The sequence below is a fragment of the Cupressus sempervirens genome, chromosome 7 (genome assembly GCF_028749045.1).
Source record: "Cupressus sempervirens isolate cs-2001-9-10 chromosome 7, ASM2874904v1, whole genome shotgun sequence".
NCBI classification, from domain to species: domain Eukaryota; kingdom Viridiplantae; phylum Streptophyta; class Pinopsida; order Cupressales; family Cupressaceae; genus Cupressus; species Cupressus sempervirens.
This window is the reverse complement of record NC_143124.1, coordinates 237,224,060-237,368,238: the sequence shown is the minus strand read 5'-3', so window position 1 is coordinate 237,368,238 and position 144,179 is coordinate 237,224,060. Positions and strand designations below refer to the sequence as shown.

At 33.9% G+C, this 144,179-nt stretch overlaps 2 pseudogenes; both read right to left on the bottom strand.

The window, feature by feature from the left end:
* Positions 1-21,091: 21,091 nt before the first annotated feature.
* LOC149546380 (uncharacterized) lies at positions 21,092-24,658 on the bottom strand (annotated as a pseudogene).
* Positions 24,659-67,958: 43,300 nt separating this feature from the next.
* Positions 67,959-119,003, bottom strand: LOC149546379 (protein ACCELERATED CELL DEATH 6-like; annotated as a pseudogene).
* Positions 119,004-144,179: the final 25,176 nt, after the last annotated feature.

The window sequence follows — 144,179 nt, the reverse complement described above, 5'->3', positions numbered from 1 at the left end:
TCTTTATCAACTATTAGGCAGTCTTGCCAAAAGATCAAATTGCAATCCAAACTGACAATGTTCCTTAGGGCTACTAATGGCTCACATATACAAATACAAGGACTCAACTTCACAAGGGTTCTACTATGGTTTCCAAGGTCCTCAAACACCTAACCCAACCCAAAAAGTTCACTCACCAAGTTAATGGTAAAATAACAATCAAATTCCATTAGCAAGAATAAAGCTGAGTTCTACAACCTTTTGACCATTATTAGAGCATGTGTAATTAGAGTTGTAAGCCTGTGAAATATTTGAAAGGTTTCTTTACTAGATGTGGAATGGGAGTTGCAAGCCTATGAAGTATTTGAAAGGTTTCTTCAGTAGATGTCATCTTGTGGGACACATGTTTGTATGAAGTATTTGAAAGGTTTCTTCACTATATTTCATCTTGTGGGACACATGATTGTTTTATTCTCATAAACTTAATCTATGCTTGTGTCAAATGGGAATTTCGATGAGTGGATGTCCATTAAAGCTCATGCAAAATTTAGAAGTTTATAAAGGTGACATAGGAGCATAAGTGGTTCTTGGCAATCTTGAATCAACCAAAAACATTTTCTTTGAGTTTTTTCCTTTTCATTCCAGTTCTATGTTTCTTTCAACATTATTTTGAATTGGCTGGTTTTCTCATGTAGACCTTTTTGACATGTTCCTAGCACCATGGTGTAGGAGGACCTATGGTTTGGGCTAAAACCCCAAGATATTCTAGCTTGTAAATGATCCTAGTCTGGTCATTGATGAATAAAGGCTCCAAGAGGGTCTAAGTGGTGTGTGAGGGTAGTTTGTGTGTCTTTGATGATCCTAGCCAAGTCATTGATGAATAAAGACTGCAAGAGGGTCTAAGTGGTGTGTTAGGGTAGTTTGTGTGTGTTTGGGCAAAAGTTGCCAATAGGTGACAAGAAATTTCCAATTTTGGCAAAATGAGATCATGCCAAATGACCCTAAAAAGTGTGTAATTGTTTGAAAGGATGGAGACATGGTTCATGTAGCTAAGGAAGGCATTCTGCATCAATTTGAGGTGATGGTAGGTTGATAGGAGTCAAGATGCTGAAATGTTGTAAATTTGTCATTTTAACTTCAACATTTGGGCAAGATTTTACAAAATCTCCAAAGGTGGTTATGGGTCAATTCCAACAGTTGGAACATGGCAGTTGGAACATGGTTTTTATAGCTAACATATAGAATGAATAGTTCTTAAACTAACATATAACTGATTAAAAAAAACTACAACCCTACATTCTTGTATGCATAACAATTAACATTAAAAAAAAATGGAGATATGTAAATACCAGCCATTGGCAGTGAGACCCTTCTTCCTGCCAATCACCCTTCCTTCAACCAACTGCTCTATATAGTACAAAACCTATGCTTTCCCTAGAACATGGTTAATGTATGTCCAAGATTCTAGAGGAAGAAATATATGTTGGTTTTGTAGCTGGTACTAGAGGGTTTCGTAGCTAGTACTGGAGGGTACTGATCAAAATTCAAATTCTCAAAGCATTCGACCAATCCCCTTGCCCATGCCTCAATAGATAAGATCTATTATAATTACTCCACACCTAGCGAAATAGATTCAAAGTGCAATCGCAATAGCATCTGTCCACATCACCATTTTATCGAAGAATTATTCAAAATCAAGATGGTGCTTGTACGAGCTTTGCCCAATGTTGAAATCGAGAGAACCTATAATTCTAGTGTTCTTATACAATGTGAAGCCTTGTGACCTCCGATGGATGGAAAAAAGAGGACCTTATGCCAAAGCTTTGACAATGCACCAGAAAAAGCGGAGATATCACTTCAAAACCATCGAAAACTGGAAATAGGCTCTGTATCAACTTTCCTATCTCAGCGGCTTCAAGCTCAATGCCTGTAATGGGTAAGATGGCAAGGACCTTTACACTCTTCTTCACTATGGCCTTGATGAGGCTAAGATATGCGCGCGCTCCTCCAAACATTGAAATGGCATATATTGTATATGCTGCCGAACAAAAACCACGTTCCAAATTTTTTTTTTTCAATTTTAGCCTAACGACGTTGCAATTGCGACACCTACATTGCCTGATGTCGCAATTGCAATGTCGTAGGGCTATAATTGAAAAAAAAAGCCAAAAAAATAACATTTTCCCGTCGTCACAAATTGGTGTCACAAATTGACCCCTAACGTATTAGTGCATAAAGGGAAATGAATAAAAAATCCCCCATTTAAAACTTCTAATATTTGGGCCATGAGTTATAATTATTACCTATACTCAAGCTTTTTCTCCTTACCACATAAGCATCAAGTACATTTTGACCCTGCCAGCTCAACAATATTATAAAAAGTAACCAATTAGGATTTAACATTATTTATTTCCTTATTCACTAACTCCCTCACCAAATTTGGCAAAGCATTCAAATTCCTCCAACCTGTTAGCCCTTCCATTTTTAAGCCAACCACTACCATGCCATCAGCGGTGCTACTTCCCTCCCAAAAAATGTGATTCAAATCAAATCTATTGAGGGTGGCTAATAGGTACTTGATATTATTAATAATACTTTTTGATAGCCCATCCCTCCCACATATTTCCTTTAACTATCTCAATAATGACTTTAGAGTTTCCTTCAACTTGCGCATCCCACCATCCCACAACCAAGACAAACTTTAAACCCTAGTACAGAGCCATCACTTATGCAACATTATTTGAAATGTTTCCTAACAAACCAGCATTATCCAAAATAATTCATCCCTTATAGTCCCTAACAATCCATCCCCCCATCAATATCTTATTTTTGGTAGCACCATCAAAATTGAGTTTGACCCAATTAGTTGGTGGGGGTTTCCATCAAGTTCTCTTTCTAGCCATAAGATTAGAGTTGTCAATCTCCATAATTCCATCCATCAACAACTAGCACTTTGCAATTCTTATCTCCAGGGTAGAAGGGGGGAAACTAGTTTTCTCCAATTGTTGTAGCTAATGTTATCAACTATCAATTTGGAGACCATATCAACCATGACCTTCACCTCCCTCTCCTCATTTCTAAACACCCTGTTATTTTGCTCCTTCCAAATACCCCAACACACTTGGGGGGGAATAATCTTCCACAAGTTGATAAGGGGGTGGGTGAATGGGCCTTGCTAGTTCACCAAATGCCCCACCTTCACATTGAGCACCCAATTCACCTCAAACTTCTAGAGGATTTTCCCCCACACCTTAGAAGCAAAATTGTAGTGTAGGAATAGGTGGCTGATGCTCTCTTCCTCCCTCTTACACATATAGCATCTGTTAGGTAATTGGAACACCCTCTTCCTCAAGTTGTCAATAGTGAGAATTTTCCCACGGTAGTGGTCCACTAGAAAATGTTGATTTTTGAGATTAAATGGTTAAACCAAAAATTTCTCTAGTCATTAGATTCAAGAGATTTATCAAACATTAGCCTATAGGTAGATTTAACCAAGAATTCCCTAGTAGAGGTGACCCTCCATATGAACTCATCAGTCCTATCTCTTCTAGGGATCTTGTACTCTTCGAACAAAGAATTCAGCTCATCAATCAAGGCCCTTCCTATCAAGTCATTTTGCTGCAACTTCATCTTCTTCCATTTCCTTCTTGGGCCAATATAATTAGCAACCATTCTACCTCCCATGTCTTGGATTTTATATTGAAGGGATCCAAAATTTGTTCTTGACAAAGGTTTATCTGTAAGCTATGGATCCTTGTAAAAATTGATCTAGTTACCATTCCCCACAAGCCACCTTACACCCTGAAAGGGTTCCATTTCTCATGATGTTACCCTAGATATTAGAGCCCATAGGAAGATCATTTCTCTAGGTACAGTGAGAGAAATCAAGATTACCAAGGTACTTAGCTCTCATTATATTACACCAATTACAGTCTCCCTTCATCAGATTCTACCACACCTTTGTGAGAAGCACATTGTTCAAATCAGTCATCTTCCTCACTCCCATTCGTCCCCTATGCTTAGGTTTACAGATTGTATCCCAGTTGATCAAGTTTAATCTTATCTTCTCGCTTCCCCCAGGTCAAAGGAATTTATGTTGAATTTTTTCCAATTTATTGGCCATACATTGAGTAATTTTGAATATGGATAGGAAGTACACTAGTAATCTTCAGAGAGAGGAGATTAGAGGTTGCAGTTTACCTACAATACTCAGAGTTTTTCCTTTCCATCCAATCAGCTTCTTCTCCATCCTTTCCAAAATATTATTCCAGAAGTTAACACTAACCTCTTTCATAGTTAAAGGAAGACCCAAATAAGTATCTAGTAACTCAGTAACATTACAAGGAAGAATATTAACAATCCTCTGTTGGAGGTCTAGAGGGGTATGAAAGAAGAACACTTTACTTTTTTCAATGTTGATCTTCTGTCCTGCATTCATAGCATATATCTCCAGCACCAACTTCCAAGCTCTAGCTTCACCCATTAAGGATTCCCCACTAAGGAAGGTATCATCCACAAATTGTTGGATCACTTCAGGAGGTAAAGTGGATGTAGGTTTAATCCCTTTGATTATCCCCCCCTCCCACTTCCTCATGAATGCTCTCCCCAGAACTTCAACCACCATAATGAATAGGTAGGGAGAGATAGGGTCACCCTGCCTAAGTCCTCTCCCCCCTCCCAAAATTTCCCCACAATGGCCCATTAACCATCACCGAATAGTTAACAGTTTCTACCATTGATTTTATCATTCTAATAACCTTCTGACTTAGACCAATCCTCTCCATAACTTTATACATAAAGGTCCAATTGACCCTATTGTAAGCTTTAGAGATGTCCAGTTTTAGGGCCATACTAGGATTACCACTTTTCTCCATAGAGTGTAAAACTTCACACATAATTTTTGCAGCATCCAAGATTTCTCATCTTGGGACAAACCCATTCTGGATTTCCCCAATAAACTTATGTGGTAGCGGCTTCAACCTATTCACCAAAATTTTAGAGAAAATCTTGTAAGTAGTGTTACAAAGGCTAATCGATTTAAAATTAGATAGAACCTCCTGGTATTTCACCTTGGGAATTAGAGCAATGAAAGTTTTATTGAGTTATTTGAGGAGCTTCCCAGTCCTAAAGAAGTCATTGGATGCCTGAAGCAGATCTAACTCGATTATCTCCCAAAAGTGCTGAAAGAATGCCAATAGGAAACCATTAGGACTTCAAGATTTATAGGCCTTCATGGAAAACACTGCTCTATAGATTTCCTCCTCAGTCACCATCTATACAAGCTCTTCATTTTCTTCTACTGAGATCACAGAGGGCATAATCTCAATTAGCCACTACTGATCCTCCTCTCTAAAGTTCATTTGATCTTCCTTAAAGGAATTCCTGAAGTAAGCTATTGCCCAATTCCCTATCTCTTCAAGTTTGTTCAGCTTCGCATTATTGTCGTCTCTAATGCTATCAATAGTGTTTCTCCTTCTGTGGATTGAAGCTGATCTATATAAAAATGCAATGTTCCTATACCCCTCTTTAAGCCATAACTCCCTTGATCTCTATTTCCAGTAAATCCTCTCTCTACTCAAAGTTTCCTTCCAAACTTTCCTGAAGTTCCCCTCTTCCTAGATCATGTTATCCGTCAGTGTTCCTTCCCCCATAGCTTTTTGGAGTTTCACTAACTTCCCTTCCACCTCCACCTTGGTCTTAAAGATGTCCCCAAAAAACCTTTTTTTCCAAGGCACCACATTTCTCCTTACATTGTCAAGTTTAACAGAGAGTCGATACATCACTGTCCCTTCTATTCTTATTCCCCACCACTCAACCATTCTAGAGCTTAAGTTAGGATGGGATTGCCACATAATTTCATATCTAAAAGGTCTTGGGACCCCCAGCGAATATTCTTTCCAATTAAAAAGGATTGGGGCATGATCCAAAACTATCTTGGGCAGTCCTATAAGAGAGGAGGAAGTTAATCCTTCCCACCCTGCCAGGACCAAAAATCTATCCAGTCTGACTTGGATCAAGTCAACCCTTTTTCTATTAATTGACCATTTAAACTTCGCTCCACACATCTCCATATCCAAAAGATCATTATCATTTATAAAGTCAGCCAAATCTTTCATACTATTAGTAAAATCAATCATTCCTCCAATTTTCTATGAAGGGTACAGAGGCAAGTTGAAATCTCGCATACAAAAGCTATTCTTGTTTTGAGAAATAAAAATTGATAGCTCCTCCCATTAGCTATATCTACCATTTCTTGTGTTAGGGGCATAGACATTAATAATATTCCATTTCCTATCATGTATCCTATGCTCAGTAATAAGATAGAACTTTGAGCTACAGATAATACTACCATTACCAGCATTTGGATTCCAAAAGGTTGCCACCCCTCCTGAAGCATCTTCTGCTTCATTATTTGTTATAAACATAATAAAATGGACAAAATAATTTCATAAACACTACATAAAAAATAAAAAATAAAAAAATGATTTTCTTAAATTACAAGAGTAAATTTTAAGTATTTTATAATAGATATCTATGGGCATTTTTTAGATAGATTTATATTTAAGATATCTAGATACTAGTTATTTATTAACTTAAGTAATAACATCATTTAGAGTTTATTATTAAAATAAAACTCCTAAATAATTATCATTAAAGTTAATAAATATAAATATGTCAAAATAGAACTTTAATAAAATCATTATATTTAATTTTTTTATTTAATTAATTTCTTAATTAATTAAATATAATTAAATATCAAATTTATTTATAAAATTTCCATTAAATTAAATCATTAAATTATCTTTTAATTTGATTTAATTATAACAAAAAATCACCACATACCCACAAAACTAAAAATGACAACTCAACTGAAGGCAAAGAACATAATCAAACTCCAGGGTCAAAATCATGAATTCACATCACTTGATGAATTTGGATTGATAAACTAACTTAGATACTTGTCCTATTTTCTAGGACAATTGGCTTAGGGTTTAGGATTTTGAGTCAAGAGTTATCTCCCCACTTATACTATTGAAATATTGTGATAGGGTACGTTCATCCTGGCAATTCAAGGAAGTCAATACCTGATACTTGCAATCTGCAAAAAATCCATGCATGTACAAACACAGTATTCTCAACTAAAAAAACAATGATAGGAAGTGTTTCATCATGTAGATCCTGACTAGCAGGTGGCTACGACTCCCTTCCTCAACCACATCAGAAATGTCAAACACAAAGAAAACATACATGCACACCATACACATGCAAGTATGGGATAAGTATCCATAAAAACCACATAAAATTCATTCATCTAACTAACATCATTAAATAATTGAAAGTCACTACATGAACATATATATCATCATCGAACAATCATGCATACATGAAATAACTAAGTAAGTTAATATATAATCAAATATGGTAATCCAACACCACTAATCATAAAACATAATAATAGAATAGGCCTAAAAGAATCTAGTCAAAACAAATTAGAAAAGTCAAGTAGGGATAGGAATTACACAATGTCATTACTAATCTTGCACATTAGATTTGTCAAATATTATGCATTGTAGTTACCACTACAATCTCCCCCTAATTTGTAAAACTATTTGATTTTTTATTTTATGCCATGATTTTGGAGCTTTCTCAATTTCCCATCGATGTAGATACTTCTTTCTACCCATGCTTGCCCAAGACTTTCACACTTCACATTTCTTCATCTAAATGTTGAGGCTGCACAAATATATAAGGAAAAAGATATTATGTGAATATAAAAATGTAGCCTTCATTGATACATTCTACAAATATTGGGTAGAACAACCCATTGTAATATAGTTCTTCACAAACTTCTTATTGTATGATAACAAATATTATGTGTATTCAATTAAAATATTAATAGACTATTAACTTTAAGATTTAATGATATTGCATAATCTAGTAGCTAATAATAAATATATTTAAAGTTATATTAGATGATAACATAGAGTGTCAAGCCAGATGGGGATTGGAGAATGTGAAGCCTTATGAGTTAATGATGGGAATCGATTGTGTTCTTAGATTCATTGTTAACATTATATTTTCAAATAGCCCTGACTTTAGAGTTCTGGCCTGCAACAAGTGGATGTCAAAGCATACCGAGGATTTTGTGATTGAACTTGGTGAAGACATGGGTGCTAGCGACCACATTGAACCAGATAAGATCAAAGATTATATCAAGAAGAGTGAGGTGGCATAAGCTTACCTTCATGAAGGGGTTTGTTGTTGTTCATGGAGGGCATTAAAGGGTATGATGAACATGTGTCCTTTCAATTCATCGATACCTAGAATAATTGGAAGGTGAAAATTAATGGGGCGGTGTTTGAAATGATGGAGGAACTCATTGCAATGGTTGGTGGGTTGTCTCTTGAGGGCAGGAGTTGGTGCAAGTAGGCCAAGATTTTGGACAAAACACGTATGAGAAAAAAATCTACTCTACCATTATGCACTACATAACCCTTGAAGATTGACACCAAGTACTATATTATTACCATTTTCCTATTCTTAACCATTTCAGGAACCAAGACCTAGTTTATTTTCCACACATTATTTTACATTTGATGGAGGATAGTATGTTTAAAGTTAGGAGAAATAGGGAGGAAGGGAAATCCTTTTATATTCCACAATAAGCCTTCATTTTCAAACTAAATACAAATTCCAACTTTCCCTTAGCTTGCCTCATCTGGTTAAACCTCTCACCACCATTACTCCCTAAGTCTCCATGGACCCTAGCCTTGATTTGGCCTTGAAGAAGGTGGACAATAAGCCCCTAAGAGAAAAAAAAAAAGAAGGTTTTATTGAATTTGATACTAATAATAAGTGAAGTACTAAAATGATGAGAAGGTCTAATAAAAGGCTTAAAATGGAAAAAATTAAGACACCCCGAAAGTAGGAGGTGAGTTCAAAGTCCACAAAAAGTGAAAGGAGGTCCACTAAAAGAAAGAGGAAGGTCATGTGCCCTGGTCTACTGGGTAAGAAGGTTCCAAGCACATTTCACATTTTGGATACCCTGGAAGGTAACCCATCCAAGGATAAAAGTTTAGGAGAAGATATCATACCCGTAAGCAAGGATGTTGCTAAGAGTATGGAGAAGAAGGGGTGCCATAGCCATGGGTAGTATCAAAGTAAAACACTACTAGATAGACTAGAAAATTTGATGCATGACCTATCTAATAATTTAGAAGCCATGTGCTAAAAGGTCAACACCCTAGTGGAATTCTATACTAAAGTAATGCACTCGATGGCCACCACTCTTTATTTTCTATAGGTGAGCAAGAACAAGAAGGACAAGGGAAAAGAGAGTGAGATCACCTAATCCCTCTATAGCTTCCTGGTAGATGATTGGCGCAAGACTCTTTTGGAAAAACTTTTCAAGGAGGAGGTAAAGAAGCCGACCATGGAGGATGTTGATGAAATGAAGGAGGAAGACCTAGAGGAGAAGGAGGGGAGCTAGCCCCTCTATTTGTTGTTTCTTTATTTTATTTAGTGTTATGTTTAACTATGGACTATGTTCCCTTGGTGGCATTTTTAATTATTATGGATACTAATCATGCTATAACAAGTATTTTTATTATAGGCTGGTGGTTCATTTTTTGGCATAGTATTAATTTTAAGGGTAGTAAAGTGGATACTAGTGTTTTTAAGATTAATACTAGGGGGGTCAATGTTAAGATGTTTTTGATGTTTCATATGTCTAGAAAAGAGATCGGTTAGATAGTAGGGGGTGTTAGAATCTAAAAAGATTAACAACCTAGAAAACTAGTGCAAAGAGTAAATATCTAAACTATGAATGCAAATGATACAAAATCAAAATAGCAACACAGAGTTAGTCTCCAAGAGAGTAATGCAAATGCTAGAAGCAAAATAGCATTACGAGGATGCAAATACAAGCCAGGTAGCATGCTTATATAGGCTAGGAAGAGGAAGGAGGTGGCAATACCAACCAATGAGGAGCAACCATCTATCGGACTAAAGATAGCAAATTATCTTCCCAAGATAGCTAATGGATGCTCACATGTAGGAAGGTGACACCTCACAACCATTCACCTAATAAGAAGTGCTTTATTAACCTAAGCAAGATTATTAAAAGTGTAGGAAAAACCTAGCAAAAAAGGAAAAATAAAAAACTACACTAACACCCCCCCATAAGCGAAGCTTAGGTGGATGTAGAAATGGGTCCCGACAAGTCAAGCCTGATGAGGTACCCATGTACATAAGATTTCCCAAAAGAGAGAGAAAAGAGAGCCCCCCACACAAAAAATTCAGGACTCCGAGTGAGAGGAAGAGGCCTCCCCAAAAGATAAAGCATCCCGCACCCCTAGCAAAGCTCGCAAATGAAGGAACTTGCTCTCAGTGAAGGGTTTGGTGAAGATATCAGCAACTTGCTTGAAAGTCGAACAATAGCGAAGGTCAATGACATGACCATGGATGAGCTCCCAGATGTAGTGCATGTGGACCTCTATGTGTTTGGTCCGCTGATGATGAACTGGATTCCATGAGATCTGAATGGCACTTTGGTTGTCACAAAATATGACTGATGGCCATCTGATCTGGATACCAAACTCAGTGAGAAGATGTTGAAGCCAAATGGCCTCAGTGGTGGCATTTACAACCCCTCGATACTCAGCCTTAGTAGAAGACAGAGCAATAGTAGACGACTTTTTTCTTGACCAACAAACAAGACCTGACCCAAGTGAGAAGCTATACCCTAAAGTAGACTTGCGATCCTCAGAATCACTTGCCTAATCTAAATCTATGTAGCCCACAAAATCAAGCTCAATACCTGCTACGTGGTGAATCCCACAACTATGAGAACCCTGAATGTAGTGAAGGATCCACTTGGCTGCTTTCCAGTGTAACTCATGGGGCTCCTGCATGAATTGAGAGACCATGCCTACAGCATAGGAGATGTCAGGTCTCGTATGAGTTAGATAAATGAGACTCCCAACAAGTTGGCGATACAAAGTGCCATCAACAATTGGAGAAGAACATTGAGCCTCAAGTTTGACTCCAGAAAGGAAGGGAGTCGGAGTAGGCTTACAGTCAGCCATATGAAACCTCGAGAGTAAATCTAGAGCATACTTGGATTGTGTGATGGTGATCCCAGAAGGAGACTAAAGGATCTGAATCCCAAGAAAGTAATGCAACAAGCCCAAGTCAGTCATCAAAAAATTGTCCTGAAGGGCCACTTTGACAGCCTTAATGGTGGGTGAAGAACTTCCTGTGATCAGCAAGTCATCAACATACAAAACCAAAAATAGAAGTGAATCACCCTATTGCAAAATGTAGACATTAGGATCAGAATGGCACCGAGTGAACCCAACTGATAGAAGGAAGGAGTCCATCTTGGCATACTAGGCCCGAGGAGCCTATTTGAGACCATAGAGAGACTTTCGAAGATGACACACAAGTGAAGAATCCTAAAGGAAGCCCTGTGGATGCTCCATGTAGATCTCCTCATGAAGTTCACCATGAAGAAAAGCCCTCTTCACATCCATCTGATGTACTTCCCAACGATTAGCTGCAGCAATCGCAAGAACAATTCGAATGGAATTCATTCGGGCAACTGGCGCAAAAGTCTCAGAGTAGTCAATCCCAGGAACCTGGGAGAATCCTTTGGCAACCAAGCGAGCCTTGTGTTTGTCAACTGACCCATCTGCTACAAATTTTGTCCAATAGATCCACTTACATCGAACAAGTTTTCTTCCTTTAGGAAGAGGGACAAGATCCCAAGTGTGGTTCCTCATCAAGGAACTATACTCTTCCTGCATAGCTGTATCCCACTCAGAAATACCAGAAGCCTCATGAAAGGACTGTGGATCTGAGGCAGTAGCAATGAAGACATGTGGAGCATCCTGGACTTGTGAACGAGTTCGCCTGGTGTCTGATGGATCCCCAATCCAATCACCTGCAGACTGCAAGGTCTGTCTAGCCCAAAGTGGGCAAGAAGATGGAGAATCTGGAGGGGAATCATTAACCTCTGAATGATGACTAGGAGAGGAAGGAGGTGAGTTCTCTGAATCACTTTCTACATCAGAAGTAGAGGTAGAAGACTGTTCAGGTGAATCTAACTCATCAGAAGATCTGTCATGTATTCCAAGTGACTCTAATGTCAAGGTAGAAGGAGTTGGAGAAGTGATAGAAAGTGAGGTTGAAGATCCCTCCTCAAACTGAACACTCCTCTCAATGAATAACTCATGTGTAGTAGGGTGGAGCAACCGATAACCCTTCACACCATCAGGATAACCTACAAATATGCAAGGTCTGCTTTGCGGATCCAAGGCCTTACGTTTCTCTGTAGGAATGTGGGCCCATTTAGGGGAGCCAAAAACTTGAAAGTGCTTAACTGATGGTTTTCAATCGCTCCAAGCTTCAAAAGGAGTTACTCCCTTCAAGGCTTGGTGAGGAACATGGTTCTGGATATAACAAGCACAGTTAATGGCTTATGCCCAATACTGTGGTGCAAGAGATCTAGAGTGAATCATACAGTTTGCCATTTCCTTCAAGGATCTATTCTTCTATTCTGCTACACCATTTTTCTGAGGATTGTATGGAACTGAATGTTGCAAATCAATCCCCTCTGAATTGCAAAATCTTTCAAACCGATGGTTGACATACTCACCACCATTGTCTGTGCACAAAACCTTGATGGCTTTCCCAGATTGCTTTTCTACAAAAATTTTGAAGTCTTGAAAATGATCAAATACCTCTGACTTCTGTTTGAGAAAGTACACCCATGTATATTTAGAAAGGTCATCAATGAATGTGAGGACATATCGGGCCCTGCTAAAAGAAGGATGTTGAAATGGACCAGCCAAATCACTGTGAACTAACTCTAGTATCTATGAAGTTCTCCATGCCTTACTTTTGTCAAAATTTTCCTTAGGATGCTTACCAAGAATGCAACCTTGGCAAACACCTCCTGAGAATTGAACCAAAGGCAACCCGGTGACCATGCTTTGCTGGTTGAGCTGATGCAAATAGCGGAAGTTAAGATGGCCAAACTGCTCATGCCATAATTTACTCACATCATTAGAGTGAGTGAGCAAAACAGATGAAGGAGGATCAGGAACAAAGTGAGAAAACAGATAGAACCGTGACTGATGATCTGCTCTCCCAACTACAACTACAGAATCACTATGCAACTCACGTATCTCCACTGAATCAGGAGTGAACTCAACCCACTTACCTAAACCTGTGTGAGTGATTTGGTATATTGATAGGAGATTAGTTGATAATGAGGGTACACAAAGAACATCATGGAATGTGCGATCCCCCACATCAACAGACCCTCTCCCACACACCTCAATAGGAGTGTCATCACCCATCAAAATAGAAGGCATAGTACATGGCTCCAAGGATGCAAGTTCTTCCTTAGATGAAGCCATGTGGTGCGAAGCACCCGAATCAAGAACCGAAGTGGATGGTGAGGAAGCTACTGCAACAAGAGCTTTGCCCTTTCCTTTCCCCTTGTTGTTTTCTTTTGCCTTGTTAGACTCTTCATTAGAACTTTTTTTGATAGACTCAGGAACACTAATATTATTCTTCTCAAGAATGTATGTCAAGTGATCAATTTGTTTCTTCAAACATTTATGTTCATCATGACCGGGTCTTTTACATTTATGTTCATCATGACCGGGTCTTTTACAATAAGCACATTTAACCTTTTCTTTCTTAGGCTTATCGCCCTTAGAGGATGAGGTATCAGTAGTTGCTTTTGAAGTAATTGGTATCTGATCCTTCTTTTCCTCACTATTATTTTGTTTCTCCTCCTTACTATTGTTGTTACTACTTTTTCCTTTTTGTTCTTTTGTGCCTTGGTTGGGTGCTAAGGCATGTGACTTAGAGGACTTAAGAGTGCCCATCTGGATTAGCTTGTCCTGTTCTCAAGTGAGATTGATAGCAAAATCATCTAGAGATGGCATGGTGAATTGAGTACCAAGTGCACCCTTAGTAGCATAGAAGGTAGAGACAAACATAGAATATTCTGAACTTAGCTTAGAGAGAATACTGAGAATCAATTGTTCACCTTTCTTTTCAATTCCTCATTGTTTTAACTGCAGCCTTAGTGATTTCAATTTGGTGAAGAAATCTTGGATTGTGTTGAAATTTCCTAGACTCAAACTAATTAATTCATTTTCCAACATATGACCCCTTATTGAATCATGTGTGCCAAATAATGTTTCTATCTTTGCCCATACTTCATTTGGTGTATCCAAAGACTCAATGTGAAATAGCAAGTTAGGAGAAACAGACAAACACAATGTTCCATATGCCTCATCACATTTGTTAAACCACTTAGGCTTGTCTTCATCTTTAGCAAGTTCAGTTTCAAGTCCCATAGTTATCTTATTTAATCCAGCTGTTGGGTGATGCGACGCGCTCCCCTGCCCACAGGTGGTTAATTATGTGGTGTTCCATGTTCACTAATAGTCATGGCTTTTGGTGCAATGGCAAATGGGCCCTACAATTGGTATCAGAGCTTGGTTTTGGCCTGGTCATGGGTTCAAATCTCCCCGGTGCCTTCCCGACCCGTGTAAGCACCTGGTATGCACGTCGAGGGGGAGATTGTTGGGTGATGCGACGTGCTCCCCTGCCCACAGGTGGTTAATTATGTGGTGTTCCATGTTCACTAACAGTCATGGCTTTTGGTGCAACGACAAAATGGGCCCTACACCAGCTTTCCTTAAGTGAATTATCATGCGTGATTTCCACTCAAAGTAATTGTATGGAGTTAGGATGGGCATATTTGTTTGATCCATGATGAAGAAATGCAAAGAAATGCTAAAAAGAAGAGAAGCCAGCCACGACAATGCCCCCCCCCCACCTTTTTACTCAATCAAAGAACCCCCCCCCCCCCCCCCCCCCCCCTCCCCCCCAAAGAAATATGATTTGGCACTTTATTTTAGTGTGTTTACAACTACCACTAGAAAGAAATACTTAGTGGTCTTGATTTCAATGCATTACAAATCCTCATGAAGAGTATATGCTAAAAGTGAAACTTGGGCACAATAATTAAGAAAACAATTAGAACCACTGAGATCTACTCGAAAAATCATGCACTTTCAAAAAAAGAATCATCTCGATACGAGGTTGTATGAGAAAGTTATGATCCTTCGAAGCTTCCAAAATGAGAACTGTGCATAGTCACAGCTGAGAATCTGCAATTTTTTAAGAATTCATGCATGAAAATCAAAAAACAACTCCTCTAGTGGATAGAGCACAAAAAAATAGCCAAGTTCATAATAAGAATCATCAAAATTGGAGTCTGTATGAGCAAGAACGAGACATTTGAAAACTGCATTCAAATCTACGACTGCCAACGAAGAGGGGTATGGCTGTAGCCTTTCATGCCCAATTTTGCAAAATATACAGCTTGCATGCAAAATTTAAAAGATATCCAGATGGTTTTTCGGGGCTGCGAACAAAACACAGAAAGCGTTTTCCTTGCTGATGTATAGAAGATGTTGCTGTAGTGTAAATCAGACGCCTTTAACAGTAAAAAAATGGCTCCAAAAATCAAGAAACGACCTCAACAACCAAAAAATGACATGCAAATGCTGGATCAACTTCCTAAGTCCATTAATGGCATGCTGGAACTTGCAAGACTGATTGAAAACTCCAAATATGCAAGTTGGTTGTCAGATTTGAGATTGAAACCCCAGAGAAAAATCGTTTTTGTCAAAACTTTTCTGATTCTCAAGATCATCCAAAGATGCAAGAGAAGAGAATACTTCATTTTTCAAAAACTACAATAAAATTTATTAGCCCCCCCCAAATCTCTCAAATAAGGAAACTAAAATTTACTCTTGCACATAGGAAAGCTCTGATACCATGTTAGAATCTGAAAAGATTAACCACCCAGATAACTAGTGCAAAGAGTAAATATCTAAACTATGAATGCTAATGATACAAAATCAAAATAGCAACACAGAGTTAGTCTCCAAGAGAGTAATGCAAATGCTAGAAGCAAAATAGCATTACGAGGATGCAAAAACAAGAGATGCAAATACAAGCCAGGTAGCATGATTATATAGGCTAGGAAGAGGAAGGAGGTGGAAATACCAACCAATGAGGACCAACCATCTATCAGACTAAAGATAGAAAAGTATCTTCCCAAGATAGCTAATGGATGCTCACATGTAGGAAGGTGACACCTCACAACCATTCACCTAATAAGACATGCTTTATTAACCTAAGCGAGATTATTAAAAGTGTAAGAAAAACCTAGAAAAAAAGGAAAAATAAAAAACTACACTAACAGGGGTTAAACGTTAAGATATTTTTTATGTTTTATATGTCCAAATATTATAATTATAAAATTGCATTGGTATATTTTTTCTAAAGAGGGGTAAACATTTGACCTAGAGTTATGAACCAATGAGGCCACAAACAGGGGACCTCATCCCCATTAGATTTGAACCTTGATGGCAAGGATAATAACTCAACAACTTAACCATCACAACATGCCACTATTGGCATACAATTGCATTGATATTATTATGAAAATGTATTGATATTAAATTAGTGTTTACTAATTGGATATGTAAACACAATAAATATCACAAATCTTGATACTTAATTTTTTAAAATTTTGCTAAGTAGTATAATTATGAAAAAAATCTCATTCTTATTATATAATAACATTTCCTTCAAAATTGTACACCATAAAATAAAAACATCAATTCTATTAGAAACATAAAAATAATCCAACACAAACTTTGACTAATGAATCAATGTTGGTGGGTTGTCTCTCAAGGGTAGGAGTTGGCACAAGCAAGCTGGGGTTTCTAATGAAACAAGTATGAGAAAAAATTTCCACCCCAAGAAGGAGCATGTTCACATGAGGGGTGGCCTTTCTAAGGAGTTCCTACCCAAACCATGGGACATCGCGTGTTATGCCATTTTGCACTACATAACCCTCGAAGATCGACACTAGGTGTTGTATTATTACCATTTTCCTATTCTTAACCATTTTAGGAACTAGGTCTTGATTTATTTACCACACCTTATTTTGCATTCGATGGAGAATAGTGTGTTTAATGTTGGGAGAAAGTGGGAGGAAGAGAAAAGGTTTTATATTATGCACCAAGTCTTCATGTTCAAACTTTACAAATTCCAACTTTCCCTTAACATACCTCCTCCAGTTAACCCTCTCACCACCATTGCTACCTAACTCTCCATGGACCTTAGCCCTTATTTAGCCTCAAAGAAGGTGGATAATAAACCCCTGAGAAATAAGAAAAACATAAGTGTTATTGACTCTGATACTGATACTGGGCAAAGTAATAAAATTGCAAGGAGGTCTAGTAAAAGGCTTAAAATAAAAAAAATTAGGACACTCCCCAAGCAGGAGGTGAGTTTTGAGTCCACAAAAAGTGAAAGGAGGTCCACTAGAAGAAAGACGAAGGTCATGCACCTTGGTCTAGGGGTAAGGAGGTTCTAAGGCTGCCTCACATTTCAGATACCCTAGAAGCTAACCCATCCCTAGATCAAAGTTTGGGAGAAAATATTGCACCCCCAAGAAAGGATGCTGCTAAGAGTGGGGGCAAGAAGGAGCATCATAGCCATGGGTAGGATCAAAGTAAAACCCAGTTGGATAGACTACAAAATTTGATGCATGACCTATGTGATAATCAAGAAACCATGTGCTAAAAGGTTAACACCCTAATTGAATTCTCTACTAAACTCATGCACTCAGAGATCACTACTCTTTATTTGCTACAAGTGAGAAAGGAAAAGAAGGATGAGGAAATACAGATTAAGATCACCCACTCCTTACATAGCTTCTTGGCAGATGATTAGCTCAAGACACTTCTAGAGAAACTTGTCAAGGAGGAGGTAGGGAAGATAGTCATTGAGGACCCTAATGAAATGAAGGAGGAGGACCTAAAGGAGAAGGAGGGGAGCTAGCCCTTGTGTTTTCTGTTTCTTTATTTTGTTTAATATTATGTTTAACTATGAACTCTATTCCCTTGGTGGCATTTTTAGTTATTATGGATATTAATCATGCTATAAGAAACATTTATATTATAAGCTGGTGGTTTTTTTCTTGGCATAGTATTAATGTTAAGGGTAGTAAAGTGGATACTAATGTTTTGGAAATTTATACTAGGGGGTAAACGTTAACATTTTTTTGATGTTTTATATGTCTAGAAACGGGATTGGCTAGATAGTAGGGGGTAAATGTTAAGATGTTTAATATGTCAAAATATTATAATTATAAATTTGCATTGATATTATTAGGAAAATACATTGATATTAAATTAGTGTTTACTAATTGGATATGTAAACATAGTCAATATCACAAATCTTGATACATAATTTTCTTAAATTTTGCCAAACATTATAATAGCAAAGAAAATCTCATTCTTATTATATAATAATGTTTCCTTCAAAACTATACATCGTAAGATAAAGTTCAATTCAATTCAAAAATAAAAACAATCCAACACTAACTTTGAATATATATATATATATATATATATATATATATATATATATATATATATATATGTATGTATGTATGTATGTATGTATGTATGTATGTATGTATGTATGTATGTATGTATGTATGTGTGTGTGTATGTATGTATAGAATATATATATGTATATGTATATGTATATGTATATGTATGTATGTATGTATATATATATATGTGTGTGTGTGTGTGTGTGTGTGTGTTATATATGTGTGTGTGTGTGTGTGTATATATACATACATATATACATATATATACATACATATATATGTATAGATACATACATACATATATATATGTATATATACATACATATATACATATATGTATATATACATACATATCTATGTATATATGTATATATACATATATGTATATATGTATGTATATATACATATATATATATATATGTATGTATGTATCTATACATATATATATGTATATATATATATATATACATATATATATATACATACATATATATGTATATACATACATATATATACATATGTATATATACATATATACATATATATACATATGTATATATACATATATACATATGTATATACATACATATATACATATATACATATATATACATATGTATATATACATATATACATATATATACATATGTATATATACATATATACATATATATACATATGTATATATACATATATACATATATATACATATGTATATATACATATATACATATATATACATATGTATATATACATATATACATATATATACATATGTATATATACATATATACATATATATACATATGTATATATATGTATATATATATATATATATATATATATATATATATATATATATATATATATATATATATATATATATATATATATCTCACATAGTTGATAAATATTTAATATTTAAAAATTAATGTTGACAACATTTTTTAGATGTTTTATATGTCTAGAAATGGGATTGGTTAGATAGCACGGGATAAATGTTAAGATGTTTAATATGTCCAAATATTATAATTATAAAATTGCATTGATATTATTATGAAAATGCATTGATATTAAATTAGTGTTTACTAATTGGATATGTAAACACAGTCAATATCACAAATCTTGATACTTAATTTTCTTAAATTTTGCCAAACATTATAATAGCAAAGAAAATCTCATTCTTATTATATAATAATGTTTCCTTCAAAACTATACATCATAAGATAATGTTCAATTCTATTCAAAAATAAAAACAATCCAACACTAACTTTGACTATATATATATATATATATATATATCAGTTGATAAATATTTAATATTTAAAAATTAATGTTGACTATTTCAATCATTAAAATATTTTCAAAAGGATGCAAACTTTTAATAAGTTAACAACTATCAAAATTGCAACATCCAAAGTGGTGTATTGGCTAGTCCCTTATGGTGCAAGTGCTAATATTACAAATTATAATCATTGTGCATAGAATAATAAATTTAATACAAATCATAAAAAATGGTTTAAAAAGTATCTAATAATGAAATATTTTCTTCTTCTTTATATGTAAAAATAATAATTAATTTTAAAAAGAAACAATACAGGTCAAAGTACTTCTATATAATTACATTATATTAATTTGCATATTTTAATATTTTTCTTAAACTTTGTATAAGTGTGTAAATACATACATACTTTAAAAAAATGTAATATTATGTTTACCAATCTACAATGCTACTAAAAGAAAGTAGGTACATGGCTTACCATAAATAACTAAGGAGGGTTGGGAGGTTGGAGAGCACTCACTATCACTTTTTTCTTTTTCCAATTTTGTTATTTTAAATTTTTATTAAAATAGAAAAAGGTATAGTTATATTAAGGTTTTATGCAATAACAAGTGCCATGAGTAAAAATATAAATTTAGAGGAAAAATGTTGTATAATTATTTAAAACAAAATAAAAATAAAAATTAGAAATAAAATTATATTGAATTGAAAACAAATATTTAACTTTGATTTTTCAACATTTTTTTCCTAGAAATCAAGTCTTAGGATAATAAGTATTAGTATAGTTAAGTGATGTTTAAACTCTCCTAACCAAATATTAAACAACAAAATTTCACACTAAATCTATAAATAAATAAAATGGAATAATAATCACAAGCCTCACAAATAATATTTTAGCCTTTTAAAAAGCCAAAATTTGCCAAATTATATGCTGCCAACAATTTGGGAAAAAATGAGCATTTAGATTCAATTAAAAAGCTCTTTGGACAAAAATAAATATTTTCATAGTAATAATCAAGCACTAAGTCTATGCAATTTACTTGAATACAACCAAAAATCTACATGAAAATTTACTAGTCTGGAATCTTTATTCATTCAAACTCTATTAAAGAAAAGAAATCTTGAGGAACTTGTAAAAAGAGTCTTATGAAATCAAGCTTTAGTGTGTGATATTTAAGCCGTATGAAATCCTAATACCACTACCAACTCATAGAAGAACCTGATTCCGAGTTTGCGCCTAAACATTTGTAGCAGAGCCACATTCAGGATAGCAATTAAAGGATAGTGTCACACTTGTTCTTACACCAGCGCAAGCACTCAAATCATCCAAGACCTTCTAGTCTCATCACAAGAGGAATCATGCCGTGCAGGTGGTTGAATCTCACCATCTTCACTGTAAACTTCACACTCCAACAGATGAAAAGAAAAATGCCACAACCACAGATAATAATGGAGAAGCCAATGACAAGCCAAGCGAGCATGTTTGTGCACAAGCATGGAGTACACCGCATAGATGAAAGCCCGAACGGCTTAAACATCACACACTAAGGCTTGATTCCTAGTGCAAAAGTGTTAAATAGTCAAAGTTTGACTTACTTTTCCAGGCTTAATTTCTTCCTTAGTGTGTGATGTTTAAGGCTGGCCAATGAAAGCCAACTCAGCCAAACCAAAGCTGAAGCAGATTATTACGTTGGTTTTGCAGAGAAATAGTATTTTGTCTCCTGTGGTAAGAGGTGTACTCAGATGCCACATAAGCACCACTAATAGGGACAGAAAGAAGGCCAAACAATCAAAAATGAGAAGTGCCCGAAAGGAATCGAATCCAATTAGAAGTGGAGAACCCAACATTTCTTGTGCTTCTCCTTTGTTTACCTCCATCTGGAAACCACCTGGTACAATGAAGGCTGCCGTAAATGACATTGTGGCTAACAACATTGCCACTACTAATTCTATCTGGCGCCTGTCTTCATGGCATTCTCGTACTTTTACGAGCTCACCTTTAGGGACGTATACAGGAAATGCCTTTTCGTGGGAGGATAATTAGCCAGCATTACAATTAATTTTTGAGATTCATAGTGCTTTGTGTTCTCTCTTGCAATGTCCAGAGCCGTCAAACCTTCCTCGTTAACAGCATCTCTATTTATGCCTTTTATACGCAGCAGTGACTCCACCATCTACATAATGCCCAAAGAAGTTTAGAAAGCCAAGAAAGTAATAATATTTCATCTCTTATTAGCATTATATTAGAGCATTTACAATAAATAAACATAATTTACTATTGATCATTCAGCACTTCAAAATTATTATTTCAAGTATAAAATTCAATCTAAATCAACCAACTTTTTTCTGTGTTGGAAAACTAACTTTGACATTCCAAAGTTAATGGTTATGAGAAGCTCCTTGAAGAATGAGTAAAAATAGGGAGTACAGAGAGTTTTTTTTGAGGTAAAGGAAAATAACATCATGCAAGTTAAAAAAAACTTTTTATGGAAAGTGATATGGTAAGACAGATATTTATAAAACAAAAATTTTAAGAGAAGAGTGAAACTACTATTTATATTGATGATTTTATTGTATATAAGTGGCAAATTTAAGGTGAAGGATAAGTTCAAAATTGTCATTAGGAATGAATTTATATGAAAGATCTTAGTTTTAAAATAATTTGTTTGGAATGAAGATTTATTGAAGTAGTACGAAAATTTGTATTTATCAAAAAACATATGCAAAGGATATGGAAGAAATTTAGAGATGAAGGTCATGAAGGTAGTCAAAATAAATTTTAAGGTATGCAAACGATACTTTGAATTTGGGTCTTCATTACTAATTATCTATAAGGTTCAATCTTGATCTTATTAACATCTGATCAAAACTGGTGAGATAGTTTGTAGAGCAATAAATCTACATCTGCAAATTGTTTCTCTTTCAATTTTAGTTTTTATTACGTAGAGATCAAAGAAAATAAAATATGATTGCCCCTCATCTACTAGAAGCTTCAAAAATCAATGTATGTTTGTCCTCTCATCTATAAAAACAGAGTAGCATAAAAACAGAATATATTGCTATTACTTCAACTAGTACATAAACTTTTTCACTTCTAAAAAATTACAGAATAAAAAGAAGCCAAATCAGCCTACTTTAATTCTTTGTGACAACATGAACATCGTAAAGTTAGCAAAGATTCCATCTTATCATAATTAAAAAAAAGCATTCAACGTCATTTGAAATTTAGTGCAGAAGAAATAAGTGGAATTAAAATAGTTAACAATCAAGAACAGCTAACTTCTATAAAAACATTAAACAACACTAACCGAAAGAGAACAAAAACTAAAATGTATTCACCAAATAATCAAAACAATACCATTATGTTGCTCAAAACTGAAGTGTATCCAAAGCTCACCTGTTTTCAAACTACTAATTTAGGAAAAAACTTTGGATAAAAACTTTTAGAAATAGGCAGTTCTTCATTTGTCTTATAAAACAATTAGCAAACCCAATGAAAACATCTCTGGTCAGATTATAGGAAAGAATTGCTGCATTGCTGAAAGAGGGATCTGATGTGAAATGTACACTCTGAGATTTCAGGTTACATACTAATAAAACGGTAAAAGCTGGTAACATTTTATTTGGTAGAACCTAATTCATTTACTTCATTGTCAAGCAAAAAGAAACTTACACGAAAGTTTTTCTTCCTTGCTGCAATATGCAAAGGCGTGTTGCCATTTTTCAAGGCCTCTGTCTTTGCACAAGGATAATTGATGGCGATTTCAGGCATTTCAGCTCTCTCATTAAAGCTTACTGCAATATGAGCAGCTTTGTTTCCTCCACTTTCAAGGGGCCCTCACTGACTGTTTATGTATGGAGTCTTCTCATCTCCCTGGTTAACAATGCCTGATAAACACGCTGGTTTGTTCAAGTAATGAACAATTCCCACTTGCCTAACTTGGGCAGCTAAGTGCAACACATTCATTCCACAACCATTTCTTATTTCAACAGCTTCCGGACGACACTTTATCAACATCTTTACTGCCTCCAGATGCCCCAATTTCGCTGCCATACAAATCGGTGTTTCTTGGTTGTCATTAACCCAATAACAGAGTTCGGGTTGAAACTTAATTAACAAACTCATTATATGTATGTAACTTCTTCCTGTAGCTACATGCAATGCTGTATCGACATTTGTGTAATTTACCTGGATTAGCTCTCTTGCAACATCTGGTAAACCAAATATATCCTTCACCAGATCTGTAAGCAACCAAGATCTTTCTAACTGATATTTTTCTCTATATGAAATAAACACTTGGTTGAGAAACGAAAATGAGCCAAACCCACACATAAAGACCTGCTTCAAATACCCATACATTAATAAGAAATCAATATACAAAGAAAAACATAAACTCTAGAGACTGACCTTCTTTTCCTTTGATTACTGCAACATATAAACAGGTTCGTCCATTCACTGTCCTTTGACTTAGACCTTGTGGATATGCTTCAAATAGTGCCTTCACCGTGTCTAAATTGCCACTTTCGTAGGCTTTGAACAGAGCCGTTTCATCAAGATTGTTGCAGACATCCACACCATTATCTGGTTGTTGGAGTAGAAACTCCACAACTTTAGAAAAACCACCCTGAGCAGCCAAGTGCAAAGGAGTATTTCCTTGGGCATTGGTAGCCTTCAAAAGCGGAGGATTGTGTTTCAGCAGGTCTTGAACGAATCATAGATTTCCATCACTTGCAGCCAAATGGAGAAATGTATTTCTACTTCCGGGTGTAATACTGTTCAGAGCTGCTCCAAGTTGGGATTCTTTTATTTCTGTTGCAGTGCAATCAGGACATATTGCAGCATTGTACAGGCTGAGATCAATCCCTTCCCTGGGCCGTTGAACTGCCATGGATGTTTTCACCTATATATCTCTTGCATTGGAAAAGCAAGTAATTATAGTATTCTATGGTGCTTGATTTACATACTTTTAAAAGCTTTATTATGTAGCTTGACAAAGATCAACTTTGTTGGGAAAGAAAAAATGGTAGGATAATCTAAATATCTTTATTCAAAAGAATTCTTCAAATAATGCAATATGTGCCTCCTAAATCATTGAGGAGATCTTGTAAGTCATATAGTTATTGTACAACAAGCTCAACCTACATTTGAATTTGTTTGTGAGATAGAAAAGGTATTTTTATATCTTTATAAGTCCAAATACCAGGTGCAAAGGGAAGAGTATAATCTTTGTGCTCATAATCTTATTAATAGATCTTGAGAGAAATCTCACTTGAATATACAAAAAGGGGAGTGTATGTAATTCTTATAGACAATATAAAATATCTACTTTCAATACTTCTTTTATACACTTCAGTGGTGTTTGTATGTTTTTTAAAGATGAAATCATGAATAAAATATTGAATGAGTGAGATAAAGGGTGCATATGCAACCATCCAAACCCTCTAATTCAAACCCTCCATGTTAAATTCAATAAGACCTTATTATATAACCAAACTCTACATCATCGACCCAACAACATCAATATCCTCTAAATTTGGATCTATGTTACCCCAAGTTTCCAGAATGGGGGACTGTGGGGATAGGGAAATGAGTTTCCAAGATGGATACCTGTTCCCCAAGTAGAAGATAACAAGGGACTGAACAATGAGAACAACTATAAAAAAATTGAAAAATTTATATATATAGATAAAATAGACATAAATGTATGAATTATTATTTTTAAACTTAAAATATTACCAAGTATTATCTCAAAAACAAGAATGATAACATGTATAGATAGTCCAAACATATTCCATGATTCTTTTGCCACTATATAGTAAAAAATAAGTGTAAGATTATATCAGGGACTCTTGAGATAAGGCACAAATTATAATCCAAATTAGATGATGAAGTGTGCTCCCCTTAATACCACAAACACATAACTAAAATCAAGAAACACAAATAATTGGCAAGAATAAAATATGGGATTTCTATTATTGTCACAAATGTGGAATTACATAGTTTTGAAATATAATATGCAAACCTACATGGGCAATTTATTTACAATATTGTTCAACACGGAACCCCAAATTACCAACTAGAATTGCTAAAATATCACTACGAGCCTTCCTTGAATAGGAAAAATTTTATTGCTCAGGAAGGTTCTAGACATTAATCATAACCCCTGAGGCTGACAAAACCCCAATTAAAAATTATTTCCTAATTTATTACATAAGGTTGGTCATAACTATATTTTTAGGTACCCCAACTTTCAGAGGCCATAACTTTTAAATGTATGTGTAAATTTCAACTATAATTTTTTTCGGATCTTGTCAGCTCTTGAACTACAGTGCTTACTAGGAAGAACCAGTTAGTTCAGGTGCAAACTTGTTCTAGAGCCTCTAAGGCCTTCAAATCTAAACTCAAAGGCTTTGCACCCAAAAACCTCAATAACTTATGCAATACATGCAATGCAACTCCTCTATAGGCTAATATGACTAAGATGAATGTCCACATGTAGAATTAGAGTATTATGAGATCATATGACCCACTTGCTTAAAATAGTAAGTTTCCATAAATAGTATCTTTGTACTAAAATAGCCCTTATTGAAAATGACAAAACACAAATATTTTTGAGTTATGGAAGATTTCCCTATAAGATGTTCTTGTATTAGACATCTGGGGTAATTTGAGATGTGACCCTATCACATTTTGGGTGTCTAGATAAAAATCCAAGTGGTTAACCTCCTCCCTTGTTAGCCATAATGAATCCTCAATAGGTTTTCCTTTCCACTTGACCAGATATTCTTCATATTCTTTCTTCCTAGTACTTCTACCAACTTGGCTATCTAGTATGTCATCAGTCTCCTTTGTAGTTGAAGTAGTTGTTGGAGTACTCCACTATGATTCTACAACTTCACCTCCTTAATGATACTCTATCAAATTTGAAATGTTAAATAGTGGTGAAATATTCTTATTCAACAAGCAACTCTACTTCATAGGCATTTCCAAGGTCATACCTTTTCACAATCTTGCATGGTTGAAACTTCTTCATTTTCAGCTTGTTATATGTACCCACTAGAAATATCTCCTTCCTCAAATGAACCGCAACTTCATCTTGAACTTGAAACTTCTTATACCTTAGTTTCTCATCTTCCCCAGCCTTTTACTGAGTACTCATCCTTGTGATTTGATTCCTCACCTCCTAATGAATGTTCTTCAAATGTTCAACAAAATCCTTTGCTTGAACACTACTTGTCTCTCCTTTATCCAACTACCTCAATTCATAACCATTTCTATGACTACTCCCACATACAATATGGAATGGTGATTTTCTAGTACTCCTATTGAAATAATTATTTTATACAAATTCTGCATGTGGTAAATTCAGATCCCATCCCTTTGGCTTATCTCCAACCAAACATCTCAGCAAGTTCCCTAAACTTCTATTCATAACTTATGTCCATCCATCAGTCTATGGATAATGTGATGAGCTGAACTTCAAATTTGTCTTCAATCTCTTCCATAGTGTACACAAGAAATACCCAAAAAACTTGATATCTTGATATGAAACTATACTCTTTAGCAGACCATGTAGGCTCACCACTTCTCTAAAAAACAACATTTCCACATGAACAACACCACTAATCTTGTTGTAGGGAATGAAATGTGTCATCTTTGATAATCTTTCAACTACAAAAAATATTGAATCATGACCTTTTTGATTTGATAAACCAAGAATGAAATCCATGCTAACATCCTCCCACAGATTCTCTAGTACATGTAATGGATGATACAATCCCAAATTCTACTTCATTATTTTCATCATCTTAAATACTCTAGAACTCTGTATAAACTTCTTAAAATCTTGTTGCACATATGGCCAATAATAGTTCTCAACAACCAAAGCAATTATTTTATCTCTTCTTAAATGTCCAGCCAATCCTCCACTACGCTTCTCCTTAATGATATTTTCTCTCATAGAACTCCTTGGAATTCATAATTGACTTCCTTTGAACAAAATACCATCTTGGATTATGAAATCCAACTACTTTTTCCTATCGAGTGTAACAGTAACTATACAGGATTTCCAAGCTTCACCAAAATCAGAATCATCTAGAGACAAATTCTTGAGTTCCTTGAATCCAACCATCCTAATTTGCAATTATGTCAGCAAAAGTTTTCTTCCACTAAGAGAATCTACAACTTTGTTAGACTTCCCCCTCTTTAATATCAAAATAAATGTATAACACTACAAAAACTCAACCCATTTCAAATGCCTTTGGTCCAATTTTCTTTGACCATTCAAATATTACAAAGCTTGATGATCAGTATACAAAATAGATTCCTTAGGAAGAAGATGATATCTCCACTTCTTAAATGGATGGACTATAGCATAAAATTCCTAATCATAAACAAAATAATTTCTTTTGGCATCATTCTATTTCTCACTACAATAAGCAACAAGCCCACCTTCTTGGCTCGAAACAACTTCTATTGCAAGACCATAAGCATCACAATCTACTTGAAACACCTTGTTAAAATATGGAACAACTAAAATAGGTTTTTTTGTAACTTTCCATTTCAATAAATTAAAACTCTTATCTACTCATATTATTCACTTAAACTCTTTCCTATCCGCTCTCATTGTTTAAGTCAAGGGTCCACAAATATTTCTAAAACTGTTTATAAACTTTTTATTAAAACTAGTCAATCCAGGAAAATATCTTACCTCGGGAAATACACTTAGAGTAGGCCATTCAAGCATAACCTTAACTTTCCATGGGTCCATTTTTAGACCTTGTAATAAAACAAAAACCCCAAGTACACCAGCTCCTTTACAAAACTACAATTCTTCAAATTTATTAGCAACTTTTCTTCCCTCAACTTATCAAACACCTTACTAATGTGCATCAAATGCTCCTCAAATGTCTTAGTAAAGATCAAAAAATCATCTAGGTAAACAATGACAATCTTACCCAAAAAATCCTTTAGTACCTCATTCATGAGCCACATGAAAGTGATTGGTACATTGGTTAGCCAAAAAGGCATGACTAACCACTCATACAATCCTTCCCTTTCCTTGAAGGTAGTCTTCCACTCATCTCCTTCTCTAATGCAAATATGATGGTACCCACTCTTCAGATCTATCTTTGTGAATTCACAACTAGATACTGAAATAGTCCATAATATTCCCCATCTAGTAGAAATCTATACTTGATTTGATAGCGAAGAATCTATACACATCCTCCATCCTCCATTCTTTTTGGGTGATACTATTGTTGGTAGAACACACAGAATCAGAGTCTCTTGAATCAACCCCTTCTACAACAACTTGTACATTTGTCAGTTCAACTCTCCACTTCATGTTGGTGTCATTCTATGTGTTTCCTTGTTTGGAAAATTTGATTTTGGAATTAAATCCATTTGGTGACTGATCATACACAATGGTGATAATCCATTAGGGACATTATTTGAGATAATATTTGGAAACTCCTCCAACAAAATTTCAACTTCTGCAAAAACCTCCTCTACTTCTTTATTAACATCTTTTGGAATTATAGAAAAATACATATGCTCCTGTCTCATACCCTCTAGGAACTTCCTTCCATCAATGAAAAATACTCTAGCAATCCTACACACCTTTTCATTTATATCCTTCAATGACTTCAACTTATGTTTTATTCTGTCCTTTGTCAGAGTGTAGGTATTTGCACACCCATCATGTATAGCATGCCTATCAAACTACCATGACCTACCCAACAAGATAAGACATATGTCCATAGGTATGATATCACACAACACCTCATCCTAGTAGCTTCCAAAATTTGAACTTCACTAAGCATTTATCATTGACCATGACCTTGTGGTCATCCTACATCTAGGAAATATGATATCGATGTAGGTGTTTATGCCTCTTTAGTTTTAACTTTGTGACCATATCTCCTAATACCTGATTGTCATTATTACCACCATCAATGATCACATCACAACACTTATCTTTACATGTGCACCTTGTGTGAAATAGGATACTCCTTTGATCAGGCTCATTCTCACTACTCAACATGACTCTTCTATTAAATAGGACTTCTCCTCTTTCAAAATTTTCTAAATGTGATGATTTGACATCTTCACAAACATGTGTAACTCTAGCCTAGCCTTTTATTCTTCTATCATACCTTCCCTAGGGATGGGAATATTTAAATGCTTTGTGATTTTCTTGTCCACAGTAAAAAGGAATTCCATGAAAACCTCCTCCTTTAGATCCTTTTCCTCTTCCTCTTCCTCTTTGATATCAAGGTCCTAAGAACACCTAGAATATGACAAATCAATCAATTAGACATCTAGACCAAATTGTAAGACCTAGTTCCAAGATTGGCATAGTTATAAGCCCTTTGTCAACTATTGTCAAAGATGGTCAAATGGCCTGGAATCTTAGGATTTTGCTTTATTTCATGTTTTAAAATGTTTAGGACCTATTTGGGTCTTTTAGACTAAGTTTCATTAGTTTTACTTGTAAGTTAAAAAAATTTGCTAAAAATGCAAAAATTGCTTAACAAGCTGTCAAGTGACTTTAGCAACCTTTTCCAAAATATTGTGAAAACTTCCCCAATGGATCAAAAAAGTTCAAAATATTGTTATCACCAGTGGAAGGCCTATAATAATCCCTTTTAGGTAGGTGATAGGCAAGAATGATGTACTCATACTTTTCAAATCAATAAAATACCTTGTTTTACTGTAATCTACCTGTTGTTTTACGTTGTATGGATCTGTACGGACACATATGGTGTTGAGATCCATATTTATGGATAGGTGGATGAAATAGATTTATAATTAATCTTTTTTGAAGTCTTTATCTATCTCCTCACTCAAGTTATCAATATTTTTTCACAAGTTGGTTGAGAAAGTTACTAACCTAGGGTTTCCAAGCATTTTTAGGCATAACCCAAGATTTCACCATGTGAATCTAACAATATTTTGTGAAATCATAGTGTTTAGCATGTATAATAAGATTCAATTGGTTTTAGGATTGTACTTTCAGGGACCCATGAGTCATTTGATGCCCTAGGCAGGCAAGACCCCATGTACATGCTAGGAAAAGAATGCAACATCTCCTAAAAATTGCACTAGAGACTTGGCATTAAGGGTTGAAATCAATTTTGTGAATTGTCTATTATTTCCCTCACATGTTCCCATAATTGGTTTGCAGGATGGAGTCTTAGAACATCTACTTACTTTGTAATTGGAGACCTAATAGCCCTAATTGCCTAGGTGAGAAATTGAACAAAAGACTATTTGTTTCTGTCATCAAATCTTGGTGCTTTAGCATGTTTTGTAAGTTCTAAAAGGGTATCCAAAGATATTAGTTTGTGTGGACATATCCTCTTTTAAGTCATATTTTCACTAAAAAGGGCTACTAACCTTTTTGAGTGGCTTAACAAAGCAACTATATGCTAGAAGTTGCATAGTTAAATTTTAATCATTGGATCATTCTAGTTATGAGTTAAATAGACCATTTACATGAGTATGAGTCTCCCCTAGTAATTTCATGAAGTTTAGGGTTATTTTACCAAATTTGGTCAAATTGTGCATTGTGAGAAACTTGTGATAAGTTGTCTTGTGTTTAGGGTTCCCTTATGATTAGGGTTTTCCTTGTTTGGGTAAGTGGTTGTGATAACCTCATATTATCCTTGAAGCACTTGTGATTTTTTCTTGCACTTTTGATCATCATACCAAGACATTTGGTTGAAGAACTTCAGTGAAGAGGGTTTTTGGACCAGTTGATTGTCCTTTGATCAATCCCACTAGCCTCCATTGCATTAGTTATACTCCTGAACAAATCTTCCTATTTTATTTAACCTTTGCATTTTCTTTAGCAGGTCAAACTCATAATCAACAAGAATGAATTGCCTCTTCAATCTAGCTATTATATGGACCCATATTGTGATTTTGTCCTTGCCTCTTCAATCTAGCTATTATATGGACCCATATGAATTGCCTCTTCAATCTAGCTATTATATGGACCCATATGGATCAAAATCTTTGGATAACCTTAAAAATTCTCTTTTCTTCTGGGTTTAGAACTACCCCTTCTTTAGCATTTTCTTCTTCTTCTTCTCCATCCTCACTTTCATCTCTTATGATAAGATTTATTCCTCCATGCATTTTTTCTTCCAATGCTTGCATCTGTATGTGGAGGTCTCTAAAACCCTCATGTATTACACCTATGAATCCTCCATCATTCTCTCTTTGTGGAGGAATTTTTGCACTTCCACTAAAACCCTAGTGCAAACTTCCTCACAGTTAGTGATATGTCTGCAAACTTAGCCCAAACCATGGTCCTAGTGTAACTATCTCACTTTCAACAATCTATTTACAAACTTAAGAACATCCACTCCTTTATTCCACTTGTTTTTAAAAAAAAATTTTAACCTATGAAATAGCCAAATATATAGATTATTCCAAATGACTTTTTAGAGGACAATAAAAAAAACTACTTACATAGACAATGTATCGAGTAATGAATAGGTTTTAGGCTTTGTATCTTTAGGACTGAAACCAAGGCCTCCATGTCGCTGCCCATAGAAAAAGTGGGGAAAAAGCCCAAGGCTAAATTTCTATTGACACAGATATCAATTAGAAGTAGTACATTATAGCTGCAAAAAATGATGATTATTTGAAGCTCACTGCATAGTAGAATGGTCCAATTTGAATGTAATGATATTTATGTAGTGTAGGTTGTTAAATTCCTTCTATTATAGTTTCTATCATCCAACCCTGGTTTCATAGACTTGCATGTTACATCAACATAATCACATCATTTTAGAAATCGAAAGAAAATTTTAGATTCTCTATTACTGCTTGAACTAGTACTTAGGAAACACTTCACATGTATAAATAAAATTTAAATCTACAATGATCATGAAGCTGAAAATTTTTTATTTTTTATTTTTTATCAAATGAACTCAAATCTGATGGTTTTTCTAAAAAAATTGATGCAGGATAAAAAAAATAAAATTAAGTCTACTATAATCATGGAGCTAGACTAAAAATCATATCTAATATGGTCATGAAGCTGAAAATTTATTTTTTGGAACAAATGAACTCAAATATGATAGTTTTTAAAAATAAATATGTAGGAATATTGAGGGCTCATGGTGTAGAGTACATAAACTAAGTCAATAGTAAGTCCTATCAAGCATTGATCAATGATTCATTAGGTTACAATGAGATAATTTTATTTGTTGGAAGGATTGGGATCCCTCAACTTTTCCTTTTAAGTGGAATAGGACTTTACAAAAAATATTTAAAAACTAAATATATCTATTGTAAACTATATGCCTTTAGTTGGACAAGGGGTCCAATATAACCTTCGTGCAACAATAGTGTTACAATCCCCTATACCATTGAATACCTTTAGTATTCAAGTAGTAGGTATTTTGAACAATTTTGAGCTCTATGTACTTTCTAGTAGCTTTGTGCAGCAAGTTCCATCAAATAGTTCCAAGCCCATAAACATGTATGGTGGGGTACTCCTTGAGAAATTAGCTTAACCCTTATCAAGATGAAATCTAACTCTCATTAGTAGGGATCTTATAGACAATCCTTCCCTTTGCTATAACTACTATTCTAATCCTATAGATCTAAACAAATGTGTTTAGGGAGTCAATGTACTAGCTAGTATCTGCAAAACAAAATCGATACAAAAATATGCATACAAGTGTTGGAATCAACAATGCAAAAGAAAATTCTTAGGGGGAGGGTGAATAAGAACTTCAAAACTCTAACCATTAAAAAATTCACCACACATCCATCGCAAAATTAGCATGTAAACTAAAATACCAAACTAAATATATTCATCCATAGCATGGAACAATTAACAAATATAACACAAGATATTTGGTTACCTAGAAACCCTCCAATGAGAAGGTAAAACTGGGGTGGGGATGACACCCACAAATCTTCACTATTGTAGTTGTAAAGTATAGCTAATTAGGCTACAATAAGTTTGATCATAAACTATGATCTACCCTATGAAAGATCTACCCTGTTAAAAGCTTACAAAGACTATTAAATCTTACTCTGCTAAAAGTGTGCCTAGTTAAAGGAATTTAACTTACAACAAAGTAATCATAATATTAAAGGATTTCCAAAAGCATGCTAGGACTACTTGGTTAAGATATTTTTAATGATTCACTTTTTAAAAAAAATTAGCCTTGATCCTTCAGTTAGCACCTCTCTACTAGATATCAGATCTCCAATTTCCTGATGTATACCTGATACTCTTGATCAGATGTATCACTTATGTCCTTTCTCTTCTTTCTTTTGTACTCTCTTTCTGATTCTGCAATTTAATCCTTTCACATCTCCTTATTCACCATGAATTATTTATTTGTGCATGAAATCCTCTCGTTTCACACATGAAGTCTTTTATGGTTTTCCCTCTTTAAGAAGAATCAGGTGACCTAAGGTTAGGTAGGAATCAACAACTATGATTCACCCTTTTTGTTTCTCAATTGGTCCATTTATCTAATTGGTTTCATGTACTGAATAGGGATCCTCAATGTATATTCATTCTTATCTTCTAGAATCATAAAATAATCCTTAAGTTGGCCAAAAAATGGTTTACATAGGAGTTTGTGCCATTACAAACAACTATTTCCAAAACTGTTTACTTGACACTTGAAGCCTCTGATGGTCAACATTCACTATATCTTCAATGTTGTAAGTCATCCTCTGAATGAGTTAGCATCTACTATTAACTTGATATCTGAATCACTCAATATCTAAATCACTTGGCATGTATTAGCTTGCTCATCATTCAAGTGACTCAACACTAGCTATTTATTTGACACATATTATATATTTTTCTCAGCATGGATTATTTGACATCTTATGCTCACCATTTCTTGGCATGCACTAAGTACTATTAAGTAATGAATTAAGTGTATTGTCACTCATTGGATAGTCAGCTAAATACCTTAGTAATAAAGGATTGGACATCCTTGTACATTGACTCCATGATTAGATAGAATCATGTATTTTCCTAAGAATAACATATTGACATCATTTTATTTTTCAAACTAGGAGTGTAAAATTAAGAGGGTGGTTGAAAAGTATATGCTTTGATTCCTCTTTAATTCATTACAACTAAAATAGGAAAGAAATGCTAAAGGAAACTAATCTAGGAACTGAAATAACATTTTCTTTAAAGCTTATAGTAATGCTACAAATAGTAAATCTATTTATGCACCTATGCTACAGGAACAAGTCAATGATTATATTATCAATGGCTATAGTAACAATAGAATTCTACTTTGCAAAGAAACAAAAAAAGAAATAGAATCTATTCTAACAAAGCAATTCACTCACCAAGTGGGCTCCCTTGGATGAGTGAACAAAAAAATGATCAAGTCTAATGGTGGAAACTTAAACTCTATACTCTATTCATTCATAATAAGTGATTGCATTTGAAAACAAAATTATACACTGAGCTAAATAAAACAATCTATTCTACCTTCCTTCCAGTCAAAACCAAGAAAAATCAAAAAATCTCTTTCTAAGGTTATACTGGAAATTATTTAAATGAAAGCTTCAACAACTTCCTACTCCTATGATCACTCCATGAATGAGGATCAATTATAGATCATAAAGTTTACAACAAAAACACTATTAATTGCATTTTAACTCCTCAAGAATATAGTAGGTTGAGGAAGTTATCTTCATGAGCTGCCATAATAGAATCCATACCATAATCTACTTATGCGGTGATTCATTAACCCTCTAGTTAGCTTTGACTCAGCACTGAAATGCTAACTTGAATATGCACAACAAGTACCTACAAAACATTAAATGCAACAACTTCCATATGCATATATTAATTTCATCATCAATGTTAGAAAAGGTATAGTGTTCAAATTATCACTCTTGCAAATCCTATAGTTGTAGGAAGGAACCTACCCAAACATAGTATGGATGAGGAAATATTTATCAACATGTAATATTCCTTCATTAAACCATGGAAAACCATAGATTCAAGAACACACAACATATCTAAAGAATCTATGCTTCAATCTTCATGTCTTAATATTTAGATAGTTTATTCATAAAAACATAAGTTCTTTTGCTTAAACCATATAGTCATAAAATGTTTCTTGCAAGATAATTGTCTAAAAAGTAGATAAAAGATTCTCAAAATAATGGCTTTTTAGAGGCTTATCATCCCCCCAAATTAAACTATTGCTGGTCTCCAGTAATCATGAAGTTCCTGATCTAGGCGCACACTCTCCAGTCACTAGATGTCCTTTCACCTGGCTCATTTTTCACATAATCAAAGTAACCATAATTTGTCTTGGGCCTCTTCTAGCACCAAACTTCAATAGTCATGTCATGAACTTTTGTATTGTCATTTATTACTAGTAATGGGTTTAGGAGAACTGGGGGTTGATACCTGAATGGTAAACAATGTTTTCATTGATTTCTCCCCAAGTCAATAGACTAAGGAATCCTTATTGTAGTAAGAGTTAGATTTTGGGGAGAGTGGGGTTCTCTTATTTTTAGATCATTTGGCATTCTAACCCATCACTGCCTTGAGGCAATGATAACTATTTCAATACTCTGAGATAAGTGTTGTTCCTAGTTTATAAAAGTCTATTCTCTAACTATACTCACCTTACCATTTCCTATAGGATTGGTCAAAATATAAATCCAATCTAGATATGTTCATCTAGAATGTTGGACTTCCAACCTTATGAACAAGGGTGTTGTCATCTCATTCTCCCTGTAGGGTGCAGCTTGATGTTCTCTACTTATTTCATTTTCTATCCATGACATTTCTTCCCTTAACTACACATCCACTACATATAGGATTGGGTTCCATTCAACATCATTAGGCACTGCTAGATTGTGAAGATACAATTGACACAATAAATTTTTCAAGGCCATAGAAATAGATTGAAATGCATCATAATACTCATGTGGGGTAGAGGCAAAGGGGTTAAGAACTTCCACAATTCTAGTCAATTTATAATTTGCAAATTATTTGTTGAGAAACAAAGCATATACTGGTGATGGTGACCTACATTCCATTAACTTAGGAATCAATCCTATAATCTGCTCAATTCTTCTTTTCAGAACTTCATTCTAATCTAAATTTTGTTTCAATTGGAAACTATACTCATCAATAACATGCTTTAATTTTTCTTGCTTCAAGATCCATTGAGCTCTTTCCCATAACAATTGTTGAAACAAATTAATTCCTACAGACAAAAGGTGTGGATGGATCTGGTGGTGGCAATGACTCATGATTAAAGAGTCTATCCATTTAGGTGCCAAATGATGAGTTTTGTTGACACTCTATGGTGTGGAGCACCCTCTTTTTCTTAAGAAAAAAGTTGTTTCCTCCTTTTCTTCCTTACTAAATTTTTTGGCTAATGTAGTTAATGTGTCCAACCCTTCTTGATCTAGTTTTTCTAATACTTCTTTAACAATTTTAGGTCTAAATTCTGATAATCCTCTAAAGGGAGTTCTGCAGTATGTTCACTAATGTCTTGCATAATATGGTTTTCTTCAAATTCCTCATACATTTCAATCTCATTAGATCCCTTATTGCTATCGATAAGAACATAATTAATACTACATTTAGCTTTAGGTGGCAGATTCTAGGTTTTGCTGTCAATTTCATTGGCTTCAGTTTGCAACATTTTTTCCTCCAGAGAGGACTCCTTTTCACTTTTAGACAGTTTAGAGGTAACTATGGGAATAGAGGCCTCTAGAACCCTATTCTTTGAGAGTCTTGCACTTTGCCTCATGGGTGGTTTTGACAAACATGGGGAACTCTTTTGTTTCCTCCTGCTTACAAATGTATTTACCTTGGGCACTTCAGGAGTTTTTCCTAGGTCTTCCTCATCTTGAGAGTGTAGGGGTTCATTAAGGTTACTCTCCTCATCTAGTTGTTCTAGCCTTTTTTCTTTAGGTTCTAAAATTTTACCTTTTTCCTTCTTAGCAAAAGACCTATTCTTAACAGATGATAGGGCTTTAGGAGCACTAGCAACTTCTACCCCTTTTCTTTTATTTTTGTTAGCAATAGAGGGTTCGACCTTGTAAATCCTCTTCTTAGTTGGTTTAAGACTAGATGGTGAAGCTTCAGTAGCATTTTTAGCTCTAAGGAAACTTTATAGAAACCTGTGGATGTTCTTCCCCTTCGTCCTATGCCCTGGCCTCTAGGGATGACCAACTTAGGTTCTACCTCCTTTAACTACAAGAATTCCTCCCATGACCTAATTTCTTTCTTATTTAATTCTCTTTCTACAATTAATTTTATCAAACCATGGTGAGAGATGGATTGATCACTTCCTGACAGCACTAGAGAAGCTTGCTTCTTAATAATGTTAAACATAAAGTTGGGAAGGTTTACGTATCTATAATCATGTCGTAGGTGAGCCAACATTTTGAAATGCTAGGCCTACAAGTATTTGTAACATCCCTCACACATGAAATACTAGATGATAAATGTAGTAGATTGAATAAACTCCATTGGAAAGGATAGCCTTGAAGTACCTTGTTTCTTATCAATGTCCAATGGTGGGTCCTGGTGTATACTAAATTGTGCCCTAGCCATCTTCAAGTCAAACTCTTTCTCCCAATTATTTCCTTCCTAGGGAAACTTAGTGACCTTGGCTATCAACTCCTTGAGAACTCAATTCTCAAACCTTTAACTACTACAATGCCATCCCTTAAGTTGGTCATAAATTGAAGAGCTGCCTCTTCATCAAATCCATTCAAACTAAGGAAATAATCCAACCATCCCCTTCTCCTAAATATTTCATAGCTGATTGCATTTCCTAGAACTTGATGATCAATAGGCTCATTCCTCTACATACCTCCACCCATGGTTAATTACAACTAAATTGTGGAAAAACCCTAATATTCAAAGCTTAGTAGATCAAGGTTTACAACACTAGCTCTGGTTTTCCAAAAAAATGATGTGTACTTGAGGAGTTAAATGCACCATATCTCATAATATCCTTTTTGCATCGAATTTCATGATTTTCAATTGTGTATAGGTTTGTTACCCAAACACATTGAAAATCATCATTAAAATTTAAATAACTACTTTTAATGTCCTTAATTTCATAATGACACAATTGCAGAAGGACAAGTTACCGAAATGTGATATTAAATATGCAATTATTTCCAGTCATCTCAATGGAGTTTGAAAGTACATGTGATTTTAATTTTTTTTTAAACAAACATTTAAATATTTCCCTACCCCCAACAAAATGAAGGCATGGGTCCCACCAAGCCAAGATAGGCAAGAGTGAACAATTATAAACAATACCAAATCATAAAAGAGCATGAATAAAATATAATAAAATGCATGCAAAGTTATGCGGGAGGTACTTGGAAACTACTACAGGAAAGATGTTCTAAAAAGATCAAAGGAATTGACAGAGTGATGGGATGGAATTGTAAGATGAAAGAGAGAAGAGTTAAAGTGGAATGGATGTGAAGAAAGTTCTTCCAAAAAGGAAGTGTTTATTATGAATGTCTTAATTGGAGTGAAGAACTAGTAGGAGTCAGGGTAGAAGACCTAGACTTAGTGGCTAAAAGAATGATGATATCCTCATTGTGTTGTAATTATTACAGAAACTCTTCATGGGTAACTAGTTTATGGTAAAACTTGAGGTGATGCCCATTGACAATTAGTTTGAAGTGAATGGGATCAATGGTAGATAACTAAACTACACCGTTTGGAAATATGACAACAATCTCATATAGTCCTAACTAGCATGCTTGGAACTTCCCTAGATTATGCTAGTACCTTGAGTCATAAAGGAGTACCCAATCACCTACAACAAAAATTTTCCATTTCATAAATTTGTAATGCCACTAGTTCCTTTGGTGTTGAATGATCTCAGTATTGTTCAATGTAGATTTTCTCCATTCATCAAGACCATTTAAACTTAGGATTTGGTCATGTTGAGCAATAGTGAGTTCTATCCCAAGCTCCAAGTGAGTCTTCAATGTTTTTAACTCAAATTCAATAAGCATTATGATTGTCTTACCATAAACACGTTTGAAAGTATTAAAACTAGTTGTGGACTTCCAGGAGGTTCTACACACCTAGAAAGCTTTAGGAAGGCATGTGGCCCAATCCTTCCTATGAAGTGCTACAGTCTTGGTGAGAATAGATTCCAGTTCCCTATTAGTAACTTCTACTTGATCATTAGCTTGGGGATGATAAGGTGACTGATATTATACTCCTTCATAAGATTAGTTATCAAATTTGATGTAAACTAAGTCCCTTGATCAGATGTTAATTTCCTAGGAATGTCAAATCATGTAAAGATGGATTCATACAAAAAAATTTCCATGTTGATATCCCTTGGGTGTTTCATGGGTTTAGATTCTTCCCATTTGGTGACATAGCTAGTGCACACCAAAATATAGGATTTTCCTTGTGAAGCAGGTTCAATGGGCCCTAAAAAGTCAATCCCCCATTTGTTGAAGGGTGTGACAACTACTTAAGGCTATAAGGGCATTTCATCTGACTTAGTGGGTCATCCCAATCATTGACACTTGTCACATTTCTTTGTATATCTAGTTGCATGCTTGTGCAAGCTTGGCCAATAATACCAAGTTGTTAAGATCTTGAGGATTGTTCTTTTGGCTATAAAGTGACCTCCACAAGGCTCATCATGATAGAACTTCAAGACATTATATGTTTCATCTTCTCTTAGGCACCTACATGTGACTTGATCAAGGCTAGTGTAGAACATAAATCCAACAATCCATGAATAATTAAAAGTCTTCTCTGATAGTAGCTTTCTAGCTTGGGCAGGGAAGTATACTGGTCTTCTTCTTATGGTAAGGTAGTTAGCAATATCTGCATACCATGGGTTCTATGCATCCAATAGAAAAAGGTTTTCATCTAGAAAACTATCATCAATGGCTACATGATAATTAGGGACATGAAACCAAGAGAGAAATTTGGCTACTACATTGGCATTATCAGGTTTATCAACTATGGTGACATAAATTCTTGCATGAGCAATAACCTTTGAGCCAATCTTCCTGAGATTGTAGGTTTTTTCACCAAATATTTTATACTAGAATGGTCAATGTGAACAAATATCTTATATGTAGTACTATAATTCTTGAACTTATTGAGGGGATAGATGACCTCAAGTAACTCCTTTTCAGTGACTGTGTAATTAAATTCAGCACCTTGTAAATTCTTACTGATGAAATAAGTGACATGTTCAATAGAGTCTACTTTTTGTCCTAGTAAAACACTAATAGCATAGTTTGAGGCATCCATATGAATGTGGAAAGGTAGGCCCCAATTGGGTCCTCTCAAAATAGGAGTTATGGTAAGAAATTCCTTAAGTTGTAGGAAGGATACTACACAATCAGAGTCCAAAACAAATTCAAAATCATTTTTGAGCAAGTTGTAGAGAGGTGTTGCAAGTTGACGAAAGTCTTTAATAAATCTTCTATAATATCCAACATGTCCCAAAAAATTGTGTACATCCTTCTACTTCTCTAGTGTCGGTAAGGTACTAATAACTTCAATCTTTTTTGGATCTACTTGGATGCCCTTTGATGAAATGAAATGGCCTAGGACTACCCCTTCCTCCATCATTATAAAACATTTCTCACTATTTAAGGAAAGGTTATAGTTTTGACATCACTTAAATACTATTTCTAAATTTTCTTTTTCTTCTTCAAAAGTAATACCATAAATAGTGAAATCATCCATATAGATCTCCATACAATCAGTAGAAATATTTAAAAAAATACTAATGACAGCTCATTGAAATGTGGTTGGGGCATTGCACAAGCCAAAAGGAAAGACTGAATAGGAAAATGTTCCCCATGGGCAGGTAAAAGTTATTTTTTCTTGATCTTTTGGAGCTATCTGAATTTGATTGTAACCACTAAAACCATCTAGAAAAGAAAAATACTTTTTATCATCTAGGTTGTCAAGGACTTGGTCTATAAATGACAATGGAGAATGGTCCTTCTTAGTGGCTGAATTGAGCTCCCTATAATCTACACAAACTCATCATTTTCCTCCCTTCTTGGGTACTATAACTAGGGGGGAGACCCATTGGCTATCGGAGATGGGGTATTTAAACTAGCACTTACTAGTTTTTGCAATTCATTTTTAACAATATCTTTTAAGACAGGATTAACTCTCCTCTAAGGTTGTCTAACAGGTTTGAAGTTAGGGCTGATATAACTTTTACGAGTGCAAATAATAGGATTTAATCTTTCATGTCCATGTAATCCTAAGAAAATGCACTTTTATTCTCTTGCAGTAACTGCAACATAGCTTCTTTTTGGAGGATGATAAAGAATTTCTTACATTCAATTCCTTGACTAGGCCAATTTCCATTTTAATAACCTTATCTGCCATGAATAACTGAGCAGTATGAGAAGAATCCATCTCATGAGGTAATAATGAATTGAGAAACTATGAAGCTTCTGCATGATGTAGTGAATTCAAAGATGGTATTGTAATACCCAAAAATTGGCTCATTGCCATGATCACCAGTTCTGGTCTATTTTGATCAATTCTAAAGTCCTATTCTACTAGAAAATCCTTATTCTCATTTTTTCTACTTGACTTAATTGTCAAATGCAGAAAATCCTAAATCTACATTAATCAAGACATCTATTTAATTCCTAAGTATTGACTCGAATTAGTCACATTAAACCTATTTGATTGAAATTTAATTTAATTTGAAGTGTTTATACTTAAATTAAATTAAATCATATCCTAAGGCTAATGTACTAAGGAATTAAAATATTTAATTTAATAATCATGCGCACTTTAATTAATTGAATGAGATTATTCAATTAAATGAAAAAGGCATTTATGATGAGATCATATCTCACTTTATTAAATTAAATAATATCTTCAAAATCCTCTCTTTAGTTCAAAAATGGAAACTTTGAGTGAACTACCTCTTGAATTGGAAGCAATTTAGTTAACCTGTTCTCACACTTATGAAAAGATTAGTTAACTACTATCACACTCAGATCTAAAACAATCAATTTTACTTGCATAAGGAAGTTTCCATCTTAACTAAATCTTCTATCTAATCTTAACCATTCATCCAAATTGATCCTAATTGTTGATCAATTCCTGGATTCTATTTAAGGGGCTCTCAATCCCTCATTATAGAGGTTGGAATTTGATGATATTGAATTTCAATCAAACTGAATACTCACTTTTATAGCTTTCACATGTGCTTTTGCTTAGTATTTTAATGTCATCTAGGTTAATAATGCATACATCTAGCTTAGTTTCTTTTATTGTTTAATATAATAAATTGTACATCATATAGATTATTTGCATAATCATAGTTTGCATAAATCCTTCATTCTAGAAAGGTCTAGTTGCTTACATCTTGGTCTAAGAAAAAATACGAAAAATCCTTCTAGTTAGAAGGAAATAGGTGACATTGTTAGACCTCTTGGATGAACTATCCCATGTTCATTCTAGGATGAATCTACATTCAATAACCATGTTGAAGTGTAGGTGAAAGATCCAAGGCCTCATTTTCATGTATAAATTTTTGGTGCTCACCATGGGGCAGAGAAAAAAAAATTATGGCCTCATTTGTCTTATTTTTTGTCATTTCCATTACTCTATCATACTTGTCCAAAAAAATTTCTAGATTTTTGCATGAGAAATTTCATTTTTGCATGAAGATTTGAGGGTTTCACACATCTCCGTAAGCTTTATCACATGAAAAAGTGCCCTATTGTGCAAGTTTTCATGTGGCACATCATTTTCTCATGTGTGATAGTGAAAGACTTTGAGCGGACCTACACAAGATTTCACATGAAATCTTGAAACAACACAGCTAAAATGCAATCTTTCAATATGTTGTTTATCATTTTTTACTGATGTGTTCTCTCTACAAGAATCATTATTTCAATTTTTAGGTTTTTTGCAACCTAACAGTTGTCTACAAGATGTTTGACAAAGACTCCTTTATACAAACTTTCTTAAAACATGAACTGACTGTGTGTTGTAGGATGCTGTCAAAGATATGATTGTCAAAGACCAATCTTAAAACCCACTAAAATAATGTTTCTTTTCTTGCTTTCTAAACATAGTCTAATTAATCCTTGTGGACTTTGTAGGGTGCAAGATAGAAGAATAGGGGATTATGTTCTTTACCACTTGGAGGTCATGACCAAGGGTGAATCTGAAACCTAGAAGCTTCTGAAAGATGGCATTTGAGGGAGGCAAGCAACTTAGTGGTTCTCTAGTGCTAATCCTTTTCTATGATGAGATGATGGTTTCCTTTTAGGGCTTGATCAAAATATTTAGAAATGATGAGCCTAGATTGATTAAGCTAAGTCAGTGATTAATATATTCTGCATGTTTGGGTGTGAAACTAAGGTAGAGGAGTATGTTCTTTTCCCTAGAGGGAAATCAAAAACTTTGACCCTTAAGTTCGAACCATCAATCTGAGTCAATCTTTTAGAGGGCTTGCCAAAGTGATCCAACCTATGGGAATGACCCAAGTGAGTACACTCCTTTTGTTAGAGATTCCAACTCACTATGAAAAGAATACTTTGTAGAGTGAAAGACTCCAAAGCTGTATTAATTTCTTCCTCTTGATTCTTGATATCACATATCAAGACGAGGCTCTATTTGTTTCACTGGCCAGCACTGGCCCCAATCTTTCTAAGCAAGTGTGTGCACTCTCAGATGCTAGTGTGTGTTGCTACTCTCAACTTCACTTGTGGAGCCACCGAGGATTAATACAAATGGAAGACAAGTAAAAACCTTTAGTTAGAGGCTACCCAGTTCACCTCTGAAAGGAGACATAATCTTTGTGCAAGTAGGGGGAGGAATCTCTCCTGTAGAACTCACCATAGGCATGCTACTGGGTGTTAGAATGTGGTATACATGCTTGACCCATTCCACAAGGGTGTTTATTTAGTGTATATATTATTGAGCCTTTTGAATACACCAAAAAAATGGGCACCCTCTAGGGGGTGATATGATTGTGTGAGATGCATGCATGTGCATAAGTTGTGGGACAAAGGTTTTGCCTTCTCTACCATTTCCTATTTTTAGGGATAAAGCATGTTATCAACTCTTAAACATGTCCAAACCTATATAGACAAACTAAATATCAAGACTTCCTCATCCCTCTGAGTTGCTTTTCCCTTAATTAGATTCTATTTGACTAAAGCTTGCTTCCCATGCCTTGTTAAAAACACTTTGTCTTACTTGAAACTTGATGTTATTTCAAAAAACTTGAAAATTAACCCTATGATCTATCCACTATCTGTGCAATGAACCAAAAATCTATTTGGAACAATCTAAAATTGTCAAAATCTCTTTGAAATCTAATCCCTGTTTTCTATCTAGTCTCAAATTTCGTGCACAATTTTGCAAGATTTCGTGTGAGCCCTATTTGTTCTGTCACTTCTTCACATAGGTTTGTCTAGATCTTCATGTGAGAACTTGCATATCTCCATGTGAGATCTTTCTTTTTTTCTGCCAAAACTTGTCACTTCTTTGTGCGGCTTGGAGCATATCCTCACATGAGTTTAAATTGTTGTTCTAAGATTTTATGCTTGCTTGTGTACTTTATCACATTCCTCTTAGAGGATCTTCATGTGAGACCTTGAGTCAAAACTACTAAATCACCTTGTTCGAACAATCTACACTCTGCATCTAGTTTGTTTCCTGCATTAGGTTACCTTTTCTCTACCTATAAATAGTTCCAAAAAGTGACATTTTGTTCAGCTGATGACTTGTGGTCTATACTTTAATTAATATCGTCTCTCAATATCTTGTTGTTATTCTCTAGTTTTTTTTATACTCTGTGTCACTAGTCATAATCCTTGGCTATTCTATCCATCACTCAGACTACTCATACCTTAGTATATAGCACTCTCCCTTTTTCCTTTTAAGACTATGTTTTAGTGTGATCCTTGTCTTGGTTCTTTCTTCCTATCCTTCTCTATGACTGTCTCAACAAGAAGTGGGAACCTATTTTATCCCCTTAGACTTAGGTAAGGTTGAGCTAGGGCTCATAATCATCGCAAAGGTCACTTTCCTTTTTTTACGTGATCTGTATCCAGTTCATCTAGTGAGGCATCTTCACAATCTCCCTCACCTTTCAGATCACCTTGAGTCTAGCAAATGTTCTCTATAAACTTACAACAAACTAGGAACCCCTTGTATCAAGAGGATTCTGAGACTAGAAAAGGTCCCACATCTCCAAACAAAATTGTTGAATTCCTTTTTAAAGGGCTTTTCCAATCACAACATATTGAAACTAAACACATTCTTACAATGGTTGATCACAAACCTAAACATGGTTATCGTAGTAGACATCAAGATCAACCTAGGAATGAAAAAGAAAAAGACCATGATACTGATGAGGAATAGGAAGAGGTGGAAATACTTCCTGAACACATAGCAACGTGCTGTAAAGACAAAAAAAATTAGGTCATGGAAATCTTACTCAATGAAGAGAAAGAAAAGTACTTTCTCAAACTTCCCCAAGAGGAAGCTAAGCTACCTCATTACTTAAATGTGGACACCATTATCATACTTGAAGAAGAAACTGAGACCTCTAAACTCCAAAAACAACTAAAAATCATGCAAGATCAACTAGCTTAGATTATGCATGAGAAATACAAACTTGCGAAAACATACACTTTAGACGCTCTTCATCCATTTCCATTTGACGAGAGCATAGACATGTCTCCTTTCCAACAGGAGTAGAGCTACCTAAGTATGATAAGTACTTTGGAACCACGATCCCCAAGATCACTTGTGGGAATTTGGTCCCTTGTCTATAGAATTTATGCATAAGCAAACATATCTCATGCATTTATTCCTTAGAAGTCTAGGTGGTTAGGCTATGGAGTGGTTTTCACACTTACCTCCTAGTATCAAGACATTTGATAAAATTGCTAACTTGTTTGTCTAGTAGTATTCTCATAAAATTCAACACCTTGTCAATATTTGAGATTTATGTAACCTTAAGCAAAAGGTTGGGGAGCCCTTCCTTACATTCCTCAAGAGGTTGAGACAACTCTACACTAAATATTCATGCAAAATTCCTAAAGTGGAAAAGCTTGACATCTTCACTAATAATCTCCTACCCGATTTTGGGTATAAAGTCCAACTTCAAGGTCCACATAATTTTGAAGAAATGGTCACATAGGCTATCCACATAGAGGAATTCATGGTCAAGAAGGGTGAACTTACCCTTCAGAAGGACACAAAATAGGGATCCACCTTTAACAAGGACAAACCCAAATATTTTGACAAGAACTAAGAAGTTCTACATGATGGGGTCATTGAAAATATCACTCCTAAACCTACTAAGGTAGCCTATAATCTAACAGATGGTCTTAATGTGGCCAAGAATGTTGAGAAACCTCCTCCTAACAACAAGACATGTGGGGAAAAACTGAGAAAATCATGGGCCACACATCCTAAATGAGAGTATACACCTCTGGGTGAACCTTTGGATGTGGTTTACAAAAATTTGTTACAAAACAAGCTCATTTCACCATTAGACAACTCTCAACCTTATTATCTGTAGCAATGCCCACCATGGTGGAACAAAACCATGTTCTGTGAGTACTACCAAAATAAGGGGCACAAAACTAGCAACTGCATAAACTTGAGTCACAAAGTCTAGGACATGATCGATGATGGTGACATTGTGGTAGATGGACATAACAAGAACTCAGATCATAAGGCTTTCAAAGAGCCCTTCCCAGCTTATGAAAAAGGAGGGAGCTCAAAACCAAAAACTAACAACAAGGTCAACTATGCATACTCTAATCACAACAATGTAATCAACATGGTTGAACCTATGTATTTTGAATACTATGATGTCATTATCATTAAGGGCAAGCAAGATAACAATAAAATCAAGACACCATTTGTCTTGAGGGGCCCTACTTCCAACACAACAAAAAATACATCTTCAAAACACTGTGCCAATGCTATTACATGTTCTCATGCCAAGTTGATGGTCAAAGGCCCTGCATCTTCTACCCCCAATCTTGAACAACATAAAGATAAAATCCTTGCCGGTCCATCTGGAAAAAGTGCAAAACTCACAACAAATTCAGCAGCAACTAGCTATAGTGTTCTCGATTAATTAAAATGAACTATTTCTCAAATCACAATCTTTAAGCTGCTTAAAATATCGCCTGTGGATAGGAAAATTTTGGACAAAACCATCACAGAGGTGAATGTTCCTCAAGATTTTGATCTTGAGTGATTTCAATCTATGGTAGGTCACCTGACTTTGGCCTACTTTATGTCATTCTCTGAGGAGGAGGATAACACATTGAGTCATCCACATAATTAGCCTCTACACATTGAGGTAATGATACATCACACACATGTCTGCCAAGTCCTCATCGATAATGGTGCTAGGTTGAACATTATCTTTGCTTCTTTGCTTAGACAATTGAATTATGATGAGGACTCTATTGATCCTTGCTGCAAGATCACTATCAAAGTGTATGACAAAGTTGAATGAAAGTCTCTAGGTCTTGTGGTCTTACCCCTTCACATCGGTCTTTTAGAAAGGGATGTCACTTGTCAAGTCCTCAACATTTCCTTGGCTTATAACATTTTTCTAGGATGGCCATGGATACATGAGATGTGTGTCATGCCATCCACATATTACCAATGTGTCAAATTCCTATTTCATGGCTCCAAAGTCACTATTTCTACCACTACTGGCTATACTTGCAATATGCTCAAAGCTACTAAGAATTTTGTCCCTGCTAATAGGGAATCTATTGATTATCATGACAACAAACTAAAAAAAATTGAGTAGTCACTCAAGCTGAAATAAACTAGCATAGGTGAGTACCATATCAAACTAGTATTGTCATTAACATCTCTTCCTAAGTCTCCTCATCATTATGGGAGACCATTTGAGGCAAAGAATCCATTTGTGTTGACACCTCAAACCAAGTATAATGGCACTTTTGTTAGGGCTATAGTTCCCTTAGAGGATGAAAGTGAAAATAGAGCCATTGTTATATTGCTTTAAAAAGAAGAGACTCCAAACCTAACAAAGGAAGTTTGAGAGACCACTCCTGAGAAATATGGGCTTGGTCTTAAATGCATGAAGCATTTTGGCTAAAAGGGAACTAGCCCTAATGGGTGTAATAACAATGGCCTACTTGATCCTATCAAGACAATAGCTCAAAGAAATAGGGATACATCTGGTCTAGGCTTTAAGAAGGTTCCCTTCCATTTGGGAGCTAACAAATTCATACCAAAGCTCAAGGGTTCATCTGGAAATGAGTCACAAGCTGAGTCAGGTACTCAAGAAGATAATTTGGATGATGAGGATCCTTATCCTTATCCTATTCCTTACAATCTTACTAAATTATTTGCTAAGCTTGATTACTTTGTGCCACATGTTAGCACTATGGATGATATTAGTGATTCTTTTCAGGATAATACTAATCCACCCAGTGCTCATTCAGAAAAGGGGGAGTCTAGTTAGGCATTATGTATCGAATACTTGTGTAAAAATCTAGATGATGAAGGTGAGTATGTCCCTATCACTGTCAGGTAATTCTATAGCCTATAGCCATGTAGCACTGATTCTAAGGAATATGAGTTTGACTCCCTTTCAAAAGTGACTAGATAAAGACATTGACCAAGTTCATGTCTAAAAAAACCAACTCAAAATGGGTGAAACATCTAGGGTTAGGTCAAATGGGTCTGATCCAACTATTGTCTTCGAGTCATCAATTGCTGACATTAGTACTCAAAGGCATCTGAACACCCTTATGGATGAAGCTGCTATAGGTCTCAAATTTCTGGTCCAAGCATTTAATGACTATACTATGAACATAATTAAACCTATCACTACTCTTTCACTCACATATCCTAAGCTTATAGTTTGGAATCCTAATGCATCTAGTGAAGTCCCCACATTCTAGAATGATTATGCTCTTACTTGCTACCTAAACATTGTCGAACCTATAACATCTTCCACCAATGAACAACGCTTCAACATGACTAAAGCTAATATCAAATATCTCATTGATACAATTAAAAAGAAAAAATGTAGAAGGTCCAATGGTGAAAACCACATTGTGGCAGTATCGGCACCCAAAAAAGTAAAAACAAAAGATGTATCCAAGGGTGAAAACCTCTCTAAGGCACCTGCAGATGAGATATTTGATGTATTTTTGAGTCACTTTTTAGAGAGATCATCAGTGTTGATAGAGCCGACATAGTCAATCAACCTAGGCATAGAAAAACACCGTCATATGATACATTTGGCATAGTCATTGTCTCCTAAAGAAAGGGAGGAATTCATTTCCTTTCTCTGAGAGAAGAAGATAAATTTTTCTTGGACATATTCTGACATGCTAGGACTAGATTCTAATCGCATTATGCATCACTTGTCCATCACACTAGGCATTGAACTAGTTAAACATAAACTTCAAAAAATGCATCCTCATGTTGCATTGCTCAAAAAATTTGAACTAGAGAAGCTTCTACAAGCTAGATTCATTCATGAAATTGATTATGCTAAATGGATATCCAACATTTTTCGAGTCTCCAAGCATGATAAATATATCAGAGTTCGTAATGACTTCCATGATCTCAACTTAGAATGTCCTAAGGATGATTTTCTACTTCCCAACATTGATATGATAGTAGATATGATAGCAGGATATAAGATGTACTCACTCATAGTTGGGTTTTTTGGTTATAATCATATGAAAATTGTACCAGAAGATCAAGAAAAGATTGCTTTTACATGTGCGTGGGGAACCTTCTGCTGGAATGTAATGTCGTTTGGCTTGAAAAATGCTGTTGCGACCTATCAGAGGGTAAGCAGCATAATTTTTTATGACATGATGCATAAAGCCATGGAGGATTATGTGGATGATACCTTGGTCAAAAGTGAAAAATGCAACACTCATTTGCAAGATTTGGGACCCATCCTAGATCGCACGGAGAAATTTAGTCTTAGGCTCAATCCTAAGAAATGCACATTTGGTGTCACATTAGGGAAACTACTGGGATACATTGTGTTGGTGAAAGGAATTGAGGTGGATCTAGAGAAAGTTCAAGCAATTATGGATATGCCTTTACCTCGTAACATCAGCTAGATGAGAGGCCTACAAGGGAGAATGCAATCTATTCGCAAGTTCATCTGACAATTGGCAAATAGATCACAACCTTTTACAAAGACTTTACATAAGGGTGTGAAATTCAATTGGAGTCAGCATTGTGAGAAAAGCTTAACATAGATAAAACAATACCTTGCTAATCTACCAATCTTGATGCCTTATATCTATGGGAAGCCTTTGATTTTGTACATTTGAGCAATTGAAACATCTCTGGGAATCTTATTAGCTCAAGAGGGAAATCATAACAAGGAGAGAGCTATTTATTATTTGAGTCACATGTTGATCTCTTATGAGAGGAATTACAACATCATTGACAAAGCTTGGTTGGCAATTGTCTTTGCCTCACAAAAGTTGCGACACTACATGCTTGCCTATACTATGTGGTTGATGGCTAAAATAGATCCACTAAAGTACTTGCTTAGTAAGGTAGATCTCATAGGAAGATTGGCTAAGTGGGTCATGTGCTGGAAATGATTGAAAAGATCATGAGGAAAGTTGTTGGAATGATCATATGGAACTGGTAAAGAATGTTCTCAATCATTATTTTGTCATTGATGTCAAACTTGCCACTCATAGGAATGACAATTTCTTTAGTGATCCAAATTCTATCAATTAGTTGATTGACAAGGAGGAGGAAATCAATAAGATGTAACTAGAACACCTAGAGAAAGGTTGAAGTTATGATGTTGTAATGAAGTACAAGGATCAGCTAAGCCATTGATGAAAAAGTGTATTTGATGATATACTATAAGACACAGAGAATGGGCACACTAAAACATATCAAAGATGTAAGGTTTTAGCTAAGACATCTGTAAAGCCTAACTAAAGTTCATTAGAGAGAAGGAGCCGAGCAAGCTAGTAAGTTTCGAGTAGATTCCTAGTCGAAGCCGAGTAAACTTCAACTGTCGAGTAAACTTCAAGTGCCGAGTAAACTTCAAGTGCCGAGTGAACTTCAAGTGCCGAGTGAACTTCAAGTGCCGAGTAAACTTTAAGTGCCGAGTAAACTTCAAGTGCCGAGTAAACTTCAAGTGTCGAGTGAACTTCAAGTGTCGAGTAAACTTCAAGTGCCGAGTAAACTTCAGATGCCGAGTGATACAAAACTTATCAAGTGCCAAGAAAATACAAGTGCCGAGCAGACATAGGTGCTGAGTAACACAGAGGTGCCAAGCACAAGTAAACTAATAGTGCCGAGTAACAGAGAGGTGTCGAGCACTAGTAAATCAATAGTGCCAAGTTGCTACATTATTTCAAAAATCGAAGATTCACCAGATCTAAGCCGACAAGGTTGTTATCTAGAAGTTTGTGAATTAAATGGAAGATAAGAATGATGAGCTGGTGGCACAAAACACCATGTAAAACATTTTTAAGGATACAACTAATGAAGTTTCTAGATGAGAACAAGATATGAGGTAGATACATTGTATCCTACCTAATCCATTTGAAACCCTAAAATTGGTGAAGGAGAATTGAGCGGCAAAGGCAAATCAGATTTCTATTTAAAGGAGTCATAAGTTCATGAAGAAGATAGAGAGAGTCGGACAAGCATGAAAGCATAAAATGCTGAAGGAGGTGCTAAGGAGGAAAGAGAGCATAGTTACTCTGTTTCAATAAGAAGACCCCAGATATGGATGCATTGGTATGACGAGTAAGAAGACTCAAGGAGACGAAGCTTGAGAGGAAGACAAGCAGTCAGAGTTGAAGTGATTGAAGCCAAGCATAAGGATTGAACTGAAAGTGTGATATGAAATCTGCAAAGTATGTTGTAAGTTATATTAGATCAAAAGGCCATTATCGTTACTTTCTAGCAATTGTAACAGTTAGTTTAAATCCTATGGACTTAGGTTGGTTTGATAGTCATGAGATAAATCCTTTAATAGGGTGACATTCCAAGTGAATGTTCTAAAGTCCTTTGACCAGGCCCATTCCTAACAGTTTGGTGAAATCCTCTAACAAGGTCACATTTAACAGTGTGTTGTAGGCCTTTAACAGGGCATCACTTTAGAAGAGTGAGAATCAAGTAGCATGTTACTGGTGGTTTTTCCCAAATTGGGTTTCCACGTAAATCATTGTGTCATGTGTTGATCTTGCATGTTTTATCTTTGCATGTTGATTTACTGTAACTTGCTAATATGATTTATTTAAGTTTGAATGGATGAAAAATATAAGGATTCATTAAAAGCAGTGAAAAAGTATTATTAGGGCATTTGAACCTTGAATAACTAATTCACCACCCCTCTAAGTTATTCTAAAGAATTCTAACATCATGATACTCAGTAAGTTTGACATTCAGTATATTGAATGAAAAACTATCAAGGGAAAAGCGATTATGGATCAGCTAGCAGATGCACTTATGCAAAATCTTCTCCTAATGAACATTGATTTCCCTGATGAGTCAATTCTAACACTCACACACCAAACATGGGTGATGTTCTTTGATGGATTACTCTTCATAACGCTATAGAGATACTCATTACCTAAAGCATACAAGATTTTATTTCCTTGTATAGAAAATATTGCTAAATACAAGGCTTTGATTAATGGCATGAAGATTGCAACTGAATGGAGAGTGGATCAGTTAGACATCTTTGGGGACTCTCAACTTGTAATCAACCAGGTTAATAATGTGTATCAAACAAAGGATGAGAAATTAATCCCTTACAAACACATGGTTGATGACCTCAAGAAGTATTTTGTGCACATCACCTTCTAGAAAATTCCTTGAGCAGATAATAAAGTAGCTAATTCTATGGCTACTTTTGTCTCCTTGCTATAGATGTCTGAAAATGATCTCCAACATGAGTTCCTAGTGGAAGCATTACACTACTCAGCATATGATACCCATAATTCTAGGATGATCTATTCTATTGTAGGACAAGACTCATCTCACTACCATCACATCTACTCCTATCTCCATAACCAAACCATTTTGGATAGTCTAACCTGGAATGAAAAACATTACCTTATTTGTAATGCTTGATGGTATGTTATTATTGCTGATGACTTATTTAGGAGAGGTCTCGATGGAACACTCCTTAGGTGTTTAGAACTGGAAGAGTTCAAACGTGCATTAATTGATGTTTATGAGGGCATTTTTGGATCCCAATCAAATGGCCTAACACTAGCTCAAAAACTCATTAGAGTTGATTACTATTAGCCTAAAATGGAGCAAGAGGCAATCAAGTATGCTGAGTCTTGCAAGCAGTGCTAGCTCCATGGGAATCTGATTTATGCTCTAGCCAGTTGATTCCATCTACTACAATGTGGCCATTTCAAATATTGGCCTTCAACTTGGTGGGTTAGATTCACCCAACTTCTTCTAATGGACATAAGTTCATTATCACAACTACTAACTACTTCATGAAGTGGGTAGAGGCAATACCTCTCACAATAGAAAATGGAAAAACTGTAGCTCTTTTTATCACAAACTACATCATCTGCAGGTATGGTGTACCATCCTATATCATTATTGAGAATGGAGGAAAATTCAAAAATAAAGGCCTCAAGGAACTATGCAAAAGATTCAAATCACACAAAATTGGTCTTCTATCTACTACCCCAAAGGTAATGGCTAGGAAGAGGCACCCAATAAGGAAATCCTCAATATTCTCCATCACACAGTCAACAAATTTGGGAGGGACTGTCACCTCTAGATTAATCTAGCCTTGTGGGCATACAGGACAAGTATCAGGACTCAATGGGCATAATGCCCTTTGCTTTGGTTTATGAAGTGGATGTTGTGCTTCCAATAGAGGTTGAGATTCCTACCTTGAGAATCTCTATGAAATACCTTATTACTGATGAAGATTATAGAATAGCTTAGCTTCAAGAGCTAGTGCTACTAGATGAATGTTGACAAGTGGTGTGTGATCATCTACAAGTTTATCAGCAATGAATGTCAAGAAGCTACAATAGGAAAGTTAGGCCATGTGACTTCCAACTAGGTGATCTCGTCCTAAGAGAGAACCCTAAGAATCAACAAAAATGAGTCCAAAAAGGGAAGTTTGAACCAAATTTGCTTGGTCCTTACATAATTATTACAGTGTATGGATCTGTTGTTTACCAGCTTTCTACAACCGAGGGAGAAGTGCTCAAGGAACCTATCAACACTTTCCACCTAAAGCAGTTTTACAGGTGACTTGATCTCAAAAGCTCTTTGCGCATATCTAAATGTCTTGAAAAAAGTCTTGAAAAAACAATCATTACCCTAGTGAAAACCTAGCAATAGGTGCCTTGGTAATACCAAAAAAATTGAAAAATTCCAAAAAAATACAAAAAAATCAAAAAGAGAAAAATACAAAAATATTGAAAAATAAGAAAAGTGCCATTGGTAAAAACCTATAAATAGGCATCACGGTAGCAAAAAAATAAAAGCTGTACCAAGAATGTGAAAACCTGGTAAATAGGCACATCTTGTTCCCAATTTTCCATTTTTTAGTGCATCTTCTGGCTCCTTGTACAATTGCTTTCCTGCTTTTCCTACTTTTTGCTCATGTATCCATGTAGTGAGTCTTGTCATGGCTTGGGGCACTAATCTCCAGTGTCATAGAATCTCTTTTGCGATAGTCACCAGTCATTCTTGCTATGTCTGCCCACTATCACTAGTGTCACTCTGTTTGAGATTCTCCTCATAGAATGTATTTCGTGATAGTCACCAGTTGTTTTGGCTATGTCTACCTACTATCACCAGTATCACTCCTTTTCAAAACTCTCCTCATAGAATTTCTTTCAAAATAGTCACCAGTTGTTCTCAACTACATCTTTCTTGTGTCACATTTCAAGATTCCTTTATGGAAGATCTCTCTTGTGTCAGTTACTACTCATTCTAGCTATGTCTATCTACTATTGCTCAGTCTTCTTTAGGTTCTTCATCATGAAGATTCCTCTTTTGACCTCAATCACCAATCATTCTAACTGCATCTACCTACTATTGTCACCCTACTAAAGTGATTCCTTTCATCCATATTCTAGACATTGACACTTGACATCAATCACAAAAACATTGAACTCAAAATGACATACTTTTTTGGATATGCTGAGCATTTTCTTTGGTTTTTTGCTTTCACTCACATCATGCTTCCTTGAGAAACTTGATGATGTCATTTTTGATTAGAGAAGTAATGACTGGGGGCATGATCTTTTCTTTACTTTCTGTTTGTGGTTTAGTTCTAATAAGTTGACACATTCCTATAAAAGGGGTGTCCACTATAAGAGCCTCCATCTCATATTAGGTGGCCGGGTGTACCTTGACTCCTTTTATATAGATATATCAATAACATTGGTTCTTCTCCTTGCCTATCAGAGTGAACTCGTCATGCTATAGTACATACCGATACTTGTCCTACTAAGTGAACATATGGGTCACTGCAAGTATATCCTGCACACTTTTGTCTTAGATTACGAACATAAGGGTCATTACAAACAAAATTATTACTAACTACTTAGCATGAGATAGATCTCTTGTGTGTTTGGTGTGTCTTCCATGCAAGAAACATTTGGGTCATCCTAGCATGTATGCTCTAATGCTTATATTAACTTGCTACATTAAAAGGAACAAATGTTCTAGTCATTGTAGATTGTTGTGCCTCGAATGCTTACATTTCATCCTGAGAAAATTGGAATAGATGTCTTATTCATTTTCTCATGATTGCAATGTCAATGAGAGTTGTCTAACATCTAGGGTTTTAGCTATATGCTCATTGATGATAATTGTCAAGGCTTGGTAACCAAACTTAGGGTTGCATCTAGTTTAAAGTTACATATAGCATAGGATTGCATTACTTCGTTCAACATATGATTCAATTGCAAATCTACTTTTGACTCCTGTGATGAGGGATTCTTAGTCTCTTAACGTATCATGATTCTTCATGGATACACAAGCATTTTATTCTTTGGTTCATCCTCTCGTGCTCCTCGATGAGATACCTATCACTATCAAGCAAAAACATGAAGCACTACATGAGATGTTAGTCCTTTTATCTATGAATTTCATTCATAAATCCATAATGTCATTTCATCTGCATGAACAATTACAATCAAACATTCATCCATACATCAGCATCATATTTTTCATCTCATAATCATAGCATAAATACATCTCATATAAATCAAATTAAAGGATAGACACTGACAATGACATGAACACAATGATACTCATCTCAAAATCTCATATATATATCTCAAAGAATGTGTCAGTACAAAAATGAGTGCTACTTGAGTGCTATCATTAAAAACTAGTACTAAATGGTGCTGGCACACCAACCGATACATAGCCAAAATCTAAAACTCAAAAGCAAGAGCATCATGATATAACTCTATCCACCACCTTCACCTCCTAGAGGAAGAGGAGGTGGCTTCATGTTTGGCTTGGCTAGTGGGTGTGGACCTCCAAAATCTCATGCATACTAAGAAAAATGTGGCACTTACTGAGCCTCATTGGGCACCACTATGGAGTATGCTAAAAAATAGTATGCTACTCGAGCTACCTATAATCTAACCTCACCCTGTAGCATCTTTGGCCTCTACATAGCTTCCTACACCTACTCTTATACTCGTTGGATCTCCTGATCACACTCTACTATCCTGGTGTTCTGCAGGACCACCTATATCTATAAATCTCCTAGTTGTCATGAGGCCTATCCAATTCACTCTCTTGCCCTCCTTAAGGCAACCTATGGCTTAGTAATAGGCTGATCCTGTCTCATCAGCCAACATCTCGGGTTACTGCTCCATGGGTGCCTACTCCTTTGTTCATAGTCTATGTCGCTGACCCTGTTCGAGCTCGGTACTGCCAAAACCTAAATTTGACCTCGTCTAGCATGGGGGAATCTACACCTATTACACTCTATGTCTCACCTATGGTGGCTACTTCTATGCCAACTGTTGGATTGGACCCTGTACGGGTGCCTGTTGTGGTCCCTGCACCACCATCCCCATGGGATCTATAAATTGTGGAAAGGGGTGACTGATAAAATATGCCTGGTATATAGGTTTCATCCTGGCATTTTCTATCTTTGGGAGGTAATCCCATTTTGACACAACTAGGTTGCACATGTCTATCATTGACCTCCCAAGATCTAATCTTGCAGACCACACTTGATCCTGATCTCTCACTAATCTAGCATAGGAGTACTACTCCTGCAAGATGTTCTATGGCCACTCATACTATCACCACACTCGTGTGATAGGAAACCTCTCTATGATATGTGTGGCTCAGCCTATCAATGGCCACGAGGAGAACATACAACCAAGCTCTCAGGGAGTGTCATCCCAATCCTCTATCTCTCTCTAGAGCCGCCATACGATGGAGACTAGGTCATTAAGACATGACCTCCAATACTTTGTCTTACCTAGGCCTACCTAGGTAAGTTGCCCCCTATATCTACATATATAAGGCTCCATCAGCTCTCTTGCATCCTCAAAAAAATTTCGTGTCACAGGTAGGTGCTCCCATGCCCAAATCTATAGTACATATACCCCAATAGCCATACTCTTCTACTTGTGGTATACTATCTCATGCATCTCATAAAACGTATGGGAAAGCATGTGCTGGCCCCATTCAAATTGCTTAGGAGAATCAAACATCCTCTGAAGCATAATACCCCACCTGCACTCCAACCCATGTTGTCCTCTATCAGGTATGATGAAATAGCTGATAAAAATGGCTAACACTAATGCCAACCTATAAGTGGTCCCATATGTATGGATGAGCTCATCCCATGTGATGGATTGCCCTATCGCTAACTCCCACTGGAATATGGCCCTCAGTGCCTTAGTTCTAGCTTAGGGTACCCTATCATACACAACTCACGGTCCATGAAAAGGTATCTACAATATCTTGTAAATGTCCTCAGGAGTGATAGTCATCTATCCCTGTGGTAGGTGGAAGGTGTTTGTCTCTGAATGGAAACACTCCACCAATGTTGTCAATAGAGAGGCAAGTCATAATCTATCAATGTGGGCCATGTTTGCACCATTGAGACTCCACAACAAAGCTTCGTAACATGGATAGTATGATTTGAATGCAATGTCATTGAAGACCATTTGCACACATGAATGAGAACAACATGCAAATAGTGAATACTCACTCAACAAACAAAAAATATAGCAAAACAATTACAAAATTAAGATGAAAAATAAAAAATGCAATTTAAAAAATTTAATCAAACACTAGAATTCAGCACAATAATTCATGTTCTTGCGCAAAATCTTGCTTCTTCATGTGAGAAAACAAGTTCTCATGTGAAAAATGATGAGATTCTAAACAAAATGTGCCCAAAATCCTATGCATCTCATGCAAGAGGTGGGTATCTCTCATGGGAGATTCCCCACTGAAGTTCATGACGAAACACTAGGCTAGTGGATCTTCACATTAAGAAGGATTGGGCTCACATGAGGAAGGACACCCTCACATGAAAACTGATTAACCTATCCTAAAAACTTTCTAAAAGTTTGCAAAAATACATCAAAATATGTGAAAAATTAAATGTGAAGCAAGTTTGTTGACTACACACTAGAGGTCCATAGTCCACCAATTGGACGTGTTGTCTGGAGTGCTCAAAATGGTGTGAATGCACTGGAACTACCATATCTCTCTCAAAGCTTTCTTCTCCACTAAAGACAAAATGCACAACTGATTTGAAAATGGCCCTTTGGGCCCTTATATAGGTTTTTGACCTAATCTTTCAAAGTGCTCCAATTTGTGTGAAAATCACCCTTGGCTAATTTGACTATTTTGAATCCATTTTTAGGATCAAATTCAAAATCTAACACACCCAAGTAGTCCAAAAATGCATTTAAATTGTTTGGGAATGGCGCGATCGAATGTTTGTGCATTCCAAATTCTTCAGATGCTTTGTGAATCCTGAAATCTTTTTAATGAAAAATTTCTACAAATTTAATCACTAATCTCAACAAAGTCAACTCTAGTCAACTCAAGTCAAGTTTTGGTCAAACTTGGTCTTCTGGACATCAAAATCATGCTAAATCGACTTCAAATTTTCTTCTAATAATTCTAATCTCTTCTATATTCTATTGATTCTTCAATTTCTTCCACATCTCTCTTTATACTATTTTACATCATATTTTTGGTCTGTCATCTTTTGATTTCACTCCCAAGGGGGCAGGATGATTACATCATTGAATCTAAATTTTGACTTAATCTAAATCTTCTGTTGCTTAGGGCATCTTGTTCCCATCGGATGACCTTATCACTCAGGGCATCTCATCAATAGGGGAATCTTCTTTCCCTCTATCTAACATCTTTTTCATCTATCTGATCTTTTCATTAAGTAAATTATATCTTATAACAATCTTTGTAAGAGTTCAATGGATAGGTATCGGGGTAGTCTAAATCCTAACTCCTAAGAATCAAGCCTCATTCTAGGGATGGTTGTATAACTCATGATTGGATCGTGTTATCTTATAGGCTTAGGTATCTAGGTGCTTTATCTAGATCTCTTAGGATTAAAACTCCATTTTGGAAATAATCCTTAAAAGCTTATCAATCTAGGTATCAAGATGTTCTATTTAGATCCTTAAAGGTTAGGCTTTATTCTAAAGAAAACCTTTTAAATACTTATCATCTCAGGTATCTAGGTTCTTTATTTGGATCCCTTAGGATTAAAAATTTGTTTTGGAGATAAGCCTTAAAAGCTTATCAATCTAGGTATCTATATGTTCTATATAGATCCTTAAAGGTTACACGTCGTTCTAAAGAAAACCTTTTAAATACTTATCAACTTAGGTATATGGGTGCTTTATCTGGATCCCTTAGGATTAAAACTCCATTTTGGAGATAATCCTTAAAAGCTTATCAATCTAGGTATCTAGGTGTTCTATCTAGATCCTTAAAGGTTAGGCTTCATTCTAAAGAAAACCTTTTAAATGCTTATCAATTCAGGTATCTAGGTGTTTTGCTTAGATTCCTTAATATATTAAGCTCTGTTCTAGAGATAATCTTTAAAAGCTTATCAATTGGTCTCCATATCATCAATTTCAAAACCAATCTTACTTATTGATGTTGGCATCATGCTTTCTAATTTTCTTTGAATCAAATGTGTTGCTTGCACATTCATTCAAAAAGGGACAAAATATATTACCCCAAAATTGACTCATTGCCATGATCACAAATTTTGGTCTATTTTGATCAATTCTAAAGTCCTATTCTACCAGACAATCCTTATTCTAATTTTCGCTACTTGACTTAATTGTCAAATGTAGAAAATCCTAAATTTACATTAATCAAAACATCTATTTAATTCCTAAGTATTGACTCAAATTAGTCACATTAAACCTATTTGATTGAGATTTAATTTAATTCAAATTGTTTATACTTTAATTAAATTAAATCATATCCTAAGGCTAATGTACTAAGGAATTAAAATATTTAATTTAATAATTATGCCCACTTTAATTAATTGAATGAGATTATTCAATTAAATGAAAAAGGCATTTATTAGGTTATATCTCACTTTATTAAATTAAATAATATCTTCAAAATCCTCTCTTTAGTTCTAAAATGAAAACTCTGATTGAACTACCTCTTGAATTGGAAGCAATTTAGTTAACCTATTCTCACGCTTATGAAAAGCTTAGTTAACTACTTATCAAACTCAAATCTGAAATAACCAATTTCACTTGCACAAGGAAGTTTCCATCTTAACTAAATCTTCTATCTAATCTTAATCATTCATTCAAATTGATCTTGACTATTGATCAATTCCCAGATTCTATTTAAGGACCTCTAAATCCCTCATTATAGAGGTCAAAATTTGATGATATTGAATTTTTGTCAAACTAAATACTCACTTTTATAGCTTTCACATGTGCTTTTGCTTAGTATTTTAATGTCATCTAGCTTAATAATGCATACATCTAGCTTAGTTTATTTTATTGTTTAATATAATAAATTGTACATCATATAGATTACTTACATAATCATTGTTTGCATAACTCCTTCATTCTAGAAAGGTCTGGTTGCCTGCATCTTAGTCTAAGAGCAAATAAGAAAAATCCTTCTAGTTAGAAGGCAATAGGTTGCATTGTCGAACCTCTTGGATGAACTATCCCATGTTCATTCTAGGATAAATCTACATTTAATTACCATTTTGAGGTGTAGGTGAAATATTTGAGGCCTCATTTTCATGTATACAGGTACAATGGTTTCTAAGATACATTATTCTTGAGGACACATTGGAGATTGTGTTCCATATTCATTCAGAATAATGGATGAAATTATTTCATCTTCTTCTTGAGTAGCTATGAATGATTCTCTGCCTATCATCATCAACTAATGGATAGAATTGGCTTCTAGATCATCATTACCCAAGTCTGGCCAGATTACTTGGTCATCTAGTAACAATGGTTGAGTAGGGGAGTACAAAGTCAAGTTCTTGGTATGAACACCATTGGATATTGTCATCTTTCCAGATTGGCAAGCTATATATGCATCTGCAATGGCTAACCATGGTCTCAATAGAATTAAAGGATATCCTCACATATTATCTTTCAGGGAGAGAACAACAAAATCAACTAGATATTCCTAGGAATTTAGGGTGGCTATAACATTTTCTATCATCCCATCCGGTTTAATGGTAGAGCTATTAGCAAGTTAAAGGATGTTGGGTGTCTCTCTGAGGCCAACAATATGCAACCAAGACAATACCTCCTTTTTCATGACAATAATAGATGCTCCTAGGTCAACCAAAAAATTTTGAACTTGGATCCCATGAACAGTAATGGTAACTATAGGACTCCCAGGGTCAGAGTATTTGGGTACAACTAATTTCTCTAGCATTAAGTTAGAAAACTTTCCTAGGACATGAATGGTTTTTGGATATTTATTCTTCCTTCATGGCTACTTACTGCATGCTTCCTTAATAGCTTTAGTATAGGTAGGGTCTTCCTTAATAACATCTAGCAATGGTATTTTTACTGTCATCTATTTAAGTTGATTAAGAAAATCAATGACTGCATGGTTCGCTTTGGACTAGCCTTATTCTATCAACCTATGGGGAAATGGAGGTTCTTTGGCTACAAGAGAGGTATGCTAATTTCACTCATCTGTATGCTTAGTCGAAGTATCTTCAAATTTAGTTATTATAGGTTTTTGGGATGTAGGAAGAGTGGTGCATGATCTTAAGTGAATATCATTCAATGAGATGGCATAGCTTTTCTATTGAGTTTGTTGTTTAGTATTGTTTGGATTAGGGTTAGGTTGAAAAAGTAGTTGGGTCTGTTTGGAAGGAGTATTAGTGGAAACAAGAGGAGGCATTAGAGTTGGTTACTAATTTGGTGGCATTAGGGTTGGTTGACTAGATTGGTACTCCAATTTTGAGATTGTTGCCAACCTTTTTGATGTTGCTACCAATCTTACTGAGGTTGCTGCCAACTATGATATCCACTAAAACTAGTATTACAAAAGATAATTCCATTGATTATTATTAGGATAAATTTCAAGAGGATGGTGCGGCATACCTTGTCTTTGAGCCCATGGCCTTCTTTGAGTGACATAGAGTACCTCTCCATTTTCATCAATGGCTTTAATCTCGGTTGGCATTGGTTGTGTCTCCATACTTGCAACAAACTTACTTCTACATTCCTTTTTCTTTTCTCTATAATGTGGACATTATTCAATCAACACGACATCAGCGTCATCTTTCTTTCTTCGGGCTTGCATGGTGTCCAGCTAAGTGGCTACATCATTAATGATGTCTTACTTGAAGTGTGACAAAAAATTAGATAACTCCATCTTAGATACTCCTAAACTACTATTGGACTTATGTGGTAGGTCTCTAAGTCCCCTACCTTTCTTCCCAGTAGCTCTGGAATAATTTAGGCATATATTTTGTATCTCAATCCAAGTCTTTTTAGCAATGTTCCCTCCTACCATAAGCTCTAGAGCTATAATGCTTCCTTCATTTACACCTCTCAAAAAAAGATGTTTCTTTGATTCCTCATTCAATTGATGTCATGTGTTATACTATAGGTTGAACATGAACTGGGAAACATAATCTTCCAATGTTTCATCATCCTTTTGGGACATTTTAAAAATTTCATCCCCTTTTAAATCTTGACCCCTATAGTACTCCTTATACTTTGTGAGAAACGGATTGCTCATTGTAGGCCAATCTGCTACAACATTGGCACCCAACCCCATGAAACATCTTAAAGTAGATTCTTTGAGGGTAGAAGGAAACAACTTCAATTTGTGGGCATTATTTGTATAGTCATAAAATCTACATAGTATGTCAAACTCAAAGAGAAAGGTTTTAGGTTCTTCAGTGATCAAGCCATAAAACTTGGGAACTACAATAATAGGTATATTTTTCAAATTTTGGTTACCTTGTTGAGGAGGAATAGGAAAAGGAAAAATTGGTTGAGGCTGAGGCTAAGCCATTCCTTGAGTAGGTACTATCAATGGTGCGTGATGTATGAAAGAGCAAGTGTATTATCTTTGTATTTAGGTTCAGCAAGGAGATCATTTAGATGCAAAGATTCATCAAAGGATGAGGGTATTTATTCTTGAGTAGCATCAAATGGATTTTTGAAAGGTTTTTCTTCATTCTTGTTGTGTGGTTCTTTAGGTTCAAGATTAAAAATGTCTTCCTGAATATTACAGGTAAGAAATCTCCCAAAGGGGTATTTTCTTCTATGCATGCAAAATAATGAAAAATCTAATCTAACATAATGACTTTAGGGTTGAACTAGATTGACACCTTCCCTAGCGATGACACCAAAAATGGCTAGTCAACTAAATAACTTAGTAATAAAGGATTGGACATCCTTCTACATTGACTCCATGATTAGAAAGAATTATGTATTTTCCTAAGAATAAAATACTAACTTCATTTTATTTTTCAACCTAGGAGCATAAGCTTGAGAGGATGGCTACAAATTATATGCTTTGATTCTTCTTTAAGTTATTACAACTAAAATAGGAAAGAAATGTTGAAGGAAACTAAGCTAGGAACTAAAACAACATTTTCTTTAAATCTTATAGTAATGTTGCAAATAGTAAATCTATTTATGCATCTATGATGCAAGAACAATTCAATGATTCTATTATCAATGGCTACAAGAACAACAAAGTTCTACTTTGCAAGGAAATAAATAAGGAAATAAAATCTATTCTAACAAAGTAGTTCACTCACCAAGTGGGCCCCCTTGGATGAGTGAACAGAAAAATGATCAAGTCTATAGGTGAAAACTTAAACTCTATATTCTATTCATTCATAATAAGAGATTACATTTGAAAACAAGATTATACACTATTGAATAGAACAATCTAATCTATCTTCCTTCTAGTCAAAACTAGGAAAAATCAAAGAATCTCTTTTAAAGGTTACTGACAAAAATTATTTAAAGGAAAGCTTCAATTACTTCCTACTCCTACAATCAATCCAACAATGAGGATCAATTATAGATCATAAATTTTACAATATAAATACTATTAACTATGTTTTAAATCCTCTAAGAATATAGTAAGTTGAGGAGGCTATCTTCATGCACTGCCATAACACAATCCACACCATAATCTTCTTATATGGTGATTCATTATGTAATGTCCCGCCAAGGGATTCAAAGAATTAACCTAGAATTTCATTAATTTTGGTAACATTTTTTTTTAAAAAATAACATGAAACTAAATACCACATATAACTTAAGCATCATAACGGAAGTAATAGCAATGTCCATCTAAAAGTAAACATAACATACATAACAGATTACATTCTTTAAAGATCCCTTAACGTGAATTACATCTAAGTCAACTAACATACATGAATCTATCTAATACAACATCCACATGAAATATTAATGATACATCCAATATTCATACATTAAATTTCAATTGCTCAATCACCCACTATACATGCCACAGGGTATGAAAAGCTTAAAAGAATATACATATGTGAAATAAGGTACATCATCCTATTCTAATCCATGATACATCAAAGTAAAGATAATCACATGATACATCATCATAGAATACATATACATCCATCATAAGATCAAACATAATAAACTAAGTGCACGGTTCCTCCCAACCGTTAATAGCATCATTAGACCATCGTGGGCCCTAGCCATCCCTCCGTTCGTAACATTCCAAATCATCAAAGATATCATCGGTATTAACATAGTAGGAATGTCACTCCTAACATATACTATATCATATGCAAAAAGTAATCTAACATGCAAATATAAGCATAAGATAACATCATCTAACATATGCTAATCATCAATGAAAGGATACATATCCACCATCGTGAAGGACGCATCAGCCACGATGTCACAATGAATCTCAAATGATAAGAGTGGAAAAACACTACCACCCGACCGTGTGGTACCTAAGTGGTCCACTCCCACCGCGCTGAGGAGATAATCTCAAGTCCCAAACAGGCTAACAAAATCACATAAAATAAATCTCTATAAGTCCAGGAATCCTAAAAGTATACTAACTCAAAGTTTCCAATCACAAAATAGACATCTACTTCTGAGAGGCACATAATGACATGTAGGAACCTACTATGCAAGCGAGAAAGTGTCATCGCATTTATCTTGTACAAGTTACCCTGGCAGTTAGCTTATCTCCACGGGTCCTTACAGATCTCATGTGGCCACTAGTATCCTCTCATACTGACAAAGCATACTATGTAATGCAAGGTCGCAACTATGCGTTCTCACTACTCCCATCCTAGCCTATACAAGCGCTCAAGGCATGGGCGAGAACAAAAACTCTTATCTTTTTAGGTTCATTCAGTTAGTATTAGGTGTGAATGTTATCACTTATTAACCCAACTTACAATGAGTTACCCTGGCAGCCTCTTAGGGCCCTGGCCCCCATTGCAAGCCACTTCCTGTCACTACATGCAAATATCCTACCCTAATGCTCATGGAATCATAAATCTCAAAATCACAAAAGATAATCCATAACAAAATCATCAAATATCCATCATCAAATATCCGCAATAAGAATCATCAAATTTACATGATAAAATCATCAAATATGCATAAAAGCATCAAATCTCCATGAGCAAACATCCGTAGAAAATCATGAACACAACAGCTCTCTATTGGCAACTGAAGTATCACTGATAATCAAAAGTATCCAATGGTTCTCAATAACAAAAATATATCTCAATCATACTGATCGAAGACTTCAAAATGGTTGAGTCAAACATGTCACAACATGACATCATCAAGAATAAATCCACATTTCAGTCCCATCATGGTGACTAGAAAATAACCAAGGATAATTGATCAATGACCAAAAATAATGGTTAGGTCAAGTGTCTCAAACATAAGAATCTCAACTATAACAATCAGTAATCACATCCAATACATAGAGCATTCCATCACATAACCATGGTTGGGTTTATAAAGATCGAGATTAAAACATCATTATGACATCACAATCACATAAACCCCAAGCCTCTGGTAGACGTCCTATACTGGTCAACACTAGTCACCCCAAAACCCAAAACAATAGCATAAAGAATACACAATGTAAACACATGTTTTGGTTTTGCTAAGTCTTCAAATTTGAATTTAAATACAAAAGTCTCGGTTTACGTTTCCAAGTTTAGAGAAAGAATTAGAGGAACATTTTGTACATTTTTCCATGTATTGTTTTTGGATGGATAAAAGTTTTCCTTTATAAGTCTAATTTCCAATTATAATATTTTATTAAAATCGTTCCCCACCAACTTCCAATTAAATTTCATATACTTAATATATTTTATAATTTAAAACTATTAATTCAATCTTAATAGTCAAATTATAATGTTATAAAATAATTCATCATAAAAAATGAATCCTTAAATCTTTTATCAAACAATTTTAAATCTTTTAATAACATATTTACATATTACATATATACATATATATACATTTATATTTAAATATATATATATATACATATATAATGTATAAATATTTATTATTTTATAAAAATCGAATTAACAATTTCGATTTACACAATATGTCATATTAAATAACAATGCGAATCGATTTTCATAAACGTTTTATGCAACATAAACATTTTTATGCAAATGCATATCATATAACATAAAATATTTACACCATATAACGTTGCTGCCATAGCATGCAAACCCTGCTGTCGCAGGGCCTGTGGCGGCGGCAAGTACATAGTACCCGCTGACATCGTAGTACCTGCGATGGCAGGTACCTGCGACCAGCAGGTATACTCGGCATACATAATACATTTTTTTTTATAAACAATCGCTACACGATTTTTTTTCAATTGCAAAAAAATAATGTTTATTAAAACATTTTTGCCCCCAGTATGTTATCCAATTTTTAACACATATAAATATATATATTATATATATACATATGTATGTATATATATATATATATATATATATATATATATATATATATATATATAGTTGCATATACATATATGTATGACAATTTATGAATACAATTTTCAATTTTCAGAATTTCTCTATAAATCTTCAATTTTCAAAATCTCCAATAATTAATCTAATGGGTTTGACTATGAATCTTCAACCCTAGCCCCGTTTTCCTTACAAATCTATGCATATAAAATTCTCCATAAATTTAATTGCCCATATTGAAAATGCATATAGAAATATGAATTTCCTCCAAAGACATATGGAAAAGACGAAGAAGACAGGGAAAGCAAGATGCGGAAATAGCATAAGTAAAATCACAAGAATCTACCCGGATTCTGATGCTAATTCGCTCTTCCTCAGAAAACCCGCAGAACAAGCTCCTCCCTTCTTTAGAGTTCTTGAGTTCTCCAATGCTCCAATTGGTCTCTACGCTATCCACGCTATCCACACTATCCACGCTATGTCTAAGCTTCTAGGAATGCCTGAATATAAAGAGCTCTTAGGAAATCTCTAGAATGCTTCTAGAAAAAGCTGGAAGGTGTCACCAACTAAGCATGGGTCTTTTCCAACCTTTTTGATGAGTCATAGGGTTGTAGAAACCATGTGCTTAATTGATGCACTAACCCCCGTGTTGTTGACACATGAGAAATAGAGAAAGTATGTTAATTCCCATGCAAGCTTATAACTCCAATTTGCTTTTTAAATAATTTCCATTTAAATATTTATAACTTCCATTTTAATTTTTATAACTTTTATTTTAATTTTTATAACTTTTATTATTATTATTTGTTTATTAATTTATTAGTATTTTATAATTATTATTTATTTTAATTTCTAATTTTCTTTTATTTAATTCTTTTCTCTCAATTAATTCTCCTTTAATTAATTATAATCAAAATATCAAAGATCATGATATTTTATTAATTTTCTCAAATAATTAATTAATTAATTAAATCTATTTATTAAGACTTAATTAATAGAAAATTCCCCATAGACCTCCAAGATAAAATATGAAAACCCATCATAGAACAAATCATACAAAATCAGTCTAAAGGGTTAAAAATCATGAAATATGTCATCCGACACATTCAGTGGGTACTCAACTCTGATACTTGTCCTAACTCACTAGGACAAATGGTTTTAGGGTTTGGGATTTGGACTTGAGAATTTATCTCCCTTCTCTTATCATTGAGATAGTATAATAGGGTATGCTCATCCTGGCAATTCAGGGAAGTCGATACCTGGTACCTGCAACCTGCAGAAAAACCATGCATGTACATCCAATATATATAGTGCTAAGCTAAACAGGCAATGGCAGGAAGTGGTGCATCGTGTAGATCCCAACTGAGCAGGTGACTACGACTCCCTTCGTTAACCATATCAGGAATGCCATACAATATGAAAACATGTACACCATACACATGCAAGTATGGGGTAAGTATCCATAATAAAACACATGAGATAATATACCATCTAACCAATCATCAACAATAACTAAAAGAAATGTAATGATCATCATGTATGCATGAAATGTAAAGTCTAAATGATCTCATCATATATCAACTGAATCCATAACATAATGTCTTATAGTGTCAAAACAATACTACTAAACCATCAACATAAAACTAGTCCATCAAAGTTGAATAATAATAACAACGATATGTCTAGAAAAAAATGTGAACGAGGGTAGGCACTACATCCACCCCCCCTTGGATTAGGCTTACTCCTGAAAGCCTTCAAACAAGTAGGGATATAACTCCCTCAATCTAGCTACATCCTCCCAAGTAGCTGAAGAATCATCAGTAGGGTCCCATTGGACCCTTACCTACTCGATGGTTCAACCCCTGAGGGTCAACTCCCGTTGTTCCAGAATACGAACCGGCTCCAAAGCCAGCTGCCCGTCCTCTACCTGCAACGCATTCCAGTCAAGAACATGCACAGTATCAGGAATATACTGCCGAAGCACTGAAACGTGAAAAACATCATGAATGCGAGCTAGGCTAGGTGGTAAGCAATCGGGCCAATCCTCTCCAAAATCTCGAATGGTCCCACAAAATGAGGTGCTAGCTTAGAACCCTTTCCATAATGGATCAGACTCTTTCGTGGATGCACTCTCAAGAAAACCTTATCTCCCACTACAAACTGCTTGTCAGTCCTATGAGCATCAACATACTTCTTCTGCCTATCCTGTGCCATAGTCAAATGCTCACGGATATGCACTACCTATTGCTCCATACCACGAAGCATCTCAAGACCCAACATGATGCGATCCTCAAGGTTGTCCCAACTCAAGGGTGTATGACAAGGACGACCATATAATGCCTGAAAAGGTGCCATGCCAATAGAACTATGATACCCATTGTTGTAAGAAAACTCCACTAGGTAGAGATTCTCCTCCCAATGTGTCTACCTATCCATCACATACATAAATAACATATCCTCCAAAACCTGGTTCACTCTCTCTGTCTAACCATCAGTCTCTGGATGATATGCCGAACTGAAGTTTAACTGTGCTCCAAGCTCATGCTGCAACGATGTCCAAAATGTGGATGTGAATATAGGATCCCTGTCAGAAATGATCTTTCTAGGAATACCATGTAATCTCACAATGTCATGCATGAAGACATTCGCTACAGAAGTTGCTATGTAGGAAGACCTAATCGGTGAGAAATGCACCACCTTAGTTAACTGATCAACGGTGACCATGATAGCATCATGACGACGAACAGTCATAGGTAATCCTACAATGAAATCCATGGAGATGATATCCCACTTCCAAGAAGGAATGAGATTTGGATGCAAAAGTCTATCCGAGTGCTGGTGTTCTTTCTTAACTCTCTGACACTCAAGACACCTAGCCACAAAATCAGCAATATCTCGCTTCATCCCAGACCAAAAGAAAAAATGTCTCAAATCAGCATGCATCTTCTTGACACCTGGGTGTGCTGAGTAAGGTGTACGATGGGCTTCTGCCAGAATCAAGGTGCAAAGCTCATCTAGTAATGGCACATAAATCCTCCCCAAATGTCTCAAAAGACCATTGGATTCTCAAACGTAACCTGCAAACTTACCTTCCAAGGGCCTTCCTGAATCTATCTCTCTGCACACTTCCTGATACCAAGAATCTATAGGAAGTGCCTGAAGAATCCGACTCCTCAAATCCACACTAAGAGTCATAGATGATACCACATGTCTCCTGTGACTCAAAGCATCCGCCACCACATTCTCCTTACCCTAAATGTACTTAACCTCAAAATCATACTCGCATAGAAACTCCATCTATCGTCTCTGGCGAGCATTCAAATTAGGCTGAGTAAAAATGTACTGGAGACTATGATGATCACTATGTAGCTCAAATCTGTGCCCCAACAAGAAAATGTCTCCATCTTGTCAAAGCATGAACTACTGCTACTAACTCAAGATCATGCATAGGATAATTTAACTCATGATCCTTGAGCTTGCGTGATTCATACGCTATCACCCGTCCATTCTGCATCAACACTACCCCAATCCCTTCAAGAGAAGCATCTGTACACACCATGAAATCTCCCTCTGGATCAGGTACTGCTAAAATCGGTGCACTAGTCAAAAGCTCCTTGAGCTTCTGAAACGCTTCCTCACATTTCTCTGTCCACACAAACTTCTTTCCTTTCCTTTGAAGAGAAGTGATAGGATGTGCTATCCCAGAGAAGTTTTGGACAAATTTGCGATAATAACCTGCTAAGCCCATGAAACTATGAATCTCTGACACATTAGTTGGTGTAGGCCAATCTATTATTGCCTGAATCTTTGTAGGATCCACTAAAATACCATCACCTGAGATGACATGCCCTAAATAATGAATCTTTGATTTGAAGAATTCACACTTAGTGGCATTGGCATAAAGCTGATTGTCTCTCAAACACTGCAATACTAACCGCAGGTGTTCCTCATGATCCTTCTGATTCTTTGAAAATATCAATATGTCATCAAGAAACACAAGTACAAACCTGTCAAGATATGATCGAAATACACCATTCATCAAACTCATGAACACTGATGGAGCATTAGTCAATCCAAAAGGTACCACTGTGAACTCATAATGCCCATAGCAAGTTCGAAAAGCGGTCTTGTGAATATCAGCTTCCTTGATGCGAAGCTGGTGGTATCCTAACTTAAGGTCAATCTTGGAGAATACCGTAGCTCCCTTGATTTGATCAAATAAGTCATCAATCCTAGGTAAAGGATACCTATTCTTAATAGTCACCTTATTCAACTGTCTATAGTCGATACAAAGGCACAAAGAACCATCTTTCTTCTTCACAAAGAGCACTGGAGCTCCCCATGGTGATACACTAGGTTGAATGCTACCTTTGGCCGAAAGTTCCTCTAGCTGAAGACGTAGCTCACCCAGTTCCTATGTAGTCATGCGATAAGGAGCTTTAGAGATAGGCTCCGCTCTAGGAATTAGATCAATGCTAAAATCGATATCCCTCTTTGGAGGCATGCCTGGAATCTCACTTGGAAAAACATCTTTGTACTCCTATAAAATTGGGTGATCTAAAGTCTTCCTCACAGGATCTTCCTCATCAAGATCATTTACCATAACAAAAAATATCTGACATCCCTTATGGAAACTTTGCTTCATTTGCATAGCAGAAATCATCCGCAGAGATATAGGCCTTGGTATCTCAACTATCTTCACATCATTCCCTTCGTCATCTTGGCACATAATAATCTTCTTCCTGCAATCTATACTGGCTCTATGAGATCCAAGCCAGTCCATGCCTAACACTACATCATAGGAACCAAGGGGTATGACTCGAAGATCCACTACAAAAACAAACCTTCCTAAGCTAAGCTCGCACTTATGAACTACAGAGTTCGTGGAGACCTTGATACCTGAGGCTAGTTCCACTTGCCAACCATGATCTTGCTTCATCGCATCCAGCTTACACTTAGAAACTATAGATGGTGAAATAAATGAATCTGCAGCTCCTGAATCCCCAGATTCTTCTCCTCAATCATCCACCAACTAGCCCAAAAATTCTCTAAATTGGTGATCATAAATCTTGCCTTAACATCGTTGTCGAACTCTTGCATGGCAAAAATCTTGTCGAGGGAAATCAGCCAATGCTCGACCACATAACCATAACCTTGTCCATTAAAAGGCTTGACCTTGGATCTTGAAAGATCCTTCATCTGAGTGGACACAATGGACCTTTGATGATCCTTCCGAGCACTTCCAGATCTGGGTCTATGCTCTTGTTCTGTCTGATGCACTTTGGGTTGCTCTTGAACAGGAGGTAGACATTCTAGAATAGTCTGCATCATCTATCTCAAACCAACCTCTTCAGACTCAGCTTGGTCCTCTCTACGGCTCTCTTCCTGCTGCCTATTAGATTGCTCTTCCCTGCTCTCTAAATGAGTTGATCCCTCATGGGCAGACTCATGGGCACTGACAGCTCTGCCACGACCACAGCCTCTTCCACGGCCTCTACCACGGCCTCTAATATAAGACCTAGTCCCAGACACCATCCTACAATAGTACAAAGTACTATTATAATCAAAAGACACATGTTTGCAATAGACTAAGTCCAATTCTATGTTTAGGTTTAAGTAAAATTTCTAGTTTTGAAAACTAAGAGTTGAAGTATGAAAAATATCCAAGTAATAGTTTAGGTTCTGTTTCAGTTCACCTAGTTTCAAGTTGAATAGTTACACTTAATAGTTCAAAGTTCTAGTTGTTCCAAAATACCTAGAGCTCCCAATGTAGAAACTCGGGCTCTGATACCAAATGTAATGCCCTACCAAGGGATTCAAAGAATTAACCTAGAATTTCACTAAGTTTGGTAACATTTTTTTTTTTTTAAATAACATGAAAGTAAATACCACATATAACTTAAGCATCATAACGAAAGCAATAGCAATGTCCATCTAAAAGTAAACATAACATACATAATAGATTACATTCTTTAAAGATCCCTTAACATGAATTACATCTAAGTCAACTAACATACATGAATCCATCTAATACAACATCCACATGAAATATTAATGATACATCCAATATTCATACATTACATTTCAATTGCTCAATCATCCACTATACATGCCACAGGGTATGAAAAGCTTAAAAGAATATACATATGTGAAATTAGGTACATCATCATATTCTAATCCATGATACATCAAAGTAAAGATAATCACATGATACATCATCATAGAATACATATACATCCATCATAAGATCAAACATAATAAACTAAGTGCACGGTTCCTCCCAACTGTTAATAGCATCATTAGACCATCGTGGGCCCTAGCCATCCCTCAGTGCGTAACATTCCAAATCATCGAAGATATCATCGGTATTAACATAGTAGGAATGTCACTCCTAACACATACTATATCATATGCAGAAAGTAATCTAACATGAAAATATAAGCATAAGATAACATCACCTAACATATGCTAATCATCAATGAAAGGATACATATCCACCATCACGAAGGACGCATCAGCCACGATGTCTCAATGAATCTCAAATGATAAGAGTGGAAAAACACTACCACCCCACCATGTGGTACCTAAGTGGTCCACTCCCACCGTGCTGAGGAGATAATCTCAAGTCCCAAATAGGCTAACAAAATCACATAAAATAAATCTCTATAAGTCCAGGAATCCTAAAAGTATACTAACTCAAAGTTTCCAATCACAAAATAGACATCTACTTTCGAGAGGCACACAATGACATGTAGGAACCTACTATGCAAGCGAGAAAGTGTCATCGCATTTATCTCGTACAAGTTACCCTGGCAGTTAGCTAATCTACATGGGTCCATACAGATCTCATGCGGCCACTAGTATCCTCTCATACTGACAAGGCATACTATGGAATGCAAGGTCGCAACCATGCATTCTCACTACTCCCATCCTAGCCTATACAAGCGTTCAAGGCATGGGCGAGAACCAAAACTCTTATCTTTTTAGGTTCATTCAATTAGTATTAGGTGTGAATGTTATCACTTATTAACCCAACTTACAACGAGTTACCCTGGCAGCCTCTTAGGGCCCCGGCCCCCATTGCAAGCCACTTCCCGTCACTACATGCAAATATCCTACCCTAATGCTCATGGAATCATAAATCTCAAAATCACAAAAGATAATCCATAACAAAATCATCAAATATCCGCAATAAGAATCATCAAATTTCCATGATAAAATCATCAAATATGCATAAAAGCATCAAATCTCCATGAGCAAACATCCATAGAAAATCATGAACACAACAACTCTCTATTGGCAACTGAAGTATCACTGATAATCAAAAGTATCCAATGGTTCTCAATAACAAAAATATATCTCAAACATACTGATCGAAGACTCCAAAATGGTTGAGTCAAACATGTCACAACATGACATCATCAAGAATAAATCCACATTTCAGTCCCATCATGGTGACTAGAAAATAACCAAAGATAATTGATCGATGACCAAAAATAATGGTTAGGTCAAGTGTCTCAAACATAAGAATCTCAACTATAACAATCAGTAATCACATCCAATACATAGAGCATTCCATCACATAACCATGGTTGGGTTTATAAAGATCGAGATTAAAACATCATTATGACATCACAATCACATAACCCCCAAGCCTCTAGTAGACGTCCTATACTGGTCAACACTAGTCAACCCAAAACCCAAAACAATCGCATAAAGAATACATAATGTAAACACATGTTTTGGTTTTGCTAAGTCTTCAAATTTGAATTTAAATACAGAAGTCTCGATTTAAGTTTCCAAGTTTAGAGAAAGAATTAGAGGAACATTTTGTACGTTTTTCCATGTATTGTTTTTGGATGGATAAAAGTTTTCCTTTATAAGTCTAATTTCCAGTTAAAATATTTTATTAAAATCGTTCCCCACCAACTTCCAATTAAATTTCATATACTTAAAATATTTTATAATTTAAAACTATTAATTCAATCTTAATAGTCAAATTATAATGTTATAAAATAATTCATCATAAAAAATGAATCCTTAAATCTTTTATTAAACAATTTTAAATCTTTTAATAACATATTTACATATTACATATATACATATATATACATTTATATTTAAATATATGTATACACATATATAATATATAAATATTTATTATTTTATAAAAATCGAATTAAAAATTTTGATTTACGTGATATATCATATTAAATAACAATGCGAATCGATTTTCATAAACTTTTTATGCAACATAAACATTTTTATGCAAATGCATATCATATAACATAAAATATTTACACCATATAACATTGCTTCCGCAGCATGCAAACCTTGTTGTCGCAGGACCTACGGCGGCAGCAGGTACACAGTACCCACTGACATCGCAGTACCTGCGATGGCAGGTACCTGCGACCAGCAGGTATACTCAGCATACATAATACATTTTTTTTTTTTATAAACAATCGTTATGCGATTTCTTTTCAATTGCGAAAAAAATGTTTATTAAAACGTTTCTGCCCACATTATGTTATCCGATTTTTAACACATATAAATATATATACATATGTATGTATATATATATATATATATATATATATATATAAAGGTATATATATGTATATATATATATATATGTATGTATTTATATATATATATATATATGTGTGTGTGTGTGTGTGTGTATTTATATATATATATACAGAATTATAAATATTACAGTATATATATACATATATATATATATAGTTGCATATACATATATGTATGACAATTTATGAATACAATCTTCAATTTTCAGAATTTCTCTATAAATCTTTAATTTTCAAAATCTCCAATAATTAATCTAATGGGTTTGACTATGAATCTTCAACCCTAGCCCTGTTTTCCTTACAAATCTATGCATATAAAATTCTCCATAAATTTAATTGCCCATATTGAAAATGCATATAGAAATATGAATTTCCTTCGAAGACATATGGAAAAGACGAAGAAGACAGGGAAAGCAAGATGCGGAAATAGCATAAGTAAAATCACAAGAATCTACCCGAATTCTGATGCTAATTCGCTCTTCCTCAGAAAACCCGCAGAACAAGCTCCTCCCTTCTTCAGAGTTCTTGAGTCCTCCAATGCTCCAATTTCTCTCCACGCTATCCACGCTATCCACACTATCCATGCTATGTCTAAGCTTCTAGGAATGCTTGAATATAAAGAGCTCTTAGGAAATCTCTAGAATGCTTCTAGAAAAAGCTGGAAGGTGTCACCAACTAAGCATGGGTCCTTTCTAACCTTTTTGATGAGTCATAGAGTTGTAGACGCCATGTTCTTAATTGATGCACTAACCCCCGTGTTGTTGACACATGAGAAATAGAGAAAGTACGTTAATTCCCATGCAAGCTTATAACTCCAATTTACTTTTTAAATAATTTCTATTTAAATATTTATAACTTCCATTTTAATTTTTATAACTTTTATTTTAATTTTTATAACTTTTATTATTATTATTTGTTTATTAATTTATTAGTATTTTATAATTATTATTTATTTTAATTTCTAATTTTCTTTTATTTAATTCTTTTCTCTCAATTAATTATCCTTTAATTAATTATAATCAAAATATCAAAGATCATGATATTTTATTAATTTTCTCAAATAATTAATTAAATCTATTTATTAAGACTTAATTAATAGAATTTTCGCCATAGACCTCCAAGATAAAATATGAAAACCCATCATAGAACAAATCATACAAAATCAGTCTAAAGGGTTAAAAATCATGAAATATGTCATCCGACACATTCAGTGGGTACTCAACTCTGATACTTGTCCTAACTCACTAGGACAAATGGTTTTAGGGTTTGGGATTTGGACTTGAGAATTTATCTCCCTTCTCTTACCATTGAGATAGTATAATAATGTACGCTCATCCTGGCAATTTAGGGAAGTCGATTCCCGGTACCAGCAACCTGCAGAAAAACCATGCATGTACATCCAATATATATATAGTGCTAAGCTAAACAGGCAATGGTAGGAAGTGGTGCATCATGTAGATCCCGACTAAGCAGGTGACTACGACTCCCTTCCTTAACCATATCAGGAACGCCATACAATATGAAAACATGCACACCATACACATGCAAGTATGGGGTAAGTATCCATAATAAAACATATGAGATAATATACCATCTAACCAATCATCAACAATAACTAAAAGAAATGTAATGATCATAATGTATGCATGAAATGTAAAGTCTAAATGATCTCATCATATATTAACTGTATCCATAACATAATGTCTGATAGTGTCAAAACAATACTACTAAACCATCAACATAAAACTAGTCCATCAAAGTCGGATAATAATAACAACAATATGTCTAGAAAAAAATGTGAACGAGGGTAGGCACTACACATTAACCATCTGATCAGCTTTGATTTAGTGCTGAAATGCTGACTTGAATATGCATGACAAGTACCTACAAAACATTAAACACAACAACTTCGGCATGCATAGATTCATTTCATCATCTATGTTAGAAAAGGTATAGTGTATAAACTATCACTCTTGCAAATCCTATGGCTATAGGACGAAACCTACCCAAACATAGCATGGATGAGGAAATATTTATCAACATGTAATATTTCTTCATTAAACCATAGAAAGCCATAGATTCAAGAAAAAACAACATAGCTGAACAATCTATACTTTAATCTTCATGTCTTAACATATAGATAGTATATTCATAAGAACATAAGTTCTTTTTCTTAAACCATAGAGTCATCAAATATTTCTTGCAAGATAATTGTCTAAAAACAAGATAATAGGTCCTTAAAATAATGGCCTTTTAGAGGCTCATCACTCATATTTCAAAACCAAAATGAGATCAACAATCTCCCCCTTTGACACGAGTGGAAAAAACACTTTGTCATGCATATATAACCTTAACTTATGAGCATAACTCACACAATCTATATTCTTTACTTGGCTTGCATACACAATTTCAAAATGCCAATTTTTTTTAAAAACTAATGACTTATCAGTCATACCTCAAAAATTCATAACTCATGTTGAGTTGATTGTTCTTTATTGTATCTAAATGTGATACTCCTATTGAGTAAATTTGTTGATCTATTGTCTTCCTTTGTTTATACATTTACTACCGCATTTTGTATGCTCTCCCTTTTTGTCTCAATCCCCATTTTTAAAATATCCCTCCTTTTTGCCACTCATGTCATGGATGGTAGACTAATAGTATGTTTGTCCAAAAATGTTTTGTGGACCTCCATTGTAATCTTGAGTGTTGCATCCCAATTACTGCACGTTGCCTCTAGAGATTAAAATTGAACATCTAGCTAGACAACAAGGTCTACTAAGACATCATGAGTGGAAACATGAGAATCTTTCTTAATCAATGTTTCAACAAAGGCTAGTTCCTTGTGCAACACCTCCATGTATGGTGTCAACATAGATTAATACTTATCAAGGTAGCCTAAATTTTTGCATCTTGTCCATGTAATGTAGCTAGCTAACCTTGAGTGGATAAAAATCTTTGAAAATGAGCTTGGCTCTAACTAGGAGGCAACTTAAGAATGTTACTTGTTGTTTCTAGGTATACCTTGTAGCTAGTCAGTGACCCTCTAAACTCCTTGTGTGAATAAATGCACATCACAAAGTTTTGTGTATACAGAAATATATTCTCTAAAACCTTCTTTACACTCTCCATCTTGGTTGCTAAGTCAACCTATTGTAGTGTAATGGCACTAGAAATATTTTCATTGACCTTTGTTTGAAGCTTTTTCTCAGGCCATTCTACAAGTTTAGTATTTGTATCCAAGTCTACATCACTGATCTTATAAACTATATTCACCAATTGCTCAATAATAGGTGTTTTCTCATTAGGTTTTGGGAGGCTAAATGCATCAAGAAATATTTCTTTGATGTCATGTAGAACTTTTATTTTCTTATGCTCCCTTTTAAGTAACTCTTGGTGCTTCTTTCTTTCTAGAGCTTCATGCAATATGCTCATTTCTTCTATGGTGATTATTGCAAGATAAAACTTTGGAAGTTAAATCACCTCATCTAATTTGACATCTCCATAGGATTTGCCTTCTCCAATCTTAGATGAATTAGGACTAGGTCTTGATGATTGTAATGGTTTAGCATCTACACTCGGCCTATGAAGAGTTTGACTAGGAATAGGGAATGCAGAGACTGATAGGGTAACAAATGTCTGAATTGCTATTTGTTTGTTTGGTTTCATAGTCTAAACTAAATCTTTTGTCATATTCATCTCCTTTTCTTTGTTTTCTTCCTCACCATGTATTTGTGATATGGGTATAGGACTTGTTTCCTAACCTAGTATGGTTCTTGTTCCATCCTTCTCAATTGTGAGTAAGTGCTGCATTGAAGCTTTCGGTACTAATGTACTAACATGTATTGTCACTATGTCCTTCACTTGATATATCACAATGAGCATTAAAAAACGTGTGTCAGTGGTGACACCCTATAGTCCTTCTATACCTTTTGTCTTTATAGATGTAGGGAGCACACTAGATGTGTCAGTTTTGTTTTCCCCTATTGGTGCTTTGTCAACCTCAACTATGCTTACTAATATAGGATTAGTGCATAATTTTGCAGCTAAATTAGAATGCTATAATATCTTTTTCAATTCTTCCTTTATTAAAGGATGGTTGTTCTAAACTATGTTACCGTAAACATCCTTTTTCTTTATTGTATCCTACTGACTTGCTTGGTCTACATGAGGGGGATTGGCACTCAGCATTTGTACCTTAGGTACATTTTGATCTTGCTACTGCTCTTCTTTAGTTTTACCCTCTTTAGAAGCTTCCTTCTCTATGCCTCCTTCATCTTCATCCTTGATAGATGCATTCTTAGTAGTCTCTACTACCTCTTGATTATCTGTTGCTTCTCCAACCTCCTCAAGTGCTTGTTTAGTTTCCTTTACTATTGTCCACCCATAGATGAATTTCCATATCTGGGTGCTCTATTTGACAACCTCCTCAATATTATTCTACAAAATATTAAAGGTTCTATATTTTAGAGAAAATCCCCCCTTATATATTTTTTATGGCCTTAGTCATTGTCGACTTATCCAAATCTAGCATTACTCTTGCTAGAGTGGTCCCCCTTATCTTTCTTTCATTTGTTAAACTATATTGCCACTTTTTGTCAACTCTATTATATAGAATTTTGGGTAATGAATTGGAAATCTCAATAGGAGTGGTCTTAAATGTGGCCATCATATGATATATGGAATCTTCCACCTTATTCATATCTAACTTTCCTAGCTTATCAAATTCAACATGTGTAAATCCTGACAAATCTACATTAAGCTTAATATTATCACTCAAGTTGTATAAGTCTAACAAAGGATTGTGGCTTACTACTTGTTATTCATTGATGTCATCTGATTTAACCTTTTCCTCATTTAACTTGACAAAAACTACATACTTTCTTCTCTTTGGTTTATCTTGTTGACTCTACTTTACAGTAGAAATAGTTCTTTTTGCTTTAGGATTCTAAACTTCTTGTGTCTTACTTGTAGTTTCCCTTGTGCTATCCCTGGTAATAGGTACTACTAGCTTCTATTGTCTAGGTTTCACAACTTTCTTTGGTTTACTCATTTCTGGCTCCTTAGCTTTCCTCTTCTTCTTTTATATTGGTTTAGGTGCTTCCTTGGCTTCTTGTTCCTTGACACCTTCATCATGTTCTACTTCTTCTTGGTCCTCTCCTTGACCTTATGTAAGTGCAGGTGGGGCTTGGGCTGATTGATCTTCTTCATCATCCTCATCCTCATCATCTTCTTCTTCTTCTTCTTCTCCTCCACCAAATATTTCCTTAAGCTTCTTCACAAGCTCTTTTTTCTTTCCTACCACAACAACTTTCTTCATGCCTATTGGGATTCTTTATTTGGCTTCCTCATAATTTCCAAGTGAGGTTGTACTCTTGTTTATTTCTTCTGTCAGTAAAGCTATGATGGTTGCAGATGCCTCATCCACATCGATTTCATAAGGAAATGACCTAAGTCATCTAACCATTGGAATATCTTCTTGTATATATGTATGATCAACATCAACTAGAAAGAAAACACCATTATAATATTTCTCCACTAGTTATACTAGAATCCTTAGTCTCTGTTTCATGGACTTCTTAAAATCTTCAAAGTAACTAATCATTACAATTTCAAAGTTCTCTGCAAGTTGTTCTATCAACTCTGAAATCTACACTATCACTAGCCTGTTGGTCTTCTATGCAATTTTACCAAATGTAGGAAAAGTAATCTACACATAGAAGAATATACAAACTAGTAGTGAACCAAATTTGCATTGTGCACTCTTTTTCTTTCTTATGGCCTCCAAGTTTTCTGATAAATTTTGAAGTTATAAATCAGCAAAGTCATAAGTGTGGGCCTTCTTCACTATCTTGTAGCCTAAATCCACAACCATATAAGACACATTGTTTAATATTCTATATTAAAAGAACTTATGAGAATCACTCTCATTGCAAAGACAATTAGGGGATAAGAAATTATATCTATTGGCATCCCTCTCTTATTCCATACTACCCCTATATTTTTCTCAGTTACCTCCTTTGAATCACTTCACATGGTTTTAGGTTTGTCTAGGGTTAGATACCCTATCACTCAGTTGATGATCCTTTTGGCAATCCTGATAGGGCCATTTTCCAACCATATAGAGTGATCATGTATTTTGATAAGTACAATCTTAATCCATTCTATTTTGAATACATTTGGAAAATCTAGGGCATAGGTCAACCCCTTTCTCTCTATGGTTTTGTTTTCCTCCTTCAATACTTCATCTACACACAATTTTCCATATCAATATCTAATTTATGTGTCTCCACTACTTCCAACTTTACAATTGCAGCAACATCTAACATCTTGTATTATCAAAACCTGTGGTGGTATCATTGATAACACACCAGAAGGATCTCTCTTGTATTCTATCTCAAGAATAGCTTGGAAGGGTGGTTGTTTAACTTCATTACTTATTATTTGAACATTTAAAACTTCTTTTCCTTGCTTCCTAACAATAGTAGAAGAGCTAGACACCATTTTTAAATAACTAGGGTTTGTGATAATTTAGATAGTGTAACTCAACACACAATAAATACCTTATGAATCTAATGATTGGTGACAAGTAGAAGTTAAATCTAGTTCAAAAAAGCTTGAATCCTTCTCCTTAGTTCACCTTATTCTCTTTGTGCTCTCTTTAATACTGAATGAGTACAAATGAGTCTAAAATTGACTTTATAACCCTTAAAACTCGACGACAAATGCTTAGTGCTTACATAGTTGTAAGCTCAGCTACCATAAAAATTTCAACTCACTTGGCTTACATATAATTTCTACTATGCTTAGAAACCATAGTGAGCTTGGCCAATACTATCACCCTTAATAGCTCAACATCAACTGAAATTTCATTTTCACTCAAAAGCAATTGTGAAACTTTTCATGCTTGGAAACAACATGAAAACTAACAAAACTTATAGATTTCTTATAGGTTCTAACCAATACATTGAATCTTAATTCATGCATATATAATCTTTTCAAAAATTAGATTCTTGGAACTGATGTAAAACATATCATTGAGATATCAGTCTCACATAACATTTGATTTCCTAGTTGGGGGTGATGTGATCACCTAATCCATTGGATGACGTGACCTCATCTTAACTTGATGTGGTGCAATCTTCCTTTTTCTTCCATGTCTTTTTCATTTGCACTTTGACTTTCTCAACATCAATCTTCTTTTTACTTTTATTGAATTCACTGCTTGATGATTTTGATCTTGATGGATAGTTTTTGCTGATGTGACTAGTCTTCAAACATATAAAGCATGCAATTTGACTCAACCATCTACTGTAATCACTTCCAAAATTTGTTTTAATGCAATTATCAGGAACATGTCCATACTCTTGACAATGGTGACAACTATATCTAATGTGGTTTTCCCAATTGTAGGATTTTCCATTTTGTTGTGCCTTTGTTTGCTTGTTTGATGTCTGGTTGGCAATAGATATGACTTCATATGCTTTATGTCCATACTTTTGACAATGGCAGAAATATCCTTCAAATATTTGTGTGCTTAAAGTCTTGGTCTTGCATTCATATTATTGATGTCCTTTCTTTTTTCACTTATGACAGTAACCCATAAATTTTAGTTTAGGGTTCTAATTTGTATTGTTGCTCTTACCATTATTTTCTGTATGACCTCACTTTTCACAATTATGAAAAGTAGGTTTGTAGTTCTTACCTTTGTTATTTCTTTGTTCACCAATTTTAGATGATTCTCCTTCCTCAGTTTGGTGTATCTCAATCTAGTAGTATCATTGTCATATCTAGGAGATCTCATTAGTTTCTTGAAGTATTTCATGGATATACTAGGTTCATTGAAACTTTCAGCAAATTCCTCTTCTCTTTTGAGTTCATTTCTTAGTTGTTTATTCTATAATTTTAGGGTTGTGATCTCAATGTCATTTCCATTCAATTCATGATTGGAAATAATCACTTGATTCATTTTTTCTAGTTGCATGTTAGAAAACCTTTGTACCTCTGATGTCTTATCTTCCAGTCTGGTGGTTAGTGTTCTTTTGTCATCTTCAATCATGACGTTATCTTCTTGAGATTTCTTTTTCTATTTGATTACCTCACATAAAAATACTAATTGGACTTCTTGTTCTATCTTAAGAATTTTGACCTCTTGAGTTAGGACACCATTCTTTTCCATTTGATCTGCAATTGCTACATCAAATTGACTTTAGTTTCATGTTAGAGTGGGGTCATTGTTGCACCAAAAGACCAATCTATCAATGCCTGACACAACCACTCAACTTATAGTACATAGGAGGTAGCTAAACCCTTGTCACAAATTCTAAGGGGAGCATTGAACAAATTTCTAACAATCTCCCCCTTGGCGTTACCCAAGGGTTTGAGGATTTAAACCTATGACCAAGCTCTAATACAACTTATTAGAGTGGGGTTACCATTGCACCAAAATAATGATCTATCAATTCCCAATACAACCACTCAACTTATAGTACACAGGAAGTCATTAAGCCCTTGTCACAAATCTTGAGGGAAGTGCTAAACAAATTTCTAACATTTCTATCTACAAACAATTTAGTAGTATCTTCCTCTTGACTCAATAGCTCTCTCTTTCCTTCTCATTAATGAATGCTTCAACTCATCTCTTGCTTCATTGAGTTGGTGTAGGGAAAGCTGGAGATTTTAATCTTTTTCTTCTTAATAGTCTTTCCCAACTTGTAGATTTCCATCTTCAAGATCTTTCCTCAAAGCTACAAATCTTTCCTTTCTAGAGGACAAGGCTCTGAGAAAAAAGCTTTCCTTTGTTCGCTCTAACTGACTCTACAATTTAATCCTTTCACATCTCCTTTATCACCATGAATTCTCTTTCTACGCATGTAAACCTCTCCCTTCACACACAAACTCTTTCCGAGTTTTTCGTCTTTAAGAAAACATAGTTGACCTAAGGTTAGGTAGGAATCAACAACTGTGATTCACCCATTTTATTGATTAATTCATCCCATTATCTGATTGGTTGAATGTACTGCATAGGGATCCTCAATGTATATTCATTCTTATCTTCTAGAATCGTAAAACAATTCTTAAGTCAGACAAAAAATAGTTTACATAGGAGTTTGTGCCATTACAAACAACTATGTCCAAAACTATTTACTCAATACTTGAAGCCTCTAATGCTCAGCATTCATTATATCTTCAATGTTGTAACTCATTTTCTAAATGACTTGACATCCAATTTTCCCTTGGCATCTAAATTGCTCAGCATGTATTAGCTTGCTCATCACTGGAGTGACTTGGCACTAATTGTCTACTCGGCACATACTAGTTCTCGACACATACTGTATATTTTCCTTGGCATACATTATCTAACATTTTATGCTTGACATACATGACTTGCTCAATACGTACTAAGTACTATTAAGTAAAACCAAAATGAGATCAACAATAAGGATAATTCTAATGATACAAGGAGGTTGCATTTTATTGGGCCATCTTTACCTAATATTAAGGATGAGGGGACCATAGCCAATTTTTTCATGGAAAATATCAATACCATGTGGCATTTTCATGGAGGGTGTGTTATTGGTTTTGTGATTGACAAGAGTCACAAATTCAAAGGTGTCAATGCTCTAAGGGTTGTTGATGGTTCCACCTTTAGGGATGCACCTAGCACCAATCCACAAACAACTACCTTGATGATTGGAAGGAACATATAAAATTAAAATGTTGCACTTTTATTTTGAGTTTTTAAGTTGTTTGAATTATTCTAACAAAAAATAGAAATTAAAGTTTGAAGTAATGAAATAGAGCTATTGTAAAATATATATATATATATATATATATATATATATATATATATATATATATATATATATATATATATATATATATATATATATATATATATATATATATATATATATATATATATATATATATATATATATATATATATATATATATATATATATATATATATATATATACATATATATATACATACACACACACACACACACACACACACACACACACACACATATATATATATATACACACACACATATATATATATATATACACACACACACACACATATATATATATGTGTGTGTGTGTGTGTATATATATATGTGTGTGTATATATATATATATATATATATATATTGTGTTTCTAATACACTAAGTTTAATCTGTAAACAATTTTCTTCTATAAAGATTAGTTATAGATTCTAAAAGTACTTTTAAAATTTCATCTATGCTTGTACTTAAAATTGAAAAAATGTTTACGCTTATAAATAGCTTTAAGAATCTACTATAGACATTAAGTAAATCTTTATACTTTTCAACATCAATAATATTTAAAAACACAAATATTATAATGTGCAAAGAATAGATCATTATTGAGATATGGAATTTAAGATCATTAGATTTAGATTTGGACATCATTTAAATAATAATAATAATAATATGATGATCCTGGATAGTCCTAAAAGTGATATAAAATGAAAGAGCCTGTCACTCTCTGACACACATCCCACCTCAAGTGGCATAAAATGAAAAGTGAATATAACTTCTAAAGTGCATTATTTTATTTCCCATATATCCCCCCTTTATGTGCAAATTTATAGCACAAACAATCAGATAACATAATTGAAAGGGGACTGTAACTTTTGAGGTGTATTCTTTTATTCACAATATTTACTCCTTATTTTTGCAATCTTGTACAACTAAGTATAGGCAAAGTAGAAATGAATGAGACTCATCTAAAGGAAATGCATTGAGATTATTCTATTTGAAAAAATAAATAAATAATCTATCTTTTCATAAACTAAGAATATAATTCACATTGATTTCTAGTGTATGTAAATGAACTAGTATAAAATGCAAAAAGAAAATGATAAACACATAAAATATTAATCAATAATATCATTATATTAAGGTGGAAATAATTGGTTGGAGGTTGTTGTGGGATCCAAGATCTGGGCAGATTCTAGGGATAAACCTAAGGTGGTTTTAGGTGTTGTAGGGACAAAGATTTCACTCCTAGATTATGTGGTTGATTCAATTTCCTCAGAACTCTCCTTGAGCCTTGTTGGAGAATTTGTCTCTTTTTGACCTAATGTGGATATGGTAATGAAATCATGTTCTTCTAGGTGGATACTATCTAGCTCGATGAGTTTCTTGGTAATCATAGGTTCCCTCTTCCTATTTAGTTTCATAGCCAAAGTAGACTGAAACATTGTCTTGGTAGGCTCTTCGCATTATGGAAATTTTTTGTCAATGCTTAATATATGGAAACTGAGTTTTTGCTTTAACTGTGACCTATTGAGTTTGGCACCTATTTGGATCTTATTACCAGGGCTTCCTCCTGAATTAAGGGATGAGAGAGTATTCAACTGTATTAGAGATTCTTTTGGATACTTTATCAAGGTTGAGATTACTACTAGTTCCAAGACTAAATTGGATTTTGTAAGAATATGTGAATTTGGGGATGAAACCCTTTCCAATTGTAGTGGCTCTGAAGTCAAAATTGGTTGTTTGGTCACAAAAAATTCTTTACAAGAATTTTGCTCCCTTAGAAGTCCAAAACTATAATTTTCTTGGCCATCTGGTTTTAGACTGTAAGCGTAGTTAAAATATTAAAGAGAATGTCTCCTCACTAGGAGTGGTTGTGGTGGAATGATCAAGGACTTTAGAAATAAAAGAACAGATCAATGTGGAGACCTCGAAAAGAGAGGAGGTGGTGGCTACTCATTACCCAAGCAAGATTGAGGGACCTACAAAGAAGGATTAAGAATGAACCAAGGAAAAGGGGATGGAGAGGGCCCTTGAGATGAGGGATACTACTTGTAGTGCTTTTATGATAGAGGAAGATGTTACTCCTAAGCTTGAGGAGGGACAGATTGTTGTATTGCAGATTAAGTCAATCACCTAGCAAAAAGGGGGATTGTGAATAGTTATTTGAACCCTCATAATGTTGGCCAAAGCTCCCAGCCCAAAGAAACCTACAACATTTCTCCAATAAAGGTGAATGGTTCACCTGGTTTGGATGGTACCCTAGTAATGTAACTCTTAGGTATTTGTTGAAGTTTATTGCCCAATAAAAAATGGAGCTAGTGGGTGCAACCTACTTGGTGATGTTGGATAGATGGTCCCCAAAAGGAAATTAAGTGATGGAAACAAAGCTAATGTTGGGATGGCTACGAAAGTGGGGAGACCCTCAACCAAGAACCTTTGACAAAAGGAGACAGTTAGAGATATAGCATAGGGGAAACAAAAGACCCTTGATGAGATCCAAACATAGAGAAGATGAAGATAATATCCTAGAATGTGACAGGGTTAAATTTTCCTAGGAATCAGTATGAAGTTAAACAAAAGATCATGGATTTGAAGGAGGACATGATTCTCAAAGATGCTCCTAGGCCCCCATTTTACAGTGGTGTTCTTTCTCTCCAAAATATTTAACTGGACCATGTTTAATTTCTATACCCCCAACACCCATAATAGGTGACTTTTGGTTTGGGAAGAGATGACATAAGTTGCTAACTCTATGATGCATGAGAACAATGTGTGCATGAGGGACTTCAATGCTCCCCTGCATCCCTCAGAGAAAATAGGTGGCTTGGAGGACTTCTTTAAGTGTATGTATGACCTGGTAGGTTTCCTTGGGTGGAATGATCTTATTGATATTGATCTTTAGGGAAATCCTTTCACTTGGTCAAATAACACATTGGGGAATAACTTGATTAAGGTTATTCTTGATTGCATTCTTACCTTGGTGGGCTAGGATATTCTCCTGAATACCACCTTAATGGCTTATTCAAGGACCATCTATGACCATTATATGTTGTTATTCTCTTGCAAGAAGTACCAAAAAATTAGATAAATACCCTTTAGGTATGAGATAATGTGGAACTAACACCCAAAATTCAAAGAATGTATTTCTTAATGCTGAATCACCCTAGTTCAAGGTTCAACTATGTTCTATATTGCTAGAAAACTAGAAAGTATCTATAGAGAGGGCAAAGGGTAATATCATTTGGTCATATCATTAAGGAAAAGAAGCTGACTAAAAATAATATTGAGTCCCTTCGAGCCAATCTGGCTTGTGGTAAATCATCTTAACATACTCAACAAGAGGAGAGGGAATGTCAAGCTAAGTGGAAAGTGTTGTTAGAACAAGAGGAAGTTTTCTGGAAGTAATGATCAAGAGTGCAGTGGCTAGAAGAGGGTGATAGGAACACAAACTTCTTCCATAGCTTAAAATCAAAGAGAAAAAAGAGGAACACAATTAGCCTAGTGATAGACAATAATAGTTAGGAAATATTAGAGGAGAATAGGATGAAGTATTGGGTCTCTTAATACTTTTAGGAGATCTATAACCACTTGCCAAACAAAAATAGTATAACCTCTGAGGAGAAGATTTTAAGGATTATGAGCTTGGTGGTTGATGAATGACTGAATAATGCAATGATGCTCAAGGTTGTGGAGGAGGAAGTGAGAAAAGTTGTGTTTAGTATGAACTAGTTTAAGGCCCTAGCGCCTGATGGGTTTCCCCTTGCACTCTTTCAATATTTTTGGGAAATTGTCAAGTATGATATTTATCATGCCACGTGGGACTTCTTGAGAACAAAAAACTTACTAAAGGAACTTACATAGGCCTTTCTTGTTTTAATATTAAAGACGAAAGCACCAAGATGTCTTGAGGAATTCAGACCCTTAAGCATCCGCAACACATTTTATAAGATCCTCTCTAAGGTCATGGTCAAATACATTAAACCACTTCTTGATAATTTTATAGGCCCCTACCAAAATGGATTTGTCCTTGGAAGATAGATTCTAGATGTGGTCATTACCACCCATGAGGTGGTAATGAAACTGAACATTTCTAAGGCCCGTGATAAGGTAAGCAGCGAATTCTTGTTTTCTATTCTAACCAAGTTAGGATTCAAAGAGATTTTTTTAAGAATAATCATGGATGCAGTCAACACCACTCAATTCTCTGTTATGGTAAATGGGGATCCTAGGTAGAGCTTTTACATTCTCTCAAGGTCTATGATAACGAGACCCTCTTTCTCCCTAGTTATTCATCGTTGTAGCAGAGGTGTTCAAGAGAAATTTAATGGCCTTGGAAATTATGGTAGGTTAAAAGACATAAGATGTAATGCCGCACCAAGAAACCCAAAAGAAATTAACCTAACATTTCACTAAGTTTGTCAAACAATTATTTTTAAAGATAATAACAAGAGATAATATAGTAGAAGAAATAACTCACATATATACAAACATCATCAACATATTACATCTCTTAATGGTTCCATGATGTTGAATCACATGCAAAAGTTTACTAATATTAAATCTAACATGTAACCCAAAATCCACATCATGGAATAATCACAAGTATGAATCCAATAAATAATATACAATTACATAAGATGCTACTTGGAAAAATTAGAATGCATAATCATCCACTGTACAAGTCATAGGGTATGAAAAGCTTAAATAATATACATCATCAATAGAATACATCATCTCATAAGATCTATGATAAAAAAATATAGTACAATAGAAGATAGCCATCTAATGGAAATAAAAAGCCAGAAAGAAGGGAACAATTGCACAAATACATCCAGCAATGACATCTAGTTGTCAGATCTCAATGGTATAAGAAAAATGCACTACCACCCGACCTCGTGGAACCTAAATGGCCCACTCCCACCATGATGAGGAAATAGTTTCAAGTACCATACAAATATCAATCAACTAGTCATGACCAACATCTAGGTCAAGGAAATCCTAATAGAAATCTATCTCAAAGGTACCAAAACACAAGTAGCATCTAATACCAGAGGCAACAAAGACACATAAGAAATCTACTATGTGATTTTTGTCATCTTTAAGGATGACTTATCAGAATGACTGAATTTGAGTATTTCTTTCTAAAAATCATTTTTGTTCAAACATAGGATATAGATAAATTCATTCTAACTAAGTTATATATGGTCTCACACTTTTCCAATTGCAAATGCCTACTAAATGCATGTATTATACTACTTTGTATCCAATTACTAAAGAAATAAAATTATTTTAGAAAACTAACATTTCAATAACTCTTAGTATTTTTTATGATATTTTTTAATAAAATATAAACACCATTTTATAGAGCTCAAAGTTAAGAATATTCTTATATAGATTTTATAGTGTTTTAGTTAGATATAGTATATTGTAATTAAAAAACTCTACAAGCACGTATTTTAACACTAAAAAAGATGTCAATTTTGAGAAAGAAAAAAAATTAAGTCATATCATAAAAATTAAAAAATTATATGATGTTCTAGAGGAGAGAGTGCTTTTCCAGAATGTATATTTTTCTTCTATTTAGAATAGATTTGTTTTGAAAAATGTGGTGGGAAACAAAAATTATTGATTTTAGGTGAACTAAAATTTGAATCATTATAAAAGAGAAAATATAGGTATAAAGCCAATTTTAATTTTTGATTTTTCTAGCTACATATGTTATCTATAACATAGTCTACGATCAAAGGGAAATAAGTTTATTTCCATATATTTTTGTGGTGGGAACTAAACCCCTAGTTTTCAACATTTTTTAGCCTCTACATAGTTATCTATAAAAATTAGAGAAATATATAAAGTATTATTCCAAATAATTATTAAAAATTATAATCCTAAACTTCATCCATTTCTACATATTACATTAGTTTACTTCATTTTCAAATCCTAAATAATAATAGCAGTTTTATGTAATTGAAGGTGAACAATTATACTTTTTTTTACCTTTTCCTTTAAAAAAGGGTGACACAGGTTTGTACTTTTACACCATTGCATGAGCCAACTCTAAGGTAACAAACATTCATCAGAACTCAACATAGAAAATACGTGACACATTACCATAAAAGATCATGACCAAAATATAACCATAACATCATCACAAAACAAAACCCCCAAGCCTTTGGTAAACATCTTGATTGGTCAAAGTACTAAGTCAACCTCAAACCCAACACAAGGAAAACACACAGCAAAGAAAATGTAGTTTCATCGATTTTGTTTGGTTTTGAAAACAAACAATTTTGATTAAACAAAAGGGTTCAAGTCTTGTACCCCATTTACAAATATATCCCTAAAAGTTCACAATGATCATTAAAATAAATCAATATTATATTTAACAATAATTCCAATTATAACCTATTGGATTTAGATGGAAAACAATTTTGAAACAACTTGTAATTTACTAACTAAAATATAATTTTAAATACATATTATCAAAATTAAACAATTATTATTAATTATCAAAATAATAACTATTAACTATTAATAAATAATTTTAATTTATTAATAATCACAATTACTATTAATAATAATATAATATTAACTATTTAATATAATAATATCTCTTAATTTAATTAATTTATTTTTAATTTTAAAAAATCCATATTTAACAAAATTTATTAAATTAAAATTTAATAAAATAAAATAAATTAAATTTTCAAAAAAAAAATACAATAAAGCATTTTAGGCTCGCCGACCAATGGCATGCTATCGCGGTAGTGTCGCTATTGTAGCAGTAACTATTGTGTGACAATATGAAGGTAGTCGTAGGTGGGTGGGGGGTTGGTGGCCCCGCCCAACTTTTAAATATAAATATTTTTTAATAAAAAAAACATAAAAATGAATGTCCCCCCCCCCATTAAAATGCCTTTTCACAATTTTCCAATTTTTAATGTGATAAAATTTATCATAGTAAAATTATTTACTATGGTAATTTTTATTAACATATTTCAAAATAAATAAATTTATGTGATACATCTGATAGGAATAATACAAACAACCAATTGAATTTTTAATATCTAATTTTGATGTCTTTTCCAAACCCTGCCCATATTGTAATTTATCAAATTACAAATCTCTAATACTTACAAAACAAGGGTTTAAAATTTTAATTCATTCATAGATGTTTCTAAAAAAAAGGACAATAAAATTTATAAACAAGGGTTTCAGTCCAATTAAATTCTAAAAACAATTCCATTTAGACATGGAGAAGATGAATATTTCAATGAAAGATACTACTGCGCAAAACTTACAAGATCCTACCTAGATTTGATGCTAAACAACAGATGCACGGAGCTTGCAAGCAAATTTCTTTTCTCTCAAAAACTCTCTTCTTAGAAATTGGCTCCTCTAAATATGAGTATGGAGAAATGAGCTCTAATTTCTTAATGAAGAGCTTTCTCCCTTTAGGGTTTTGGTTTTGCAGTCACACAAAACCTTTTTCTTAACTATTTTATTATATTTTAGTTTCACATGCAATTTTTTTGTAAATTAATTAGAATAACTTTTTAAAATCAACTCCTTTCACTCTTTTATTAAATTACAAGATGTCTTTAATAAAATATTTATTAATTTACTAATAATCATATTTAGAGTTTATTATAAAAATGAAACTCCTAAATAAATTATTATTAAATTAAATAAATATAATTATGCCAAAATTAAAACTTTAATTAAATCTTTAAATTTAGTTATTTTATTTAATTAATTTCTCAATTCATTAAATATAATTAAATAATGGTTTTTTTCATAAAATTTTCATATTATTATCATTTAATTTGATTTAATTATAATTGAATTATAACTAAATGATTTAATTATAACTGAATGAACATACATATATCATCATTGAAAGGATAAACATAAACACTTGAAATAACCATGTATGAAGTAGCTCATCTATTATATCAACTAAGTATGAAATAACATCCAAACAAATCGGGTAACCAAGTAGAGCTAATCATAAAACTGGCCTAAAAGAATCTGACAATACAAAATGAAAAGCCAACTAGAGGTAGGCATTGCATAAGACCTACCTCATCAAGCCCCTCATAGGTGCTCCAACATTTTTTTGATGACACCTTCATGATTAGCATGTCCTCTTTTTATGAGCAAGGTCTTGGAAGACCCTTTTGAACCACTATGAGAAGGTCTCTGGGCAATGCATAAATTATTAGAAACATAAGGCATATTTTTTAATATAAATAATGACACGAGGACAAAAGGTGATTATAATCATGGAATGCTAGGAGGCAAGCCTACCTAATAATTATCTTGGCCTTCCTCTCACAATTAAAGAGGTGTCTTTACTCTTCACTATATTGGAATGGGCAAGTGGAATACATATAGAGGAAGCTTCTAGGCTAGAAAGGTAAAATACTATGTAGTGTGAGGAAAATTTTTCTATTCTCGGCATCCTTATAGGGCATTCCTATGTATTTCATCTCCCCCTTTAAACTCCCAGGTAGATAGAGGGACATTATTGGAAAAATCTATAAAAAAAATTGTGGTCAAGAATAGAGGATAAGACTAGAATAAGTTTGGTGAGCTAGGAGAAAGTCTATTGACTCAAGTCCTTTGGGGGTCTTAACATTAGAAGGATTGAGCATCTAAATAAAGCCTTCTTGTCTAAAGTAGCATGGAGATTGATGAACTCCTTGAGAAATTGGTGTAGTATTGTCAAGGCTATGTACTTAATGAGGGACTCATTACATCATCATCTTTGGAACAATGCACTTCTCTTAGGATCAAAAACTTGGAATAATATCATGCACACTCGTACAATTTTAAAGAAGATCACTCACTAGGTCTTGGGTAATGGGAATAACATTGACTTCTAGCAGGATCAATGGCTCCATGATGGTTGCCTCATGTTTACCAGGTTTCAACTTCTAAGAGATTATTGTACCATGTATTATGGTACTCTGTGTAGTAACTACATCACTCATGATAGAAGATGGAAAAGACTTCACAATCAAAAAAATATGGGGATGAGGTTAGTTATACAGCTCCATGAAAAGTAGCAATATTATTGTATCCCCTCTACCCTATTGGAAGATTCTTTGGTATGGAGACTAACCCCCTCAAGAGAATTCATGGTAAAGTCTACTTATAATTTTTGTCTTGAGGGAGATGATGCCCCAATCAAGTTGGAAGAATGTGTGGCACCCTTATATCCTACCAAAAATCAACTTCTTTTGGTGGTTAACCTTACATGGAGAAATCCTCACCAATGATAACCTATAGAAGAAAGGGTTATAGCTAGCCAACTACTATGTGTTATGTTACAACGCAGAAAAATCCATTCAACACCTCCTCATAAATTTTCCCTTTGCTTTGGAGTTTTGGAGGGATTTTTTCTCTAATTGAGAGATTGAATGGTGCTTCAATGAGGACTTCCATCAATTTTTTAACTGGGATGGTCCCTCAAATCACCCATACCACCAAACCTTCTAGAGAGTCATTCCCCCTTATGCGTAATGGAAAATTTGGAAGGAACAAAACAACTATATATTCTGGGATAATAAGATATGAGATGAGCTACTTCTTGGGACTTAAGTCTGAGAGTGGTGAGATTTGATAGTTCTAATGCTCTTGCCAAACATAGAATGGTTTGGCACCCCCCTCTAGAAACATGGATGAAACTCAATTTTGATGGCTCGACCATAGCTGGAACGTGTGTTGGGTGGTGTTGTTTGGGATAATATTGGAAAGCTGGTGTTTGTCCATGTGGAGAATTGTGAAGGAGGGTCAAATAATGAAGCAAAATATTTGGCCCTATTGTGGAGAATGAGGATAATGAAAGCTCAAAGAATTAACATACTAGCCATAGAGGGAGATTCTATGTTAATTATCAAAGATGTGAAGGGCAAAGGATAATGTAGTTGGAAGATCAAAGTAGCAGTTGAGGAAATCTGCACCTTTTTGGAGGGGTTTTTTGAAGTCCGCCTGGCTCACATATATTGAGAAGGTAATAGATTTTCAGATGACCTCGTTAAAATAAGCCACAATGTGAAAGGAATAAAGGAATTTGATGATGTCAAGGAAACCTTATCATTTGCATAAATGATGATGGAAAGAAAACATTTTCACAATGGTACAATATGATGAAGCACAACAAGTGACATATTGGTATAGATCCAAGATAGTAGGAAAATCCTTCAATTAAAGGCCATAAACTTTGGAATATTTTGTTACTATATCCATTTGGGTTTCCCTCATTGCAAGACTTAAGTACAAGGATGGGAGGGCGATCCAAGTGGATTTTGTCAAAAAGATAAAATAGCCAAGGATGGACATTAGAAATAAAAATAAAGGGAATTCCCTTACACACTATTCTTGTAGAAGGGTTATACCTGGCAATGTTTAATATCGATGGGGGTAAAAGCACAAACCTATGTCACCCTTTTGTAAAGGAAAAGGTTAACAAAAGTATAACTGTTACCTTCAATGACATAAAATTGGTATTATTATTTTGAATTTGGAAATGAGGTAAACTAATGAAATGTGTAGAAATGGATGAAGTTTAGGATTATAATTTTTAATAATTATTTGGAATAAGAATTGATATATTTTCCTAATTTTTATAGATAATTTTTTAAGGTGCCAACTCAAAACTATATGGAAATAAAAAAATTTCCCTTTGATCTCATAGTATGTTATAGATAACATATATATCTAAAACAATCAAAAATAAAAATTGGCCTAAGATCTATATTTTCTCTTTTATAAGGATTGAAATTTCAACTCGCCTAAAATTGATAGTTTTCATCTCCCACCACATTTTTCAAAACAAATCTATTCTAACTAGGACAAAAAGTATACATTCTAAAAGAGGACTCTCTGCTCTAGAACATCATATAATTTTTAGATTTTTTGATATGATTTAATATTTTTTTCTTTCTCATAACAAACATATTTTCAAGTGTTAAAATATGTGGTTGTAGAATTTTTTAATTACAATATACTATATCTAATTTAAAAACTATAAACTCTATATGAGAATATTCTTGACTCTGAGCTCTATAAAATGGTGTTTACATACTATGAAAAAATAACTATAAAAAATAGCAAGAGTTATTGAAACACCACTTTTCTAAAATAATTTTATTTCTTTAGTAATTGGATACAAACTAGTATAAAACATACATTTAATAGACATTTCCAATTGGAAAAGTGTGAGACCATATATAACTTAGCTAGAATGTATTTATCTAGATCATATCTTTAAAAAAAACACATTTTTAGATAGAATTACTCAAATTTAATCATTTTGATAAGTCAGCCTAAAAGGTGACACAACTTTGTACTTTCACCTTCGGAAAGATACCTTTCACGCATGCTTTTAAATTAGAGAGAGATTAGAAATCACAACGCCTTGTGATCTTATGATGAGAATTAGTTTCTTATTGAGGTTCATTTTTAGCATTATATCTTTGAATTGCCTTGACATTCAAATTTTGTACTACAACAAGGGGATGTCGGAGAAGACTAAGGATTTGATGGTTGATCTTATTGAAGACATGGGTGCTAGAATGAATCATATTGAACCTTATGAGATTCAGGATTGTATCAGGGATAGTGAGGTAGCATGGGTCTATCTATGGGAAGGGGGTTTTCTGTCATTCATGGAATGATTGAGGGTATGGTGAGCATGTTTCCCAAAAATTTGTCAACACCTAGAATAAAAGGAAGGTGAAAATCGATGGATTGGTTTTTGAAATGATAGAGGAGCTTTTCATGATGGTTTTTTTTTGTCTCTGGAGGGTAGGAACTAGCAAAAATAGTGTAGAGTTTCTGATGAAATGAGTTTGAGGAAATTCTTCCATTCTAAGGAGGAGCTCGTTCACATATGGGGTAGATTCTCGAGGGAGGACCTACCCAAACTGTGGGATATATTGTGCTATGCTATAATGTGATACATAATACTCATGGACCAGTTCCAAATCTACTATACTATTACCACTTTATTATTTTAAACCACTTTTGAAACCAGGACTTGATTTCCTTCCCACACCTTATTTTGCATTCAATGGAGTATACTTTGTATCATATTATCTCTTGCATTCAATTTTATTTGTTTATTTATTCATTTTAATTTAATTATTTTTTAATTATTTAAAATGTCATACTAAATATTATGTCATTAATAATATCAATTAAATAATAATAATTTTATATTTTTTGTATTTTAGTATTAGCTTTAAACTAACTTAATTATCATTATTTATTTAATAATATTTTACTATCTAATTACTATTAAAATTCTATCTTAAAATGGGGATATGACAATGCACCCTTCCTAATATTATTTTTCCTTAAGAAATTAGATAATTTCTTTTGTTGAGTTGAAATATATAATTCTTTTAGTCCAAAATATTAGGTTGTTATTATGGATAGTTTGAACCCTTTCTAATAGTCATTAACTTTCTACATTAGTCTTTCATATCAATTATTTTTCTAGATCACCTTTAACCCTACCAAATGGCAAGATCATGCTCTCGTACCACTGTAATGCCCCCACTAGCTAGGACAAGAATACCTCCAAAATAAATGTTAGAGGTTATACAATATTAAATTAGATTTAACTATTCAAATATCAATCCTAACCCAACCTTAAAAAATATCTACATATCGAGATCAATAACTCTCTTGAAGATCCTTAGATCTATAGTTATTCTTTGTCTTCTATGAAATACTCCCTTTATGGTCCTTCCTAGAAGATACATTCTCTATCTTGGGCCCTTAACACATATGTATATGTTAACATTTATGAAATATTCTGGCCTTATAAACATAAATTAAAATCAGCATGTTCCCTAAAATTGGGTCCTCTCTTTATCTTTTACCATTAACTATTGAGTCACGTGTGTTATCCATTTCAAATTCTATCTTATACACACACACACACACAACATGCATGCATGCATACATACATACATATACACACACATATACATATACATATATACGGCATACACATGTATATATATGTATATGTAACACAAACACAGACACACACACACACATAAATTATCTACAAGTATGATTCAATAATATAAATAAATTCATAAATATAATTAAATAAATATAATCAATAAACATACATTTCTTATCTTCCTCTTTTTTTGGTCCATGTGGCTCTAACCTTAGTCGGTCCTTCAAAGAATTATTCCTACTATATTATCTCAAATCTATGTTTACTTTCTAAAAAAATTCAAAAGATAAGTTTCTTCTTTTCCAAGAGTTATAAATTTTCTTAATAGAGATCCTTTAAAATATGACAACACTTCATAGTTATAATCCTTTTGAAACGTCACAACACTTCATAATTAAAATTCTTTGAAACAGTTCTAATACCTTATAATTACAATTTTTTTGAAGAGCCATAACTATTAGATTAAGTCATTTATTACTCTAGTTGCTTTAGCTCTCTTGGTGCATATAATTAATATTTTATATTATTTATAATGCACAAACCTAGTTGTCTTTCCTTTAGGGTTTCATTCACCTTAAAAGGTTGAAATTTTGTATTTTGTTTTCATAACTTAGAATACATTTTTCGCTCTCACATTCTTGAGAACTTCTAAGCTCTACTTTTTTGTTTTCTGGTTTCTCTTCATTGCAGGATATTTGCATCTAGGTATTCTTGAGGGTCTGTGAAGTTGGATTTCTCAACTTCTACATGGTATCAGAGCAGACTTGCTACTTCCTTATTTGAAGATTCTTGAAGCCACAATTCAGAGTTTTTTTCTTCAAAAGGGTGAAGGGAAAATTTTGTGGCACTATGGGCCAGAAGGCCATTTGCAGTAAAAAAACATGTAAAACTTTTCATTTTCGGCTACAGGGCATTTTGGAAAAAAAAAATTTGGCCCCTTGGTATGATCGTATGGATGCAGGGTTCAAAAAAAATTTAAAACAAAATTTAAAAAGTGTTGTTTTTGGGTGCTCCACCCATGGGCCACCCTGAAACCACCTTGTAGCCACTGGAGCACCACCTACACCCAACTTGTGCTCAGCCATAGCCAGCGTAGCACTAGCGGCATGGCCAACACCTACCACCACTAGCCGGCCACCTAGGCGCCACCTCCGCCCAACCCCAGCCAATGGCACCGTCAGGTTCTCCTCCCTGGTGCCATCACCACCGACAATCCTTGTGAACTCACCGCTCCAGTGTTTGACAAAACCATGACATTACTTTTTGTCATGCTTATGTCAAAAATCCATCAGCTAACATCATCATTCTATTAGCTGAAGTCACTTTCTGGTAATCTTGGTTAATGCTGCTTTTCGTCAACATGATGTTGTTTTCTGACTAATGATGTCATTTTTATGATGAACGAATTTTTTTCTATGACAGCCTGGTGATGGCCATACGAGTGTCAAATTTAGGACACTAACTGTAATTTTCCAATGAACTACTCTTTTGGACAAGCAATCAAGTTTTTTCTCGTAACTTGAGCATACAGACGTATTTTTGTGATCCAAAAGAAATGACGAAAAGCTGACTTAAAGATGGACACAATGGTGCTAGTTTTGTTTGATTTTGATTTCATTTGAGCTTCCAAATTTGGCATTGAAGTAGAGACTTATGTTTTCCTATTCTTTGCATCTGAATTCCAGGTTCTTTTCTCAGTTTTTGTGTTTTTCCATAGTTGTTGATTTGATTTTGGGGGATATGTTTATTCATTGTGGGGGGGAGCATTTTCTATTCTATAATTTTCTTTAGAATCAGACCCTTCTACTTCCATTTTTTTTTCTCTCAATGTCAGATCCTTCTATGATCCGGCTCACGTCACACAACTATCACACCTAGAAGACACAGATGACTAGCCTTCTCATGTCAAGGGGCTTATGGTCCTGCCTAGATGTGAACCAACATATTCTGCAGTACCCTTTTGAGGTCCTTCAACATAGAAACAAAATGGATGAAGCCATGGGACTGATTGCACTAAACATCTCAGATAGTCTATTGTTTCACTTGGATGGTTTGACCACTCCACTGGCTATTTGGACCAAATTTGAAACTTTGTTTGGCACAGTGAATCAGTTCCAGGCACTATAGCTTGATGCAGAGTTGACTTCTTTGACACCTACTGATTTCCCTACCATTGAGGACTTCTCGATGAAGTTCAAATCTCTGGGCATAGTCTTGCAGGGATGTGGTAGAAACAAAATAGATGATGAGTGTATTTTTTTAATACTCTCAAAGTTGCGAGGACAGTATTAGACCTTGTCTTCCACTTTCTACTCCACTATGGATGCCTTGGGTAACAAACATCATATGCCTTCTTTTGAGATATTCTATGATAGGTTAACTTGTGAGCAGTCCAAGCTCACTTAGATGGATTCACTTATAGGTTCACCATCACAGGCATTACTTGCCAAGGATACACATGAACAAAAGCCAAAGTAGATATCTGATTCCTCTTCTCAGCACTCTATTGGTCCATCCTCTTCTTCTAAGAATAAGGAGAAAAAGAAGACTGAGACTCCTTCCTATTCCTATTGTCAAAAAGGAGCTCATGATGAGGCACATTATTTTCAAAAGAGATTTGATGGCTATGAGAAATAGATTGCAAATTTGCAAGCCCTTCTTCAAAAGAGCTCTATTTCATCCCCATCCTCTTCTACCTCGTAGGGGTTTTCTTTTTAGTCTTCTTCCACCTCTTCGACATCTTCACTGGATTTTGGACAGGGTCATGCATTAAGGACTTCCATTGCATTCCCTTCCTAGGTCCCTTGGATACTAGATTCAAGTGCTTCTCACCATATGGCATCTTCTCAAGGGGTCTTCTCCTCTATTGAGGCTTCTCTGATTCCTCATATTCTTATGAGAATAACACTGCTTTAACAGTCTGTGGGAAAAGGTTCAGTTCACATTTAGGATGGCACATTCAATGATGTTCAGTTCCATCTCTCTCTGCCAACCTTCTCTCGATGTATCAGATTACACATAGTGGATCAAGGAAGACAGTTGAGTTCACTACAAATTCAATCTACATTCGGGATAGTGCAATAGGAGGCCTTATTTCTTTAGGGACAGTTGATCATACCACCAGTCTCTAGACCTTCTCACACTTTGGTCCACCATATCCATCATTGGAGCATACTTCTTCTCTTTTGTGAGAACATCATGTGGTGCAGTCAGGACACGTGAACCATTGTATTGTTCTTGAGATCACCACACCATATCTTGTTGAAGTCTTTTCTTGTTTAGCTCTGTCAAACCCTCTAGCTCCACTCATCAAGCCTTCAGGAGCACTTGTTATGGATTCTATAGAGGATGTTCATCTCCTCTTTCATGACAGTGTCTGCACCCCTGCATTGGGGATTCCTTTTTAGGATCCTCATGTCTACTCCTTTGAGCATCAGTTAGGCCTTCCTGTCATTCAGTGGTTTCCTTGTTTTGTGCCCTTGTTTCTTTCACATTGGAGTTCCTTTGGTTCATTCTTTTCTCCAAGGGCTTCCTCATTCTTGGGGGGCTTTAATGTCTCATCTCTCTCTCATGGGGGGGTTGTTTATGGTTTTGAGAGAGTCTCTTGAGCCATTTTCGTTCTGTTGTTCTTTTATCTCTTTTTGGAGAGGGGTTTTTCCCACTGGGTTTTCTCCTTTATCTCTGATTCATAAAGATTTCCTTGTATTGGGTACCTAATCAAGCCTTGTTGCTAGGACCCATTTTTCTACTTTCATAGCTTTGCTAGGTTAGCTTCCTCCTAAGCTTCGCTTAAGGGGGGGTGTTAGAGTAACTCATTTATTACTCTAGTTGCTTTAGCTCTCTTAGGTGCATATAATTAATATTTTATATTAATTATAATGCGCAAACCTAGTTGTCTTTCCTTTAGGGTTTTGTTCACCTTAAAAGGTTAAACTTTTGTATTTTTTTTTCATAACTTAGAATACATTTTTCAATCTCACATTCTTGAGAACTTCTAAGCTCTTCTTTTTCTGTTTTCTGGTTTCTCTTCATTGCAGGATATTTGCATCCAGGTGTTCTTGAGGATTTGTGAAGTTGGATTTCTCAACTTCTACAATAACTATATCTAATTATGACCCTTTCGAAGGTTTACATCCCCTCAAATATCATTGGCACCCTTTCAAAAAGTCACTTCCTTATTTTCTTCATATTACTTTCCTCTTCCACTTTTCCTTTATGAACTCCTATCTTCTCCTCCTCTTTTTCCCTCTCTCTAAAATAAACTCTCCTCCCTTTTACATCTTACTCTCAAGGAGTCATGTTTATATATTATATATCTCTCGACTTTTATTAGATTTATATTATTCTATGTTATATTATCTATTTACTTACTTATTTTTGTTTTTTTTTTTATTACTAAATTCTATTATTAGAAAATTAACATACTTTCTATAATATTATCTCTTGTATTTAATTTTCTTTCTTTATTTATTCAAAGTGATTTTATTATTTTTTAATTATTTAAAATATCACACTAAATATAATTTTAATTATAATATCGATTAAATAATAATAATTTCTTATTTTTATATTTTAGCATTACTTTTAATATAAATTTATTATCATTATTAATTTAATAACATTGTATTATTTAATTACTAATAAAATTATATCTTAAAATGATAATATGACAATCCTGTTTGATTGTAATCCTCTTATGTAAGGTATACCTAATAGGTGCAGGTTTATAATTTTCAATAGCTAAATTTATTATAGAAGTTGACTATTCAATTTGATGCATTGATAGCCTATGAAAAATAGATTATTCCTCTTATCTTTTGTAAATACTCCTTATCTCTCCATTTATTTATTTTCCTCAAAATTCATGTATTTTCTATTGGTTTAAAGAATAATTTTGACAACTGAGTGTCAGTACACTTAACCATTTTTCACTATACATGCCGAGAAAAGAGTAGGTGCCGAGTGATAACAAGTGCCGAGCAACATAAGGTGCCGAGTAACATAAGGTGCCGAGTGTTAACAAGTGTCGAGTAACATAAGGTGCCGAGTGTTAACAAGTGCCGAGTAACATAAGGTGTCGAGTGCTAACAAGTGCCGAGTAACTTAAGGTGTCGAGTGCTAACAAGTGTCGAGTAGCATAAAGTGCCGAGTGATACAGTTTTGTTTAGGTGCCGAGCTATCCAGGAAACAGCATGTGCTGAGCATCAGTAATGCTTCAGGAGTCGAGTAACTTAGGATATCAGCATAAGAGTTTGTGATTGCACAAACTATGATGTAAACAAATTTTTTTAGCCGACATGAGATAAATCTCGAAAGATATAGAGATAAGAACGAATCTTTTACATTTTCTATGCAATTTGCATGCAACCAATCGGCAAAAGACAAGTATTGAGCAGGAAATTGAGATTCAATATGGATTGTAGATCCATATCTAACCCTAAGTCTTCGAAGCCTTTTTAAGGAAGAAGAAAATTTCATTAAAAAGAGAGATGATCAAAGGAGAGTAAAAAAAAGAGGAAAAACCTAATGAAATAAGAGCAGAAATTCAATAATCAGTTGATCTAAACAAAGCAAAGAAGAAAAACAAAAATCAGATCTCAGAGGATTGAAATCAGAGAAAGAGTTAGAACAAGTACCTGCATTCAGCAAACAAGGATTGCAAACTATCAGGTTTATAATACCTAATACTCTCTTACCATTGTATTAGAAAGGAAATCCTATGTAGATAGGTTCACTTAACAGCTATTTGTAGATCCTTATCAAAAGGTGAATAAATCCTTGAATACGGTGACACTTCATGTTAAGTGTTTGAAATCCTTTAACCAGGTCACTATTGACACAGCGTAAAGCCTTTAATAGGGCAGGCCTTTAACATGGTAGACCATCAGAAGTGGTTGAACAATATTGCTGTAGTAATTTTTGTGGGTATCATCCCCACCCCAGTTTTACCTTCTTATTCCTGGAGGGTTTCTGGGTTACCAAATTCCAATGTTATGTGTTGTTGATGCATGTTTTAGTTTCATATTTTCTTGATGTATTTACATGCATGCAATTTACTTTTAGTTAAAAGGTTTTATTGGTTAAAGTACAATACTTTTTGATTCACCCCCCCCCCCCCCCCCTCTCATAAGTATTCTTTCCATATTTGAATATTTCAACATTTTCCTATATATATTCACTCCTCCATTATTCCCCCTTTGCACTTCTACCTAATTATTGAATACTTGTCTTTGCAAAACTAATATTTGTCTGTTAAGGGTGAAGATTTACAATCTATAATGCCTACCCCTACTTAACTTTTCATATTATTTATGAACTCTTTTAGGCTAGCTTTATGTTTATGCTTGATGATTAGTGACATTGTTTTCTAGATTGTTGGATATTATTTCATATGAAGTTAACTATATGATGAGTTACTTTAGTCCTAGTTATTTCAAGTATGCATGAATATTCTTCGAAGATGATACAAGTATACAGTGATTTCCAATTATTTCATGATGCTAGTTAGATGGATTGTTTATATGTGTTTTCTATGGATACTTACCACATACTTGCATGTGTATGGTGTACCTGTATGTTTTATTTTATGTATGATGTTTCTGATATGGTTGAGGGAGGGATTCGTAGTCACCTCCTAGTCAAGATCGACATGATGCACCACTTCCCACCATTGCTTGTTTAATTTAGAATAAATGTGTACGTACATGGGTTGAATTTATGTAGATTGTAGTTATTAGGTATCGACTTCCCCAAATTTGTAGGATGTGCATATCCTATCACAATATCTCAATGGTAAGAGAGGGGAGATAACTCTTGAGTCTGAATCCTATCCTTAAGACAATTGTCCTAGAAAGCAGGATAAGCACCTGAGTTGTTTACCCTTCTGAATTCGTCAAGTGACATAAATTTGTGATTATAACCCTTGAGTGTGATCTAGTTGTCTGTAATTTTATTATGGGTTTCATTTTTAGTCTTGTGGGTCTTTAGTATATTTTTCTACTATAATTAAATCAAATTAAAAGAATATTTTACGATTTAATTTAATAGGAATTTTAAAAAGGTAAAATAAATATTTAATCATATTTGATTAATTGAGAATGATAAAGTTATAATTCTAATTTTGGAGTGTAATAATATTTATTTAATTTAATAATAATATATTTAGGAGATCATTTTCAAATAAATGCTAAATAGTATTATTACTTAAATTAATAAATTGTTTTATCAAAAATGTCTGGAAAATTAATTAAAGAGTGAAAAAAATTAATTTAATAAAGATATTTAAATTGCAAAAAGTGTGCATGAATATCTAAAATATAATAAAATATTAAAATATAAAGATCAATGAGTCTTCCTGCATGATTGTGCAATTGAAGCCCTAAATTTAGCGGAGAACTCTTTATCGGAGATCTAAGAGCTCATTTTGTAGTAACTGAGGTTTTGGAGGAGCAATTTTTGGATAAGAAGGGTTTCAAAAAAAAAGGGGGGATTGTTTACATGCTCTGTGCATTATCTTTCAAAAGAAAAAAATTGAAAAACTTAGTGAAACTCTAGGTTAATTTCTTTTCGGTTCCCTAGAAGGGCATTGCACAATCTCTACTCATCCTCCTTTCATATTCATATTAAAATATTGATTCATCTGTCATAACCTCTATATTGTCACTGTCTCTATATGTTTACCCACACGTGATCATTGTGAAAAGATAAGGTATCCATCTATGAAGTATTTTATTCTTTTATTTTTTCCCCATTATCATTTTCTTCCTTATTTTGGCAATATGGGCATATTCTCTAATGAAGTCCAATAACTATATATTGACAACCCTTAATTCCTTTTCTATTCCTTTTGGTCAATCATAGTTTAGTCTCGTTATTTATTTAGTGTCATTTTGTGTTCTTCCCCATTAAATATCTTATCTTTAAATATTCATCCCAAATTTTTTTGTCAGATCTACCTTCTAGTTTGTAATATTAATTTGAAGGAACTATATTCTGATACTATGCTAACTTTGGGATCTCCACAACTCTAATGGCACTAGATACATTTTTATGTGATTATAAATGTGGTAACCTCTCTTACATCTATATGAAGGATGGGGAAAGGAGAAAAATTTCTTATGAATTAACATGTTTATTTATTATTATTAATATAATGACAAATTATTTATTCAATTTAATCTCATAAAATTTATCCAACTGATTTCAACCCCATTATTTTCTTTATATTAAATTGAATGTTATAATTTTATTGTCTATATCATGTATACACTAAGAATAAAACTAATAGTTGCATTTGTCAATAATAGAGTTAGAAGTCAAGAGTAATTTTTTTTTTTGGAGAATGATAAATGTTATGTAGAATGTATATACAAAAAGTTTAATTTTTTTTAAATATTAAATTAGAAATTAAATAAATTATATAAAGATTTATATAATAATTGTTGCAAATAAAATGTAAGATTATTTTATGAAATAATTTAAAATAAAAAGAAAACAAGAATAAGAATGAAAATCATTAGTCATAATTTTAACAAAGATTTAAGAGAAATTATTATCGATAAATGAATGAAATCTTAAATTTATAACATTTAAATTATGATCAACCTAAAAAATAATTAATTAACTAAAATGAAAAATAAATTTTAGTCTTCCAAAATAGGGAAAAAAAATTTAGTTTGACGAAGAATTTTAACCATTTGAAAAGAACAAAGACTTCCAAAATTATATACCCTACAATTTTGAAAATATATTGTAGTGCTCTCTAGAATGATCAATTAAGAAAGTTTCCTTTTGTCATTGATAGAAAATATTTTCACATTAGTAATCAATCATTCAACTTATAAGATTTTCTTGAATACAAAAAAATCTACATAAAAGCAAGAGTTGTAGAGCAACAGAATTCCTACTTTTAGGAAGGTTGATTTAGTGTAGATTAGACTAGAAAAAATTGAGTTTTCATTTGTCCAAATAAGTTAAGATTTGATTGATCATGTTGGAAATGAATTCCATGATTTGTAGATTCAGTTCATCAAAGCTTGGATATCTAGTTAGAAAAGATTTATGCGCAAGTAAGTGTGGGTTGTTCAATAAAGGATATTTGTAGCCTTCTAATCCCCACAATAATCTCGTAGCCTTCTAATCCCCACAATAATCACTTCGGGAATTGAAGATAGCAAAACATAGAAGAAAATGGATAATGGAAGAATAATTTCTAGTGAGACTAGATATTTTGAGATGGAAATTTCATTGGAATTGACTTTTGAGATTGCAACTTCATTGGGATTCATTTTTGAGATTGCAACTTCATTGGGATTGATTGATGAATGGATTTGTCACCAATTATGAATGCATTATGTCAAATCTTCCAATCAAAAGTTTAAACAAGTCTAATGTTTAGAAATTTTCCATGTTATTGCTTTCTAGTCTTGTTATATTTCAAATATATAACAACTCTTGCACTTTGATTGTTATGCAAACCATAGTACTTTCTCTAGTTATGCGGGTATCTATGGTCACTTTGTACATCGTTTAAATCAAATAAAATAGAATTAAAATTCAATCTATAATTCTTTCATATCATCAATGATGGTCTTTATTTTGTCTAATCATTTGGCATTTATTTTTAATTATAAGGTTATAAGGATAGATCATGAAGATAAAATCTAAAATTTACATGAATCAAACAAAAAACAAATAGTTTAGATGATATATGGTATTTTTAAATTATAATCTTTGAAAAGAGACAAATAAAATGTCTATCATGCTAATCTCCACAATGATCAAGGTAGATCAAGAAGGTTTAAAAGTGAGGTTTAAAAGAATACAAATTTCAAGAAGCTAATAATGAGCACTAAAAGGAACTCCAAAGATAAGATGTAAGTCAATAGGATTGATCTACTCTTAAAAAGATAATTGCTTTCCAATTTCTTGGAAATATTTCCGATATTACAACATTTTCTAGTTTAACAAGAAGAGTAAAGCATCATAATATAGATTGTAAAGATGTCAAAGACAGTAAACTAAAAATAAAAACATAAATTAATTATGAAGACATAAAAACATAAATTTGCTAAGATATTGAATTTGGGATTAAACAAATGCAAAAAGAAAAGCATCAATCTTCAAAGATTAATCAAACATCTAGTCAAAATAAAAATTAAATATCTAAATATAAAACATTATCTATGGCCTGGACTTTCCCAGACCTAGAGTCAATTCAATAAATAGTTTGGGGAAATTAGAATGAATGACATCCCTTGCTTCCTTCTACCACTACTTATGTTTCGTGAAGGCGTTCCTTTTTGGACCTGGCCCTTTTATTTATGTACTCTTTTTCTTAGACTTATTACCAATCAAAAACTTTTCAGCAACGTCTATACAGCTTCGAAAATGCACTTCCATACGAAAGAGAGAACTTAGTCAATGTTTTAAAAAGTTAGAAAAAACAATATAAAGGAAGTGCATTTTCGTGGCTGTATAGCCACGGGCAAACTTTTCGTATCCAAGAGGCAGTCAGAATTGAACGCTTTGTCTCCCTACAATGTCTCAAACTTTGCAGAATAGAGTTAATGAGATGCAAACTCAAAAAATTGAAAATCCCTAGAAAGGTAATCTCGCATAAGAGAACAAAAAATTTGTATTTTGAAAACCCTACTGATGAAAGAACATCACCAGTTTTTCGCATTAATCAGTTTCGAAGATAACAACCAAGAAGAGCAGTCAATAAAAGAACATAACAAAATTAACGTACTCCAAATAATAACGTAAAAAACACACAGAGTGCTCTACGGTACACTGCCATAAACTCAATGATAATATAACATACACACACTATAACAAAAAATAAACATAAGAAATCAAATTAGTACTAATTAATAATAGTACAAAATCATTCACAAGGAGGTAAGTCTAGTTTAAACTAAGCACCTCATAGAAACTTGTATCAGCATCGACATTTCTTCTTGAAGTGTCTAGAGTCTGTTTGTTTCATCTTTAGCGAGCTACAATTCTATTCATTTGGAAATCTGTTGGGTTATTTCAAAGGCTATGGAGAAGATTTGACTTCTCTTGTTCTATTCATTTTGTCAATAAGAATTCTTAAAACAAATAAGGAGAATGGAGAAATACATTCATGAGGAAATAAAATAGTAGATGTGCGTTGAAAGAGGCTCTTCCTATATGCAATTAGATTAGAAGAATTTGATACCTGGAGAATAATATCCGACCTACACCTGAGCTTCCTATGATAGAACTAAATAACCCTACAGAAATACCCAAATTTTCATTCTGTAGATGTCGAAATCATCAACCAGATCGGTGTATCACGAAAAAATCATTAATGTTTCTGTTTGAGCAAGCCTATACAGAAGACCTAGGATGGAATGAAAGATACGAGAAGACTGATTTGGGATGTGTCTCCACTACTAACTAGACAAGTACACAATACTCGACTTTTACTTCTGCCTTTATCACAGTCATTTAGCAAACGACTGCTATGATAATAGCGGTTTAAACAGGTAATCAAAACCCAAAAGCGATGTAGTTTCTCGTCAGTGTCCATGAGGTGGACGCTACAGTAGCATGCAAAATATAAAAAGTCTTAATATGAAACTCTAACAATCGCCAAAACCTCATTGATTTCAAAGACCTTGATTTTAGAGACCCTGTTCTCTGTATTGAAGCTGGCTGTTTAGTTGGAGGCTCATGTGAAATCATATATATATATATATATATATATCTTACTATTACCTCAATAACTGTATCTTCTATCATCTTGAAATCTGTGGGAAGCACTGATAATCTGAGCTCACCAATTTTAATATATTTTGAACTTAATAAACTTTCAACTTTCTCCAAACAGACATTAATATAACAATTAACAAACATTTGAAAAATAGAGAAATTTAATTGGATGTTAGCTTTCAGTTTATTCACTGTTTAAGGTAGGACCTTTGGCAATAGCTCTTACCATAGCATGGCAGGAACTAATCATAAAAAATAGTATAATAGATGTGGCTAGAAATCCGAATGTTGAAATAGTGAGCATAGATCCTCAGAAATATAATTTCAAAATTTAATACCACTTCCAACTCATACAATAACATGATTCCAAGTTTGCACCTAAACACTTGCTTTTGGATGAAGACCAGATGGACTACCAAATCATAAAATTTGGATTGGAGAGGATCTCACCATTCGTCTATGAATTTTAGCTGCTAAAATTTGAGTGACGAATAGCCCTTTTAAGTTTAAGATTATATGGTTGTATTGTTGTCACGTGCTAGATTAGTTGGAAGGTTAATCGACGACTATCTATTTTTTATAGGGTGAAGAACTCTTGTTCAATTTGTAATCCAAACTTGTCCTATTTGTGCAGTGTCTTCTTAGGCATGTCTTTGTATGTCACAAGGAATTAAATTCTCTTTTGTACCATTTCCTTTGAAGCGGTAGGTTTCATGTTTTTAAGTGAAACTTAGTTGAGTGAGAGTATGTGTAGAGGTCAAAGAAATGTAGTGCCTTCATCTTCATTCTATAATTTTGGATGGGAAAGTCCTTGCAACCATTTTCTTTGAGATGGTGTACAAGTCAAAATTAGGTTTGAACTCCTATTCTTATGCACGAGTATCATTGTGAGTATGGTGTAAAAATTTAATACGATAGATTATAATAATTGTGCACAGAATAATGAATTTGTTACAAATTACAAAAATTGGTTGAAAAAATAATGATTAAACTATGTAGTTTACTATACAATGGACTTTAGATCATGCTTTCTTTAAAGGGAATGCTTAATTCACATGCACACACTAGAATGAATGCTGAATTCAACTCCTTTTATGGTACAAAATATGAAACCTATCTCATGATGTATGAATCTATAGTTTGACAATGTCATTACCAATCTTACACATTGGCCTTGTCAAATATTATGCATTGTAGTTACCACTACACTCTTCTCCTAATTTGTACAATTATTTAACTTTCCATTCACAATTCTTGAACTTTCTTGATTTTCCATCAATGCAAATATTTCTTTCTACCCCCATGCTTTTCACACTTCACATTTCTCTGTCCAAACTTTGGGGTTGCACAAATATAAAAGGGAAAATATATTGTGTGAATATAAAAAATGCAGTCTTCATTGATACAATCTACAGATATTGGATATAACAACCCATTGTAAAATAGTTGTTGACAAACTTCTTATATAGACTATTTACTTCAAGATTTGATGCTATGTTATTGTATGATCTAGTAGCTAACAACAAATATATTTGGATTTATATTAGATGATAACATAGAGTGTCATGTCCAAATATTATAAATGTAAAATTACATTTCAATTACTATGAAAATGAATTGATAAATTAGATTAATGCTTATCAATTGGATATGTAAACATAGTAAATCTCACAAATCTCGATACTTACTTTTAAATTTTTTTTGCTAAACATTATAATTGTGAAAAAAATTCTCATTCTTATTATAATATAATAATGTTTCCTTCTAAGTTCTACAACATTAAATGTTAACATCAATTCTACTCAATGATAAAACTAATCTAACATAGACTTTGACTAATGAATCAATGTCTACATATAGATCACACTTGATAAATATTTTATATTTAAAATTTAATGTTAACTAGTTAAAATTTTCAAAAAGATCCAAACTTTTAATAAGTTGACAACTATGAAAATTGGCACATCCAAAGTGGTCTATTGGCTAGTCCCTCACGATGCAAATGCTAATATTATAGATTATAATCACTGTGCATAAAATAATAAATGTATTGCAAATAATAAAAAATAGTTGAAAATGTATCTAATAATGAAATATTTTCTTCTTCTTTTATGTAAAAGTAATAATTAATTTTAAACAGAAAAAATGTGAGTCAAATTACTTTTATATAATTACATTATACCAATTCACATACTTTAATGTTTTGTAAAAATTTGTGTAAATGTGTACATAAATACAGAGATTTAAAAGAAGCAATATTAATATTTAACAATATTGAAAGAAAGTAGGTACATGACTTACCATAAATAACCAAGGAGGGGTGGAAGCGGGAGACCACCCACTATCACTTTTTTCTTTTTTCAAATTTGTTATTTTAAATTTATATTAAATTGGAAAAAGGTGGAGTTATATTAAAATTTCATGCAATAACAAGTGTCATGAGTAAAAAAAAAGTTGAAAAAATTGTTGTATAATTATTTAAAACAAAAACAAAATAAAAACTAGAAATAAAATTGCATTGAATTGAAAACAAATCTTCAATTTATAATATTGTTGCTACCATAACATCATAAATCAAGTTAAAAATAATAATTCAACTTTGATTATTCAATGTTTTTGACTAGAAATGAAGTCTTAATATAGTAAATGATGTTTAAACTCTCCTAACCAAATACTAAACAAAAATATTTCCAACTAAATCTATAAATATATAAAATGGAATAATAATGGCAAACCTAACAAATAATATTTTAACCTTTAAAAAAGCCAAAATTTGCCAAATTCTATCCTGCCAACAATTTGAAACAAAAATAGCATTTAGATTCAATTAAAAAGCTCTGTAGACAAAAAATATATATATATATTTTCACAGTAATAATCAAGCACTAAGCCTACAGGATTTACTTTAATACAACCAAAAATCTACATAAGAATAAAAACTTAGAGCAGATATCGGCTGGTAGCCTGAATGTTTATTCGCCTGAACACCATTAGAGAAAAGAAACCTCGAGGAACTTGTAAAAGCAGTCTTATGAAATCCTAATACCAGTACCAACTCATAGAATAATCTGATTTCGAGTTTGTGCCTAAACATTTTCAGCAGAGCCACATTCAGGATAGCAATTAGAGTAAAGGGTAGTGTCACACTTGTTCTTACACCGGCGCAAGCACTCAAAGCATCCAAGACCTTCTAGTCTCATCCACAGAAAGGCAACCACACCGTCATGAACAAGAGGAATCATGCCGTACAGGTGGTCGAATCTCGCCATCTTCACTGTAAACTTCACACTCTAACTAATGAAAAGAAAAATGCCGCAACCACAGATGATAATGGAGAAGCCAATGAGGAGCCAAGCGAGCATGTTGAGTTTGTGCACAAGCATGGAGTACACAGCAGAGATGAAAGCCAACTCAGTCAAAACAAAGCTGAAGCAGATAATTACGTTGGTTATGCCAAGAAACAACATTTTGTCTCCAGTGGTAAGAGGTGTACTCAGATGCCACATGAGCACCACAAATAGGGACAGAAAGAAGGCAAAACAATAAAAAATGAGAAATGCTCGAAAGGAATCAAATCCAATTAGAAGCGGAGAACCCAACATTTCTTGTGTTTCTCCTTTGTTTACCTCCGTCTGGAAACCACCTGGTATAGTGAAGGCTTCCGTACATGACATTGTGGCTAACAACACTGCCACTACTAATTCTGCGTGGCGCCTATCTTCATATGCTTTGTTCACCAAGTTAATGGCATTCTCATACTTTTGCGAGTTCAACTTTGGGGACGTATACAGGAAATGCCTTTTCCTGCAAGGATAATTAGCCAGCATTGTAATTAATTTGTGAGATTCATAGTGCTCTGTGTTCTCTCTTGCAATGTCCAAAGCCGTCAAGCCTTCCTCGTTGATAGCATCTTTGTTTATGCCTTTTATATGCAGCAGTGACTCCACCATCTACATAATGCACAGTGAAGTTTAGAAAGTAGGCATGTTTAGGAAGATGTTTAGAAAGTAGGCATGTTTAGGAAATAATATTTCAGCTCTTATTTCCATGATATTAGAGCATTTAGGATAAATTAACATAATTTAATATTGATCATTCAGTGCTTCAAAATTATTATTTGAAGTATAAAATTCAATCTAAATCAACCAGTTTTTTTTTGTGTTGGAAAACTAACTTTGACATTCCAAAGTTAATGGTTATGAGAAGCTCCTTCTTGAATGAGTAAAAACCAGGGAGTGTAGATTTTTTGAGTAAAGGAAAAGAACATCATGCAAGTTGAAAAATCTTTTTATGGAAAGTGATATAGTAAGATAGATATTTATTAAAAATAATTTTAAGAGAAGAGTGAACTACTATTTATGTTGATTTGTTGTAGATAAGCAATAAATTTAAGATGAAGGATAAGCTCGAAATTGTTATTATGAATGAGTTTATATGAAAGATCTTAGTCTTAAAATATTTTTTTGGAATGCAGATTTATTAAAGTAATAGAAAAATTTGTATTTATCAAAAAAAATTATGTAAAGGATATGGAAGAAATTCGATATGGTTAATTATACTCTCCACTCTAGTTTTCATGGAGCTGTGTTGGTGTGTGGTAATAATTGATGAAATAACTTTCAAAAGTATGGTTGGAGTTTGATGTTTTTAAATCACACAAAGGCTGATATTGCATATTCAATTTCATTTGTTCTAACACAAATGATAGATCCATCAGAAATACACATGAAGGTCATGAAGATAGTCAAAATAAATTTTACGGTATGTAAAAGATACTTTGAATTTGGGTATTCATTACCATAGTTGGCATAATCGCCGAATAATTGGCGAGTTTTTACTAATCGCCGAGTTTTTGGGACTAGCGAGTTTTTCTCAGATTTAATCGCCAGAAAAAATCGCCTAGTTTTTGTGAAAAATCGCCGACTAATCGTCGAGTTTTTGCAAAAAATCGGCGAGTTTTTCAGAAATTTTTTTTTTTTTTTTCAAATTTTTTTTTTTTTTTTTGGTTAAATAAAAAGGCAAAAAGCCTATATATATTATGTAAGATAGAGAGTTACAATATGCTAGTAGAGCTAGGAAGAGGAAAATGTGATTGTAATGATGTTTTTACTTCTAGTTTGACACAAATTATTTACTATTATGCTTCCCACCATCAGCATTCAGCATGAGAATGTGATTTTGAACTCATTAGATGCATCTTCTCATTGAAATTTGCAAAAAAATGTATTTTGAATTAAATTTTAGCGGTTTTTTTAGGTTCCCGAGTTTTCCCGAGTTTTTTTTTAAAATGGCCGAGTTTTTCCCGATTAAACTTTTGGAGGGCTCGGCGAGTTTTTGGATTTGGCAAGTTTTCCAACTATGTTCATTACTACTTTTCTACAAGGTCTACTACTTTTCTACAAGGTTCAATCTTACTAACATCTGACCAAAACTGGTGAGATAGTTTGTTGAACAGTAAGTCTACATCTGCAGATTGTTTCTCTTTCAATTTTGGTTTTATTACGTAGAGTTCAAACAAAATAGTATGATTGCCCCTCATCTACCTTAAATTTTAAAAATCAATATATGTTTGTCCTCTTGTCCATAGAAACAGAGTACCATAAAAACAGAATATTTCGCTGTTACTTCAACTAGTATATAAACTTTTTCACTTCAAAAAAGTTACAGAATAAATTTGCCCTCCCATCCATAGAAACAGAGTACCATAAAAATAGAGTATATTGCCGTTCAACTACTACATAAACTTTTTCACTTCAAAAAAGTTACAGAATAAAAAGAATCCAAATCAGCCTACTTTAATTCTTTGTGAGACATGAATGTCATAAAGTTAGAAAAGAATCCAATTTATCATAATCAGAAAAAACATTCTGATCTAAAGTATCACGTCATTTGAAATTTAGTGCAGTGGAATTAAAATAGTTAACAATCAAGAATAGCTAACTTCTATAAAAACATTAAACAACACTAACCGAAAGAGAACAAAAACTAAAATGTATTCACCAAATAATCAAAACAATACCATTATGTTGCTCAAAACTGAAGTGTATCCAAAGCTCACCTGTTTGCAATCTACTAATTTAGGAAAAAACTTTGGATAAAAACTTTAAGAAATAGGCGGTTCTTCATTTTATCTTATAAAACAATAAGCAAACCCAATGAAAACATCTCTAATCAGATTATAGGAAAGAATTGCTGCATTGCTGAAAGAGAGATCTGATATGAAACGTACACTCTGAGATTTCAGGTTAGGTAGTAATAAAAGTGGTAAAAGCTAGTAACATTTTATTTGGTAAAACCTAATTCATTTACTTCATTGTCAAGTTAAAAGAAGCTTACACAAAAGTTTTTCTTCCTTGCTGCAATATGCAAAGGCGTGTCGTCATTTTCCAAGGCCTCTGTTTTTACACAAGGATAATTGGTGGCAATTTCAGGCATTTCAGCTCTCCCATTAAAGCTTACTGCAATATGAGCAGCTTTGTTTCCTCCACTTCCAAGGGGCCCTGACTGATTGTTCATGTATGGAGTCTTCTCAACTCCCTGGTTCACAATGTCTGATAAGCACACTACTTTGTTCAAGTAATCAACAATTCGCACTTGGCTAACTTGGGCAGCTAAGTGCAACACATTCGTTCCACAACTATTTCTTATTTCAACAGCGTCTGGACGACAATTTATCAACATCTTTACTGCCTCCAGGTGCCCCAATTTCACTGTCATACAAATCGGTGTTTCTTGGTTGTCATTAACACAATAACACAGTTTCGGTTGAAACTCAATTAACAAACTCATTATATGTACGTAACTTCTCCCTGTAGCTACATGCAATGCTGTATCGCCATTTGTGTAATTTACCTAGATTAACTCTCTTGCAACATCTGGTAAACCTAATATATCCTTCACCAGATCTGTAAAATAGGCAACCAAGATCTTTGTAACTGATATTTTTCTCTATATGAAATAAACACTTGGTTGAGAAACTAAAATGAGACAAACCCACACATAAAGATCCGCTTCAAATACTCATACAATAATAAGATATCAATATACAAAGAAAAACATAAACTCTAGAGACTGACCTTCATTTCCTTTGATTACTGCAACATATAAACAGGTTCGTCCGCTCGTTGTCCTTTGACTTAGACCTTGTGGATATGCTTCAAATAGTGCCTTCACAGTGTCTAAATTGCCACTTTCGTAGGCTTTGAGTAGAGCTTTTTCATTGTAGTTGTTGCTGACATCGACACCATTATCTGGTTGTTGGAGTAGAATCTCCACAGCTTCGGACAAACAACCCTGAGCAGCCAAGTGCAAAGGAGTATTTCCTTGGGCATTGGTAGCCTTCAAAAGTAGAGGATTGAGTTTCAGCAGGTCTTGAACGAATTGTAGATTTCCAACACTTGCAGCCAAATGGAGAAGTGTATATCTACTTCCGGGTGTAATACTGTTTAGAGCTGCTCTAAGTTGGGATTCTTTTATTTCTATTGCACGACATATTGCAGCATTGTACATGCTGAGATCGATCCCTCGGCTGGGGGCCGTTGAATTGCCATGGATTTTTTTTGTTGTTGCTGCCTTCAACAAAAGTTGGCCCATATGATTATACGATCTCAAAGACGTCGATCAGAATACATGGTAAGTGGGGAAAAGTTTCTCTGAGCGGGGGGATTATTTTAATTCTACAGATAAAAATGAGGTGAAAGTGGGTATTTCCTTGAAAAGAGAAGGCACAAATGAATGCGTTTATACCATACGTTAATGGAGAAACAAAGATCACTCTAAAGAAGTTCGCTTTGCTTAGTTCCTTCGTCAATGAAAAAGAAGTAATTGCATATCACAGCTGCAAAGCATGCTGATTGAGATGTTATTCTATTTTAAAAGTATTTCGACACTGCTGATGAGAGTAGATAGGAAACAAAGTACGATATTTTGTTAGAAAATATGATAGCTCGGTAGCTGAGCATTAATTATAAAATCTAGAAGTCTCTACTTGTACAGTCTAAAACTCGAGAATGTTCCTTTTCTTATGCTTATCGTGGCTGTTTAGAACTTTCTTGAGGTATGATGAGAAGATTATAAATTCACAGCCTCTGTGGTCTCTAAACGCAACAAGAAATACGAGTGCAGTAAAGATTATATTCATCACAGCTGTCCTATTTTACTTTCCCCTGTTCTGCTCTTATATTTTGCTATGTTTTATTTGTTTGTGCTGTTGTTATATTCATATCTCATCACAGTATCAGAGCAACTTTAGTTCTTTGGGTTGTGCATGTGTGGTGTTTTTAGTATGAGTGAATACTTGCAGGTGTAAAATTTGGGAGTGAGCAGCACCAACATTTCTTGTGACAAAGGAAGAATATTACAGCAAGAGAAAAGAGTTTTTCTTCAACAAATTGGTGAGAGTTTTTCAATTTTAAGTCTGGATGTTCAAGTTTTTTTAAATATCTTTCATTCTAATCCAAAAAGGAGAGAATTTAACAATAGAATCACTTGGTGTTACTCTGCCCACAGTTAAATTAAATGGGAAAAATTATTATGATTGGGTATGTCATGTTGAAATCACTCTTAATTCTTTAAAATTGTTATAATATTGTGGTTGGTAGTGAACAGAGGCCTACAAATCCAAGGGAGGATCAAGATAATTGGAATAAAAGGCACAAGAGGGCAACAACACTAATCAAGCTTACACTTTCAGAAGAGGTTTTTCCAGAAGTGCGTAATGAGAGAAGTGGAGTCAAAGTATGAGAGATTTTGGAGCATCTATACCAAAATTCAAGTGATGTATGGATTTTATCTCTCACTACTGAGTTATATAATATGAAATTATCAAGCTCACAAGAGATAGTCCCACATTTAAGTAAGTTAAAAGAAAAGAAGAATGAGCTTGGTTCTCTTGGAAAAGATATAGATGATAGAGATTTTGTGCAAATTATATTACAAAGTCTTCCAGGATCTTATCAATCATTTATAAGGGGTTTAGATACCACGAATAAATTAAAAAGTATTAAATCTGAAGAATTGTGTGCTAAGTTAGTTCAAGAAGAGAAAAAATATTAAAGAAAAAGAATCATTTGATGGGGAATCTCAAGCATTTGTAATGAAAGGAAAACAATATTATAAGAAGTCACAAGATAATCAATTTAAAGAAAGAAATTTGAAGTATGAAAATAAAGGTTCTCCATCCATAGATCATTGTAAAATTAAATGGAAATGTAATTATTGTGGCAAGATGGGTCATAAGGCAAATGAATGTTTGAAGAAGAAAAGAAATATAGAAAAGAAGGTAAATAATTCTCCAAAATTTGGTGATTCTAAAAGAAAAGCATTTTGTGTTGCACTTGAAGAAAATAATACTTTCAAAGATGATCGGGTTATTGATTTTGGTGCTACACAACACATGTCTCATAATGAGAATCAATTTGAATCAATAAGTGAAAATAATATAGTGAAATTATATTTGAGGGATAATAGTGCTTTAGAAGTCAAAGGGACTGGTGATGTCAAAGTTGATAATGGTTTTTTCAAAAATGTGAAGTTAGTCCCTGAATTAAAAACAAATCTACTTTCAGTATCTCAAATTGCAAGTCAAAGACATAAAATAGAATTCTACAATGATAAGTGTTTAGTCAAGGATGTCAATGATAATTATAGAGTTATTGCAATTGGTAAAATGGAGAATGAATTATATAAGTTTCAAGAATTTACTTCTAAATGTGGAGATAAACATATGTGTGCTATTGCCCAATATGATGATATGAGTAGGTTATGGCATGAGCATTTGGGGCATGTCAATTTTCAAAATCTCAAGCTTATGGAAAGATTACAAATGATGAATGGGCTTCTAAAGATATCATTAAGCCCCAAGGTATGTGAAGGATGTGCAATGAGAAAACAACATGTGGAAAGTGTCCATCAAGGTAAATCATGGAGAGAAAAAACTCATTTACACTTAGTTCATAGTGATGTAATGGGTCCTTTTAAAACACCATCAATTGGAGGATCAAGGTATGCCCTCACCTTTATAGATTATTATAGTAGAAGAATTTGGGTGTATTTTCTACAAAAGAAAGATGAAGTGCTCCAAAAGTTTAAGGGATTTAAAACTTTAACTGAAAAAAAAAGTGAAAAATATTTAAAGATAATAAGAACTGATAGAGGGACTGAATACATGAATAAGGTTTTTTTAGGTTTTTGTAAAGAACATGGCATAAAAAAGGAATCAACTATCTCTTATTCACCCCAAAAAAATGGGGTTTCTGAAAGGAAAAATAGAACTATAATAGAAATGGCTAGGTGTATGCTTCATTCTAGAAATCTAGAAGCTAAATTTTGGGCCGAAGCAGTTCACACTGCCATATATATCTTGAATAGAACACCTACTAAGGCAGTTTTGAACATAACACCAGAAGAGGCATGGAGTTGAAGAAAGCCTACAATATCTCATTTTAAATTTTTTGGTTGCAATGCATATGCTCACATTCCTGATGAAAGAAGGAGCAAACTTGAAAAGAAGAGTGAGAAGTGCATAATGGTTGGATATAATGAGGAATCAAAAAGATATAGGTTATACAATCCCAAAACAAATGAAATCTATATTAAAAGAAATGTATGGTTTGATGAAGATTTTAAGAATGATAACTCTCCAACATTATCTTTCTTTCCAATTTTGATTGATGAAGAAAATTCTACCAGTAGTCAAAGTCAAGGTCTGCAAACTACTACATGGGAAGAGACTCCAGCAGAAGAATCAAGTGAAAGTGATAATGAAAATCCAAGAAAATTTAGAAGCATCCAAGAAATTTATCAAGAAGGTCCTAGAAATATAGTTGCTAAAAATGCTCTCATGACCAAGGTGATGCAGGTTAACACTCCAAGCATGTATGAAGAAGTAAAAGAAAAAGATGAATGGGAAGCAGCTATGCAAGAAGAATACAATTCTTTGATAAAGAATGAAACATGGGAACTAACAACACTTTCAGAAGGAAAAAATATGGTTGGTTGCAAGTGGACCTATAGAACCAAGTTCACATCAGATAGAGCTATTGAAAAATACAAAGTAAGGTTAGTGGCTAAGGGCTTCTCACAAGAAGAAGGTATAGACTATACTGAAACCTTTGCTCTAGTAGCTAAGATGACTTCCATTCATAGAATAGTTTGGTTGGAAATTTTTTCAAATGGATGTAAAAAGTGCATTTTTGCATGGTGATTCAAAGGAAGAAATTTACATGCAAAAACCACCAAGATTTATTAAATATGCTAAAGAAAATTTAGTGTGTAGATTAAGAAAAATACTTTATGGTCTTAAGAAAGCACCAAGGGCATGGTACTCAAAAATAAATAAGTACTTTCTAGATGCTAGATTTAAAAGAAGTAAAGCTGATCCAGATGCGTATGTAAAATATAATGATGATAAAGTTGTTATCATTCTATTATATGTGGATGACTTGATTATTACAGGAGATCACACACATGATATTGAGATAACTAAATATCAACTCAAACAAGTTTTTGAAATAACTGATTTAGGACTAATGCACTACTTTTTGGGTATGCAAGTATAGCAAGACGAAGGAAGCATCATGCTTTCTCAAACTAAGTATTCTCTTGATGTACTCAAAAAATTCAATATGAATGATTGTAAAATATGTAATACACCATGTGAAGTAGGACTGAAGTTGAGTACTAACTCTACTCAAAAGAAAGTGGATGGAAAATTATATAGGTAGCCTATTGGAAATCTTTTGTATCTTACTATAACTAGACCAAATATTGTGTATGTGGTTGGTATTGTATCCAAGTACATGGCAGATCCACACATTGAACATTGGAAAGTAGCCAAGAAAATATTAAAATTCATTAAGGGTACTTACCAACTTGGCATCGAATATAAATATGGAGGAAAGCCTACTTTAGTCAAATATACAGAGTCTGATTATGCAAGTGACATTGATGAAAGAAAGTCAACTTTAGGATATATCTTCCATCTTAGTTCGGGACTGATTTCATAGAGCAACAAGAAGCAATCAACGGTGTTACTTTCATCTACTGAAGCTGAATATATTGGTTCATCAAAGGCATCTCAAGAAGCATTATGGCTTAGACAATTACTTCAAGAATTGCACCATCCACAAAACTCTCCAACTACAATATGTTGTGATAACCAAAGTACTATCAAGCTAGCAAAAAATTTGGTATATCATGCAAGGTCCAAACATATGAAAGTACATCATCATTTTGTTCGAGATCTAATTGAATGTCAAGAGGTGGAGCTTCAATTCTGTGGAACAGAAGATCAACTTGCTGATATATTAACAAAAGCATTGTCTATTGTAAAATTTATGAAATTTAGAGATCTATTGCAACTTAAAGATGTTTCTACTCTCTCCAAATAAACATTATGGGGGGCTGTTAGAAAAATGTTTATTTGATAGCTTGGTAGCTTAGCATTAATTATAAAATCTAGAAGTCTCTACCTATACAGTCTAGAACTCCAGAATGTCCCCTTCTTATGCTTATCATGGCTATTTAGAAATTTCTAGAGGTATGATGAGAAGATTATAAATTCATAGCCTATGTGGTTTGTGAATGCAATAAGAAATACAAGTGCAGTAAAGATTATATTCATGACAGCTATCTTGATTTACTTTCCCTTGTTCTACTCTTATTTTTGCTCTGTTTTATTTTTGTGTGCTGCTATTATATCCATATCTCATCATATTTACATTATTATAATGACACAGATAGAATCTTCTTGTGATCTTTCACCTGTGTGGTTACTTTGAACATAACTTTAAGATTTTATTTGCCAAAAGGAACCATGGAATCATGATTTGTTTCTACTAAAATATCGTATTCCATTTAAAAGAATAACATTATGGCAGTGTTGAGTTTCTTTCATGAGGTGATGAAAAGTTCAAGGTGTTGGGAACTCTATTCTTCTTAAAATAGTTTGTTTCAAAGGTTGTTATTAATTTCTTTAATTGGAAATGCTTTTAATGACAAATTACCTATGATATGGATGGTCTTTGGTATATAAAGCTTAAAATTGAATTAAGGGTTTTTAAAATATTAATTTATAATTTAAATATATAAAATAAAAATAAGGAATTTAAGTATGTATATTATTATTTGGAGGTAGTAAAAGAGGATTTTTCATCTTTCAAATTTTTTGATGAATTTATAGATATCTAAGATTCAAGGTTTTTATATTCACATATTTTTTTGCATTGGAAAAGGAAGTAATTATATTATTCTAGAATGCTTAGTTTACATACTATTAAAAGTTTTACCATGTAGGGACAAAGACCAACTTTGTTGGTAAGGAAAAAATGGAAGGATGATCTAAATATCTATTAGTGTAGTTTTTTAATTTCCTAGTGGGTTATTTATTTTCCCTATATTGCTATTTTTTTCCTACACTTTTAATAATCTTGCTTAGGTTAATAAAGCATGTCTTATTTAGAAAGTGGTTGTGAGGGGTCACCTTCCTACATATGAGCATCCATTATCTATCTTAGGAAGAAACTTTGCTATCTTTAGTTCGATAGATGGTTGCTCCTCATTGGTCAGTGTTGCCACCTCCTCCCTCTTCCTAGTCTATATAAGCATGCTACCTGGCTTGTATTTGTAATCTCTTGTTTTTGCATCCTCTTAATGTTATTTTTCTTCCAACATTTGCATTACTCTCTTGGAGACTAACTCTATGTTGCTATTTTGATTTTGTATCATTTGCATTTATAGTTTAGATATTTATTCTTTGCACTAGTTTTTTGGGTTATCAATCTTTTCAGATTCTAAAATGGTATCAAACCTTTTCTATCTGCAAGAGTAGATTTTAGTTTCCTTATTTGAGAGATTCGGGGGTAGATTTTAGTTTTCTTATTTGAGAGATTCGTCGAGGTGGGGGGGGGGGGGGGGGGGGGTGGCGGCTAATAAATTTTATTGCAATTTTTTTAAAAATGAAGTATGCTCTTCTCTTGCATCTTTGGATGATCTTGAGAATCAGAAAAGTTTTGACAAAAATGGTTTTTCTTTGAGGTTTCAATCTCAAATTTGACAACCAACTTGCATATTTGGAGTTTTCAATCAGTATTGCAGGTTCCAGCATGCCATTGATGGACTTAGGAAGCTGATCTAGCATTTGCATGTCATATTTTGGTTGCTGGGGTTGTTTCTTGATTTTTGGAGCCATTTTTTACTATTAAAGGCATCTGATTTACACTACAACAATATCTTTTGTACATTAGCAAGAAAAACACTTTTTGAGTTTTGTTCACAGCTTCGAAAAACCATCTGGGTATCTTTTAGATTTTGCATGCAATCTATATATTTTGCAAGATCGAGTGTGGAAAGCTATAGCCATACCCCTCTCTGTTGGCAGTTGCAAATTTGAATGCAGTTTTCAAATATCTCATTCTTGCTCAGACGAACTCCAATTTTTATGATTCTTGTTATGATCTTGGTTTGTTTTTTGTGCTTTATACACTTGTGGAGTTGTTTTTTGATTTTCTTGCATAAATTTTCTAGAAATTGCAGATTCTTGGCCATAACTATGCACAGTTCTGATTTTGGAAACTTCGGAGGATCATAACTTTCTCATACGACCTCGTATTGAGGCGATTCTTTTTTTGAAAGTGCATATTTTTTGAGTAGATCATAGTGGTGCTATTTTTTTCCTTGATTATTGTGCCTAAGTTTCACTTTCAACATATGCTCTTTATGAGGGTTTGTAATGCATTGAAATCAAGACCACTAAGTATTTCTTTCAAGTGGTAGTTGTAAAAGCACTAAAATAAAGTGCCAAATCATATTTCTTTGGGAGGGTTCTTTGATTGAGTAAAAAGAGGGAGGGGGCATTGTCGTGGCTGGGTTCTCTTCTATTTTTGGTATTTCTTCTCTACATTTCTTCATCATGGATCAAACAAATATGCCCATCCTGACTCCATACAATTACTTTGAGTGGAAATCATGCATGAAAATTCACTTAAGAAAAGCTGGATTAAATAGGATAACTATGAGACTTGAAACTGAACCTGCTAAAGATGAAGATAAACCTAAGTGGTTCAACAAATGTGATGAGGCATATGGAACATTGTGTTTGTCTATTTCTCGTTATCTTCTATTTTACATTGAATCTTTGAATACACCAAATGAAATATGGCTAAAGATAGAAACACTATTTGGTACACAAGATTCAATGAGGGGTCATATGTTGGAAAATAAACTAATTAGTTTAAGTCCAAGAAATTCCAACACAATCCAAGATTTCGTCACCAAATTAAAATCACTAAGGTTGCAGTTAAAAAAATGTGGAATTGAAAATAAAGATGAACAACTAATTCTTAGTATTCTCTCTAAGCTAAGTTCAGAATATTTTGTGTTTGTCTCTACCTTCTATGCTACTAAGGGTGCACTTGGTACTCAATTCACCATGCCATCTTCAGATGATTTTTCTATCAATCTCACTCGAGAACAGGACAAGCTAATCCAGATGGGCACTCTTACGTCCTCTAAGTCACATGTCTTGGCTGCCAACCAAGGCACAAAAGAACAAAAAGGAAAAAGTAGTAACAACAATAGTAAGGATAAGAAACAAAATAATATCAAGGAGAAGAAGGATCATATACAAGTTGCTTCAAAAGTAACTACTGATACCCCGTCTTCCAAGGATGATAAGCTTAAGAAAGAAAAGGTCCAATGTGCCTATTGTACAAGTCCTAGTCATGACGAACATAGATGTTTGCAGAAACAACTTGATCACTTGACACACATTCTTGAGAAGAATAATATCAGTGTTCCTAAGTCTACCAAACAAAGTTCAAATGAAGGATCTAACAAGGCAAAATAAAACAATAAGGGGAACTCAAATTGCAAGGCCCTTTTTGTAGTTGCTTCCTCACCATCGACTTGCATTCTTGATTCGGGTACTTCACACCACATGGCTTCATCTAAGGAAGAAATTGCATCCTTGGAGCCATGTATTATGCCTTCTATTTTGATGGGTGATAACACTCCTATTGAGGTGTGTGGGAGAGGGTCTATTGATGTGGGGGATGGCACATTCCATGATGTTCCTTGTGAACCCTCATTGTCAACTAATCTCCTATCGGTATACTAGATCACTCACACAAGTTTAGGCAAGCAGGTTGAGTTCACTCCCAGTTCAGTGGAGATATGTGAGTTACACAATGATTCTACAATTGCAGTTGGGAGAGCAGATCATTAGTCATGACTCTATATGTTTTCTCACTTTGTTCCTGATCCTCCTTTGACTGTTTTTCTCACTCACTCTAACGATGTGAGAAGATTATGGCATGAGTGGTTTGGCCATCTTAACATCCACTACATGCATCATCTTAACCAGCAGAGCATGGTCACAGGGTTGCCTTCTATTTTGACATTGGAGTCACTTGGAATACATGATAGATCTTCTAATGGGTCGGATTCACTTGAGTAGTCTTCTACCTCCACTTTTGATGTAGAGAGTGATTTAGAGGACTCACCTCCTTCGTCTCCTAGTCATCATTCATAGGTTGATGATTCTCCTCTAGATTCTCCATCTTTTGGTCCACTTTGGGCTAGACAGACCTTGCAATTTGTAGGTGATTGGGTTGGGGATCCATCATACACCAAGAAGACTCATTCAAAATTCTAGGATGCTCTACATATCTTTATTGCTACTACCTCAAATCCACAGTCCTTTCATGAGGCTTCTGGTATTTTTGAGTGGGATATAGCTATGCAGGAAGAATATAGTTCCTTGATGAGGAACCACACTTGGGATCTTGTTCCTTTTCCTAAGGGAAGAAAACTTGTTTGATGGAAATGGATGTACTAGACAAAATTTTCAAGCTTTGCTAGGGGTGTTGGGTGCTTCATCTTTTGGGGGGCCTCTTCCTCTCACTTGGAGTCCTAATTTTCTTTGGAGAGTCTCTTTTCTCTCTCTTTTGGGGGAATTTTACGTACATGGGTACTTCATTAGGCTTGACTTGCTGGGACAAATTTCTACATCCACCTAAGCTTCGCTTATGGGGGGTGTTAGTGTAGTTTTTTTATTTCCTAGTGGGTTATTTATTCTTCCCTATATTGCTAGTTTTTTCCTATACTTTTAATAATCTTGCTTAGGTTAATAAAGCATGTCTTATTTAGAAAGTGGTTGTGAGGTGTCACCTTCCTACATATGAGCATCCATTATCTATCTTAGGAAGATACTTTGCTATCTTTAGTCTGATAGATGGTTGCTCCTCATTGGTTGGTGTTGCCACCTCCTCCCTCTTCCTAGTCTATATAAGCATGCTACCTAGCTTGTATTTGTAATATCTTGTTTTTGCATCCTCTTAATGCTATTTTTCTTCCAGCATTTGCATTACTCTCTTGGAGACTAATTCTATGTTGCTATTTTGATTTTGTATCATTTGCATTCATAGTTTAGATATTTATTCTTTACACTAGTTTTCTAGGTTATCAATCTTTTTAGATTCTAACAATATCCATATTCAAAAGGATTATTCACATAATGCATGATGCACCTCCAAAATCATTGCGGATATCTTGTAAGTCCTATAGTTATTGTGCAACAAGCTCAACCTAGGTTTGAATTCCTCTGTGAGATAGTGTTAATATTATGCGAAGGTATTTTATATATCTTTTTAAGCCCAAATACCAAGTGTAGAGGGAAGAGTATAATCTTTATGCTCATAATATTATTATATAGATCAAGAGAAGTCTCACTAGAATTTATGAAAAGGGTAGTGTAATATAGACAATACAAAATTATGTCTACTTTCAATACCTTTTTATACACTTTAGAGATGTTAAGTTTTTGTAAGATAACATCTTGAATGAGTGAGATAGAGGGCACATATACAACCACCCAAAACCTCTAATTGAAATCATCTATGTTATTAATTCAATAGGACCTTATCATGCAAGGAAACCCTACATCACCAATCCAACAACATCAATGACCTCTAAATCTTGATCTATGTTACCACTAGTTTTCTAAATAGCGAAATATGGGGATAGGGAAATGAGTTGCTAGAATATTTCTTTTTCCCCATGTAGGGGATGACAAGGGACTTCAACTAGATCAAATATATAAATTCTAGAGAAATTTTAATATATACAGGAAAATTAATTGATAAAATAGATAGAAATGTATTGAGTTCTATTTTTTGGACTTCAAATATTTCCAAGTATTATCTCATATACAAGAATGATAATGTGTATAGATAGATCAAACATATTCCATAATTCTCTTACCACTATGTAGTATAATAATAGGTATGAGATTGCATCAATAACTTTAGAAATAGGGCTAGAGGGCTATGTAGTCAAGTAACCATAGGACTTAAAAACTTCTTTCCAACCTAGTCTGCAACTTACCATTCCTAGCCTTCTTCTTGCTTCCATGCCCTTTCAGTCTTGGGAGGGATGGAACCCCCCTCAACCTTTACCCTGCCTACTGGAACTGACCCCAATTTGTCCAGATTTGGAGCTAGTCACTAAATCCCAAAATGGCTGCATTTTACATTAGGAGGACATTCCTTTCCTAATGGATCCCTGTATCATTCTTGATGACTATGGCTATTTGGGCCCTAAACCCTTGGGTTGTTGCACGATGGAAACTAAAATAATGGTAACTCCAAAGTCAAACTAGTTAGGGGCTATTGTAGGATCTAAGACACTTGTGGAATCTAATGAGAAACCCATGTGTTCCTTAGGACCCATTAGACCTTTGATTTCACTACCTAGTGGTAGATTTGATTTCCTTAGGGTTTACCCTATGCCTTGTTGGTAATTTTATCTTGTTTTGACCTATGGTGGATATGGTTAGAAAATGGTGCTCGATGAAGTGAAAACTAATGATTTTGGTATCCATCTCCATGATGGCCGGCTCCCTCTTCCTATTCAGTTTCACCATTGAAAAAGACTAGGATTCGATCATGGCGGGATCATGGAATTTTGGCAAACACTAGTTTTTGCTGGAAAAATAGAAACTAGGATTTAACTTAGAGAGTGATCAAGTTATAGAAATGCTTTGGTCTAGATACAATTATATGGGCTCATTTCGGAATTTTGGGACAAGTGTGTGTTTAGATAAATTGGTAACTCCTTTGGATAGTTCATTAAAATGGATTCAATGACTAGCTCAAAGACTAAACTAGGCTTCTTTAGGATTTGTATGAATGTGGGTATGAACAAACCCTTACCAACCACAATGGATCTGAAGACTAAATGGGGTACTTGGTCGCAACTGTTAATCTATGAGAATGTTGCTCCCTTTTGCCAAAAATTTAATAGTTCTAGTAATTTGTTTTTGGATTATTCGAAGGGTGAGAAACTCAAGAACAAAGTCCCCTCAACAGGTGTAAAGGTGGTTGGAAGCTCAAAAATAGCTAAAATGTTTGCCACATCTAAAACCCACAAGAATACAGAAGTGATAATTTTTACTGAAACTAAGTCTGGAAAATCTTCAAAATCTGAAAAGAACCCCTAATAAATATGGTGAGAAAGTCAAAACCCCTGTGAAAGTGAATGATGATGGTCAAGGTGAGGAGATCATAAGTGATCAGACTATCAAAAATGACATTCTTGTACATGAAGAGGGGGAGATAGTTGACATGTAGGTCCTACAACTACTTCATATGGGTGGAGGACTGCTAAACAAATAAATGGTGGCTAATGGAGTTGTTAACTCTTGCATTCCACCCCTTAACTTGGGGATTGGCTCACCACTCACAAAGGGAACCCTGATGGTCTCTCTATCAAGTATTGTTGAATTTTTTTCCCCCACCTGTGAGGACCCAAGTCTCATCTTTCTTAGGTCATGATGCTAAATGGACAACCACAAAGAAAAATCCCAGGGAAGGAAATCGAGTTGATGTTGGATCAACCATGGGGATTGGGAGACCTCTGATCAGGACCATCCATCAAAAAGAAACAAAAAAGGATATAGCACAAGGGAAACCAAAAACCCTGAAGGAAACTCAAAACCATAAGAGATGAAGATCATATTTTGGAATGTGAGAGTACTAGATAGCTCCAGGAACCAATGTGAAATAAAAAAAAAGATCATTGAACTTAATACTAATATGATTTTTATGTAGGAAGTGAAAATATTTTAGTATTTTTTCTCTAGAGTGGCTAACTACATTTGGCTAGGTGCTAAATTTTCTTATAGTGATGCTAATAGAGCTTTTGGTGGAATTGCTACGATGTTGAACCTAAACAAGGTGGCAAGTGTGGTTATCTTTGTCAATACCCACTTTTTTTGTCACAAGTTTCACCTCACAAACTGGTAGTTAGAATATGTTTAGCTTCTATGCCCCAAGCACTTGTAATTGTAGACTTACTATCTAGGATGAGGCTACTAGAGTAGTTGATTACATGATACATGAAAATATCTTAAGCACGAGATATTTTAACTCCCTGCTCTACCCTTCAGAGAAAATGGGGTCTTAGATGACTTTTTTGATAGCTTGGAGGGTTTCCTAAGAAGGAATGATTCAATTGATATTTATCTTTAGGCTCTACCTTCACTTGGTCTAACAATAGATTGGGGAAAAATTTGATCTAGGTTAGGCTTGATAAGGCCTTCATCTCTTTTGGATGGGACATCCTCCAACACACTTCCATAAAGGCAGATCCAAGGACCATATCAAATTACTCTATGTTTTTTCTCTCTTGGCAACAAAGTCCAACCAGATGAAGGCCCTTCAGGTATGAGATCATGTGGTACTTCCAAAAAGAGTTCAAAGATTGTATTGCATGTTGGTGGAAGGGTCAACCATGTTTTGTATTGCTAGAAAAATCGATAGAATCTAAAAAGAGGTGAGAGAATGGAGAAAATCCTCACTTGGGAAAAATTCCAAAGAAAAGAAGTCTACTAAAAAGAAGCTAGAATCTCTCCAAAATCAACTTGCACAAGACAATGCCAATGTTGAGAAACAATAGGAGGAGAGGGAATTTTAGGACAAATGGAAGACCCAAATAATTATTAAAAATTATAATCATAAAATTCATCCATTACTACATTTCATTAATTTAAAAATCTAAATAATAATGCTAGTTTTATGTCATTGAATGTGAACAACTACACTTTTGTTAGCCTTTCCTTTGTAAAAGGGTGACATACATTTTTCCTTTTACCCTTGAGGAAATGTATAACCTCCTAGTTGCCTAGGTTGATAGTATCTCACAAAGTGATATCCTAGGACCATTTCAGCTAGTGGTCAATGACCAAATGAATGAGGAAATGACTAGTAAGGTCAAGGAGGTGGAAGTGAGAAAGGTCATTTTTAGTATGAATCAATACAAAGTCCTTGGTCTTGATGGGTTTCTAGTATGATGTGATCCATGCTACTAGAGACTCTATCAAAATAGGAAAACTATCAAAGGAACTCAATCAGACTTTCATTGTTCTCATCCCTAAGATAGAGGATCCTAGATGGCTAGAAGATTTAAAACCCATTAGCCTTTGTAACACAATTTATAAATTTATTTCCAAGGTCATGGTAAATCATATCAAGCCCCTTCTTGATAAGCTCATAGGTGCCTACCAAAATGGTTTTGTGCCAAGCAGGTAGATTCTTGATGTGGAAATAGCCACTCATGAGGTAATTCATTCCATGGAAAGGAGCAAGAACCCAGGTATGAACCTTAAACTAGATATTTCAAAAGATTATGATAACGTTAGGAGAGAATTTTTTTTTTCTATTCTCCCTAAGGTTATCTTTAATCAGAATGTAACCAAAATTATAAAAAATGTGGTAACCTCCATTACATTTTTGGTGCTTATCAATGGGCTCCTAGTAGATTCTTCTCTTCTTCCCAATTTTTGCATCAAGGTGACCCCATATCTCCATTCCTATTAATCATTGTGGTAGAGGTTCTAAGAAGAAATTTAGTTTTTTTGACTAACTCTGGGAGAATTATAGTTATTAAACCTACTTCCCTATAACACCCACAAATTATCCAATAGTTTGTGGGTGATATCTTCTTATTTGGTATCTCCTCTATCCATGAATCCAAAGAGTGGAAAGACACCTTGAATAAGTATGCATTGGTCTCTAGACAATTCATAAATTACCATAAAAGAAAAGTGTATTGCTTTAACACTATTGTTAGTTTGAGAGGAGAGGTGACTAGAATTCTTAGTTGCCAGGAGGCATCTCTCTCGAACACTTATCTTCCAGTTTCCAGCTCACAATTAAAGAAGTCCCCAATCAATATTGGAATGGCCTAGTTGAACACTTATAGAGAAATATGGTGGGCTAGAAAGGTAAAATTTTGAGTAACATGGGGAAAATCCAACTTCTCTCAGCCTCCTAGTAGGGCATCCCAGTGTATTTCCTCTACATTTTTAAAATCCCTAGGAGATTCAGGGACATTCTTGAGAAAATCCAACATAATTTTTAATGGTCTAGCACTAAAGATAATTCTAGGTTGAGCTTGGTGAGTTGGGAGAAAGTTTTTCACCCTAAAGTCCTTGGAGGCTTGAATATAAGAAGAATGAGACATATACATAAGGCCCTCCTAGCCAAAATTGGCTTGAAATTGGTGAATTCTCATGGTAATTAGTGCAACATTGAGATGGCTATGTGTGTATGTGAAATATGGGCCTCAAATCCTCACACACACTTCAACACGATCTTTACATGCGAAACCATCCCATAATGAACATTGAATTATTCATCTGAAATAGTTTGACAAATTGACCTATTGCCTTCTAACTAGAAGGATTTTTCCTTTTCTCTCAAAATGAGAAGTGAGAAACCAAATCTCTAGAATGAAGGATTCTAAGCTAAATGAGATGTGCAAGATTAATCTAGATAAGAATGCATTTTTAAGCAAAGAAATGAAAGAGCATACTATGCTAAATGTATGCATATTTAAAATCTAGATGATATTACAATATAAGAAATAAAGCTAAGAAAATGAGAGCAAGATGAATAATAATTTCAGCATAAGTTTGATGCAAATTCCAAAATTCTTCCTCTTGTAATGAGGAATGGAGAGCTTCTTAAATAGAATCCAAGAGGTGATCGCCGATCAAGATTAATCAAAATGGATGATCAAGATTGAAGATGAGACCCAGTCATAAAGGAAACTTCCTCATGAAAAGGGAGTTAATTGGTAGCCTTTGAGTGATAAAAAAGAGTTAACTAGTTTCTTTTTGAGTGATAAAAGGAGTTAACTAATTCCTTTTTCAGTGATAAAAGGTGTTAATTGATTCCTTTTTTATTGATAAAATGAGTTAACTAATTCCTTTTTGAGTGATAAAAGGAAGAAACTAATTCTTTTTTGAGTGATAGAAGGAGTTAATCCCTTTTCAAGAAAATTTAATTTCATAAAATAGGATATAACCTCATAAATGGATAATTTTAATTAATAATAATTAAATTTAATAATTAAAAAAAGGAGATACCTTATTAAATTAAATGTATTTAATTCCTTTTTACATTAGCTAAATAGGTAATTTTAATTTAATTAAAAGTAGAACACTTATAATTAAATTAAATCAATAGGTTTATGTAGCTAATTTGATTCTATACTTAGGAATTAAATCTCATAATTGATAAATGCATATTAGGGTTTTCTACATTTGATACCTAGGTCAAGTAGCGATTATCATAATTAGAATTGCCTAGTAAAATAGGACCTAGGAATAAATAATTAAACTAAAGTTGGTTAAAATGACAATGTGCCAATTTTGGGGTATTACATTTTCCACTCTTTGATTGAATGTGTGAGCAACGAGTGGAAGCACAAACCTATGTCACCTTTGGTGATATCCGTAGGGGTTCCAGCTGAAACTGTTTCAACTAGAACAATTTTGGCTAGAATGTTTTTGGCCGTATAGATGTGGTACTTTCTAGCATGAATGTGGTAGTGAGGTTTTTGGGTGAAACCCTTTCAGAAAAAAGTGTTTTGATTGTAACCCCTTTGGTTTTATAAATAACCAAAAATTTCTCTTGGTGGTCATTTTCACTATTTATTACACTGTAGGGGCTACCAGGCAGTTAGAGTGTTTTCGCCATAACAAGTAGGGGAATTTTTGTTTTTTAAAATGTTTTTTAGTTATTACATGATAATATTAATTAAATGAATTGTTTTTAAGTGTTTTATTGATTAAATTAATTATATTTTAAGTTTTTTTTAGTAGTTGATAATAAAACATTAGTTAAATTTTACAAAACATTAACATAGTAAACATTAATGTTCAACAAACCTATTAGTTACATTTTAGAAAACATTAACATAGTAAAGATTAACAACAAACCTATTGGTTAAATTTTACAAAACATTAACAAAGTAAACATTAACAATAAACCTATTAGTTAAATTTTATAAAACATTAACATAGTAAACCTATATGTCCTAAATAACATTACATTTTAAAAACCTATTAGTTACATTTTAGAAAACATTAACATAGTAAACCTTGATGTACTAAATAACATACACGCACATTTTTTATTCACATACATGAGCTAGATGTGCATATTTGAGCTAGATGTTCACATACATGAGCTAGATGTACTAAATAACATGTGCATATTTTTACTTACATTCAACTTTGTACATCTTTATATACATATATGTTTTAAATTAAATTTAACTTTTAGTTTTATATGTACTTATGTATGTATATCTTAACTCTGCATTTATAGATATCTAAATCTTTGCATATATCATTATGGTATCCAATACTGGTGGAGCACCTACATCCTCAGGGGAGGTTGGTGTTCATGGAGGGGATCCTAGTGCTGAGTCAGGCACAACATGTAGACTGACATCATCTATTGAGGAGGGACAATGTTTATTTATAGATACTATTGCTAGATTATCTCGTGCTCTCAAGTATCTTGATTCTACATTCTTAGCTTCTACCACTCTCCCTAATAGGGAGAAGGTTGTTTCTAGTAGAGGTGAATTGTGCCAAATGATCAAGACAATCTCTAGATACAACCCATTTGATGATATTAGTATTGAGACATTTTACTCTTCCCTTTTCCATAGCGTCATTGGCACTATGAGGTATTCACAAATTTATGATCAAGTCTCCACCGCTATGGTGAAGACCATGTTTCCATTTTATATAGATAGGTCTAGGGTTAGAGGTTATTTAGTGATGAAGTGTATAGATTAGCTTGTTACTCCATTTATATATCCTCGGTGGTTAGCTGTGCATCACAAGTGGCAAAAAAAGGATGAGTTTCCCCTTTATTTTTGTAAGCAATTATTTGTAAAATTTCATTTACTTCAGGATGCCGATTATACAAATTTTCTAAGTCATGTTGGACAGAGCTGAGGTTGATTGTCAGAGAGATTTAGACCTGCAGACACTCTTGTGCCCATTAATAAATGAGCAATGGTGAGTCCAAACCTTTTGGTCATGCCGAGAGCTCCACAGATGACTGCTAGAGGTTTGAGTGTTCATGATGATACAATTAGGACTCAGATATATTTTAGCATTGCTACAATTGTCACACAGTTATAGGAGATACCTTCAAATAGATGTGGTAAATATATGTTATGATCTTGTGGTCCCATTTCAATAGGTGCATCCTCCAGCACAAGAGCTGATGATCTATATGAGATAGCAGATAAACCATTGCCACTAGAGGTCTCAGCCATATCATATGTGGATGAATTGCACCATATGGAATCATATTTAGCATTTGATCTTCTTGGATCATATCAGGCATTGTCGACAGTCACGGGGATTCCTCTTCATGACATTGATGGACACATTAGCCATATTTTTTCATTCACAGTAGGATCACAACCCTCACATTGATAGGAGGATATCCTAGCACATTCTATAGTACCTGCTCCTATAGAGGGCCATACAACTCCTATCCCCACAACACTTGTCCCTACACCTGCTTGGGATCCTATAGCACCTGCTCCTGCATAGCTTGGCCTTAGACCACCTACATTCTACGATTCAGAGATCACTCTATCACTACATGACTCAGATATCAGTCAGATTGGAAGTGCATTACATGATGCTAGAGTAAATATTGTAAATTTATATATGTTTATATTTATTTGTTACTATAATTTACACGAACATTTTCTTGAGTGATTCAATTTAACTTTTGTACATGTACATGTGTGTTCTATAGGGTCTTAGTGATAGTCTGTTGCATTTTGTAGATCTTTAGACCGCAACAGATCCTCCACGACATGAGTCATAGGTATATTATGTATTTTTTATTATATATTTGATGGATATATATATATATATATATTATACACATATGATATTTAGTACATGCACATATGCACTTGAATATGTATAATTTTATAACTTTACAAATTTCTTTCATTTGATAAAGGGCTCAGATATAGATCGTAGAGCCTTTTGGGGTCAAGGATTAGGAGGGGGATGTGATTGATGTTAGTTTATAGATGTTTCTATTTTAGTTATGTTGCCAGGATATTTTATATATATACATGTCATTTCAGATACTAATTTTATATCCAAAGATGTATGTTATCTCAGATACATGTGTTATTTTATAGATACTTTTACATGGATATGTATGTTATGTCAGATACATGTCTAATTTAAAATACTTTTATATAGATGTACATGTTATTTCAAATGCATTTGATGAATGTGGGGTATTTTAGAGATATTTGATGTGGTATTTTGGAGACATTTTATATGGTATTTTGGATACATTTTACATCGGTATGTATACATTATTTCATAGATGTGTTATTTTACATAGATGTACATATTATATTCATGTCTTATGTTCATGTTGAATGCATGTATGTTTTCAATATTTAATCAATAAATTTAATACATATTTAAGAACATAACTTGAAAACTAGAACTTAATGTCTTATGTACACACATGTTAAATTGATCTTTTAATGTCTTATTCTTTTATGTTTATGCATGTGTTATTCATGTTTCTATATATGTTATTCATCTTAATAACTTATTCATGTTTTCAATATTTAATCAATAAATTTAATACATAAATTCAATATATTCATGTATATTTTATTTCATAAATGTATGTAACTATGTTCATGTGTTAAATATAGACATGTATATTTTCAATGTTTATGTAAATATGTATATTTTATTGTTTTTAAAGCCTTTATCTAAGTATAATTAACTATATTTAATGACATGTCTCAAGGGTAACATATACATGTACATGTAACATATCAAAAGTATGACCTAGAAAGAATGTATGTTACAACATTTAATTAATAAAATATAACATGTAACATGTAACATAGAATATAACATATACATGTAAGAACATATAAAGAGTATGGCCTAAAGAATGCATGCTACAATATTTAATTGATAAAAGTTAATGCATATAAGAACATAAAAATTATATACAAACATAAAGAATGTATCATAAAAGAACATAAAGATTATATGTACATAGATACATAACAACATTAACAATCATATGTAAGAAAACATAAACAATGTATATAAATACATACAAATACTAAAGGGATTGTCTTAAGGAGAGGTCCTAAAAGGTGGTACTACGGGGATGTCCTAATAGATAGTCTTAAGGGGAGGTCCTAAGAGGTTGTCTTAAGGGGAAGTCCTAGGAGGTTGTCTTAAATGAGATATCCATGTCTAATTTAAATAAAAATAACAAAACATGTCTAATTTTTCATATCCAAGATAAATGATTCAATATATACAATTTTATAATAAAAATATCCTATCAACATTAAATGTGAAAGTATAAGAGCTATATAGACATAGCTGAACTAGAGCTCCACAATAAGTACATAGGTAAACTAGAGCTCCACAAACAATGTATTGTTAGGATCCTCTCTAGTTTTTATTATCTCTAGAAGTTTTTCATATTCTTCAATAGATAGTTTCCACTTTTGATTTCCACAACGTCCTCTTCTTTGTATTGCTTCAAATTGTACCTTGGTTTCTATAACATGGTCACTATAGTGTAAAACCTTTCCTCTAGGCTTGTATTCAATAAATTCAATACCACTATCAGTTACCCTTGTTTGTTGGTAATATGTTGCTTTAATAACAACTAATCCAATTAGATATGATTGTTGATCAGCATCTATAGTTCCTTCTAGCAACTTGTGTTTTTCTTTTGTGCATCTTAAAAGATAATAGTCCACATTGTCTGCATTATTTGGTAAGACTTGAACTGCAAAAATATCTCCTACATATATATAAAAATATAGATAAATATAAATTAATTTTAAAATCAATATACATGTATATTAGTTTATATATATGTATATATGCACACAAACTTGCCATAACTAAATCAAAAATGCGCTCATAATCAGCTAAATATACAGGATCATGAATGTCAATGTTAATGTCAGCATCTTGAAAAGGAGGCTTTCTAACTATCTCCTTCAAATCCAAATGTGAAACATATCCATTCACAATATTATCACATGTACTCACTAGATTGTCCTTAATGCAGTCATCACAAAAACATATTTTCTCTCTTACTTTAATTATTGGAGGTTTATGGTTTCCTATAGTCATCACTTGATGTAAACTTCTAATAGCAGGGATCATTTGACAATTGTAAGAATTAAATCGATCTATATCTATTACAAATACAAAAAAAAATGTCATATTTCAAAATATTTATATTTCATAAAAAAATCAACAATTTAAAAAATACATTAAAAATAAATATAACTTAGTCCACCTTTCACTTCCCAAAAGTAACACTTATTGTATTCAATATCTTGAGTAGCAAAATGAACTTTGCACCATTCAACAATTCGATTTGTACTCTCTATCATATTCCCTGTATGTACATACAATATGAATATATATAAAATTTAAAAGTATATATGCTACTAGTATTAAACATGCACAATAAATGCATATTTTTACCTACAAGTTCATGTTTTTGTAGTGTATTCTTTATACATGCTCCTAGTCCATTATGCTCCCCTTTTCCATGTCCACTTCCAAAGAAATTTCATAAAAGCCTAACATTGTTCTAGCATGTTGCATTGCTAACCAATTAAATGCTTTTACAGATTTGAATTATCTCGTGAACATGAAACATGATAAGTATCTAAATTATCTATGTACATGTATCAAATTGAAATAGGCATGTACAAATAGATTTAAGTTAAAATAAAGTTAAATAAATGTGTAAGTTCATGTTTACTAACTTGCACATCCATCAGACCAAATCTAGTGCTTTGAAACATTTATTCTATGATTTCTGAGATCTTCAAAGAACATTGCAAAATAATGAGCCACATAACTCCTATCATGAACTCTATCATCACTAATATAGAAATGAACCTCTTTGATGATGATGCATTCATTTTCATGCCACCTTTCTATCTGATCGACCTCAAATTGTGCATGTTTATAGGTCACTTACACAAATATTGCAACTTGTTTAGAATGATAGTATTGCCCTTGAAGCTCTGTTTGAGGTGCAAATGTATAATTCTAAGAAAAATCTACAACTAAAAGTATACAACCATGTGCAAAACAATTTTTGGAATCATGAAATTGTTTAGTTTGCCATCTTGCACCATGACAATGTTAGATATGCGGATCTATCAATGGACGAAACTTGGTCATAAACTCATCATAATGCAATTCACTCTCCTTCAATACAATTTTTCTGGATTCATCTCCTATCTTATTTTGGTATGTCTCATATTCATATCTCATCCATGAAATTGGTGTGGATTCATTAATATTCTCAATTTGCATTTTAGAAAATTTGCATAAATCTCCACAATCTTCACACAGATTTTTGATACAGTGCACTTTGAACTCATCTGAATCTTCTAATTTATCACATAATATGGACTTCACAAATTGTGTTGTACTTCTAGGGATGACCAAATTAGGATCAAGTACTACCATAACCTTTTCATATGATTGCAAGTGTAGACCAAATTCAACATGATTTTGACAACAACAAGTTTCACGCATCTTATTTATGCTACAAAGGAAGGATGCAAACTCTCAAACATTCTCTAACATATTTTGATATTTGAAAATTCTTTCTTGAATGTTTGAAATAATTCACTTTGAGTTATATCTATTAAATGTTTTAGATGTTCAATTTGTGCCCCTGTCTCTTGATCTTTAATTTCTATAGTATCACATCTACTAGAAAAAATAGGAGAATGTGTGGTCTAAAATTCAATAACTTGTCTTTTCGCATCTTTAGAAATTCTATCTTTTTGAGCAACTCTACAAATATTCACCTAGTTATTCTCAATGTGATCATCTAGCATATTTCTCCTCTTGATGTATTTTTGAACACTTCTTCTAGGGATATATAGTACATCAAAAATTGCACATACATATGTGTCAATTTTCTACTAGATATAGTAGTCATCAATGCTCTATATGCATTACTCAAATCACCTCCTCGAATTGTATTGTCAATTTTGTTATAAGCATTTTGCAAGTTTTCAACTATTATTTTATTAATATTATGTGCATGGTTTTTCCTATTATCAACACCCAACAACTCTAAAATAGGTCTCATATATTTTCTCCTAATTAACTTGACAAATAATTATGCCTATCCAAATATACTTTTATTTTTGAAATATTCATCCCACATGTTCTAACAATGCTTTTCTAATAGTGTTATCATTTATCATATCTTTAGATGGAATTTGGTTTAAAAATAGTTCCTCATCCAAATCCATCAAATTTTTTATGCCTTCTAATTTGTTTCTATGAGTAGAACTGCCAATTTCTTCCTCTTCACTACTTCCATTCTCTTCACGAATCTCATCCTGTTTAGGAATTCTAGTAGGTTGGTTTTGGTTACATTTTATATGACCTTTCATTTTGTCATCACTTTTCCTATCATATTTCCTTGATCTTTTCCTTTTACTGCCCATTGAATACTTTAATCTATAGAAACAAAAAAATAAATTTAGATTTTGAACACTAAATACCAGCTAAACCTTCAATTTAGAATACATAAAAAATAAAAATAAGTAGACAAGAAAAAAACACCTTAAAAATATTTGATCCTTTGTGATTCTAAGGATTTCCATGAAATAGTTGTTGAAAATGGCTTCAAAAATCATTGTGTTCCAAAAATGCTCTTCTACTTTTCATTGTTTTCTATATTTATTAAAATAAAGAAAACACAAAACTTATTTGTTACATGAAATGACTTGGAAATTAACTTATTTTATACATGAAATTGCCAGACTAACCGCTTGCAGTTTGTTGGGTCAATAGGAGTTTCAACTGAAACTCTTTTAGCCAAAATGGTTTCGACCATAACTACCTATGTGGCAGTCACACAAGCAAAAAAAAGAACTTCTGCAAACTTCTCATTTTGAAGGCCAATTTGACCTACTAAATTGAAGTTTTTTTAAAAACTGAAAATACACTTTTGTAGGTCTCGAAGTAAAGATTATGATCATATAATTTTTATTATTATTTTGATTATGGATAATATGTTATAATTTGAAAATATTACAAGTAGGTATTTTAAGATTTAGGAAGATGTCTATTCAAAAATGGGAAAAAAATAGTAAATCATGTTCAAAAATTATTATTTTTTAATGTTGCACTAGAGGAGAGAGTCTTCTTCAAGAATATTTAATTTTTTTAAAAAAATATGTAGATTTGATAGAAAAAGTTTGATGGGAGAAAAAAACTATCAATTTTTTATAACTTTGACTTTGACCAATTATAACTTTCAATTTTTCTTTTTTGGTGCACTAGGTATATAGGTCGACTCTAAGATATTCCAAAATCAAACCAAAATATGAACATTTGCATATATTTGTCTGATAGGAAAAAAAAAAAGTATTTTCAGCATTTTAAAAAAATTAAAAAATAGACTTTAAAAATTCAAAAATAAATAAAAAAATTCAATCAATAAAAAAAAAAATACAAACATAAACTTCATCTAATTTTTTACATTTCATTAGTTTACATCATCTTCAAATTCTAACCACAAATGCCACTTTTAAGTTGTTAAAGTTGAAGACTTTAAATTTTGATATCACTTTTCCTTTATAAAAGGTGACACGAGTTTGTGCTTTTACCCTAACATGTTTGATTCAAAGAAATTAGAAGTATGAAGCATAGATCAAGAAATGACATTGTTTCTAAAATTAATGATACAGAGACCAATTGATAAGCTTTTAAATATTATCTTCAGAATGGAGCTTAACGTTCGGGGACCTAGATAGGACACTTGGATAACAAGATTGATAAGCTTTTGGAGGTTATCTCCAAAACAAAGCTTAGCCTTAGGGAATCTAGATATAACATCAAGGTACAAAAGTTGATAGCAGAAAGATTGTCTAATTTCATAGCATTGTTCCCAAAATGAGACTCAACTCTCAAGAGTTGGTATTTAGACTATCCCAAGACCTGTCCATTGAAAGATGACAAGATTAATCATGATTCATAGAATTATCCCCAGAACAAGGCTTAATTCTCAACAAAAGTTAGGATTATCCCTAGATTGAAGCTTAATCCTTAGCAAGAATTTGGAATTATCTCCAAAACAAAAATTAATCCCGCTAGAGTCTAGATAGAACACCTGAATATTGGTCCATAAAAGATAGTAAGATCCAATCATGAGTCATAGAATCATTCCTAAAACAAGGCTTGATCCTTAAGAGTTAGAGTTTAGTCTATCCTGATACTTGTCCATCAAACTCTAACTAGAAATGTTATAAGAAATGATCAACTGATCAAAAGATGACATAGATAATAGGTAGAGGAAGCAAGATGCCATGAGTGATAAG